General features: G+C 40.5%; 3 long non-coding RNA genes across 5 annotated transcripts; 1 reads left to right on the forward strand and 2 right to left on the reverse strand.

The window, feature by feature from the left end:
• Nucleotides 1-11,468: 11,468 nt before the first annotated feature.
• Nucleotides 11,469-61,626, reverse strand: LOC140687285 (uncharacterized). 2 transcript variants are annotated; one of them, XR_012061478.1, is made up of 4 exons: nt 61,467-61,626; nt 41,513-41,614; nt 21,503-21,683; nt 11,469-11,807 (listed from the first exon to the last, which is right to left on the reverse strand). It is a non-coding gene; the product is annotated as an uncharacterized lncRNA (long non-coding RNA). The 2 variants fall into 2 exon arrangements; XR_012061477.1 differs by lacking the exon at nt 41,513-41,614.
• Nucleotides 61,627-79,032: 17,406 nt separating this feature from the next.
• LOC140687286 (uncharacterized) lies at nt 79,033-85,559 on the reverse strand. Of its 2 annotated transcripts, none has more exons than XR_012061480.1 (3): nt 85,477-85,559; nt 82,350-82,492; nt 79,033-79,143 (listed from the first exon to the last, which is right to left on the reverse strand). It is a non-coding gene; the product is annotated as an uncharacterized lncRNA (long non-coding RNA). The 2 variants fall into 2 exon arrangements; XR_012061479.1 differs by having other exon boundaries at nt 85,122-85,553.
• A 7,325-nt stretch (nt 85,560-92,884) lies between these two features.
• On the forward strand, nt 92,885-115,873 carry LOC140687287 (uncharacterized). Its single transcript, XR_012061481.1, has 3 exons — nt 92,885-93,010; nt 94,274-94,323; nt 114,655-115,873. It is a non-coding gene; the product is annotated as an uncharacterized lncRNA (long non-coding RNA).
• The last annotated feature ends 28,306 nt before the right edge of the window (nt 115,874-144,179 follow it).

Raw genomic sequence — 144,179 nt, forward strand, 5'->3', positions numbered from 1 at the left:
GCAGAGAGGAGTCCAAAGGACAGGTGGTTATTTGTGGGTGTTGCTGATTTAGATCTCGGCTTGCAGATCTGAGTCATCTGTTTGTCCTCCGATGTTCTGTGCTCAAAAGCAATCGAGGTGCTGGCCCCGGGTCAGCTTCCCTGATTCTGAGCTTGCTCCCTGTAATCACTGGCCTATTTTCCTGCACAACAATCCTGGTTATGAATCCACTGGTCTTTGTTTTATTAGGGTCCCAGGGAAGCTGCTAGAAACACATCTCACACCAGTTTGGGGGCTTGGGTCCCTCATGCTGAGAGTCAACAGATCGGGCCAGAGCTAAGTTCAGAGATTCCTTGGAATCAGAAGTTTGGAACCCGTCAAGTTGCTCAGTTAATTATCTGTGGTTCCTCCCTTGTCCTCACCTTTTTCACCTTCACACCTGAGTAATGACCAATGAGGAAAGGGCCCTTTCTGCAGACCTTCACCCTTAGCCCAAGAAGTCAGTAGTGCCTATTCATCATTGCAGGCACCCAAGAAAGCATAAATACACAATCCCAGTGCCCTGCAGATGGTGCTTCAGAGATGAGAGGGCGTATGGCAGAATCTCAATTCCTCCCATAGTCTAGAGGATTCCGCGTGGTGGCAGAAAGCTGGAGATGGTGTCTGGAGGCAGAAAAATCAATGCTTCACTCCTAGGGTGGCTACAAGCAAAGGCTGGACAAGCAGACCGACTGGGGTTTTCTTCCTGGCTCCGCACTCACCAGCTGTGTGCCCTGGAGAAAGTTTCCTCTCTTCTCTGGCCTCATATGCCTGACTTGCAAACGTGAATGATGCGCAGACTTCATGGTCGTTGTGAAAAATCAAATGAAATTTTGCATCTAAGGCAAAACTTAGCACACATCTTGGAGATACAGCGATTACTGAGTCACGCGGCAAGCTCCTTGGGGATGCTTTGCTGTTGACAATGCAGGGTTCTCCCACTCCCTTCTCCTTGCTCCTCTCTGCTGTGACAGACAGTGGCTCCGTGTCCTGACTGACCCTGTGTGTGTTAATGGCCCCAACTCCTAAGACAGCTTCCCAGATGCTGTCAGGTCTCAGCGCAAAGTGTTGGCTTGGACTCTACTCTTTACAGAAAGACAGGTCCCGAGTGAGACAGCTTGCAGCTTCCAGAATTCACAGTGGGGCCCCTTCCTGCTCATTTACTAGGTGGGCTCCCATTGGCCTGAGGGAGCTAATATGTTTCACAGCACGTTTTGTAGGTTGCATCTGGCCAGATGTTCCCTGTGTGGGTTCCCTAAGCAATGCGGGAGGGAAGGAACACTCTCATGTGCATGGAATTTCAGCCAAGAGGTGCTGCACTGCCTCACTCTAAACCAATCGCCTCCTTTGTTGATCTCAGGGAGCAAGACTACTTCAGACAGAAGGCTCAGAGGCAATGGTCCTGAGATCACTTTTGATATTTCCTCCTTTTCCATTAGGTACCTGCCAATGACTGCTTCTTTTAATGACACAGGCATCAGTCCCTAAGTCATCTTTAAAGAAAGGAGCCCAGTTAGAGATCTACTATAAAACACTGTAATAGGTATTCCCCAAAGTGACCACGGAAGGGGCAATGTATAATGGCTGGGGGGACTATAAGTCTCTATTTGCTAGAGATAGTTCCAGGCCTGTCCAGTGTCCTACCCAGCATTCCTTCTCTCTACCCAGTTTGAATCTGGAAGTATATGAACATTCTAGTTATGGCTCAGGGCCAGGGCATCTTTCCCAGAGGTCCAGTGTAGACACGTGGTCTTCGTGGGGAGCCTGTGTGAGGCACCCCCATCCCCAAATCAGAGGGTGAATGGCAGTGGTAGAAAGTTATCATCAAGATGTCAGCTGCTTAACCAAAAAGGGCTGACAGGTGACCAGAAGACAGAGAGAGAGGGACTTGAGACAGGCTTAGAAAAGGAAATACTGGAGTGACTGTGCCCTCTCCCTGGATTAAAAAATTTGGATTCTAAAATCCAATTCACCCTGAGGGTGCTGACCAGGTGCCAGGTATGGTGGGAGATGACAATGAGGTCCCCTGCCCCGCTGGCCTTGCCTTGCAGGGAACAGGCTTCATCAAAGACAGGAGGTTTGGGTTTCATGGTTTGCCAGACCACACTAGCCTAGAGAGGACGATCTTCAGATGGAAGTTAGGAGTAAAGGGACAAGGGACAGCAGCACTGGAGTAACGCAACAATAACAAGAAACACAGAAAGAATGGGACTCTAGACTAGCTCTTCTAAATGGGACGCTTAGCACAGGCAAGCTGTGCTCAGTTGTTCACAGGCATTGTCATATTTCATGACCACACGACAGCTGAACTGGGGCCTATGATTACAGATGAGAAGATGGATCTGAGAGGAAAGGGAATTACTTGCTCAAGGTCACATGGTCAGGAAGTGGCAAAGCCAATTCTTGAACCCAAGCGTGTCAAAGCCTGAGCACTTCACCACCATGTCGCCTGCCCTTTGGGAGTTCTTAGTCTCCCAATCTCCTCCCTTTCCAGGAAGCAGCGTGCCTGAAGTTGGCGGGGCTCGGTCTCTGTTCCATGTTGCTGCTGCTGAATTAGACTCTCCCCAGGTGTGCTGCAGCCGTGCTTTCCTCTCTAAAGCGACATCAGTCTCAGGCTATGAGTGTGCCTGCTATTTTGTTCAAAAAGTGTGAAGCATGAGAAAGACCTTCCCTGCAAAAAAGTTAAAATAATTTTAATATAAGGTCAAGTGAGCATCAACATATTACCAACACTGGTGGTAGTAGTAGAAATAACAATAATGACAGTTGTCATAGTGGTAAAATTATTTTAACTGTTTTGCAAGGAAGGAGCTACATTATCCCTGTCTATGCAGTAGGCACTTTTTTTTTGTTGTTCACACGACAGAAACCCAGTCCACACTAGTCAGGCGAAAGGTGGAATGCAGTTTTTAAATGTAGGATTGTAGCATGCAATAAAAGAAAAACTAAAGAACCAACCACGGGTAAGGCACCGATACAGCTGGCAACACGATTAATTGAAAATAAAGAACTGAATTCTGTCTATCCTCAGCAGCGGCGGTGGCTGCGTGCGTAACGACATCGCCCTCTTTTCCACAGGCTCGTGGGGCTTCTGCGCGAACGGAGACTCAGACAACCTCAGCTGAGCGCTCACCCTGCCGTTCTCACGGTGGGTATGCAGATGGGGCCTCATTACCCGTGAAGTGACAATCACATTACCAGACAGAACGTGGTAAGGGCACGCATCTGTGGGCTATCGTGTTTCTAGGAATGGAGAATTAAGACCTGGTGATCAATCAGACAGAAAGAACATGAACATATGACATGACAGGATGGGTGGGATTCTGACAAGCAAAAGTGTAAAACCAGGACTTTGAGAGGAAGGAAATGGTACTGACAAATGACATGACCAGCCATGGTGTTTGGCTCGATTGTAGATTATAAATCGTGGTATCACGGGGGCTAGGCAGAAAAAGGAAGCGAAAATATTGTGGTGGAGCACTTAGATTGTACAGGTGAGGAACTGTATGCATCTAATGATATTCACTTGTTTACTCATATATTCACTTGCTTATTCATTAACAAATATTTATAGGACACTTGTTGGACACCGACTAAGTCTCCAGGTGCAAAGATAATCACGAAACATAGTCTCCAGTTTAGAGACATTGCTTATGTGAATGGGAGGGGTGAGTACCTGAGGACATCTCTGATGGTTCAGATGGTGTTAAACAGTCTCTCTCATTTGGGGGCTTTATAGAATACTGTCAGAGTGACAAGGTGGAGGCCTCTAACTTGCCTCTGGCTTTTAATGAAAAGACTGTTGTGTGAAGGAATCAAGGAAGTTTTTAAACAGGGAAATGATATGATTAGGGTTTCCCTTTATTAAGTTGGTACTGGTGATTTTAACAAGGGGAGGTTGGAATTTGGAGATTCTGGAACAGAAAGAACTGTGTTGGGGGGGGTTGCTAGGAGAAAATAACAATTTAATAGATACCAAGCATGGATTTCAAAGCAGAAGAGGAAATGGAAGGACATTTTAGAGGACTTCATTATCCCCTGGGCATGCTGGTCATTAAAGGGATATTAAGGATTCTGGTGGATGGGTGGATGGTGGTGCCATTGGACCAAAGAGAAAGATCAAAATTAGGAGTGAGTGTGAGCAGGGAAAGAAAGGGGAAAGTTTAGGACACGTGGACTCTCTGGTACCATAGATCTACTATGGGAAGCTGGGAACTGGATCAACAGCATTGAAGTTCAGTAAGGAGGCTGAGGATGCTGATGCCAACTTCGGATCTTCCGTCTGGAGGAGCCCTTCTAAACCAGGCTTCCAAAAGAATTAAGCCCTAACGTCTGAAGGCATCCACTGTACATAATGGATTTACTTTCTTCCTGTGCGTGGAGAATGATATTAGCTATGTACCATCCCTCAGAGAATTGAGAAGAGTCATTCATAGATATATATGTATACTGCCTTGACTCCATGTAGAGGCTGAGGGGTGATGTCCTGGAGAACCAGCTGAGAAAGCACATGGGAGAGTGGATGATCATTAAAACAAGTTCCCTGCAGTACAACAGAAGCGACCCAGGTCAGGACCCTCTGTTCTCCTGTGTTTGGTTGTTGAGAATGAGGAGAATATTGGTCATTTTTGTTTTAGTGGTTTTACTACTAGTTATTGACTGGAGAGAAATTACGAGGAAGGAACAAGGATAACAAACATATGGAAGTAGCAAAGGTTCAAGCTTCTTTTCATGTTGCTACACACGCGTTACAGGAGAAAAAAAATCACAGTAAGGCAGACACAACCCTAAATCTTGGGTGTGCTATATCCTAGCAGTAAAATATACAAACAATTTATTCTGAAATTATTTATTTGGCTCAGCGGTAGCGCAGGTAAACTGGTGAACACCTCCCATGGATTATTAGTATTTTTCAGTGCATGAAGGCATAATGAAACGTCATGTAAATGGCACAGGAAAATGTTTGGAATATTCTGAAAATCGTAATCATGGCTACTCTTTATGGAACGTTTGCTCTGTGTCAGGCACTGTTCTAAGCAAAATGTAAGCCTAGATCACTTATTTCGCATAATAAGTCAAGGAGGTATGTTCTTTTATTATTCCCAGCTTTACAGATAAAAAGTCCATTCCAAAAGCATTAGCCACTAATACTTATCCTTGGGTAGAGAGATCATGGGTATATAGTTCTTGCCATTTTCACAAATTTTCATATTTTATAAGATGTGCATTTTTTACTTTTATAAAAAGAAAATAAAATATGTGATTTTTAAAACAATGAAAATATTGCTTTATTTCTTTTGGGAAAACCAGAAGTATGGTTCTTGACTGTGACGGGTACTAAACCCCTACCGAGCGTTTTGCTGGGTCCTAAGGCTGTTCTCCCAGGTACTCATGTGGCACCTAGACCTATATGAAGAATCAACAAAACCACGGCACTGGCTGCTCTGAGCTCTTTGACCCTCCAGTTTGGGTGGTACCCACGGAAGTACGCCTCAAACCCTCTGGGCTTCTCGCCACAGGATGTCTCATGGGTGGTTCTTCCCACTGGCCAGCTGAGTGGAAGATGCCATTTAACCTCCCCCAGCGATCACACGGGGGACTCTCTGAGAACCTGTGTGGAACACATCTCAGAACTGTCCTGTTGGTGGGCAAGGAGGTTGGGATATTTATTCATCCAATTCTATCCCTGATTACGCTTGGTGATGTCAACACCTTGGCTTTCGTGGCTGTCCACTGCAGTGGGACAAAGTTCTCCGGTGGCCAGAGGACACTGAATGGCAGAGAAACAGTACTCCCTTTGGCATTATTGTAGGTTGTTGGCTGGTGACCTCTGAGGTCAGCTGAAGTGTCAGCACCGGGCACCAACAGAATCTGCTACACATGTTAACAACATAAATGAAATTCCATGGTAAATGCTCAGTAAATGCTAACTGCCATAATTAAAATAATAACATTAGCATTATCATCAATAGTGCAGGACTCACATTAAAATTCAAGTCTCCTGGGAGTCCAAGTCTCAGAGTATTTTAAGTAACAATTGGATCTTCAGGTTTCTTTTTGGTTGTTCTCCTTGTCCCTTCCAACCCTTAAGGCTACTTGGACTGATCCTTAATTCCTTATTCTCAAGGCAGGAATAATTAAGTGGGAACCACTTATATAGGCCACATTCTCCATCTCTTAAAGTCTGTGCTTTGTTTCACAAGCACCCCCAAACTAACATCAGCCTCTATTGTCATTATTATTTCTTTAAGCTCTGCCACTTCTGGCTCTGGGGTCAGGAGATAGACATCTTGTGTGTATGAAGGTTCCCCAAGGGGTGAGCTACAGTCAAACCATGTTACCCTGGAAGAGTTTAAGCCATTGTAGCTGCTCAATGGAGATCATATCCCAGGATGCAGGCGGGTTTCCAGAACAACGGGGGTTTGATGGTTCATTGAAGGATGGCCAAAGCAGCTACATGCTGGTGCTTTGGAAGTCTCCAACTTTCTGCAAGTGCTTTTGGTTCAGGAAATCCAAAACATATTTGCTACAAACATTTTTCTCCTCAATTTTTAATCACATATATATTGCAAGGGAAATGCATCCCATCTGGCTTATTTTTTTCCTTACTCATTATACTTATATCATCCAAATAAAATTTTCAAATTCATTTGATGTTCCACATTTAAAAAAAACTATAAAGGAAGAACCTTCTTGGTAAAAGGCAGTGTTTCTGCCCCTCATGCTGCCAGTGACTGTGGGTCACTGAAATGGCCCCAGAGTCAACACAGTGAATTGGCCATGTCCTGGATTCCTCTGAGGGATGATTCCAGCTCCCTCAGTGGCAAATACAACAGGCAACAAAGGGCTCATCTAATTCTATTAATCACAGAAACTTGGCAAAGACAAGAGCATGGTCAAAAGAGGTTAAAGGACCTCAGATATCAACGAGTCCAACCTCACTGTTATTTTACAGCTGAGGAAACTGAGCCCCAGAGGGAAGAAATTCTTTGCCTAATGACACATGGCTAATTAAAGGCAGATTTGGGGTCATAAACGCAAGGTCTCCTGAGCCTAGAAGCCGTGTTCTTTCTACTCTCTCTGTTGTGAAGCATCAAAGCACAAATGCAAAAATCAGGCTGTAAAACCCAAATCATGAGTGTGTTCAAGAGTCATGGACCGTTATGAATTTGGGGGGGAAAAGGATCACAAAGATTTCAAAAACAGGCTCCCTCCCTCACAGAGCACAGGCCCCAGGGTTAGCTGCTTTCCTGTTGCAGTTTAACTACTTCCTTGATGATAATGACCCTGGGAATGTAACTTAAGGACTCTGAGCCTCTATTTCCTAATCTGCAAAACAGGTTAAAATTTGCACCCAATACATTGGATGTCTGTGAAAACAGGATAAAGGATTGGATGTACAAGCACTTGGTGTGGTGGCTACCACAGAGCAGATGCTCTAAAAACAGTAGTTTTTTCTCAGTATTACTATCATTATTATTCGACGGTCTTCATTTCTAGGGCAGTGCTTCTCTCATCTCTGTTTGGTGGAACACTGTTTCCAGGCGATGTGAACTGCCTTGTGAAAAATAAATAAATGTGAGGAAAAGAGCCCACGTTTTCAGATCTGAAAGTGCTATACATGCCACCTCGTTCTTGGAGATCCTCAGTGTGTAATACGCGCTTGGTAAAGTCTCTGAGAAGGCACGCAGGAGGCAAAACTGTCAGATTTTGTTGAATGCCAACAGTACCAAAGATTGCTGAATTTTCTTCAGAGAACACACATTAATCAGCACTCTGTGGAACAGCTCAGCCGCAGTTTGGGGGACGGAGGTATGGGAGAGAGAACAGGTAGGTGCAAAGCTGTGATGTCCGACAGGGCGTGGTGCGTCACGGCACGAGGTGGGGAAGTGCGATCCGCAGACCACCTTCCAAAAAGACACGAGGGTGGCTTCAGGGAGGAAGGGAGAGGAAAGCCGCGGAGGGCTGGCTGGAGATTAAAGTGAGGGCGGTCCTGAACGCAGAGTCAAGAAAGTGCCAAGGAAGTTCTGGAGAGCAGCAAAAAATCCCATTTTACACCTGCAGCAGCAGGCTGGAGCGGGAAGAAGCACTGGCCCGAGAGATTTTTGGGACCAGCTTATCTTCTTTCTTTTTTCCCCCAAGGGCAGGAAACATCCTGGGTTCATTTTTACATTGACAATGCCTAGCGCAGGGCCTGGGACGAAGTAGGACTCAATAAATGTGCACTGGGTTGAGACCAGATCTAAGTGGATGTGAAAAGCCATGAGAAGGAATCTGGACGTTATTTGGCAGACAATGGGGAGCCGTCGAAGCTGGTTGCTCAGAGGAGTGACATGTTCAGAAGTGCACTTCAGAGAGATTGGCTTGGCAGAGAGTGGGGGATGGAACCAAGGAGAGAGAAACTGGAGGCAAGAATCACCCAAGAATTCATGCAGCTATTTCAAACAGGAAACAACTGAACCCAGGGATGGGCAGGAGGAATGGCAGTGTGGATGAAAAAATGACTGCAGATGGAGAAAATTCGTGAAACTTTCTATCATGATAATTTCTTTCTTAAACGTTAAAAGAGGAAAAGTCATAAGGATTTGCAAGTGATTTCATGCGGTGCAAAAGGAAAGAAATAGATCTGGAGGTTCTGGCTGGCCCCCTGGGAAACAAAGAATGACGGTGTCATGGGCAGATGAGAGGAAATGGAGGAGATGGACCAGATTGGGTTAGGGAGAAAGCTCGTGTTGGCCTTGAGGCAAGTTTGAGCTGCTGGCAGGGCATCTGAGGGCGCACAACCAAAAAAGCATTTGGGAATGTGCACTGGAGACCCGGAAGATAAATTAGAAGAGGAGGTAGAGACTTGGGATCCACATGCACGGAGCTGAGATCTGAAGCCCTGTGAGTGCCCAGCAGTGTGGATTTAGAGACTAGACAGAAAGGAAAGAGAAGGTCTGAGATGTCTATGCCAGGAGCATCCCTATCCACCACTGTCCAAGGCTGCAGCCTGACCCAGTTTGTTCCCTGCCCGCTCACAAAGGAAGATGCTACCAGCAGTCACAGCTCCTCAGTCAACCCTGTAGGACTGACTTAGCTCCCCCAACAGGGGGAGTCTGGACATGACCTTGGTCTTTGTAGGAGGAGCCCCAGTCCCTTAGCTGAGTTTGTTTCCTCCCTCAGTGGCTGTCTTAAGGATTCAGCCACTGGAATCAGACTGCTTGGATTTGAACCTCAGCACTAAAAGAGAAAAAAAAATTTTATCCTCTGTCTTCTTTTCCATTTTTCTGCAAATTTGGAATAAACATAGCACCTATGTGATAGTGTTTGTTAAGAAGAGTAAATGGAAAGCATTTAAAGAGTCCTTGACATCTGGTAAGAGCACAACATACTTTGGCCATTTATTATTCCTTCTTTTATCAAGCCAGACATTTGTACCCAGTGCCAATGACTGGGCCTGTGCCTCTGTTTCCCAACAATGATTAAAAACCTGCCCTGAAGCAGAATCTAAAGTAAAAAAAAATAAAAAATTTTTAAAAAAGTACTTTTGGGATTAGCAGATACAAACTGCTATAGATAAAATAGATAAACAACAAGGCTGTACTGTGCAGCACAGGGAACTATATTCAATACCTTGTGATAACCTATGATGAAAAAGAATAGGAAAAAGAATATATATATATATATATATATATATATATATACACACATGTATAATTGACTCACTGTGCTGTACACCAGAAATTAATACAACATTGTAAATTGACTATACTTCAACTTAAATAAATAAACAGCTAAAAATTTTTAAAATAAATAAATAAAAAGAAGAAAAAGTGATTTTAAAAAAGTACATTGTCGAACTCCTGAATCTAGCCCTTCTTCCCCCTTCTCTCCAGACAGCACTACTCACATCATCACTTTCTGGGGTCACAGGCTGCCACATCCTTCCCATCGCTCACTCCTGCATTTATTTACTGAATCATCTATTCAGTTAATATTCATCAAGCATCCACTTTGTGCTAGATGCTCTCTCCACAGCCACCAGATCACATACCTGGAAACTGAGGTATCTGTCTGTTTGTCTTTCCCGGTACTGTGATGCTGTGACATCCCACTGCGGCCACTGAGACAGCAGGAAGGCTCAGGAACCTGCCCTCATGTGAATTCCTAGTGTGCTTTGAGGTTAAGCCATCCAACTCCTCCAGCAAAGTAACCATGCTTTCTTGTGTCCTCCCAGACTCCCAGAGCAAATGGTGGACACAGGTGAAAAAGCCAGTACATTCATGCTGATGACTTGGGAAGATACACAAAGAGGTCAGCGTGGCTTTTACTGCGTGATGACTCAGGCCAGAAGACATCTGTCCTCCCATGTCTGTTCACATCTGCCCTGATACCTCATAAAACCTTCCCCCAGCTAGTCATTAACGAGGTGGCAACATGTATATCAGGGGCCCAGGGGGAGACAATTTGTTTGATGTTCTGGATGAAGGAAACATAGAACTGCTCTTTATGAAGGCTTGGAGGCTCCCTGTGAACCCCTGCCTGACAGTCACTCTCTGTCTGCTCAGACGTGAAGTCAGGGAAATGCAATTACACGGGGGAAGCGGGGCAGTGGAGTGTTGAGGTAGAGGGATTTGGGGGCTCAAGGGTGAGAGTGAAAGACTAAAACAGGTACAAGAGCTCTGTGTGTGGCTAACGTGAAGTGGCTGCTCAGATCCACGTCAACAGGATGCTCCCTGCTCTGTGCTTTGGTGTGTTGTGGTTTGTGCATGCATTCCTGCTTCTGCGTGTATATCCAAACTTCTGACCCACGGTGAAGAGTGGGAAGGGGCTGGGCACTTCTCCTGCAGTCAATTTATAGCCACGTGTAATTGTACTTGTCTTTTTTCTTTTTGGTTCTTGTGCAGCACTTAGCGCCGTGCCAGGTATGTGGTACCTGGTGAGAGAATTATTGAATGAATGAATGAATGAATGATCAAAGAGTGGGGTCCCTTAGCAAGGAGAAGGGAAGTACCAACTCTCATCTTCTCTTTTCTGTCCATGACCTCAGACTGAGGCCAAGGATGGGGAAGATGCACCAGGGGACTCCATTCTAGGATGACCTGGAGACTTCCAGTTGTTGATTGACTCTCACCAATCCTGGGAAGGTGTCCTTCTGTGGACACAGACAGATAAGCCCCCCGCACAGGGCGGAGGAGGGAAGCCAGACCTCACTCCTCAGCCCAGGTGTGGCAAGTCCTTCTGGGACCCCCTCCCAACTTACACACACACAGACACACACACACACACACACACACACACACTGGTGGAAAGCAGACCCTGCTTTGGAACGGGAAAGGCCACTTCCTCCTACCCACTGGGGACCATCTAAATCAGATCAAGCACAACCCAGCTGCCATATCCACATCTACTCTCTAGAGACCACTGGCAGTCCAGTGGAAAGATCACTGATGTCATAAGATCACATAAAAAAATCACTTTGGAGCATTTATTTGCCTGGGGCCCTTTGAAAAAAGTAATCCTTTACATTCATAATCTCATTTGGTCATTGCAACAATCCAAGAGGCAGAGGCCACCATCTTTCTCATCTAACACATAGGGTGAGGAGAGAGGGGTAAGTTAACTTGCCTGAGGTCCCAGGCGAGCCAGTGGAAGAGCTGGGACAGCCTCCGAGCAGGCAGCTCTCTGAACACGCTTGTAAGCCTTGCGTTAAATAACTGGACCTGTGTTTACGTTTAACTTCGGCACTAGGTACTCTGTGGTTTTAGGTCTGTTTCATGCCTTAGAATATGCATTCGTCTTCTCATCTATAAAATCAGAGGAAAAAAGTCTTGAGTCTCACAGTTGTAAGGATGAGAGACTCTGAGCACCTGGCCACCAGCAGTCTCTGCTTCTCTCTCCACCATCCTGAGGGATGCTTCTGTCACAAGTTCTGCCAAATCTACCTCTCCCTGGATCTGAGACTCTTTCCCTCTGGCAAGGAAGGGGCTGCTGGGAAGCTGGTGCCTCTCAGGATAAGGGAGAAAGCGTCTTCAAGTGTGCCCAGGGCGAGCTCATTCATAAAACAAACATTTGTGGAGCTTTGCTGAGAAGCCAGGGAGGCAGCGGCAGCAACCCAGCATCAGGGGCCCGCAGTTGGTTCATTAGAAGCTGAAGCCCCCCTGGAGGCCAGCGGGGAGTGGGGCTGGAGGCGGGAGCCGGGCAAAGCCCAGCTGGCTCTCCAGCAACAAAGTCAACATCGCCCCAGATGTCTGCCCCAGGCTTGAGGCCATTAGCTCCAGTTTACCTGCTCACGTCATTTTTCAAAATTAGCCGCAAAAGCTGCCCATGGAAACACAATGGGCAGCATTTCTCAGCAGGCGTAGAAGGAAAACAAACTCTATCTTTTCCGTGCACTTGTTTGGAGTTTCTGAATGTCCCCCAGAGCCCTGCAGCCTGGCAGGCGCGTTCCTGATGCTTCCCACATGGATGCGTGCACGAGCCCCACTTATCCTTCTGCTCCCAGGTGCACCTCTGCTGAGACCGAGCTGCTGTCCCTTCCCTGTCGCCGGCCTCTCCTGGGCACCCCCACCCCAAACCCAGCAAGGCCCTGACTTTCTCACTTGCTTGCTTCTGTTCCTGGGGGATGATATTACAGTTTAAATTCCTGGACTCACTTGGAGGGTTGCTTAGAGACAGTATGAGCTTTCAACCACCTGATTTAATCTCTTCTCTCACTCCCCCATGCCTCCACTGCTGTCCTGACAAGGCAGAGGGCAAAGGGGAGAGGTGAGGAGGTTAACCTCTTGTCTGCAGTGACATCTTTTCATTGGGTTGTGCTGAGAGCGGGGCCAGACAGGAGTGGCTGGGATGTAGGTGGGTCTGGGGTAGCTTGTCTGTCTCTTGGCCGCCTGTAGAGCCCAGTGTGAGCTTGACTGGGAGAAATGGGGTGGCAGAGGGCAGAATGAAGGTACTGATGAAAGGGAAGATGAACAAAAATGTAAACACTAAAAGCCAAAGCTGAGCAGTGAGAGCTGTCTGGCGCAAAGGGCTAAGAAAAGGATTTCGAACCTACAAATCAATAGCAAGTTATGCAACAACGTACTAGGTGCTAAAATAAAAAAGAGAAGAAGAAAAGAAAAAGAAAGAAAAAAAACTACCTCAAAGGAAAAGGAGTTGGAAATACTTGCAAGAGAAAAGCCAAATGCAACCCAGGTGATGAGAGGGCTCCCAGCAGTGATTTAATGGTTTCTAGTTTTAATCTCTGGGGAGTCAGGGAACCAGGAGTGAAGCCAGAAGACTAGAAAGTGGCTTGGTGGACTGTTTTTATTTACACATAATTTCATTATTCATCAAGTGTATGGTTAACTGTCTCCCGGCTGGAATGAAAGCCCCACCAGGACAAGAACTTTTCTTTCATCTTCGCTATTAATGCATCCCAGCATATAGATCCATGTCTGATTCCTAGTAGGTTCTCAGTCAAATTTGTCGACTGAGTGAAAAAAGGGAGAAGAGAGATGCGGCCACAGCTGGCCCCATGGCAGTGCCCTGCAGGATCGCCATTTGCGGGCCAGGTGATTGTGAGGGTCCCTGTGCGACTCGAGCCTCCACTCAGGGTTTCTGAGCCTCTCTCCTCACTGTGCGTGTGTGAAACATATTTTCATATCCTCCTAAAGAAGTGAATGAAAGACCTTACTATTTCCCCTAAATCCCCATTCTTCCAATTTCAAGACCTTTTTCCTTACACGTAGCCTGTGGCTCTGGGGCTTCACTCAACCTATTTTTTTTATAGTATTTGAATGATTGATCTCCTTTATTTTTGTTTTATTTTATTATTGAGTTATAGTCAGTTTACAATGTCGTGTCAGTTTCTGGTGTACAGCACAATTTTTCAGTCATACATGAATATACATATATTCATTTTCATATTCTTTTTCATCGTGAGCTACCACAAGATCTTGAATATATTTCAACGTATTTTTTTAATTGAAGTACAGTTGGTTTACAATATTGTGTTAATTTCCAGTGTATAGTGTAGTGATTCAGTTATACATATATATATATACCTTTTCATATTCTTTTTCATTACAGGCTATTACAAGATACTGACTACAGTTCCCTGTGCTACACATTAGGACATTGCTGTTTATCTATTTTGTATATAGTAGTCAGTATTTTCAAATCCCAACCTCCTAATGTATCCCTCCACCCCCCCTGCCCTTTCCCATCCTCATTGAAGCTATTTCCAATGGTGTAGTAGGTTGAATAACAGCTTTCAAAGATATTGGGTCCTAAGCCTTTCCTTAAAGGTTACCTGATAAGGAAAAAGTTCTTTGCAGGTGTAATTAAGTTATAGATCTTGACTTGGAGGGAATATCTTGTGTTACCCAGGTGGGTCCTCAATTTACCAGGTGTCTTTATAAAAGGGACGTAGAGGAGGTTTGATAAACACAGAGGAGAAGGAAATGTGAAGATGTAGGCAGACATGTGAGTGATGCAGGATAAGCCAAGGAAGCCTAGAAACCACTGAAAGCCAGAAGAGCAAGGACCTGGGTCTCCCCTAGAGCCTGCAGGATGGCATCCACTGTAGGGGATGGCTCACATGGCCCTGTTAACACCTGGATTTGGGCCCAATGAAACTGATGTTGAACTTCTGACCTCCAGAACTATAAGGGAATATATTTCTGCTGTTTTAAGCCACCCAGTTTGTGGTCATTTGTTATGGCGGCCCTAGGGAATGAAAACAGGGAGCAATGCTGACAGGAACTAATGTCTGGGAGCAGAAGTTAGGGCTTAGTCTGGGTAAGGCTCACAAGACCACGAGAGAGGCTAGGACAGGGAACAAGGTGTAGTCAAGTCAGCTATAAGTAAGTGATAAACTGTGAAATCTTAATGTCATAGTCCAGCAGACATTTATATCTTGCTCTTATAAAATCCTATTGGCAGTAATGGCAAGGGTGGGGCCTCTGTCCCATGGGGAGGACTCAACTGATGGAGACTGAGCCATTTTTAATGCATCATTTCTGAGGTATCCACATCCAGGTGTCAGATGGACGGAGAGGAAGACAGCAGATGGGCAATTTTACATGACAATATTGTAAATGAGCTGTATCACATCCGCCCCTATCCCAGAGGGTGTAACACAGTCATATTACCCAATGGAGGCCAGGAAATCCAGCTCTTGAATGGGGCAGCCACATTTCAATAGCAACTCCATTACAGAGAGAGGGCATGAATTCTTAGTGGATGGCTAGCTAAGGTCTCCACTAAAGGAGAAACATAACAGCAAAGGCAAAGGGAATAAAATAAAAATTAGGGAATAAAATAAAAATTAGGTAATATAACTCAAAATATGAAACCATCTCATTTCATTTTAAGACCAACAAAAAATATTATGAAATAAGATACAACATTTATATCAATTTTTAAGATCGGATAAAAGGCTTGCCTTTAGTATGCATTTTGGGGAAGACCTCTGATCTGGCTTATGCATCCACTCCCCTCTGACATGCACTATTGGGAAAATAAACACAAATTCTGGAATCAGAAAGAACAAGACTCAAACTCTAGCTCCTCTCTCCTTGCCTATGTGACCTGGAAAAATTATTTTATTCTTTTGAGCCTAGTTTCCTTAGATTTTGAAATGGGCTAGTTTCTGTAGGTTACCCAATCTTAGGATACAAAATGAAAAGCAGAAAACTGCCTAGTGTGTTTTATTTCTGCACCTACAAGAGTGGGATGAGCCATGGTCACACTTGAAGTCTAATCAAATACAGCAGAGTGACCAGTGGAAACTGCAATATACACGCCTCACCTCCTGATGAATGGGCCTCCCTGCCCCAGGAGAAAGAAACACTTGAAGTCTGATGGACGCCACCTAAGGGATGCACTAGGGAAGAGTCTGTGGTCCAGACAAAGAGATGAGACCATAACTTCTGTTTGTAAGAATTGACGTGAGGTTATTATATGTGCAAAAGAGCTTCTAGATACTGTTTATTTGTTGTTGCTTCGACTATCTCAAGAGGATGTAAGCAATTTATCATAAAATTGCACATTCACATTCTATCCCTGTTTTTTTCTCATGCATGTAATTGACCAGAAAGAATCGTGGTGTAATAAAATGAAAAAAAAAAAAAAAAGTCCTTGCTCTCCAGGAGTAGATAAGCCTGGAACTGGAAGTATCTAGGTGGTCTGCTGCCTGGATATATATTGCTCTCCCTCTCATTACTGCCCAGAAGAGGTGTGTTATTCCTACATGGCTGCCTGAGTCAATAAGGCAATACACACACACACGCACACACAAATAACTTAAAGAATTAAAGATATTATGACAATCAGAATATGCCTGTAAACTAAAATTTTGTGAAATGAGATTAAAGATTAAGTGACATCATAGAAAATAATGAAAATATGGTATAGAAAATGACATACTTGTAAAAGGACTAAATAATACTTCTAGAAAAGAATATAGAAAATATATAGAAACAACAAAAGTGCCTTGACAAACAAACAAAATTCCACTACAGATGGAGCTGAAGAGAGAATCCATGAAGTGGAAAACAGATCTGAAAGCAGCAGTGAAAGATGCAAAGATGACTGGCACCTAATGTCAAGTCCACGTTGCCAAAAGTGACCAATGCTGCTGAAACAGCAATCTGCTAAGAAGCCTGAAAGATGCACTGAGTAGGATATGAGGTGTGGTTTGGGACTAGAAATTCAGCACTAGGACTGTGACTGTGAGAGCTGGAGCTTTGTTTACGCACTGTTGCAAAGGATGGCATTCCCTGTCCCCAATTCCAGGTGACTCATGTTCTTTTTTCTTTATTACATGGTCTGTCACAGAATTACTCTGACTGGTGGTGGTGTTGAGAGAGATGGAAATTGGAATTGTTTGTATTCACTTATTTTTCCTGGAAACATAGATCTGTAAATTGATTTAAAACAAAACTATATTGATCGTAAAATTATATTTTACATGCTTTCCTAACAGGAGCAATGTCAGGGTTAGGATAAAATATTTCAGATTGAATAGCAACCCAGGAAAAACTGTCATCTATTTACGGCTATAATTACAACGGAAACCTCATAAATCCCTCTGTCTCTCACTCCTATGGCTGGCAAGCCCTCTCAAGGGGCCCCAGGTGGGCGGAGAAAGGGGACCAAACAAATTTATCCCCAGGAGCAGGTCCCAGAAAAGAAGGCACGATACAATCCTACTCACCTCCTGATGGGTGTTGCCTTGCGTAGAGAAAGACTCGTAAGTGAGAGGGAAGTTCTTGGTTACCAGTACTTCGACCAAGACACTTCCTGCTGAAAAATCTCAGAAGCCCCTCATTCCTACCTCACACTTTCAGGGCTAATATTTCCAGCCCTCATGCTGCACTATTTGCCTTCACGCCTCAGAAGGCAGAGAAATCATAGCCAAAGCTTGAGCTGACAAGTGGTAATAAAACTGAAGAACTCCCAAGCAGGATTTGGAGCTTGACCTCAGAGCCAGTGGTCAAGTTGGAGATGATATATTTTTAATGTAAATATTCCTGGTAACATGAGCTTGGGACTCATGCCAGCAAAGCTTCTGAGGGGGCCTTTTCTCACCCTGTGTTCTGTGCATACGTTTCTCCTTCTTAAGAGCGTTTGCTCTGTTTAGGAGCAAACTTTGTTTTATGACCCCCTAAAGCAGTTACCAACCTGATGACTTTTCCAAAGCCAAGACTGAAAGATCGTAAAATAGGTTTCAGAGATTGAATCAAGGACCTTAGGAAACAGTTTCTGGTCTAGATTTGACAAATGTTTGTGAAAATTTGGTTCTAGACTGTGGCTGAGCATTAGAAAAGGCCTAATTGCTTATGCACAATGTATTTGAAAATGAACTTCAGGTGGCTAAAACATATGGCATATAAGAAAGAGTATTAGAGATACCTGCATAAGGATTCAGAACCTTTGGAGAATTGAATAAATATGCTAAACTTAAGAGTAATGTGGTTGTTATGACTGAAAAATATATTTGTTTCCTGATGGCCAGGGTTAAAAGAAAAAGCCTGCCAAACAGGAGGAAATAGATTGATTCCTAGGGAGAAATAAGAGGTTCCACTTCATACTATGCATTTTTACACAGTTTAAAAGAAGTATGTTACATGAAAAATTCTAATGGAGGCACTGATGGATACAGTAGAAAGTGCCCTTACAGCAACCTTAAAGCCAAGGAAGATGTGCTTTTTAAATGGTCATTTGGTAAAAACAGCTTTGATAAATACCAAGAGTAAAATCTAGAAGCAAGATTTGGGTAAAGAATGTCTTCTAAGGGACTGAGCTCACATGGACTAAGTGTACCATTTCCCAGTGACAGCATCTTATAAAATAAAGAGTAGAGTTTAGATTATTCAGAGTGACGGATGAACAGGCTGCCTATCGGTTTATATGTCTTTAACGTTTTTTTTTTCTCTCTCTCTTAGATGCCTTTTCAAAAGAAATGCTGAGCATGCAATATGAACCCAAACTCTTGGTTTACAAAAAGATCTCATTTTCCTTCCATTTTTCTTTCTCCTCTTTCTTCACCCTTCCTCTTCATCGTATCTAGGATTTGTTGATTTACTACTCTATACCTCCATCACTTTGCTTTGTTGTTTTCATGTATTACCTTGATCACTCTTCACAACAAATCTTGTGAAAGGAGCAATGTTAAGTCTCATTTATTGGATGTAAATACTGAGGCAGAGAGAGATTAAGTAACTTGTCAAAGGTCACAGAGCTAATGAATGTCAGCACTGAGATTTTCACAATGATCGGTTACCTACCACCTTTATAATGTTCTGCAACAAGTCACCTCCAAACTCAATGGGTCAAAATAATAACCATTTACTGTTAATGAGTTTCAAGGAAGACTGTGCTCTTCTTATCTTGCTGGCTCACTGATGTTACTGCTGCCAACTGAGCAGCAAAGGTGGCTCTGCTCACCTTGGCTGATCTCTCCCGCATTTACAGGCAGGGGAGGTCAGCTAGCTGCCCGTTAAGTATTCTAGGACAACCCTGACTTTCATCCGTGTGTCTCTCACATCTTTCCAGGGGTTTAGAACAGCACATTCTCATGGCAAAGAAGAGATGTGAGAATGAACAAGCCCAGGATGCAAGAGGCCCAGGAGAAACATGCATGTGCTTTTCAAGACACTGCCTGCATCATGTTTGCAAACAACTCAGTGGCCAAGGAAGTCACATGGTTGAAACCAGAGTTGGTATGGGAAGGGATTATCAAGTGAAAAACAAAGAATGTGGATACAATTAGGCCATAATGCAATCAATGCACTTTAGAAAGATTCCAAAGTTCCAGCTTTTATCAACTATGCCTATTGTCCATCAAAATTAACAATTCTCTGAATCTTGAGTTTGCTGCAAGAACCACAGTCCAGTGGCCTTCCAACTGGGCCATGTTGTCAATCCATATTTAGGTAGGAACATGGGAAATCTAAAAACAAAGTTTCCCAAATAGGAAGCGAAATGACTTGGGGATGGGGACATATGGTGGGTGCTTATTTCTAAACTCATTGTTTGAGGTATTAGAGTTAGTAACAGCATCTGTAATGCAAACACCCTCTACATCTTGGAGGCTTAAACTAATGGAGTTAATTTCTTGCTCACCCAAAAGCCAAGTGGATATTTAGAAGGTGGTCTTCCATCCAGTTCTAGGGCCTCAGACTCCTACACTAGATCCTCCGTATCATGTCAGAAGCCAAGAGAAGAGGGAATAAGCTTGAAAGATTGCATGGGACCAGACCTAAATGACCTGCATTTCACTGGCGAGAACTCAGTCAAAGAGGGCACACAACAAAAGGGTTAAACGGGGAGTAAAATCAAAGATTTTTTTTTTTCTTAAGAATGGAGAGAGTTGAGCAAATGATATTCTGGAAGGGTCTATAGCCCAAAGAGCGCAAAGTTATTAAAAAGCAGAAATAAATGATATCCAGGGCACAGGTGAAGGAACTGCCTCAGGTAGAAATATAGAACCTCTTAGAACTGCTTTCAATCTGGGTTTGATAGAATTACCAACATCATATGCACACCAACGTGTGGACAATTATATGATTTTTTTCTTGCATGAGTGATACTGAACTCTGCTTTGAGGAACCATAGGGGCAAAAGCAGGGAAGAATACTTCATAATTTCCTCCCCTCCTGCCTTCTAGTAAGAGCATTTTCTACTACCCACTAAGAGTCCAATGGTTTTTAATGAATGCATTTCACTCTTTAAGTAAAAGTAAATTATACTAATACTTCTGGGAAAAAAAATACGTTCAAAACGAGGCGCCCTCCTCGACTTGGGCTTCTGAATTCTTGGTCGTTTGCTTAAAGTCAGTAATCTCAGAGAGTCCTTGAGAATAGCATTGATTATCTGCTCAAAGATGTCATTGTTCTGAATTCTCTAAAAGATATTCCAAATATTTATTTTATGTTTTGGGATATAAGTTTAAGACTACAACATATAAAAAGCGTGACTGAGAATAAAGAAGAGAACTTTTATAGTATTTATAGGAATAACGCATAGCAACAGGCTCATTGCTTAAGACCTCTGGCCTCATGATAAAATTGGCTGTCATCACCCCTTATGCTGATCCTAAACAGGTTTTTAATTATGAAATTGATATTATTATTGATATTATTATAAGCAGCAAAAACACACTTGATCATGGACAAAATTGAATTGTAGTCCCATCCAAAGTGGATCATTGCAAATGTATTTATTTTTTTCTGTACGTACACAAATGTGTACACACACAGAGACACGGTTGGTTAAGCTTCACTAACATTATTGATGCCAAAAGCATAAGAAACAAATTTAAGGGTGATTTATGGTTTCAGTACTGATCTGTATCTTCCATTCCATGTAAACCATGGAAAAGTTCCCAATTTCAAATCACAAACTCCTCTGGGTAATGGGAGCGGTGAAAGTCTCCCATGTTTATGTTCGGTGTCTGGGTTAAAAAAGAACACACTCAGAGGAATCATTTTGTATAAATGTACCTTTTTCTTGAGCTGCTATTGTCCATCTATTTCCACTTCTTATAGCTCGTTTGGGGAGAGTCATTCTTGTAGTCAGAACAATGCACAGACAGGTGAGCAGGAGAAGCTGATTACAGCAAAGAGGAGCCTTAGTCTGTCTTACAAAAGGACAGCTGTGTCGGGTTCCCCTCCCGTTCTGTGCATCTGAGACCCTGAAATTGAAGGCTGATGGAGCGTGCTGCTCAGTGGAAGCCTGGTGAAACCCTTCTTATTTAACCTACCTGCCCCTGAGCCACCTAAAGTCAGGGATCAAAAGGAAAGATAGTTCTGGTTGAAAAGTTAAGAAAGAAGAGACAAAGCTGTGCATCGGTGGGTACACAGGTGTGCTGGGTCCTCGCGTGTATGAACACAAGAGGGATGTGTCTTAGAGACGGGGATGGGGGTGGTGTACAGTTGGCAAATGGCAGAAACTGCTACCTAGGGCTTCTCCTCCTTCGGCTTGCTCTGGGAGACACACAAAGTCATGAACTTACCTTACCGGAACACAGGCTCCTTGCAGTGTCTTCAACACCAGTGTTCTCAAAGAGTCTGGCACTTAGTAGGTGCTCAGCAGGGGGCAGTGTGACACAGTGGTTCAGAGCCTGGACAGTCAGCTCTCCCTGGGCCTCCTCTTCCTCATCTGTCACATGAGCCCAACAGTCTTTTCATGGAGTCCTGCAAAATTAAATTAGAGAAGAGATGGTTAGCCTTGGCACAGAGTAAACAGTCCATGAATGGTAGTTGGCTATTGATCCATTTTTTAATTATTATTATAAAATTCCCCCCAACCCCGTCCAGCCTAGAACTTTCCTCCAAACTCCAGACCTGCGGATCTTTGTCTGGGAGGTCAGGGAAGGCTTCCAACTCAAAATGTACAAAATGTAACTCATCACCACCCCACCCTCCCAGTCTGGTATTTATCCCGCCCTCTCGCATCAGTCAAGGGAGCAGCATCCAAGAAGTTTTGCAAGCTGTTTATTACCCTTAACGCCTCCCTGTCTGCTGCTCCGGCCCACCAAGCTAATCTGAGTTCTTTCAGTTTTCCTACCAACCCATCTCTTGGAAGATCCCATGGCTAGTCCTTGCCCCCACCACCCTCACAGTGCACCTTCCAGAGCTGCAGTGCAGCCCTAACTGGTCTTCTTCTCACACCATCCCTGGCTTCCCTCCAGTCTGTTCTCTCCAATGGGTGGAAAGACCATTCTTTTAGGAACATGCCTACAGCCTTGTTGTCCCCTGCTTGAGACCCTCCATCGCTTCCCAGGGCTCTTAGGATGAAGACCAGACACTGCCACACCACTCCAGACTCAGTTTCTCCGTCCTCCTGCCCCCTCCTCCCTTCTCTGGGCTCCACTCACTCTAGCATGTTTCAGTTCCTCAAAGGACGTTGATACCCCGAGCCCGAATCACAGGACTTCACACCAGCTGGGCCTCCCCTCCCCTTCCGTCCCCCTCCGCCTTGGCCTGGTTAACACTACCCACACCTCGGTTTTGTTGCTACTTCAGTGAAAACTTCCTGAACAGATCTAGCTCCTTTTTCAAGTTCTCAGAGCCCTTGCCCCTCCCCTTTATGAGCGTTTACTTGATATATTATGTGGTTATTCAATTAATACTTGTTTCCCTTCAAGGAGTAAGCCCCACAAGGCCCAAGGATGAAAGGTGGTGCCTGGACTCAGTTTTTGGGTCTATATTCTCCAGTATAATGATAGATGATGCTCGATGTATGTGTGTGTGTGTGTGTGCACGTTTATGTGTGCGCACAAGTATAACGGCTGCCTATTATACCCCAGGACTCACCAACCCCAGGCCTTTATTCACTGACTTCCCTGTCTTGTCTTCAGCTCTTGGAAACCCAGTGGTGAAATCAGGGATTTCATGATGTTTTGATGACACTGGAAAGCCCAATGATTATTGGGGTAAACTATTCTCTGACTCTGCTTTGGAGATTTTGCTGTTGTTCAGTGAAAGTCTTTAGCACACACAACCTGAGGCCAGACTTCTTTTTGTTTCTATCTGAATTCAGGCTCCAGCAATCACTGGTGCCCATATTAGAGAACAGGGATCAATTCATGAAAGTTTGGGGAAGAGATTTTCCCTTAAAACCAGGGAGGAGAGTTTTTATCTGGCAAAGACATTCAGGTAAGGAAAGGGCTACTTTGGGCAGAAATGAATCTCTCCATCACCAATACATCAAATATTTCCTGGGTACCCACACGGTGGTGATGTTGCTGAAAGGGCTCAGGGATCAAATGGAGAGCTGGCATGGGTGCCAACTGAGGTCCCCTTTAGGCATGAGTCGCTGTGATCCTGTGGTCTGACTTTAGTCCTCAGATACTCAATCAGCAAGCGAGGGCTTGATCATTTACAGTTACACAGTGAGATGTTTCCAGGAACGATTTCCCTGTAGCATTTTAATAAGGACTCTATAAATAATAATTTATCGAAGTTGCCTACTATGTTAGAAAAAGAGTATATTAAAGAAGCCTGGCTAATTGAAGCTGGCAGTTAAGTTCCTTGAATCGAAACCAATCGGTTTATCTTCATGACTCTAAAGATTTGGGATGAAAAAGGCTCATTATATTCCAACATTCTAATACCCAAAGATCCAGATAGTTCACAGTGTATTGACATGGCCTTCCAGGAAAACCATGTGCAACACTGAGTTGAAAATATTCTGATACAATTAAAAATAAATTGGATCAGGAGGAGCCGGTACTCTGCTTTGGCTGGGAGCTGAAGGAACTCGAAAGCTATTGAAACCTGTGAGACTCAAGTCAGCAAGATTGCTGGTTCTGACTTGCATGACCACACAGCTTGAGTTACCAGAGACTGTCCAATTATATCTGCGGTCCCAGTGTAATGTTTAATGGAGCACCCTTTCCCTTCCAAAAGTGTCTGGGTTTGGACAATAAATTACGTAGTCAGTAGGATCATCCAAGTTATTCCTCTAGGACAGAGACTCGATGGGACACAATTTAATGGGGGCAAAACAGGCACTGAGGAAGACTTAGTTTCAGGAGGCAAAAATGGAGACTCAAGAAAGAGTAATTTCTCACCATTCCTCCAGTATTCTTTACCCTGGTGTGACTCAGTAATTTCACACAACATGTTCCTTCAGCTCACCTTTTGCATGTGTGTATGGGCATATGAAGAAGCAAAAATCTATGGCCATCTTTTTCCCTTTATTGCTTTTTTTTGTTCCAAGGTGCATTACTGTAGGGTGGTTAAGGACAAAGACACTAGGATGAGACCTAAGGTATACAAAATCCTCTGAAGATTTTGCCTAAGCTGGGAGTAAATGAGTGTGAATCAGGCTTGACAATTCAGTCTCTCTAATCCACAGCAACTAAATAGTAGTTGTTATCTCATAATAATAAACATTTCGGAGCACTGGGCTAATTTAACCACAAGTGTTATTTTTAAGGCTCATGCAAGTCCTATAGGATAGGTGTTATCACAATTGCCATTTTATGGCTGAAGAAAATGACACTGGAAGTGATGAAGCAACTTGCCCAAGATTCCACATCAAGCAGGTGACAGTGTCAAGATTTTAACCCAGAAAGTCTGAGCCATGCTCCTCCTGATTTATCTATTTGGAGAAGATCGTTGTGCACAGTTCGTTAACAAACATTTACTGAGTTGGGTGGGGCAGGGAAAAGGGTAGGAGACAGCCCCTGATGTCCTGAAGCTCACAGCGTCTGAGGTGGAATGTCACAAGTCCAACCAGCACAAGTGTAAGGGAGAATACGGAAGTGGTCTGAGAGATACACACACCTGTAGAGAGGTGTGTGCCCACGCTAGGAAATCATCAAAGGCTTCTGGAGAAGGGAAACTGGGGTTGGTTTTGAGGGGTGAGAAGATGTTAAGGAGAGAGAAATGAGAAGAGGATTATGCCTGGCGGAGGGAACAGCCTGGCAAATGGCGTTGGTAAGGAATAAACGGTGAGTCTGGGGCCTCAGTTAATCCATTTGGGCTGGATTGTTGAAAAGTTCAAAGGCCTTGTTATGAATGACATATATTCCCCACTATGGCCTCTGCTCCCTACATTCTATCCTATAATTCTTTCCCTGTGTCCCACCCTCTGGCTACAGCTTTTTATACATTGTAGCTCTCCTTTCTCCGATGCTGTTTCAACTCAATGATACCACTCATGATTTTCCTTCACACTAGAATATCCTTTTCATGGATGTTTTCTTCATCTAGCTCACTGCCGTTAACCTCAAACTTAGCTTCTTCAAGAAACCCTTCCCTAATATCCTGGGTTGGGTAATTTCTGTCTGTCGTGCACTTCAGCAGTTTCCTAGTATGTAGTCACTGTTGTGCACAGTGCATGGTACAGAGTAGAAGCTCAAAAATAGAAATAAACAAAACTGACACTGGCTGGAAAGAGATGCGTAGATTAGAGACATGCAACTTTGAGGCAGGGATCAAGTTCAAAAACTGTTTCTACAGTACTTCTAAACAACCAGGGAAGTGTCTGGGAGGACAGCAAGGGGAGTATGAGGAAGAAGAACTGCTGAGACAGCATCCTGGCACATGGACAGGAATCCTCCAAACAATTTAGAAAGAAAACAGAATTTCAGACTCCAAAAGATGGGAGAAACCTGGGGTCTATCTAATCCAATACATCTCTTCCCTGTGCTTCTCAAATTTTCCTTGCAAATGTTTAGCTGTTTCTTCAGAAGTAATGGCTCCTGTTATAATTGCAATCGGTCATTCAGTCAGTCATCCATCAAATTAGCATGTGTAACATACAGAGTACACTTGTTGGCACAGCACCAAGAGCCAGGAATAAGCAAGACTCCTTTCCTCTTCCTAGAAAAGATGAGACATTAGTAGAGGAGACAGATGCTTGAAATAAAGGATAAAACCTACTTAAGTACTGAGTCTCCTCTTTGCATTGGCTTCTGACAGTAGGGTTGAAGAGTCAGCCTTCTTACACGAAAACATTTATTATGTCTCCCCGAAGATTTGCCTACACATCCTTCTGATATGAGGCAGTTGTATAATGTTGACTTTTTCCTTCCAGTGTATTTAGCTGGTAGATGCCTTCTTCAGCTGTATGCTCTTTTTGGTGTTCTTGGACCCAACTTCCACACAAGTGGGGGTTCCTCCACTCCTCCAGCCAGCAATTCTCCAGACACCATGTGGGTGCCCTACAACTCAGTTCTGACACAATCTGGCCAGAAATGACATTGAATCCCACACGCTAAGGGCTCAGCCTGTGAGACTTCATCCCACCTCCATCACCACCATTCAGATGCCAGTCCCAAGTCCAGGCTGTTATTAGTGTGCTTCTGACCAACTGGCTATTAATCAGAGGTTCCCACCACCTCCTCCTTCCTTGGGTTTATTTGCTAGAGTGGATCACAGGACTCAGGCAACATTTTACTAACTATATCACTGATTTATCACTAAAGGGCATAACTCAGGAACAGCCAGATGGAAGAGATGCACAGGGCAAGGGGCGGGGAAGGGGCGAGGAGCCTCCCTGCCCTCTCCAGGTGCAGCACTCTCCCAGTACCTCCGCGAGTCCACCAATCCAGAAGCTCTCTGAACCTCCTCCTTTTGAGTTTTTAATGGAGACTTCATTACATAGGCCTGACTGGTTAAGTCATTGGCCATTTGTGGCTGATTCGATCACCAAGCCCCTCTTTTCTCCCCAAGGTTAGTGGGGTAGGACTTAAAGTTCCAACCCTCTAATTACGTGGTTGGTTCCTCTGGCAACCAGTCCCCATCCTTGGGTGGGGCCCAAAAGTCACTTCACAGAACAAGAGGCATCTTGGTTGCTCTCATCATTTAGGAAATTGCAAGGGTTTTGGGAGCTCTGTGCCAGCAACTGGGTTGAAGACTGTATGTATAATTCTTATTATAAATCACAGTATCATATATGTGTTGACATGGTGGTGGTCATGGAGTTGGGTGTGAAGTAAACAGACACAATGGGAGATTCAGTAAGAACATACAGAATCATTCACATTTCTCAATTATAAGTTAAAAGTCAGAACCGTGGGAACTGGATTTTCTTAACTTCGGGACAAGTGTGATGTAATAATCCTTCATTCCTTCTTCCTTGAGAAGTGAAGAGAAATGAGTGTTTTGTTCAGTCCTTGATATAAAAAACGTCAAGTTTAAAGCAATATTTTATTAGAACCATAAGTTTTGTTTGAGAAATTTTAAAATCCAGAGTTTATTTTCCTTGGTGTTGCTGCAGAGAGTCAACAGGAATTGAGATAATTTTTTCTTATATTTGCACCGACTTATTAAACACACATGTGAGCTAGATTCCTTGCATAGGTGCAAAAGGGATTAGAAAGAAGTGGGGGAAAGGTGCAGTTTGGTCCACTGACCTGTTTCCCTGCCCTCAGGACTCTTTCAAACAGCTGTGAGAAAAAGGGGGAGGAGGAAGGAGCTAATTTAGCAGTTCATATCCAGATGTTCATTTCAAACACACCCTCAACAACTTTTGCATGGTTTATTTCATTTTCTGAGACCATTTTCCACCAGCCTGTTTTCTCAGCTGGGAAACTTCTGGTGTAGTCTTTTCAAACAAATATTGCATTTGGCATTACAAAAAAAAAGAGCTTTTGAGACATTCAAAGGGCAGTATGTTTGCCTCGGTCTGCAGAAGCAGAGCGCCAGGAATGTAGGCATTCTGCGCCACCCAAGGCACAGGTAAAGGAATGCTCCACTCTCACATTCCACTTCCATGGAGACTTAAGAGCTCCTTCAGCTCGGTGACTGTAAGGCTCTGCCATCTTTTAGGTTGGCCTGAAGTGTCAGAGACAAGAAACCAGGCTGGAGAAAAGCAGGATCAATGGAAGAATCCACCAGGATTACCACTAACCCGGGAACTTTCACACGACACTTCAGACAAAGCAGTCCGTTTTCATATAACTCTGTACCATTCTAGTTCTACTCATTTTCTTAAGTAAATAGGAAGAACTAGAGGAAAAACAGTTCTGAATGCCAAGCAGTCTCTCAGACAGACTCTCCTGGGACAACATCCCCAAGGCTGGTCCCACTCATCTCAGGGCCTGGTTCCTGGCAACAGACTGTTCCACCAGTCACAGGAGCTGGCGTCTAGAACAGCCCCTTCCCCCACTACCTAGTGGGGTTGTCCTCCCGGCCCAGCTGAAGGACATAAATCAGTCTTCCTTCCTAGTTTTTTTAGGCTGAATAAAACCTGCAGATAGACTCAGGAAAGAACGGACAACCCAAAGTAAATCCAAAGGGAAGACTAAGACCCACCTCTTTAAAGAAAGGATACAAATCCACAAAGGTAAAGGGAAAAAACAAGAAAGCAAAGTGTTGATGTGGGTGACATTGAAAACTGAAGGGTTGGAAACCTAAACTGCGTCTTGGGTACGTTTCTGAACCTTCCTGAGCCTCAGTTTTCCCACTTCTAGACTTGGGCACCTAAGTCCTTAGAGCGTCACATGAAGGTCGGGTATGAAAGCACCTCAGGGAGCATCCTCATTATTGATTAGCTCTTGGTGCTGCATCCCCTTGACTTGGAGAACAGTAAAAGAATGTTATAAGTCTTTATATCTGTAATTGTTCCTGTTGAGCATCTGTGTGTGCCTCTAAGACATTAAAGAAGATATCCAGGAGATGAGGTCCAAGAGAGAGACACAGGGACCCTCCCACGGGCACACTGAATCTACAGCTACATACGGGACAGTTTCCTCTGAAAATGACCAGAAAACTAGCTGAGCTGCTCCATCAAATCAGGAAAAATGGAAAGGGCCACATGCAGGCAGGCAGTAGAGGCTGAAACAGATCTTGCCATAAGTCCCACCTCTGGCTGGGCAACCCACAACCGGAAAGGAATCTGCAAACCTGGAGCTTCTCCCTGAGAGAACCCCACATCAGGTACCCCAACTTTTAAGACTTGCACCCAAGAGATGACCCCCCACCCCCAAATACATGGCTTTGAAAACCAGTGGGGCTCCCAAGAGAAGTGACAAAGTGAGAAATGTCTCTTAAAGTGTTTGAATGTGGACTCAACTCAACCCAGGGTCTGACACAGAAACAGCCATTTGAAAAGCACAAGACTTTAAGTGAAAGTGATGCATTTGCTAATTGTAGGCCACTGGCCCAAGGGGATAACCTCCAGGGACAGAGGCACTGGTGGGCGCCATTTTCACGTTCTCCCTCTACATTGCTAAAGCTGACGGTGAAAATTGCCCCCCCCCTTTTTTTGCCTTCTCTCTTTTTTTTTTTTTTCCATTTTTCTCTTTTTTTCTCCATAGGTGTCATCTTTGTGGTCTCCTGCCTCCTACAGCTGAAGCCCTGATTTTTGCTACTGTCCCCCCAGGGGACACCTCCAGAGCAAGCCCCTGTTCTAGTGGCCAGCATGGTGCATGCATGGAGTCCCACAGGACGGCGTATATTTGAAAAACATACTTTTCAAGACGCTGCCTAAGGGTTTGGCTTCCAATCAGCCTGAATCTGGGTACTGACTGAGATCTTCCCCTTTGGGACACTGACAGGTCTTGGCACACCTTCAACAACTGGGAGCTATTAAAAATGAAATAGGCTACCTGGACAATCCCAAAGGTTCAAGAGACACCAAGAGTTAGGGCAAGATTGAGCGGTAAGTTTCATCTCCTATATAAGGCCACTCCTTTGAGACTGGGAAAAGATATCCAGTAAGCAGCTGGTTATATAAATCTCCATGTCAGGAGAGAAATTTATTCTGATGGAGTCATAAGCACAAAAGGCATGACCAGATGCCTAAGTGCATGTGAGGACACCTGTACGACTATAGAGATTGAAAGGGATAAAGGGCATAGATCAGAAATGGAGACGTCAGCGTTTGAGGAACTGCCACGTAAGAGGACCCTGCAAAGACAGTGAAAGCAAAAACTGAACAATGACACGTAAAGTGGAAATTAATGAGCACAAGGCCAAGACTATTTTCAAAAGAAACAAGAGGGGGGGATTTTCTATATTTTAAAAATATATAAAATACATTAGAAATAATAACAGTTGTCTAAAACCACAAATTATACTAGGAGATACTGGGAAGTGGGCAAAGGAATGAAAAAAATAAAACGTGCTAAATTTCTCAACTGAAGTAAGATAAAGTCAAAACCTATTGTTTCTTCTTGACCTTGATAATTAGAGAAAAATCAGATCAAGTATGTTATTTCATGAAATTTAGCAGAAACAAAAACAGGATGATTCCTCCCAAATTACTGGAGGAGATTAAAGAAATCAAAGCAGAGTTCAACTAGCAAAAGGCAGGAAATAGGGGAAATGATAGGAAAGCATGAAATACAGAGAACATAAAATAAGATCAGAGAGGAAAGTGCAAATTTATCTCTTATGACAATAAATGTAAATGACTGCAATACCAAAATATTTAGGAGCCATCAGTTCAAGTGAGAAACAAAAGATACACCTCTTGCAAGACACAATTTCAAAAAGTCTCTCAGAAAGTTCAACCATAAAGTATCTGGAAAATGTGTATTGGGAAAATGCAAATAAGAACAACATAGGTATGTCAACATTAAAATCAGAGAGAGGAGAATCTTGGGTTGAAAAAAATATACAAACAAGACAAGTGTTGGTTTACTTGGAGTTATATTCCATTATGAATAAATGACTGTTATATGCTTTACTATTCTAAATAAAAAGAGTATTAAATAAACACATAAATTAATCTTTTAGAAAGTCAAAGGAACATTCTTGTTTGGAATATACAGCTGTCCCTCAGTATCCATGGGGGACTGGTTCCAGGACCCCCTGTGGATAAAAACTCCCTTATATAAATGGCATAGTATTTGCATAGAACCTAGATGCATCCTCCTAGATACTTTAAATCATCTCTAAATTACTTATAATACCTAACATAGTATAAATGCTACATAAATAGCTGTAAATACAATGTACATGCTGTACAAATAGTTGCCAGTGTGGGGGAAATTCAAGTTTTGCTTTTTGGAATTTTCTGGAAATTTTTTTTCGTCAAAATATTTTTGATACAAGGTTGAATAAATCTGTGGATGAAAAACACATCGCTAGGGAGGGCCAACTGTGTGTGTGTGTGTGTATGTGTGTGTAAAACTCTCAACTAGACACACCAAATAGGCAAAAATAACTGAAGATAGACAAGGCTTTACTGATACGACCTTTTCTTAGACTAAAATCCCCTCATATTTTTATCCTAACAAGGTTGCTGATATTCAGGATGGAGCTTCATTCTAGTGAAAGAATTTATGCCTTAGTGGCACTCACCATTCCATAAACAAATAAAGGTTCACAATGTGCCTTGCGAGGCAGCACATTCATAGTAGTTAAGAGCCTAGAATCCAGAGCTGGATTGGCTGGATCTGAATTCGGAACTATCACTGACTGCGAAATTGGGAAACTCACCTAAACGTTCGGTGCTGTCAAACGGAGGTAATGACAGTATTTGCATGGTTGTGGTGAAGAATTCAGAACAAGAATGTTCTGCACAATTAGGCATGTTTTAATGATCAGGACATAGTGCCAGCCATTGGACAGGACATGCACGTGAACAGGGAGATACTCAGATTTGGTGGAAGAGAGAAGTAGGGTGCCGACACAGCCACTGGCGAGGTTTAAAGAGAGGTCTCAGACGAGGAGTCTGAAGTGAATCCTCAAAGATGCACAGGTGTGCTTCTGACAGGCAGGGTGGAGAGAGTATTGTTGGCAAAGGGAACTGCCCTGAAACTGTTCAGGGTGTGGCCAAGCACAGCGGTCTTGGGAAACTGCAAAAGAAAGGGTATGTCTGGATTTAGAATTCTAACAGGGGCTTGTTGGAGGGCAATACTGGAGTAAAAGATGGTGTCGTGGAGGAGGGCCTTTAAGAATTCAGACCGCATTCTGTGCGCAACCAGGATCCACGAAAAGGTTTCAAGCACAGTGAATCATGTCATTATCTCTATTTTGTTGTTGTTCATTTGTTTTTGTTTTTTTTACTTTACTTTTTTAATGGAAGAAACATTTCAAAATGTCCTTCTAGGAAGTGAAATATTGTAAAGATATTACTCTATAGAAAATTTATAAATAATATCTTTAAATTACCTAAAATCCCACAACCTTGCGGAAACCATCACTAACATTTCACTGAACATCTCTCAGAATGCACACATACAATTTCAGTGAACTGATTAATAATATTTCATAAATGTTTTAATCAATAATACGTTATGACAGTCTTTCCATATCAATAAATAAAGGCATACATTAGCATTTTAACGATGGCAGAGTGCTCCGTTTTGTGGAGGTAATGCAGTTTATTTACCCAGTCTTTATTGATAAAAGTTTCTCTAATTTCTGATGCTTCACCAAACAGCTAGAACACAATGCAACAAAACTCCAAAGTCATCGCTAGATGAGAAAACGTAAGAAATAGACTCTTGAAAATTAAAGCAAACAAAACTCACTCCTTAAACCTGCTGTAGAACAAGGAGAGAAGGGAAGGCCATGTCTAGTACCTTGGATGGAGGTTTATCTATTCAGTAATTCAGTTTTTCATCTCTTATTTATTGAGCATCAACAACGTGTCTGGTCCTGTTCGACTAATGAGATAAAATGATAGAGAAGTCATTGAATGTCACCTTTATTACAACTTACATTATAGTAGGGGAGACAGATAATAAACTAATAAACCGACAAAAACATACTAGGTAGCCAGCAGCACTATACAAGGAAGTAAGAGAGGGTGGTGTGACAGAGTAGGAGACCACTTCAGTTGGATCACCTAGGACATCTTCTCCAAGGAGTGGTCATTAAGGCTGAGAGATGAATGACCAAAGGACACAGGCAAGTGCAACCAGGAAATGGGAATTCAGGGAAGAAATAGCTAGCACAAAGCCACAAAGTGGGAAATGAGCTTAGCAGGTTCAAAACAGGGGGAGATCAAGAGGCCAATGTAGCTTGCAGATGTTCAACAAGAAGGAAGGTGGCATGAGGTGGGAAGCACAGACCAGCTCAGGGAGCCCTTGCAGGCCATGGAGGAGCTCAGATGTTACTCTTACTTATAATGGGAGGCCACTGGAGAGTTTCAACCAAAGCAGAAACTTGATCTGAGTTTGAAAAGACTGCTTTGGCTTTCCTAAACTATTATCTTCTTAAGGATAAGTTGTTGTCTTGTCTGGCCCTACATTCACGGGACCTGGAAGATACCTGGCACACAGTAGGTATTACATCAACATTATGAAGAACCAATAAATGTGATGTATGGAATTCAACACAGGAAGAATGCGAGTGGAAGCAGGAATTCTTTTATTAATATTTATTAAGTATTAAAGGTACTATACCAGGTGCTGTGGTTATAGTGATAAATAATGTGTGGCTATTTTATTTCAATTGATAAATTTGAATTTATCTTTTTTGGAAGAGGGACATGTCTTTTCTTGATGTTTCAGCCCAAGATCTATTCATTTTTCAGTTGGAGACAGACCATAGATGGGAGCCTCTTTCCCCTCACCCAACCCCACCAAGGAGAAATCTAAGTCTTCTACTTGACTAGAAAGTCTAAGAAGAGAGATTTAAGGTAAAAATCAGTCTATATTGGAATATGTTGACTTCTTGGTGCCTTTGACCTTGTGGGTGCAGATGAGCGGTGGACATTAGATGTGGTAATGTGGCAAGAGATTTGGAGATGGGGTCATGGCTGTGTAGAGACCGAATTATGCAGAGAGAAAAATGCAGTGTGTGAGATAATCTTATTTACCCTTTGTCTCAGTCAGATTTATTGTTTCTTCACCAGTTCCCCCAGAGAATTATAACAGCATTTAAAGAACATGCACTCTGGAGTTGGACTGCCTGGTTGAGCATCAAAGCAGCATCACCAGTAGGTCACTTGTGAGCCAATTTTTCCAACTTTCGAAGCTCCAGTTTCCTCATCAGTCAAATATGGCTAAACAGTAGCACCTACTTCGTACAGTTGACTAAATGCTTTAATATATTTACAGCTCCTGAGCCATATTAAGGGCATAATAGATACTGTCTAATATCTTTATAATATTAAGTTGAAAATATTTGTTTATTACAAGGCTGTACCTCCTCTAGACCATCATTCATTGTGATCATCTGTATATTACCAATGACAAATGCAGTATTTTGTAAAATGCGTGCTTGATAAAATGTTCTTTGAATTCATCTTCCTGGGGTCCCTGTGTATCTAAGTCTAGGAAAGCTCTTCATTGTTGAGGACGTTACACACAAAAAGGACAAAGAAGTGTAGACAGAATGCTCTTCTGTCTTATTTCGTATCATCGATAATGTTGGCATCTAATACATACATCCCTTCAACAGAAGGATTCCAGTTGAGGTTTAGAGGATTTAGCTGAATCGTGTGTTATCTGCGAATTCCGGGCTAGATGGATTCCCCAAATGCAAACTGTTTTACAGCAGGGCCCGTGTACCATCTGTATCCTCGTCCTGTGGGTCAGATGCTTGTTGGAAATGAGACTGCAACCTCAACCGATTGACAACGTATTGGTGAAGGGGGGCGCAGTCTGCTTGGAACCACCTCAACTGTGGCTCCCTGTAGGTGTCATAAATTTTGAGAAGCAGAGGAAATCAAGGAGGAAAAAAAAGCATATTTATATTTTTGCTGATGGAGAAATTATTTCTAGAGGTCATGACATCAGCTGGGTCTGCGAGATCCTGGAATCAACGTTTGTCTTCGTGTAGCAGAGGGTTTCTTTTTTGAGAGGACGTGGGAAGTAGGAAGCCGACATGCCTCCCGGTGACAGTCCAAGTTGGCAGGGAGCCCCTTCTTACGGGCAAAACCTCTTTGGGGAACACAGAACCCTCTCTCAGCCTTGGCCAACTCACCCATGAGACGGGTTCTGTCTCCCATTCTCCCTGGAGAAGGATCCGATGATTGTTCTGACCCTGGGTCTCTGCCAGCTACAGGGTGTGGGGGGCATAATTAAGTTGGATTCAAAAGGAAAATTTTTCTTTTTTCTTTTCTATTTTTTTCTCTTGCTCTCATTTTTCTAACTGAGTTTTTGCCAAGGCAAACGGGTGCAAAGCAGCGCCATCGGAAAGCTCGAGATGGAGCCCAGTTCTCTCGAACACTTCATACCCAAGGGTATTCTTGCTCCAAATCCATATCCAACACTTAGTCAAGTGTGGATTCCTGTAAAAGCCTTGGAAAATGGAAACACAGATCAAACGCACCTTCAGTGTGTTGTGGTGCTGCACTGAAAATCTATGTGCAAGAAGCCAGTCACAGCCACCAGCTCATGATCAGAACCTCCCTGAGACTCTTCATAAGGGACCTCCCATTGGGCCCTCCCATCAAGACCTAGCCTTTGAGGGCCCTTTCCACCTTCTCCCGTGAGAAAGGGCAGGAATGGCCCCACCAGAGGCCCTTTTCTCTGGCAGCACTCTGTGTCAGCCCAGCGTCTCCAGCAAAGCATTTCTGTGGGAAGGTCTTCCATCTGGGGCTTGGCAGAGAGGGGAAATTTCCTTTGAGGTTCTGCCACCCTTTCCCCTCAGCACTCCATAAGGTGCAGCTTGGAGAGGCCCCGTCAGATTTTAGGGAGGGGGCTGGTGTGTTTCATGTAGTCAGAGCTGCTCTTCCTCTTTGCCTCGGGAAGTCTGAAGGGCGCAAAGAGAAAGAATGTTGTTTGTTCTGCCACCACCTCCCATCTCAGTGTGCAACAGGTCACAAGATGTGACAAGTTCATGCGCTAATTCCTTCCTTTTCAGTGACTAGAATAACACAGATGGGAACACTTATCCTGGGATTGGACATAAATGGGAGCAGCAGTTGAAGGAAGATAGACGCAGCCTGGCCCATTCTCAGGACTTCACTGAACCAAAATCCTTTTCAACAGCATCATTACCCTCCACTGGCTCACCCTGAGAAGACACTCTCTGACAAGAAGGCACATGTCCCTGGCATGGACCCTCATCTCCATCCATGCATCCTGCAAAAAGCTCTCAGCATGTTGAAGAAATAGTAACACCAGACAGATTTGTGATTTCATTGCTTCCCAGGAGTCTTTGAGCAGCAACGCCCTGGCAGCAGCTGTAAAATTACCCTGGAGATTGTGAGATGATAAAGGGAACATTGGGGAAAGAGGACTGTTGAGGCAGACGCAGTAGATCCATGAACAGCATCTCAGGGACCCCAGGGCCCATTTTGGCCACTGCGCACCTTGAATATTCAGGTGTAGAACTGGTTTCAAATGTTACCAGATTATGACCTAAATGCTGGTTCAAGAGTGGCAGAGAACCTTTGGGGATCAAATGGTTGGAGCTTTGAAGTCTAAGGGATTTCATCCCATCCCACGCTGCCACTGGTGAGCTAGGAGTGTTCGAGCCAATTATCCAACTCTTTCTAAGCCTCTGTTTCCTCACCTGTGAAAGAAATTGGGGCAATACTTTCCACTTTACTCAATTGTGGAGGATCAAATAAAATGTCTAGAGCTGTGACTGGGACATATAAATAGTAGCTATATTTTATTGATGTATTTCACAGGTGTCAAGCTGTATGCCCAGCACTTTACGGGCATATTTCTAATTAAAATTCCCTGAAGTGCTCTGAGGCAATTGCTATTATTACCCCTTCCACCCTATTGCAAATGTGGAAAGTGAAGTTCAGTGACAAGATCCCACAACTTGCAAGTGGTTGAGTCTTGGTATGAAATCAGCCTTACCTACCCATGACTTCAGAATCCAAATTCATTACCACATCGTAGGTACTCAGTAAAGGGTATCTGTTGTTATTACCACCACCACTACTGTCACTATGTCATCACTACCACTAACCAAACCATAAGGGGCCTCCATGCCCTGCTAGACAGTTTGCACCAGTGTATGATACTGAAATAGATTATAGGGAGAAATCCCAAACTTGGAAGAGAACTAAATTTTTTAGAAATCCAAGGAGAGAAGGACACATGCTTCTGGGAATTGAAGTGAGGTTGAGTCCAAAATGTATCATCATGGGCATATGTAAATTACTTTCTGCTTAGAACCCTTCCCTCCCTTTCTGTGGGAATAGACCATACCCCTCCCTTAGAAACAGTCCTTCCCCTATTCCATACATCTGATGGGGATGACAAGTCATATTGCCCCGTTGCCCTAGACCACAAGAGTGGGCTGCCAGGTATGGGCCTTGTCCATACAGATAAATGTACGGGGCAATCGAAAGGGTCAATCAAGATCACTCCAGGGAGACAAGGCTTAAAGACTTAAATATAAGACAAGGCATTACAAATCTCCTACAAGAAAGCATAGGTAAAACATTCTCTGACATAAATCTTAGCAACGTTCTCCTAGGGCAGTATACCCAGGCAATAGAAATAAGAACAAAAATAAACAAATGGGACCTAATTAAACTTATAAGCTTTTACACAGCAAAAGAAACCATAAACAAAACAAAATGACAACCTACAGAATGGGAGAAAATATTTGCAAATGATGCAATTGACAAAGGCTTAATTTCCATAATATATAAACAGCTCATACAACTTAACAACAAAAAAATGAACAACCCAATCCAAAAATGGGCAGAGGACCTAAACAGGCAATTCTCCAAGGAAGACATACAAATAGCCAATAAGCACATGAAAAAATGCTCAATATCACTATAAGATAAATGCAAATCAAAACTACAGTGAGGTACCACTTCACACCAGTCAGAATGGCCATCATTCAGAAGTCCATGAACAATAAATGCTGTAGAGGGTATGGAGAAAAAGGAATCTTTCTGGTGGGAATGTAGTTTGGTGCAGCCATTATGGAAAACAGAATGAAGATTCCTCAAAAAACTAAAACTAGGCCTACCATATGATCCAGCAATCCCACTTCTGGGTATATATCCAATGGGAACTCTAATTCAAAAAGATAACATGCACTCCAGTGTTCATAGTAGCACTATATACAATAGCCAAGATATAGAAACAACCTAAATGTCCAGCAAAACATGACTGGGTAAAGAAGTTGTGGAATATTTATATAGTGGAATACTACTCAGCCATTAAAAAAGAATAAAATAATTCCATTTGCAGCAACATGGATGGACCTGGAGATCATCATTCTAAGTGAAGTAAGCCAGAAAAAGAAAGAAAAATACCATACAATATCACATATGTGGAATCTTGAAAAAAAAAAACTGAATTCATCTACAAAACAGAAATAGACTTGCAGACATAGTAAACAATCTTATGGTTATTACCAGGGAAAGGGGGTGAGAAGGGATAAATTTGGGAGTTTTACAAATGTTAGCCACTATATATAAAAATAGCTTTTTAAAAAGTTTCTTCCGTATAGCATGGGGAACTATGTTCAGTTTCTTACAGTACACTTTAATGAGAAAAATATGAAAATGAATATACATATGTATATGCATGACTGGGACATTGTGCTGTACACCAGAAACTAACACATTGTAATTTACTGTACTTCAATTAAAAAAGAAGTTATACCATTAACTACATTCCAATGTACAGAGGCTTGCTCATAATAAAAATGACTTTGTAAATGACAAATTAAAAAAAAGATCATTCCAGGGGAGAGGATATAGCTCAATGGTAGGGTGTGTACCTCGCATGCATGAGGGCCTGGGTTCAATCCCCAGGGCCTCCATTAAATAAACAAGCAAACAAATAAATAAACAAACAAACCTATTTACTCCCCCCAAAAAAGATCATTCCAGAAGATTTCATGTATTGATACTAGAAGAATGAAAGCATCTCTGTCCTCTGCCACTGCAAGGCTGGTATGACATGAGTCTGGAATATTCGATAGCATTTTTGCTTCTCTCTTCTCTAAATAAATGGAGGAAGTTAGCAGTAAGAGGAAATGTAATATTAATACTGGAAGAAGCAAGGGATGTACAGATAGGAAGGAGAAGGAGGAAGAAGAGAAAGGGGAGGAGGACAGGGAAGAAAAAGGGAGAAGGAAGGAAAAGAAAAAAAGGGTGATTCAGATGAGACTGTCATCTTTACTTCAGGATCCACTTAGAACCGTGTGTAAGATCAGTCCTACCCCTAGGTTTCCATGTTGAGGTTCCATCATTTGCACGTGAGAATACCGGTTTCCCGAGTATACACTGGATTTGTCAACATCGAAGTCAAAACAAGCTTGGTAGCAGCAGTTTCAGTAGTCTGGAAGTGATCACCATCTGGGGGCCTCTCAGGCTTTCTTAGTCCCTGTCTCCAGAACATTTATCTTTGTCTCTACTGGGATGTGTAGAAGCAAATCCCAATTAAGTTCTGATGGGTTTTTTATTTTAGCTGCGTGGTGTGATGGAAAGAGACAGAGCTTTGAAAGCAGATAGACCTAATTTCCAGTATCAGCTTTGTCAGACATAACTCTATGATCTTGGACAAATTATTTAAGTTCTCTAAGACTCCATTTTTCTCATCTCTAAATTGAATGTGGGTACTTGGGTAGGAGAATAGGGTTCCTGAGCAAGTCAAATGATTTAGGGGAAAAAGTAAAAAGAATAGAAAAGAAAAGAGAAAAGGAAAGAAAAGTCCCTAGCCCAGAGCTCAGTCCATAAAATTCACTTTGAAAATTCCATTTAGTTCAAATAACTCAAATTCACTCACTCTCCTTGTGAAGACAGTAGTTGAGCGTAGGTCCCTGAAGTCTTCTCAGAAATCTGAGGACCTTTAGCAACTCAGAATAACGTTTCTCTGTACGATGGACATTGTATATGATTGTGATATGTAAAATGTCAACAAAATCTCTCAGTCTCAACTCTCAGAATAAGTTACAAAAATTAGCAACATACGTGAAGTGTCTAATTTGCCCACTAAATGAACAACTGTACACCATACATTATTATCACTTCTCCCTCCTGCTTCCCGCCTTGTTAGTAGCAGGTTCACAGCTCTCAGAGCCCCTACTCCTGGCGTGGAGGAGGTAATGATGACCCGGTGGGTCTTCTCTGACCTCGGGATGTGTCTAGCCACAAGGACAGCCGGGCAGGTCTCATGGCTTTAATTGTGACAGTCCCTCTTCAGTGGATTTGTTTAAAGAAGGGAAACAGCACACTGCTGGAGGTTTAGGGAATTTTACAGCTCAGTTGTTTGTGTGCCTTTCTTACTTTCATATCCTCTATAGCAGCCTGTTTCGTAGTGTTTCTCTCTCCATCCCTCCCTCTCTCTTCCTCCTCTTCCTCCTCCTCCTCCTCTTTCTTCTCTCTCCTGTCACACACACACACATACACCTTTTTGCCCCTTGTTCCAGACAATGGGGACAAGACCAGTGAAAAAGATCAAATGAGATAAAACCTTCTGCCTCAAAGAGATCACAGACTGAGAGCAGTTTGTGATCACTAATTCTTTAGCTTGCAGCAAAGGAGGTGGAGTTGAGACCCATGCCAGAATGCAGAGCTGGCTTCTCAGCCTGAGAGAGGTGACATTAAAGGGTATCTGTGCCTCACATGGTGCCCAGATGCCTCCCTTTGTACCCTGTGAGCCAGTGAAGAGGGAAGTATCTTCCTATAAAAGTAGAGAGCTTTAATGCCTGGCAGACCCTGGATGTAAATTTCAAACAATGTGATTTAAGTAAAACTTATTTAAAGTGAAAGTTGTGGTCACACTGAAGATACAACCCATCTTTGTTTTTTGCCTTACAAAGGTTTATATGGAATTCTTTTCTTTCCCATTCTTGATGCCCATTGGGTATAGGTATCCTTTTCATGGGGAAAATCAGAACCAGGACTCTTCTCTTCTCCTGAAAATGGTTTCTCCTTTGCAAATAAACCTCCTGGTAAAATGTTTACAAGTGTGACATTTCACAAGTGACGGAAAGGATCATATTAACTGCAAGAAGATGAGGGTCTGCCACCTCATTCAAGAAACATCCCTCGTACTCCTGGGATCAGAAGGATAAATTCATGGGTCCAGAGAACAGGGGACTGAGTGCAATGAGGGGTTCCAAGAAAAATTACAGCAAGGAAGAGCTGGGACCAGCTCTCCATCCAAGTCTTAGTCTTTTGTGGAAGATGTTTATTCACAAATTGCCATTTTGAATCCAAAGGTAATTTTTCCCTTCTGACCATCTAGGGAAAATAAATTAATCTTCACTTAGCATCTACTGGGTTTTACAGGAAAGAGAGAGAGAATTCATTATATACAGCACCCTGTCTGCGAGTCTACAGGTCAAATTCCCTTGGCAAATGTGTTGTTGAGGTTTTGTCTCTATGAAGGGATTTTCCTTACTAAGCATTTCCCAAGTCTTTTTCAGTCTCTGTTTTCTTAATTTCCTAATTTTACAAATTGTCCACAAGGGACTAGGACTGAGAGGACAAAACCAACAGAGTGAGGCCGTGTGGGATTCGGTTGCCAAGACTCAAGAGGGTCTTGCTCTTACTGGAGCCTTAAGTTCAACTATAGCCTTAGTAACAAAACACAAACAGTTCCCTTGATGCTCATTCAAAGGGGGAGTGTGGGGTGTGGAGCAAATGGCTCATTTTCTAGAAGGACTGAAAGCAAAATTCAAGTGAAGTCAATTAAATCTATGAGTAAAGTGATTTTCACAGGACTTACCCAGCAGAGAGGAGCAGTCACATTAAAGAGTCATCACAAGAAAGCGGAAGCATTTCTGGCTGGACTCATCAGGCTTCTCAAGGGTGTTCTGGCATCCTAAGACTGGAGACAACAGCAAAAGGCTCTCAAATAGAAATGCTCTGTCCTAGAGTGTCTGGGGGTATGGAAATTCCTGTCTGTATTCATTGGTGAACTGGTGCAGACGCTAAGAGAGGCAGAGTGGCAAGGGCTGCACGGCAGAATGGAGAGAAATAGAGATGGAGTATTAGGACTGTGGAGCAAAAGTGGTCTCTGTCATAGCCTTTGGGGCAGAGGGAGACAATAAAACACTTAATTGAACCAGGGACATGAAGAAGTTTGTCCAATCCTGGCCATTAACCAAGAGCCAAGATGAGATGGGACGAGGGGACTTCAGTTTGGGCGAAATGGGCTAGTCGTCTGACCTTGGGATACAGAGGGGAGACAACGCAGCTGCTACTGGGTCATGAATGGAGACTTATGAATGAGGCTGGGAAAGCAGGAACAATCCAGCAGAGGTTTCCAAAAAGGAGACGCTGAGTCTGGTGCTGTGACCCGCTATGGCATAGAGAACACAACAGACCCGGCATGAGCATTTACTAATGGCCTACTGTGTGCCAGCACTGTGCCAGGGAGACAGTGCTGTAAGATAGTCAAGAGGGGGAGAGAGACAAGCCAAGCAATAGTTCCAAAATAAGGCAACGAGTGACTAGAAGAGAAGTGTAGAGAATGCCGAGTGCAGATCTAGTTAGGCTGTGTTAGCCGGAAAGGAGTCCTTTCTTCCCAGCCTCCACCCCCCACTCTAGTTCCAGCCACCATTACTTCTTACCTGAGCACGGCAACTATTCTGCACCTGTCTCTTCACATGTGCTCATTCACTTTTCCAACAAACCTGGTCATACTGCACACCCACCTACATCTCTTTAACAGCATCTCACTACGATATAAGTACAGCCAACATTCTTTGATATGACCAGCATGCCTCTGCTACAACTGACTGTCTCTCCAAATTTATCCCTTTCTGTTCCGCCATGCCATCTGAAACGAGGATATGCTGAGGTCAAGATCCTGCAGGACACTAAGGAAAATACATGCAGTAAAAACAAAAGCTGTATACAAGAGAAAATTTCGGGTGAACATAGGAGTTCCATGTTCTCTCTGAAATCCATGTTCTTGAGGACTCTGAGGAGGTAGGGTTGGCAGGATTCTATGATGGCCCCCCCAAGATCTCAGGCCCCTAGTTTACACACACCTATTTTAAGTTATTAAATCAAGCACTTATTTAGGTACTGCTGTGAGGGGATTTTGTAGATGTAATCAGGGTCCCGAATCAACCCATCAGGAAGTTATCCAGTGAGCCTGACCTAGTCACATGAGCCTTTTAAAAGCAATGTTTCCTCCAGCCTCACAGAAGAGGAAGTCCGAGATCTGAGCTACAAGAAGGATTCAATGTATCACTGCCGGCTTAAAGATGGAGGAAGACGTGGGTAGCCTCTAGGAGCTGAGGCTGGCCTCTGGCTGACAGCCAGCAAGGAAGTGGGGATTTCAGTCCAACAACCACAAGGAAATGAATTCTACCAGCAACTGGTGAGCCTGGAAGAGGACCCTGAACATCAGATGAGAACAGCAGCCCTGCTGTCCCCTTGACTTCAGTTTCATGAGATCCCTAGCAGAGAATCCAGTCATGTACACCCAGACTTCTGACTTATATAAAGTGTACACTCATAAATTTGTGTCAATTTCAGCTGCCACACAGACGTAGAAAAAGGCAAGAAGAAAATTCAGCTTTCAAAAGGCCTCAGTATATAGGACTTAAGGAAGCATCTTCATCATTTACCATGACCCCCCTGTGAAGTTTTTAGTCCAAACCACTGCCTAAAGCATTAAGGGGATGCATACATCTATGTAGAAACAGGGTCGTGATTGTTTCTATCCTCAATGGCAACTTGCAGTTAAATGTCTGATTTCTTATAGTAGTGATACCTGAGTTCTTCCTGCCTTTAGAATAGAAATAGAAGGGATGACAAGATTATCTTTCTGAACAGCTAGGATCGGGTAAAACGTGAGAACAGGCTGAAAGCTAATGCTAGAGGCATGGGTATGTCTCACCCACAGAATTAACTTAGATTAACTTAATCATTTCTAAGATCACCTCAGATCATGAATTCTATGTTTGTGATTTGAATTTGAAAATATTGGCCCAAAGTGCTCTTAGAGAATGGAATTAGAGCCAGAGGAACATCCACGGTTATCTCTTGGTACTTGGCACACATGGGACACCTACGTTCTCTGTTAGAAGGGAACTGGGCTAACGTTGACATTTGACCTGTGGCATTGTTCTCCAAATATACACAGCCTGAGTCAAGGGAACTCCTTGCCAAAAGAGAATTGCTGGCCCCTTGCCCAATCACCAGGCCCTGCTTGTTTTAGAGAAATGTATTACCATAAAAAAGAGACAAATTGTAAAACTCAGACTTCAGTGTTGAAGAATTAATTAGGCCTTTGGCCCTCTCCTCTCAACGTTTGTAAAGAATTTCCTTGTATACTTAGCCGGTTCAGTGACGGGGTTAAATACGTGTACCCCAGAGATTAGCACTCTTGTTGGAGCTTTTTCAAGAGGGAAACTGTTAGAACCAGGAGCCCACTTAGCATTTCCAAAGAACGTACCAGAAGGAGGCAACTAAATCAGCTCGGTGGTTGTCAGGAAAGGCTTCCTGTCGGAACTTTGGGGCTGAGGAAAGAATGATTCATATGCAAGGCTGGGAGAGGTAGGATAATCTAGTCAGAGGGTTGCAGAAGGTACAAAGATGACAGCGTGAATGAGCGTGGTGGATTCAAGCTCAGCATGTGTGTAGCAAAAAATCTAGCCAGGGGCTGGAAGGAAGGATATGACTCCAGAGTTGAAAATGGCAAAGTAGGTCTGAGTCAGAGGAGCAGCAGACTTGATGCCTTCTGAAGGGGCCTCGGCTCTAACCCGTTGAGTACTGAAGAGCTTTTACCAAAGACATGGTGTGATCACTCTCATTTTAGAGCGATATATCTGAGGGTGGCAGTGTGGAGAACAAATCAGAAAAACTAGGATGATACCCCAATTTTTGGCTTTGCCAATGTCATGAACTGAGATAAGGAATGAAGTTGGGCGTGGGAGATAGATTTAGCTAGCTTTTGGACATGTTGAATTGTAATTGCCTGCATTATGCATGTGACTGTGTTCTGTTTCTGTTACTCAGAACCTGGTCTAGAATTAGAGGTTCAGACTGGAGAGCTGCCATGCTTAGCTCTGTGGGATAATGAGCTTGCCTAGGGGAGCAACTGGCAGGCTCAGCACCTATGTAAAACAGGACACCCCTTTAGTTCATAGTACATTGGTCAGTCACTCTTGAATTTTTGTTAATAAAGTCATTCACTCATTTATTCATCAATCATTAAGAGTTTAATGAGCTCCTATTGCGATGGGCACTGTTCCAGGAATCAAGGGTACTGGACAAGACAAGATGGACAAAGTCCCTAGCCTCATAGAGAGTGCATCTTCAAAGAGATGAAGACAATGAACAAATCATCGAATAAACAAATGTCAGAAAGTGTAAGTGCTACCCAGAAAAATAAAACATATTAAGGAGATCAAACATTGTCAAGGTGATGGCGGTTCTATTTCAGGCAGATTGCCCAGGGAAACTTTCCATAAGGAGATGACATTTGGGAAAAGACCTTCATGAGCCAAGTTGTGAGCCAAGTCAAAGTCTAAAGGAAAAGGGAGCAAAGTCTAAAGAGCCAGGAATAAAATATTCAAGAAGAGGAGAGGTTTAGTGCAGGCAGAGCCAAGTGAATGAGAGGCAGAGCAGTACAAGACGAGAATTAGGCAGCCAGCTGATCATAAAGGGCTTGGGGCCAGGGTTAGTGAGTTCAGGTGAGATGGGAAATCATACAAGTCAGCGATAGCACCTAATGTGTCATGGAAACAATTCTACTGGTATCCATGGTGAATGGTAATTGTGCTGAAAGACTGAGGTTTTATTGTTGTTGTTGTTATCATCATCCACTTATTCCATCACTGAGATATTTTAAAAACATGTTCTGAATGCTTTCTCTATGCCAAATACATATCAAGGGTACAGAAACTAGTGAGACATGATTCCTCCCTTCAGAAGTTTGCAGTATTACAAAAATGGCGGTGGGGGGGGAGTGTATAGCTCAGTGGTAGTGTATGCTTAGTATGCAAGAGGTCCTGGGTTTAATCCCCGGTACTGCCATTCAAAATAGCTAAATGAATAAGCCTAATTACCTCCCCACCACCACCACCACCACCAAAAAAACCCTCAAAATTTTTAAAAAGGATATATGTACATATTACACATAGGTCTGAAGTTTCTGCAATGTACTTCCCCCCCACCCCTTATAGCTCAGGTACAGGAGGCAGAATTATTTAAATGTCATAGATCTTGACATAGATCTTGTGCAAGACCCCTCACTTGATTTATTTATTTTTTATTTGGTTTTATTCCTACTCCTCACTCTCATTCCCCTCCCCACAATGCCCTTCATGTATATGTTTATTTTTATAAATTCTTTCAAAATGCGTGTTCCAGTTTCATGGTAACTTTTTTCTTCTAAAACTTTTTTTCAGGTCAGCAGTAGAGAGTATAACGCATTAGATTTTGCATGTGAGACCAATAATCAGTATTCTAGAGCGCAAATAAAATATCCCCAGATATTGCTAAGGCCTATCTCGGTTCAGAACTTTTTGAAATGGGAGAAACTTAAGTCCACTGGTATAATGATAAACTGACTCTGCTAGAGGGGAAAAAGCCCTGGCTTGAAGTATTTGCTGATTTTCATGGTGTAAATATCCCCACCTTGACCAGTTTCTAGCTAAGATTCAACAACCAGGTTGCAAAAGTCCAGGGTATTTAACAATTGGCCAGAGCCAGTTTCAGCATACTGTGTTCATATCCTCAGCACCACAAAGATGTGTACGATCAGGACATTGCTCTGCTGATGAAAATGCACCATTTGAGTTCAAGGTGTCCTTCCAACCTAACAGGATCCTTCAGTGTCCTTACATAGAGAGCAAGTTAGATGATCATTGCAAAAACCCTGAGGAGCCCATCTGAAGAGAAATGAGATAACTGTTTTTGTTTTCAAGGCTAAGTTAAGAAAGTTCATTACTGGGTCAGCTGTGAACCCTACTGGTGGAGTCTTGTGCGCACGTGGTATAAGCCAACGGTTTAATCCTGACGTGGTGAAACAGTGTCTTATCCAAATTAGAGGGATGGCTTGTAACCATACTAAATATTGCCTTAGAAATGTTTACAATCCTTGGGTTACAGTGTTTACTGGAGCTGACATCTGCTATTGGAGACTGGAGAGTGTGGTTGGGCAGAAAATGGATCTTGAGAATATAGAGGATGTTTGGATTTACAGAGTCCATAAAGGGAGAAACCGAGTCATTTCTAGAAGGTTCAAAGGTGGCTTTTTTGAATTATGCAATTTCCATATGGGTACTGGCATTTAAAAAAAAAGGTATTCTCACTCGAGTCTTTTAATATAAAGGATAAAATGTAGCCGCTGAAAAAGAGAAATAACAGTAACAGTAACGCTAAGGACTGAATTTGTCTCTGCAAACTTATCTTTTGAGGTCCTAACCCCCAGTGGTATTCGGAAGTTAAGGCCTTTGGGAGACAGTAAGAGTTAGATCAGGTCATGAGGCTGGAGTCCTGATCCAATGGGATCAGACACCAGAGAGTTTGCTCACTCTCTCTGCCATGTGAGGACTTAGCAGAAGGCAGCTGTCATCTATAAGCCAGGAAGAGAACTGTCACCAGAAAACTTAACCTGTTGGACTTTGGTCTTGCACTTTCCAGCCTCCAGGATTGGGAGAAAATAAATTTGTTGTTTCAACAATCCGGTCTACAGTATTCTGTTATGACAGCCTGAGCAGACTAGAACAAATCATCATCATCATCACCCTCCTATAATCCTCACAATAACCTGATAAATTGGCTTAAGTATTTTCCTCTTCTCCTAAATGTGAAAATAAGAGTCAGAAGTTCCTTAACACATGCATGGCCATACAAGATGACAAAGGCAGCTGGGGTTCAAACCCTGACCCATGGTCACCACGGTGCCTGGCATGTAGTAGGTGCTGAAAATACATCTGGGGAATGACTGAAAATAAATTAATTACGGTTAGATCACCAAGACAAGAAAATGAGTTTGAAACATAAGAGCTTTTAGGAGATTTTAAATGTAGTGAGAGACCATGCATAGGAAGTCACAGCAAAATTTTCTACTATGGACCTTGAAAATGAAGTTCTTTCTTGGAAATCTGAAAAAAATAAAATAAAATGGAGTGTAAGCCGAAGGTAATTGTCCTTTTATACTGTTACACTTGTCATGGTGCCAGTATCCACATATTTCCCCGAGGGATGAAATTAAAATGCCAAACTTTCATGATTATGAGATGATTACAGATAAGTGCGCAGGGAAGAATCATAAAGTAGAAAGACGTCTGTACGGATGCCTTCTCAACTGGTTAAAGGCAAGCTTGATGCTGTGTGTTCTTTACAGGGGCCTGACTACATATGGGTTTTTTCATATTCTGGCAGTATGGCCCATTTATCTCCTGATGATCATACAGCCCGACTGTGACATGTGTCTTTAGGAAGGGATGCTTGCACATGCATTAGTAGCGTTCCTAACACAGTTTATCACCGTCACACTGAAAATTCTAGGGAAGTTTCACACTGAAGATAACTTTGGTATAATATACAAGGGTTCTGGATAAAAAAATTAACATTTTCCTACCACCAAGAACGCTTCCTAGTTAGTAAAAAAAGGTTTTGCACAAGAAAATTTGAGGCAGAGCATGAAGAACGAGGCTTACATGATACAAATGAACACAATTCTTATATGAAATTTAACCGTCCAGCTTATTCAGTTATTCATGACATGTGAAAGAAAAGACAATGATGGAGGAGAAAATCAGGTTCTGATTGCACTAGTTTAACCCAGAGAATTTATTTTCTCTTAATTAAAAAAACAAAAGCTACAGAAAGAGAACTACAGCCATAGAATCGATCCCTTGCTCTTTCGTTTCTCATTTTCGTGGGATGCAGCCTGATCCAAGAGGAGTGTTGCAAAAAGCCAGCAGGAGGTACCCAGGGCTTACATCCGGGGCCGACTTTGATTTCACCCTTGCTGACTGCAGATGAAAAGGATGAGCGTATTCTGATGGAGTTCTGTGTTGGCTCTCCCTCTGGGGCTGGTGGGAGGGGACACGTCCATTTGTCCTGTTTTACAAGTGCAGTGCCTTTCCCTCTTAAAAGGAAGAGCTTGCCACATGCCATATACCCCACCATTAGTCAGGCAGTGGGAAGAACTCAATACAGGCTAAGAAGTACAATGCCCAGAGGGACACCATCAATCGCTTATTACCACAACTTCCTCATTCTTGAGTTGTTTATATTGATTTATCTTTTGCTCAGGTACAGTGACTGAGAGTAATTTTCTCGGCCAGACAACACGGATTGCCTCAGTTCTGAGTCTGTGCCTGCCTGAGAATGGTTTTCGTCTGCCCCCGCACAGTAACTGGCTAGGGGCTATCAGGGCCATCATATTTCCCCCCAGAACTCAGTAGTCTGTTTATTCAGACACTCATGTGGCAGGTATCAAAATATGAAGCTACCATGATTTGGAATCTATTTAAAAATCAACCTACCTTTTGTTCACACTTCCTTTTAGGATGTGTGCTTTATATGTAACTTGTATGTTACCTGGATAAATCTTGGGTTTTGTTCTGTTTTTTTATTAATTTTGCTGGGGAACTGATGCATTATTTTATCTTTTGAGGATGAATTATTTCAGTCAGTGGAGATTCTTTCCTTTTATTCAAAGTTTTCTTCTTTATTCCTTTAATTATAATTTCTGATCTCTTTTCTTTCTTTATCTCTCTTATATGTGTGTGTGTGTGTGTGTGTGTGTGTGTATTCACATATATTCTCTTATGTGCATACACCCTATATTCCTTTAGGCTTCTTATTTTTTTGCTTCTAAGTTTCATAGGTCTTTTCTCCTTTTCTCTCTTGTGATATACATTATCTTTAGCATAAAGTCTGTTACTTACCACTTTTACCGCGAGTCCTTAATGCAAAATGTAAGGAAATAATGCATCTTTTAATCCCCCTCCCCACTTTTCTCTTTCCTGTCTGTCTTTGTTTCACTTAATGTGTGTTCACTTTGATTTCATAGATTCATGTGTCTTGTAGAACAGCAACCAGAAATGTTCTAAAATTTTTATTCTGTAGAGTTTTCTCTAATTTCCAGGGAGAGCAGAATGTGTCTGCTTGAGAGCGCAACTGAATAGCCTTTTTTCAAGCCTGGATTTGCTCTCACAAAAGACTGGAAAAGCAACTTTACTTCTTTCCCGTATCCTTATCTCTGGTATATTTTCCCCCCAGGCTCTTTCTTAATACTTGTACAATTTCTGAGTTTTTATATAACCAATAAAATGTTGTTAGCATAACGAAGGCAAGACCCAAATCATTCCTCTGAAGGTTTTTTTCTGTTTGTTTGTTTGTTTATTGTCTAGTCAGAAATATAATCTTGGACTCACTTCAAAGGAATTTACTAACTAGAAAAAGCCCGGTGTTCCAGGGTATGAACCCCAGAAATAATCTTCCAGGGAAGAAAGGTTTTCTATAATAAAATACTTAAATAGCAAGGCATTCAAGCTGCTGAGTTTGCCTACCTGACACTATGGGCAAAAACTCTTGCCTCATTAAAAAATAAAGGTCACTTCTCTTGAGGTGCACCTCTTAGTCTAGGACATTGCGTCCGCTGGTGCACGAGGCAAGACTGAGATGATGAAGCACCTGTCCATGCGTCTAAGTCTTGTCCAGTGATGATCATCTGCATGTCGTATAAATGTATGTGTACTAGATAGAAACAGCAAGTCAGAACACAGTTTTAACAACTGTATGACGTACAGTTTATTTGCCTTCTGCTCTTTATGCAGGTAATGACTCCAAGATGCTCTTCGTCCTTTTGTTTGAATATTTGAAAATTTATCCACATGATCCTTCCCCTCTAAGTTTAACCACCCACCTGTGTCATGCCTCTTCTCATGGTCCACCAAATATATGGTAAACATTAATCTCACAATAAAAAACGTGTATTACATTTTCAAATGCGTTTTTACAGGCATCGGCACCTTTCCCCCACCCACCCCCGAGGATCTACTTTGAGCAAAGCTTAGGAATTTCAGTCTCTGACATCCAACCAAAAAAGTTTTCAGTAAAGAGTGTTTAGGGAGAAGTTAGGCATCACCATGGTTCCTCTTTTCTGGAAAACAAGGTGTTATTTGGCAAGAGATTTTTTAATTGACTTAAACTTTATATAACTTTTAAAGATCCAATTGCAAAGAGAATGTATGAATGCCTACCTAGCTCTGGGAAGCTGGGTGACCTTGAGAAACCCTGCTTTCTCTGTGCTGCAATCCAAGGTGGGATACACTGATGGCAAGAGGGGATCTGGCTGCAGCCCAAACCCACTCCTCTGACTCTGAAAGCAGAGAGTACAAGCTCCCCTCCTTCCAATGGCCCATCCAACAATGATGAGACCACGGCTGACGGGAATTATCTCAAATTTGTCAGGAATGAACACACACTTGCTAATGGCCTATTTCCTTCCCCACACGCATCTCTGCAGAGGAAGGTGAGAGAGAGCAAGACTCTTGGCTCAGCCTACGCCTTTTCTCCTCTTTCCTTTCCCAAACACCCTCTCCTCTCACCCCAGGATCATTCCTGACTCTTGAATTCCCAGCAGGTTTCAGGGGAAGGGGAAATACTATTTCTTGCACTTTTTGTTGGCGAAGAGATTGATGCTATCTGTCTCCCATTGTTCTGTCCACCATCCGGTTTGGACCTGACAGAAGGCAGGGATGAAGGTGTGCGTCCAGTTGTGTCCCATGTCCTTTGAACAACTCAGTCTTCGCACAGAGACACCAGTACAGACTGTTCCCATTTACTCGCAATATCGGTAGCAAACTCAGCACATTACCTAAATGAGCACCACTTTATGTATTCAAAAGGCCACTAAAAATAAGATGTAAGGAAACAAAGATCTTAATATCTTAATTAAACTTTAAGATGGCTATAGGCATAGAGGACAGGAAATGAGCAGAAAGATAAACAATCTCCAAGAAACTGTTCCTCCAGTGACAATGGCTTTGCCACTTCCTATGGGTAATATCTATACACCACAGTTGAACCATCATACCACTGGCACACAGTAGGTGCTCAATAAATATTTGTGAGTGTCAGAACCATATTCCTGGTATACCTGCCTTTCTAAGAAACTAGATCTAAAAGAGAAGCAATTAAAGTACATCTAGCCTAGAGCTAATGAGGTAAAGTGTAGTTTTTAGATTACAGGATTTTTAAAAATACTTAATGCTCTTGGATTGGAAGAATCAATATTGTTAAAATGGTCACACTGCCCAAGGCAATCTACAGATTTAATGCAATCCCTATCCAATTACCCAGGACATATTTCACAGAACTAGAACAAATCATAATAAAATGTATATGGAACCATCAAAGACCTAGAATTGTCAAAGAATTACTGAAGAGAAAGAAAGAGGCTGGAGGAATAACTCTCCCAGACTTCAGACAATACTATAGAGCTACAGTCATCAAGACAGCATGGTATTGGTACAAAAACAGACATATAGACCAATAGAACAGAACAGAGAGTCCAGAAATGAACCCACAAACTTTTGGTCAACTAATCTTTGACAAAGGAGGCAAGAATGTACAGTGGAATAAAGACAGTCTCTTCAGCAAATGGTGTTGGGAAAACTGGACAGCAGCATGTAAAACAATGAAGCTAGAACACTCCCTTACAGCATACACAAAAATCAACTCAAAATGGATCAAAGACTTAAACATAAGACAAGATACAATAAACCTCCTAGAGGAAAATATAGCAAAATATTATCTGACATACATCTCAAAAATTTTCTCCTAGAAGAAATAAAAGCAAGAATAAACAAATGGGACCTAATGAAACTTACAAACTTCTGCACAGCAAAGGAAACCATAAGTAAAACAAAAAGACAACCTACGGAATGGGAAAAAATTTTTGCAAATGAAACCAACAAAGGCTTGATCTCCAGAGTATATAAGCAGCTCATACGACTCAATAAGAAGAAAATAAACAACCCAATCCAAAAATGGGCAGAAGACCTAAACAAGCAATTCTCTAACGAAGACATACAAGTGATCAATAGACACATGAAAAAATGCTCAATATCACTAATTATCAGAGAAATGCAAATCAAAACTACAATGAGGTATCACCTCACACCAGTCAGAATGGCCATCATTCAAAAATCCACAAATGACAAAAGCTGGAGAGGCTGTGGAGAAAAGGGAACCCTCCTACACTGCTGGTGGGAATGTAGTTTGGTGCAGCCACTGTGGAAAACAGTATGGAGATTCCTCAAAAGACTAGGAATAGACTTACCGTATGACCCAGGAATTCCGCTCCTAGGCATATATCCAGAAGGAACCCTACTTCAGGATGACACTTGCACCCCAGTGTTCATAGAAGCATTATTTACAATAGCCAAGACATGGAAACAGCCTCTATGTCCATCAACAGATGACTGAATAAAGAAGAGGTGGTATATTTATACAATGGAATACTACTCAGCCATAAAAACCGACAACATAACACCATTTGCAGCAACATGGATGCTCCTGGAGAATGTCATTCTAAGTGAAGTAAGCCAGATAAAGAAAAATACCATATGAGATCGCTCATATGTGGAATCTAAAAACAAACAAACAAACAAAGCATAAATACAAAACAGAAATAGACTCACAGACATAGAATATAAACCTGTGGTTGCCAAGGGGGCGGAGGGTGGGAAGAGATAGACTGGGATTTCAAAATTGTAGAATAGATAAACAAGAGTATACTGTATAGCACAGGGAAATATATACAAAATCTTATGGTAGCTCACAGAGAAAAAAATGTGACAATGAATATATATATATGACAATGAAAAATTGTGCTCTACACTGGAATTTGACACAACATTGTAAAATGATTATAAATCAATAAAAAAAGTTAAACAAAGAAAATGCTTATTAAGTGTCTAGTGTCTACCATTAGTAACTCCTCTATAAGTGGCTATTTTATGTATCATTATTTCATTTCATAAAAAAATAATTAATTTAAAAACACTTAATAATCAATGATTTGAAAGATGAAGCTGATTTCACAAAACTGTAATAAAATAAAGCAGAAACACACAGCCATAGATTCAAGAGGGAAAAGAGGGAGTTTTGAGGACAGAGCCAGGAAATCTAGTTGGATTAACAGGAGAAGGAAAGGAAATATAGAAGGAAAGTAATAATTTTGAAAGCGATATAAGACAGTTTATTGGAGGTAAAGGAAGACAAATTTGCAGTTTTAAATTTCTCACTGGGTCTCAAGAAAAACTACTAAAAAAAACCCCACTAAATCTTTGGAATTTCTAAATTCTAAGCCACATGCAAATCCTTAAAGTTTCCATTTATAAGTAGCTATTAAGGAAGGAGGATACAGCTCAGTGGTCGAGTGTGTATTTAGCATGCACAAGGTCCTGGGTTCCATCCCCAGTACCTCCATTAATAAACAAACAAACAAACGAAAATGCCTCCCCCACCAAAAATAAGTAAATATTAAAAAAATAAATAGCTTATTATTTTTATATAACTGAGTAAACATGGCAGGTTGCTCTCAATATGGGAAACTACTCTGCAACACCCACAGACTCTTAAGGAGACTGATGCAATGTTAATATCCTACACATAGGAAAATATATCTACTGGCTGAAAAAAAATAAAAATCATGAAAGGTCTCAGAGAGTATAATCCAAGTCCACTGTCTGAGGAAGCACCTGTATAGTTTAAATTTCAATACAGTAAGAACAAAAATTTCAACATATTATCAGATACATAAGGGAAAGAAATAGTAATAGGTTATACATACAGTGGGTAGAGACAGATGAGAAGATAAGAGACGAACACAATATATGTTTATATAAATATATGCCATATATGTAGTTACATATAATTGGATAATGGTAATGCTACTGTGAATTTGTAGCATGGATACTAAGCAAGTAGTCTTGGGAAACTCGAAACATGCAGCAAAAGAAGACCTTTTAACAGACTGCCTCCAGGAAAAAAAAAAAAAAAAAAACCAACTCCCTCAGCAAAATTCAGGAGTGGGAGGAGGGAGGGAGGAAGGAAGGAGGGAATAGCAAAGAGCAGAAAATTAAAATATGATAAAATTTCACCATGATGGGTTACGTGGGGTCTAAATAATTCAACTGTTACAAAAATGTAGGCCGATGATGTTATTAATGAAACACACATGCAATGTTCTTTGTAGATCTGTATCCTCAAAACTCACAAAGTAAAGATGGTGAAAAGTACACTGTATCCAACGGAAAGTTGCCTGCATTGAGAATGTCCCAAATGGTCACAGATAGTTACTTTCCAACCACAACACACCCTTAGAAAAGATAAGAATTTTAACCAACCCCTGTTTGAGAACTGGAGCTGGACAAGGTTAGGAACCACTCACTAATTTCATGATCTTCAAATTCATGTTTGGCAGGGTTTCCTGCAATTCTGGAGGTCACATATTGAGGTAAAAATTGATCCGGTGCTAAAGCATTCATCCCAATGGAAGTGAGGGAGTGGATACATGAAGTGTCAGTGGGAGAAAGACAGGTTTAATTGTGACAATTAGAAGTGGGAATCACTATCAGACTTTAACATATAATAGAGCTTCTAAATTACCAGGAGAGAAGAGAATGAAGACAAAAATCATTATTGTGTATTATGTAACAAATACAAATATAATGAAGTGTTAGAGAAAATACTGATATCAAGACTAAGAAAAGTCAAGGCCATATGCACTAAACAGGATAAAGAACAATATCATAATAAAATGCAACAGTCCAAAAAAGAGACTTACAAAGGATGTACATTCTTATACAGCAAAGAACATTGCAGCAAAATGTAAACATTGGGTTAGCATTCTCAAAATGTGGTAATTTTTTTAACATTTTTTATTGACTTATAATAATTTTACAACGTTGTGTCAAATTCCAGAGTAGAACACAATTTTTCAATTAATTTGTTAAAATAAATTATTTGAAAAATTTCAGGGCAACTATTTTAGAATGCAAAAACCCATGTGGGTAACAGAACATCTGAAGAATATAATCAGTAAGCATAATTTAATAATTTACATAGAATATCTTCTCTTAATAAAATAGAAATATATGTTCTATTTATGTCCTTGGAAGATGGCAAGAAAAATAACTATATACATAGCCACAAAACTGCTCAGTATATTTCCAAAGGACACATTTTATAGGCTCTATTTTGGGATTATATCCTCCTCCCCTTCAAAACAAAAAAAAAATTATAAAGGAAACCAATAACAAATGCTATCTGTCCCTGAAAAACATAATTAGCACATTTCTATTTAAACATTTTGAAACAACATCTGATAAAGAGGAAAAAATGTAAATTATAGATTATTTTTAAAAGAATGAATGGGGGGAAAAAAACAAACCTCATAATAAAAATTGTGGGTTACAGCTAAAGCTGTATTTTTTCCAGAGGAAAAGAGCCGGAATTGCATTTTTTAAAATTATTACTAAAAGAGGAAGACTGAAAATAAACAATCTTTGATTTCAACTGTGTGCAATAAATTTTACATCAAGTCAACATAAAGGGGTAAGGTGATGATCTGTGATGGATAAAAGTCACAAAGTGGACAGGAAAACCCTCTCTGAAGAGCTAACATTTAGCAGAGAATTAAGGCATGTAGAAAGTGAATCATGTACAGATCTGTTATGATCCACTGACATGGATGACTAGGTACTTACAAATAATTATTTTACGGGTACCTGTGATTCCTTATTTTGGGTTCATATGGAGTTGGCCAAGAAGACTTATGTATTGGTAACATAACACTCTTTACTGTGGATGTACTATAAGCTACTCAACCTGTACATCTCAGAATAGTATTCACTTTCTCACCCCAGTTTTTCTTACTGTTAAAAGTTCTGCAATAAATATTTATTTCCATGTATGGATCCTTACATACTAGTATCTTTATTTTCATAAATCAGATTCCCAGCAGTGGGAGATTACTGGGTCAACAAATATGTATATTTTTAATTTGTAAAGATTCTTTGAAATTGCTGTTCAAAAAAAGCGATTCTACTGACTCAAATGGACATCAACAACTTATGAGCTCCATGCTGTCCAAGAATTTTTTCCTCATTGTTGGAAAATAAAAGAACACTTTGTTAATTTTAAAAAAGTTTTCTTACTAGTAAAGAGATTGAGTACTCATTCTTTTGTTTCCATTGGCCTGTTATGCTTGCAACTGCCTGTCCATATATTTTGTCCATTTTTCCCTGCTGTCTGTATGCATTTTTGTTGTCAATTTGTTAATCAATTTATTTTTAACACATTCTAACCTTTAATCTAGCACATGTGTAGAATTTATTTTCTTTGTTTTGCTTTTAGTCTTGATTATAAAGAATATTTAAACACAGGTTTAAATTTTACACAGTCAAATGTCTGCCTTTCCCTTAATGCTTTTGAGGGTTATTGTTTTAGTTATAAAGGTTTCCCAAACCCTTAGGTTTTAACATGTTGTCTCCTAACTTTTCATTTATTATTTTAGAAAATATTTATGTTTTCATACCAGATAGAATTTTTTTTTAATATAGCATGAAGTTAATGTTTAACTTTTTTTTCTTTTCAATGGAAAACCACTTGTGCTGGCATCACTTATTAAATTTCCACTGAACTGAAATATCATTTCTTTCACTTATTAAATGGTCCTATATACTGGAATCTGTTTCTGGGCTCTCTATTCTGTTTTCTCTGATCTCTTTGGGAATTTTTTTATGCCAATAACAAACTTTTTATTACAGGGGCATTATTATGTATTTCAGTATCTGGAAAGGGAAGTCCTTCTTCAATATTATTCTGAACCTGAAACTGAAAGTTGCCCCTCCATCCTAATTTTACCTCACTCAGCTTTTCAGCTTCACTGATTTTGTAAGCCATCTGATCCCTTCTATAAAATCACTTTTGCTTGAAAATCTGGAGTAGTTTATGTATTTTTCGCTGAGCCAAAGGATGCAATAAGAGTATAGCAAGATAGCTGAATAGTCAGTTAATATATTAAAAAGTTGGTATCCATATAGCCAGCAAAGGATAGTTACAATAACTAATTTTCAAAGTTATCATTTTCAATGGCAATAAAGAACATAAGGTGTCTCAGAATATATTTTAAAAAACATGCGAGCAACATTTATGGCAGATTTTTTTTGATAACAATGAAAAACAGTTGATATATTAAAACATATTAAAATGGAAGTACACTGTATATGATGCAAAGGATAAAAACAAAGAAATGAGAAGCCACTGGTTGGACACTGAGCTTGGCCAATCAAATAACCTACAAAGATTTAATATCTAGTCTCTAGTTTACTGGCTATAAAGGATTGGTCAAAATAAAGGATTTTGTTATAAAGGATTTTGCAAAAGATGTAGATGAAGAGGTATATGGGTGAAGTCCAGAGGAGTCCTGAACACAAGAGCTTCTGTCCCTGTGGAACTGGGTTGAGCCACCTTCCTGGCACATGGATGTGTTCACCTGGAAGTTCTCCAAATCCCCTACTTTAGAGATTTTTATGGAGGCATATCACATAGGCATTATTGATTATTAAATCAATTTCCCCTCTCCTCTCCCTTCCCCTGAAGGATGGAGGGCAGGGTTGAAAGTTTCAAACTTTGAATCACAGCTTGGTGTTTCAGGTAAACAGCCTGTCCCCATCCAGGAGCTACCCAGGAACCAAGAGTTGCCTCGTTAGAGTCAAAGATATTCTTATCAACCAGGCAGTTCTAAAGGATTTTAGAAGCTCTGTCAGGAACTAGGGTCAAAGATCAAATATTAAAACAAAAGGTGCTCCTAGCACCCCTATTATTACAGAAATTAACAAGGGGTTTAAGAGCTCTGCGTTAGGACCAGGGACAGAGACCAAATACATACTTCTTACTATGTCACAGTTACCCAGGTCATAATGAAAGTAGCAACCACTACTCAAAACACCCTCAACCCTGACATGATGGGCTATTTAATTTTTAAATTTCACTGTAATTTTCTCTCAAATTGAGAAAACAGCCTGTATAGTTCCTTAGAGGTGACTGTTTTCCTACATTACAAGGAAGTGACTTCACGTAGGTCAGGGATGCAGTTTCTTTAATCTGATCTTCTGGATTTACATTCCAATTGTATCACTTTCTAGAGATAACCATTAACAAGTTATTTGACCTCTTTAAAGCTCAGTTTTTACATCTTTAAAATGGAGAAATAGGGGGAGGGTATAAGTCAGTGTTAGAGTGCATGCTTAGCATGCACAAGATCCTGGGTTCAATCTTCAGTACCTCCATTAAAAAAAAAAATAGGTGTAGGACCACGAGATCTCCTCCCCTCACAACTACAACAAAATCACAACTGAACAACCATCTGCTAAACAACCATCGGAAAAAAAAGCCTGGAACCTAGTAAAAATGATTTTCTTCACTGGAAACATAAGAAGGGAACCACAGTGGGACAGTAGGAGGTGTGTGCTCGTGATATACTTGGGCCCCATTCCCCCCCAGGGTGGGCAACTCACAAGCTGAATAAGTAAGTCACAGAAACCCTCCCATATCCCATAGGAGTGAAAGTCCTGAGCCCCACGTCAGGTTCTCCAGCCTGAGGTTCCAGTGTTGGGAGAAGCAGCCCCTACAACACCTAGTTTTGAAGACTTAACTCCAGGAGCCCCACAGGACTTGGGGAAACAGAGCCTTCACTTCCTTGGGAAGTGTACACAGACTCTCTCACATGCCGGGTGCAAGGGACAGTGATATCATAGGAACCTGGGCCAGACTTGCCTGCTGGTTTAGGAAGGTCTCCTGAGGAGGCAGGGGATGGCTGTGGCTCACCCTGGGGACAAAAAAGCTGGTGCAGACATCTGGGGAGTGCTCATCTACATGAGCTTTCCTGGAGGCTGACATCTTGCTTGGGTCTTTAGCACCAAGGCCTAGCCCCATCCAACAGCCTGTAGGCTTAAGTGCTGGGAAGCCTTGGGCCAAACAACATACTGAGTGGGAACACAGCGCAACCGATTAGCAGACTTCCTGAGTGCAGGGCCACCTCTAGACATGCCCCAAGTCACGGCCCTATCCACCAGAGAACCAAGCTCCACTCCATGGTGGGCAGGCACCCACTCCTGCCAAGAAACCTGCACAAGCCTCTAGTCCAGCATCACCCACCAGGGGACAGATACCAGAAGTAAGAAAATAATAATAATCCCAAAGCCTGTGGAAGGAATCTGCAAATGCAGGCCAGACTCGACCCTGGGACCAGCTGGATCCTGGTCCCTGGGTGTTAATTAAGAGAGGAGTGTACTGCTAGGATGCATAGGACATCTCCCACAGAGGGCCACTTCTCCAAGGTCAAGAAATACACCTAACCTCCCTAAAAATACAAATAGAAATTTAGACAACAAGAGGCGGCAGACGAATATACTCCAGGCAAAGGAACAAGATAAAACCCCAGAAGAAATAAATGAGAAGACAGGCAATCTATCCAAGAAAGTGTTTAGAGTTATGATTGTGAAGATGTTCAGAGAGAGGAGAATAGATGCACAGAGCAAAGTTTTTAGTAGACTTAGATATTACAGAGAGAATACCCAAACAGTTGAAGAATACAATTACTGAAATGAATAACACACTGGAAGGAACCCAGAATAGACTAAATGGGGCAGAAAAGACTAAATGGGGCAGAAGAACGGATCAGTGAGCTTGAAGACCAATTAGTGGAAAACACTACTGCAGAACAGAAAAAAGGAAAAAGAAAGAAAAGAAATGAGAACAGTTTAAGAGACCTCTTGGACAACATGAAGCACACTAATATTTGCAATACAGGGGTCCCAGAAAGAGAAGAGAGAGAGAAAGGACCTGGGAAAATATCTGAAGAGATAATAGCTGCAAAACATCCCTAAATTGGGAAAGGAAAACAGCCCAAGTCCAGGAAGCACAGAGAGTCCCACACAAGACTATTCCAAGGAGAGACACACCGAAGCACATAGTCATCAAATTGCCAAAAATTAAATAAGAAAATATTAAAATCAGCACGAGAAACCCCACAAATTACATACAAGGAACTCCCATAAGGTTACCAACAGATTTTTCAGCAGAAACTCTACAGGCCAGAATGGAGTGGCATGACATATTTAAACTGATAAAAGAGAAAAAACTTAGAACCAAGAATACTCTATCCAGCGAGGCTCTCCTTCAGATTTGAGGGAGAAATCAAAAGCTTCACAGATAAACAAAAGCTGAAAGAATTCAGCACCACCAAACCAGCTTTACAACAAATGTCAAAGGACTACTCTAGTTGATTGACCCGGTCACACTTGGTATGGAATCCACACTAGTCATTCCAAAACCACCTGAGCAAGACACACTTCCCACGTTGAGCACCTGGAGCCTGCCGCCGTTACAGAACGGCAGAACTGGATCTAGAACCCAGCGGTCCAACTCCCCACGGCCGAACCCTCTCTATCTGTCCTCTCTGACGCTCTCACTTCCTTCCACAGCCCAGGCCTCCAGCCCTCTGTCAGCTCACGCCCTCCGCCGGCTTCTCCCTCAGAGACTGCCGAGCGCAGAGCTGGCGTCCAGAACACTGCTAAAACGCCGGGAACTGCGCGTCAGGCCCGGACGCCCAACAGCCGGATTCCCAATTCCACGCACTCGCGTCCTCGGCGCCCGCGGGCCCGGACCCGCGTGATACCTACCAGCACGGCTCCCCGCCAGGCGTCCTTTCAGTCACGCCCAGGAGCCAGTTCAGAGGAGCCACGAAGCCGCCCACCCGGCAGAGGAGGGGAGCTTGCGCCGGGAATCACACCAGAACCGAAAAGCCAGGGCCACACTCCGCGTTTACACGCCTGGACCAGCCTCCAGTCTCTTAAATGCCAAGACGCACGCCGACGCAAGCTGACGCACTCCCCGCGCAGGCGCACCAGTCGTGGAAGGAGCTCCCAGAAGCCCCCGCGGTCTAAGTCTGTAAAGTAGACCTAGGGGCCTCTCCCAGTCCCGCCCCTTTCCCAGGCCACGCCCACCCTATAGACTTGAGTCTCACTCTAGTGCCCTGAAGGGCTGGCCATGCTTAGGGTAGGTGGGAGGACATACCAAGTTTCTGTCGCTTCCTCCACCTCACCTAGGAAAACTGGCCAAAATCTTTTTTACCTTCTCCCCGCCACCCACTCCCCACCATTTTCCTGGCATCAAAAAACAGTGAAATAAATGTGACAATGAATATATATATGTTCATGTATAACTGAAAAATTGTGCTCTACACTAGAATTTGACACACTGTAAAATAACTATCACTCAATAAAAAAATTTTAAAAATAAAATAAAATAAAAACAGTAAAATAATTTCAAAAGGATATTGTCTTATATAGAACATAGTTTAACTTGGTGTTCTCTGGGGGAAAAAAGTATCCTTACAGTTTTAAAAACATTATGCCAAAGCCTCAAAAACAAACAAATAAATAAATAAACAAACGAACAAACTTAATTTAAAAAATAAAAAAGGAAAAATCTTGTCTCAATACTGCTTTTATGACGGTCAAATAATTTAATGAAAATAAAATGCTTAATGGAGTGATTGATGCATAGCAAAGGCATGATAAACATAGTGTAGAAATACCAGTATCTCTTACAGGGTATCCGTATGTAAGAAAATGCAAAAGCTCCACATTTCTGAAATTGGCAGCCAAATCCAATCACACCTGTTTGACAAGTCTGTACGTTCCTGTCTCGTTTCCCACTGCCGTCATGGAACCTGGTTCTGTAAACAACTGTGAAGCTTCTACAATGATTGGGACAGACGTGTGGTTGTGTTGACACAGGCGAACACACAGCTTAGGCCTTTTACGGCTGCACTATTTTTATTCCTCACGTTTCTGCTTGAGTCTTCTTTCTGGGTGAAAGAAGTTCGCCTACTGCAGGCATCATGTCACCACTCCCTGGACTTCCTCCTGCTGCATTGCCCTTTCATCCTTGCAAAACGGCAACTGAGATCCTGTGAACTGCAGGGCCACTTTGTAACAACAGACTGCATTCTTGGACAGATTTCCACCCTGGTCCTGCCCTGGCCCTGATATAATGCTGATTGCTCCAACGGAGAATGTGTTGGGAGGTGCCTCATTAATTTTCCATATTTAGGGGGCCTCTGAGCTAGCAGCCAGATGAAGACAAATATGAGGACGACTACAGTGTGTGGAGGAGGATGCAAATATCCCAACTGGCGCCCACCCAGACTGGAGGCTGGGGATGGGAGCAGAGGCAGAGGAGGAAAGAAGGTCCTTAACTGTAGATGAAACTGTTCCAACCCTCCCTAAGGGGAGTGGCCCATCAGGGTGTCCTGGGCTGTGAGGCCAGGGCAGGAGAAATAGTCTGAGAGGGGAAATGTAGCCAGAACAGGCTCTGAGCCTCCACATAGTTGTCTTTTCCTTCCTGCAAGTCCGAAGCCTGGCTCATCCCTTTTCACAGTCGACACGTAATGTTGTGTAACTGCTTATGAAATGAAGTCCTCTCAACATTCCTCCTTTTGACCTCTGAAACCATCTATATATCCATCATCCTCTCTTTTCTACCTTACATCTGGGAGGAAGTCATTCTGATCAACTCAGACTTCGGTGCCTATGCATTGCACAATTTTCAGTTCTTCATCTTTGTCCTTCACAAAGCCCTTTTCTCCCCGTATGGTCAGTTTTTTCATGATCCCATCATTTAAGTCAAATTCCTCTCTCTCTCTGAGGACCCCACTCTCTTATGGCCCCTGTCCCAGACTGTCTTTCAAAATTAAATTCTGAAGCCCACTCAAAGCCTGTGTGCTTCTGAGGACTTTCCCAATTGTTCTAAAAGGTTATAATCTTAATTTACTCAGCACTCCCATAGAACCATTTATATTATGTTTGCAGGTATGATATATTTTTCTGCATTGCATGGCAGGAAACTCCTGAGGGCAGGCACTGAGATTTATTTTTGCACCTCTAGCAGTGAAAAAACAAGACCAAACACATATAGGTTTACTGGAATAACAAGGCATATATGTATACAATGCATCATATATGGGAATAGCACATAAAGAAATGCTCAGTATTATTAGTTTATTAGGAAAATGCAAATTAAAACCAAAATGAGATACTCACCAGGATAGCTTAAATGGAAAAAATACTGACGCTATCCAGTGCTGGTAACTTTACAGAGCAACTGGAACTCTTGTGAATTGCTAATAGAGATGCAAAATAATACAGCTATTTTGGAAAACAACGTGACAGTTTTTTATGAAGTTAAACATATACTTATCATGTGACCCAGCAATTTCTCTCCTAGGTATTTACCCAAGAGAGATAAAAAAGTATTCTTATATATATTTAAAAACAACTGCAAATATTACAATGGTTTCATGCAGAGTCATCAAAAAACTGAAAACAACACACAAGTCTTTCAACTGCAAAATTGATAAACTGTGGTATATCCATACAATGACATTCTATTCAGTAATTTAAAAAGCTAACAGCTCATACATGCAACAGCTGATCTTAATGCATGATGCTCTGTGAAAGAAGTCACAAACAGCTTCATACTATATGATTTTGTTAGGTGGTGCTATGCGCTGAATGTATTCCTTCAAATGAATATCCTGAAGCTTAATCCCCCTGTATAATAAAAAAGTGATTTTTATTCTATGTAACATTATACCTTTATTTTAAAAATAATGCAAAGAAAGAGGACATTTTAGAAATAGTACAATCTCAATCTCATCATCAGTGGTAAATAGGGAATACACCCAACTGATAAGCACAGTTGTCCAGAAATATCAGACAAGTTTACATCCAGAACACAAACCTAACATCAACAATGTGACGGTACTTGGGGGTGGGTCCTTTGGGAAGAGATTAGGTAAAGATGGAGCCTTCATGAAGGAGATTAGTACCTTTAAAAAGAGACCTCAGAGAGTTCTCTCACCCTTTCCACTATGTGAGGGCACAGCAAGAAGATGTTTGCCTGTAAACCAGGAAGATGTCCGTCTACGAACCTCATCAAACACTGAATCTGCCAGCACCTTCATCTTGGATCCCCCAGCTTCCAGAACTGGGAGAAATAAATTTGTTTCAAATAAGCCCCCCAATCTATGGTGTTTTTGTTATAATAGCCTAATGGACTAAGACAAGTGATATATGCTGGAAAAGGCAAAAACTAGAGAAACAAAAAACAGATCAGAGACTGTGGAGTTGAAGATGGGTGGAGGGTTTCGAGGGTTGCTGTCAATAGTCTCTATCTTGATTTTGGTGGTCATTAAATGTTAACTTATTTTCCAAAACTTGTAGAACTGTGTAACAAATAGTGATTTTTACTGTATGTAATATTATAATATAATTACAAAATAATTGAAAGAAAGAGGACATTGTAGAACTCATCAGTGGTTCAAAGGGAGGCAAGGGGTGCCCCCTGAACCCAGCTGACTTCCACAGCTCCCTACCTTTACGTGGAGGTCACTGAGCAGGTGAAACCAGGGTGTGACTATCACAATCTGTCCCCAGGTCCCCAGTTGGAAGTGGCAATGACTTACACTGCTTTTCAGATGTGAAGGAGGTAGAAGTGAGTTGTCCAGAGTCATCAACTGAGTTTATGTCTAGAACTCAAGGACCCAGATATTTGACTGACAGAAATTATGTTGGGCTTTTTTGCTTAACTCCATGGACCACTGGACAGAATTCAATAAAAGTAACATCTTTCAAAAGACTGACACATTTAATTTTAAAACAGTTAATCAGTTTCCTTTACTCTCATAGCTCCCATGTATGCCCCTTGATTACAGGATTTATTAAAGTGTGTTTTAATTATTTGTTTTTATCTCAGTCTTCTCCACTAGGACTTTGGGTTCCCTGGGGTCAGGAATTTTGACATACTGAATTTTGCGTACCAGATACACAGCAAAGCAAATTCTCAATACATTTCTGTTGACAGAATAAAAGGATGAAAGAGAACTCATGCTTTCTACCAGCATCCTCTTTCTTCTATCTTCCACTTTTCCATAATTCATCCACTTCCACACATCTCAAAATTCTACATACCTGCCCCAGGCTGTCTTGCCTCTCTCGTGACTGCAGAAATAGCCCTCCTACTGCCTGTCTGAATTCCTGTCCCTCCTACAATCCTACATCTGTAAACTAGAGTGATCTTTCTGAAACATTAATCAGATCAGGCTAAAATCCACTATTAGTTTCCAATCAGGCTTAGAACCAAAGCCAGATTCCTTAGTTGGACTTTTAACACCCACCAATTTCTGGTCCTTTCTATCTGCCTGAACTTGTACCTAACCACTCTGCTTTTGCTCTGTGGGCTGCAGACCCCTGGTTTTCTTTCAATGTCTCCAACATGATTGGGCGGGTCTGCCTGAGAGCCTTTGTGAAAACAGCTCTCTGACCTAGGATGCTCTTTACTCTGCCCTTCACATCATCGGGTCCTTCTCATCGCGCAGATTTTTTGCTTCAACATCTTCTCCACGGAGAAGCCCTTTTTGCCCATGCAAGGTAGTTGCATTCTCTAGCGCATCCCCTAGTTTAACTTATTGGTATAGTACTCATCCCAATAGAATGTCTGTGTTGTCCGTTACATATTTGATAATAATAATTCTGACTCCCCTTCAGGAATGTTTGCTCTGAAAGAGTGAGGGCTATCCTTTAACCCTGGTCTCTCTCCATCATCAGCACATAGTAAATGTTTCATGAACACTTGTTGGGGGATGGATGAATGGATGGACAGGTGGATTCATGAATGAATGGTGCCTTTCACCAAAGCATAGTAGCCTCCATTATGTTCTAATAGACAGAAAATCTCATCCATAGTTTTCCCTATCCTGTATTACATTAAAATGACTCCCTGACAGCCCGACTGATGCCTGTCTTTACCTGATGTGTGTTATTTGATAAAGTTAATGGGACGGAGGAGCAGGATATCAGACACAGTTTATCAGAAGGTGGAGAGGAAAATTTTTTTAAATAGTAGGAACAGGTATGAGATGTTACATTTTTTATAAATCATACAGCCATCCCTGACCATACAGATCCTAGTTCCCTCTTAGATAGTAGCTGGAAGTGTCTGTTTCTCTCTTATTCTTGTTGGGCTAATTCTCATTCTTTCTCCCTGCTGGTCCAAGCACAATATTTTCATCACCTTAGTGAAGGCCATGTAGGCTTCCACCTCATCACCCCTGCTCAGCCAGCCCAAAGCTGTGGTTAGGCTTGGCCTAGAGCAATAGACAAATCAGTGCCATCTTATCTCCAAACTGTGATTAGCCTTTCTGAGGCCTCCAGAATTTAATATGGTCTCTTTGACTCTTTGCCCCTGCCCTGCCCAAAGGTAATCAGTTTCGATGTTTCACTGCAATGTAAAAATCAAAGTTAAAAACCAATATTTTTAATTCTGCTCTCTTAACAACTCAGCTAAAATAAAATGAAATAAAATAAAATAAACAAAAAAATTCCCCCAAACCAGAAATCCTCTGCATCCCACATGAACTACATGAGCTACAAATATGCCTGGCAACTTTAAAATCAGAATTTCTCCAAAGCCAAAATCAGACAGAGCAGGTAACCAGATGCCAGACTTGTTCAGCATGCAGTTTCTATAGTTCAGATTGTCTGAGTTCAAACCTTATCAGTTAAGAAAGAAAGAAAAAGACAAATGAACATAAATACGAAACAGAAACAGACTCATAGACATAGAATACAAACCTGTGGTTGCCAGGGGGGAAGGGGGTGGGGAGGGACAGACTAGGAGTTCAAAATTTGTAGATACTGACATGCATATGTAGAATAGATAAACAAGATTATACTGTATAGCACAGGGAAATAATATACAAGATCTTGCGGTAGCTCACAGCGAAAAAGAATGCAACAATGAATATATCTATGTTCATGTATAACTGAAAAATTGTGCTCTACACTGTAAATTGACACAACATTGTAAACTGACTATAACTCAATAAAAAATATATATATAAAACAAACAAACAAAAAACCCCAAAAAGTCCTTACCAGCTAAACTTGGGCAAGCCACCTAGTACCTCTGTGTCTGTTTCCATATATATACAGTGTCACAGCCCCTATCTCAAGCTGGTTTGGTGAGGATTCTAGGAGCAAATGCACACAAAGCGCTTCGCACATGTAGTGACTGGCACGTATGGTGTGCTTAGTACCTGGTATATCTACTAAAAGTAGTTATTATTCATTGAGTCCATTAGTTCAGGAATCTTTTACTGTTTCTTCCCTGAAATGACCCCAACCCTGCTGCTTGCTTTGAAGAATCCATTATTAAAAATTATAATAAGCAATTTCCTCCATGAATGGCACCACGTCATTCCTGGTGTTTTTTGTTTGTTTGGTTGGTTGGTTTCGTTTGTTTATTTCACAGAGCCTGGAGGTGGCAGGGTGCAGGTGGGATGGAACACTCTTTGCCTTGTCCACTGGCAGCTGGAGTGAAATTCTAGCAGTCACTCCAAATCCGTAGCTGGTGAGCAGCCAGCAGCAGAGCCCTGCAGGAAGTAAACAGATTCCACCCACTCTTAACTTCCCTCCGTTCTGCATCTGGGGGCCACCCCCATTCTCCAGAACACCCTCATCCTACACAGCGGGTCAACTGACAGAGAAAACCACTGCTATGAGGGAAGATGTATTTGCTGCAAACAAAAAATGATTGAGTCCAAAGAAGCAACTTTTCATGGTGCTTTAAGAAATCTAATTCCAAAGAGTCCTCGGGACAACCAATGTCTCCCTCAAGGAAAAGGATGGCAAATTATATCATTTCGATTCACACCCATAAATGATGTCTCTGCAGCTGTTTGAATTAATTTTGAACTACAAGCAACCTCAGTAGGAGTCTGAATTTTCATAAAACAATTCCCTTCAGAGTTGGTTCAGCTAGCTCCACCCGAGCCCTTCCACACACCTTGGCAAGGAGGACACTGACAGGAGAGAGTCAGTTTTGCTTATTTAAAACACTCACAGAGTCTTGGAATATCCAGCTCCCTCAAGGCTAACGCATCTCTGGATTTTTCCTTCCTGCCTGAAACAAAACAGAGCTCTGTCACAGCACTGGAAAACATGAGTAGGCACTGCACATTGAGGGTCACAGGTCTGGCCCCAACTGGATGAGTTTTCTGCTAACTACTGCTTCCCAGACCTCTTTACTGAAGCTCCTCAGCTCAAAGTCTGGCTGCCTCTGACCCCAAAGTCAGTCCAAGGTGAGTCATTGGTCCACATGTACCCACCGACCTTCCATCTTGCCCAATGTTTTCAGTGAATGTAGAGCAAATGCATCAGGCTTTTCCCTAAGTCAGGTGCTATGCCTTCAAGGGTCCTCAACTTCAGACCCCTTAGCTCAGTCCTTGACTCCTTCACACACTCTTTCCTTTTTTTCTGGACCAGGATTCTGTGTTCTGACTTTGTTGTCATTTATTAAAATTGGGGTAAAATACACATCACATATTTACTGTCTTAATCACATTTAAGTGTACAGTTCCTTGGCATTAAGTACTTTCATATTGTGCAACCATCACCATCATCCACCTCCAGAACTCTTCTCATCTGGCAGAATGGAAACTCTGTACCCATTAAAAAGTTACTTCCCATTCTCTCTTCCCCTCTGTTCCTGGTAACCACCATTTTACCTTCTGTGTCTATGAATTTGACTATTTGTGTTACAGTATTTGTCTTTTTGTGACTGGTTTATTTCACTTAGCATAATGAACTCAAGAGTTCATCGATGTTGTAGCATATGTCAAAATGTTCTTCCTTTTTTAGGCTAATATTCTACTTTTTGTATGCACCATATTTTGTTTATCCATTCATCCTTTCATATTTTCACTTCAAAATAGCAGTGGTATGGGCAGCCAACCTATTTGTATCTTGGGATCGAAGTGAGTCTCTTGTAGACAGCAATAGTTGGGTCATGTTTGGGTTATTTTAGTTTGTCTTTTTTTAAATTCCATTAATCTTTGTCTTTTGATTGGAGAGTTTAATCCATTTACACTTTAATTACTAGTAAGGAGAAATTTGTTTCTCTAATTTTGCTATTTGTTTCCAGTGTGCCCTATAGCATTCTGTCCCTCATTTCCTGCATTACTGTCTTCTTTTGTGTTTAGCTGATTTTTCAGTAGTGAAATGTTTTAATTCATTCTCATTTTTTAGTGTGTGTATTTATAATGATTTTCTTTGTGGTTACTATGAGGATTGTATTTAACATCCTAAATCATAATACCCTAATTTGAATTTATACCAACCTAATTTCAATAACATACAAACTCTGTTCCTTGGCCACTGTCCCCTCCCATTTCAGTTACTGATATCACATAATTGCATCTAAAGCAAAAACTAAAGCAAGAAAAATGCTAAGAGTTTCCTCCTTAAAAGACAGCAATGTTGACTCCCAGCCCTGACCCCAGCAACTTCATCACTTAAAGCTGTCCTCTTTTCAGGACTCGAGCTATAATAGGCTTTTGGGAAATACTCTAGTCAAAGACTTAAGAGAACTATGGAAGAAATGGGTGCTCCGAAATTGGTCATATAGAAGCTACTGTCTTAGATGTTGCCTGGGGTCAGACACAAAATGCCTTTTCTCCAGGCATCTTCGAAATGGCAGCGATATGGACAGCCAACAACATGATGTCATTGCCATAACGAAACTGGAATTCTTGGGACACATAGCTGGGGTTTTTACTTTATGCCCTAGAAGTGAAGACTTGAGGTCTTTGATGCCTCTAGAACACCATTATTTTTCCTCTCTGTTAGACTAATAAGAAGGTACCAATCATTCTGTTGTAATTCTTGTGTCCTTCCCATGTTGTTACTGGCACACTCTGTGCTTTACAACAACAAGAACATGAAACATCCCCTGAGTCACCCCAGGTTAAGTTTATTTGACTTTCTTTAAAAAAAAAAAGTGAAAAAAGCCAGAAATGAAGCAAGGTTGTGAGCAGGCGTGTTTTCCTGGCTGAGTTCAGGGAGGCAGTTTGTGGTGAGGCCAGAGATGGGCAGGGCTGGCTGCCAGCAGGAAAACGCAAGTGACGGCTTCTCTCCCAGAATCTATATGAAAATGGGCTGAGTATGAAAATGGTCAGGCATGGGCGCTTGGAGCCTCTCCTCCTCATTTTGCAGAAAATGCAGGAGGTTTCTGGTACACAGCAAACTCACAAAGCTGTTTGGGGCTGACGATTTTCCTAACCTGCTTGAGTTCACAATCTCTGGGGGTTTTCCAAGGCCATGGAATGGCTCTGAAATGAAAGTTGATTTAAGCTCAAGAGAAGATGTTTGATTATGAAGACTGTGAGGCCTCATGAAATGAAGACAGAATGGGGAGATTTCCCAGATTTGACTGGTTATAAATGCAAGTCTGTACCAGGAAAAGTTAGCTCATCAAAACAAGACAGAACTCAGCTTCCCTGGGGACCAGACAAGGGACTACTGTATCCACGAAGTTTGTCTAAATTACTCACAAAAAGAAGTTCAAAAAGTTTGGGAGTCTTTCAGTACCTGAATCTTTCTCCCCTTCAATACAGTTTGCTATGATATAAGGAAGTTTCTCCTGAAGGTGAGGAAAAGAAAATAATTGGGAAGGGGCGGGGGTGGTAGTGATGAGGACAAGGATTATGAGAAAATTCAGGACAGAAGCAATTTGGGTACCCTGATGTTCCACCAGTCTTCTCCACTTAGCAGTCAGAATCTCTTCTATCTGACAGGGCCAAGACTGGACTATGTAAATGGAAAACTGGATGGGTTATAGTCAAACAAGAGGACAAAAACAAAATGCTTCCAGATCTGAAAAGGGAAGACTTCAGTAGCTAGCGAACAAGAATTTAAACCTTAGGTCAAAGCCATGTGTGGGTTGCAGGAAGACAAGCCACGTAAACAAGGGGGCCAACTTTCTGAATTTGTTAAATACAGGCTGTACACTGGAAAGTCTCTGATGGTAGATCTCAAAAACAGGGCATTCTGAATTATGACTAGAACCTTGCCCTGTCATAGTCAACAGCCTGAGACTGGAATCTGGAAAGAGAAGATCATTGGATTGCTTAGCTTGTGCTGCATTACAGACCACCTGTAAAATCTCTGTCACTTTATTATTTCTCATGCTTCACTGTGATTCAGGAGAATGATGACTCTCTGGCTGGGGGGTTCTTCTGGTTGGGGTTGGATTGGCTGAGCTGGGTGGTCCCTGTTGGTCTCACTCACACATCTAGTGGTTGGCACACAGTCAGCAGGGGCCACAGGGATGACTGGATCACATGTCTCTCAGAACCCAATCTCTAGCTCAGGTGCATTCCCCTGTCCTTGGTCATGTGATTCTCAAGGGTGATCAGAGAGGGCCCAATGTTCATTCTCTGTCCAAGTATCAGCTTGGGTCACACTGGCCAGAGCAAGTCATGGTGGAGCCCAGAGACAGTGTAGGAAGGCACTACCAAAGGCAGTGGAGAGAGAGTCATGTGTAGCCATTTTTACAGTCAGCCACACGTGTTTTCTGCCATCTATCCATCCTGTTTGCTCCTGACAGATTCACCTCCTTTTTCCATTTACAATGACTGACCTGAAATACATTCACTGGAAAAAAAATTTCCCCAACAAGTATGATGAAAATTCAGAGATTTTGATGTCAGTGATTAAAAAGGTTCTCTTACGGGTCAGAGGGTGAATTCAATGGGATTGGTGAGCATGTTCCTAACACCATTTAAGTAGGAAGGGTACACCAGCTTTTGAGTTAAGTCACAAACTCAACACTAAATGTATTTCCCACGGAGTAACTGCTGAAGCCACTGCTTTTCCAGGAAGAATCTTTCTGGAGCCTTTTGTTCTTTTGATTGAAACTTAATCAGCTTCTTGTTTGACAAAAATGACAGGCTGTGTAAAAGGGGAAACAGAGTTTAGGTTTTACCAATCCTAATTCCTATCAAACATCGGAAGAAAATAAGCACTTTCTACAAAATGAGTTCTACTTTGTGTTTTAGACTCAAATTTATCACTTAAAGAGGGGGGAAAACTGTTTATACTTTAAGAAAAAAATAAATAAAAGAAAAAAGACAGTTAACTCCTTGTCTCCAGGGTTTTTCATAGCTAGTATTTTTTAAAGAGAAAGACTATCTTGACTTTACCATTCAGTTTGGTGAGATCAAGATACAGGGAAGTGAAAGTTCAACAGATCACTTCCGGATGGTGTGTCCAGAAGTTTGTTTGCCTTCTGACAAAGAGAGTCTACTGAAGTCAAAGTTCATCGTCCCCAAGTCTCACTCAGACCTCGAATTCTGAACCCAAGCCCTGGCACTGAGTTGTTTAAGGGAGCAAAAGTTTTTAATTCTATTACTAGGAAAGCACTGAATTTAGAATTAAAAGACATGTTCATCTTGGCCAGATCCTCAATAGCTGTGTGACCTTGGACAGATAAGGTGCATTCTCTATGATTCTGTTTATATTACTTCACGTGAAATGTGGTTGGGAGGTCTAAATTAGAAGACCAGCCTCAGTGTGCAAAGAGGGGTCCAAATCTTAGAAAGTGCTTAGCAAATGTTAATTTTACACTATCTTTTTTAGTCCTTTTCTTCCACCTCCATACCTTTCCCATTTTTTCCATTCTGGGAAAAATATAGGCCAGCATATTCCTTTTGAATGTAAGTAAATAAATAAATACATAGCCATGCTGTGTGTCTTTGTGATAGAAAATATGGTAGGTATACAAAACAGAGGGGCAGTTTGGGACCAGTTTCATAAACCTGCTAGTGGTTGGTCATAAGTAGGCTTGAGGCTCCATCCCATCTAATGAGACAGAAGGGGAAGCCCACGTACCAACGATTTTATGACTAATAGGTGGCAGAATCTATGTTTATTCCCCAGCAGTCCAGTCTCAGAATCCATGTGCTTGTCTACTGACCTATAACTCCTCCCTAATATAAACTAATCGGTTCATTTATTTATTCATTGTTAAAAGTATTTTTTGATTATCTATGAAAATGCCAAGCGCCACAGTGATTGTTAAAGCGAAGCTGTTAGAGGATCACTGAGGAGAAGGCTGTGAATTTGCCTCAGGGAAGCAGACTCAAGTCTTGGTCATTGACACGGATGTGATGTTTTGCACGTTGGTTGACTTCTGCGTGTGAGTTGAACTCTATGAATTGCAGTTTCCATTTTCATTTGATGGGTGGTGGAAGCATGCTTTCTGATTTACCTCTCAAGTTCAGTATGAAGCTGAAAGCCAAAGCCCTTGTGAAAACACCTAAACCAGAGACCCCCATGTGGTAATTACTCAGTAAATATCCCTGAAGGGACTTCATAAGGGGAAGGTCACTGCACACAAGGACAATTTCAGAGATCTGGGAGGAGACAGAACCCAGACTGAGGACAGAAGGAAGGGAGAAGACATGGATAGTCGAATGATGGGGCTAGAATTAAACAGCTTGGATGCAGAAGCCAGTGGCAGGCAGCCCTGAGCAGTACTGCCTGCCTCTTAGGAGCACTGGAGCTGAGTCCTCACCCCAACATTTATGGTTATGGGCCATGGCCAAGTTGTTGAACATCTGTGAACCTCAATGTCTTCATCAGTATCACATAGATGAGAATGTCTCCTTCCAAAGAGCTAAGGAGGTTAAATGAGGTCATGCACACAATTACCATCTTAATGATACTGCTCACGTGACATATGCTCAATAAAGCGTGGCCAGTATGTTTACTGACAACAAGGAGCATAAAGAATGGGTTGGGGGTGGGAAGATGGACCGTATTTTGTAGGACTCTCCGGTATCCATCAAAGGCCCAGGCTACCAGCCATTGTCCAGCTCACCATGGTAATTCTGATTTCTCTGGTGACCTCAACAAAATCCTTTGGATTCCAAGTCAAGGATCACACCACCAGGCTCTCTGCCTCAGTGTCTGCCTCAACCTTGTCTCTGATTTGACTGGATCTGTCTGATGCTTGAGGTGCCATGAAAATGGCCCTTTTCTTCTCAGACACACAGGAAACCACACTGCCACCTTGACATAGAATGCCATCTCACGGAAGTCCAGCTCAGATTGAGAATAAGGAGGCAAGATGCTTAGAAAACTTCCACTGGCATGTCTTTCTTCAGTGCCCCTTAGAAAGTCCTCTCCCCTGATTTGAACTCAAAGCACATCGTTTCTGAGTCAAGGCTGGCCTGACACTCCCAAGCATAGCCAGTCACACCTGCCTCCACAGTCCACCCTCCATCCTGACGCTCTCATGATGGAATGGCTTTGATTGTTTATGGGCATGTGCCCAGCTAGACTGAGTTCTTCAAGGACAGCTATACTGTTTAGTTCACCTGTGAATTCCAAGTCTGGGTAGGGTCAATTCTTCATAGATAATGCCTGAACAAGTAAATTAAAGCATATAAACAACCAGCCCCAGAGCTTTAATTTTGGAAGATACCCCCAGGGGCAGCTGTGTTCCTGGACTCAGGCCCTAGGAGATGAGTTCTCTGGCAGGAGAGAAAAAATACATATGCAAGGAGATGAGAGCCCAGAGCTGGATGTCTCCACCAAATAAAAAATGGACAAAGTCATAAAGCTTCAAGCCAACACTAGGGGAAGAAATGTGGGGTCTCTCTGAAGAGCTGGGCCCCCCCGTCCACAGTTGGTGGACAGTGACACCATCCATTGTCTCCTGCTTTACTGGCTGCCCCACCAAGCATGGGAGTGCCTGAGTCCAGCATGAACAGAGCAGGCAACATGGGGATATGTGACTTGAGGAGGCCCAAGGGATCCCTTCCTGTGTCTGTGGTTGTGTCTCTGTCAGCAATTGTGTTGCATTACACAAGAGTGGAAAAGAGGAGGAAGATGAGACAGGAGGGTTATGGTATGAATTGACACCAGACTCTTGGGCAAATGACACTCAGTCTTAAGTGGAAACTTGTGTCATGTACCAAAGAGTCAAAGTCATTTTTGTTTTTAACAGAAATCTATTTCCCTTAGATAAAATGTCAGATCCTGACACTTCTTCTTTTTCTTTTCTGTTTTTCTATTGAAGTATAGTCAGTTACAATGTGTCCATTTCTGGTGGTGCACAGCATAATGTTTCATTCATATATATACATACATATATTTGTTTTCATATTCTTTTTCATTATAGGTTATTACAAGATATTGAATATAGTTCCCTGTGCTAGACAGAAGGAAATTGGTTTTCATCTGTTTTATATATGGTTGTTAGTATTTGCACATCTCAAACTCCCAATTTATCCTATCCCACCCCCTGTCCCCCTGGTAACCATAAGTTTGTTTGCTATGTCTGGGAATCTACTTCTTAAATGCGGGGAAGGAAAGTGAGAAAGAGGAAGGAGGGAAAGAAGGAAGGAAGGGAGGAAGGAAGGGAAGGAGAGAAGAAAGGAAAGTGAATTTCCTTCAAGTCAGACCAGGAGTAAAGAAAGAAACCAGAGCCGTTGAAACCAACTACTTTTCTCTTTTCTTTTTAATCTTAGTTTAGATGTTCTCCTGGTAAAATCATTACAAAGGCCGTTTATTTTTAAAATTGAAAGATTGGGAAGGGTCATAATGAGATATTATGTGTAAAAGTTGCACATAAATTTCCTCTTGTCATATTTTGGGCTCCGCTAACGCATCCCCTTGGCAGGACGGAGGCAAGCTGATCGCTTTAGTATAGATTGTGTGCGTCTCAGAAATATTGCCCTAGGAGAGAGCTCCTGGGTGGCTGACTTGGCTCCATGCTGATTTAGAAATTAGCTGGGCTTTTATTGGCCACACTAAATTGTTCTCAGGGAAAAAAAATACATTTTTATTACAGAACAAGGGGCAGATGATTGAAACAAGCCTGCCTTCTCCTGTGTTTTGTGCTGTGTTTTAGGCTGTTAAGTATGCTTCCTTCTCTGGGGTTTTGGCTGCTGTTTAATGGGAGCAGGCAATATCCACGGTAAAGAAATTACCTCGTTTCCCTTGGGTCCCCAGGGAATTCCTTATCCCTTAATAATGTTCTGTTTGAGTTTTCCTGAGTGCATGAGTGGACAGTGCGAGGAGAATGCAGGGCCTGGATAAGATTCTTATAGAAAGTTTCTGGAATAAGAGGGGAATGGGAGTCATCCTTCCCGAAGGGGTTAGAGAGACTGTGAAGCTGGCCACTGGCCACTGACTCCAGATCTGGAGCTAGAGCGATATCACAAAGGCACAGAGCTGCAATGTTCCACTCAAAGAAGCTCCTGCAGGGGCCTGGGATGGACTTGCATGTGAAACCAAGTCAATCTGAAGTGATCCTGGAAGCAAAGGGATTAATCATATGTAGAAAACACCGAAACCAGCCCTTGTATGGTTTCCTTCTCTTGATGACCAACCCAACCCCTTTCTCCGGCTCCCACCTCTGATTTGCCAGGGGACAACAGGTCCTTCCTCAGTTGAGAAAGGCCCTTGAAACACTGTGGTGCCCACAAAGGCCCTCCCACACCACCGCCTTCCTGATTTCAGGCAGAACATCTTGCTTGGATCCGCTCCAGCCTTGGGACCCACAGCCCTCCAGGAGAAATAGTCTGTTCGCACAGAGGGGCACCGCTAGCTGACTTCTGGAGGCTTTCTCACGATGAGTTTTATTTATTAAAAGTTCAAAGCCAAAAATGCAACCGTATCCAAAGTAAATTAGTAGAGAAACAACAGAGTAATCAGGGTCTTTGAGGAATGGATTTCTCAGCCAACTGAACGATCTTATCAACCCTTCAAAAGTGATCCTCGTTTTTATATTTAAAGTAATTCCAAAATGCATAATTGTACCTCCTTGCAGTAATACACAATAAGATGGAGCAGCTAAGATTTTGGACACTAGGTTAACTCAGGACTGAGTGTATATGCTGTGACATTCCAGCTTTGGGTCCTTGGGAAAATCACATACATCATCTACTGATTCTGTCTCCTCATTTGTATGATGGGGATAACCACGGCTTTACCAGTGAGGATTAAATATATACATTTAAAACATATTCAGCATGTGTACATATATAAAATATATATGTATATATGTGTATATATGTACATATAATGTATATACATGCATATGTGTATATGTATATATATATTTACGACAACAGCTATTGCTTAATGAATTCTTACTGGTAAGTACCAGGGGTGGTACTGTTTCTTGTATATAAAATAAATATGTGTGTGCAAATGTATACATTACATATATAATTTTATATATAATACATATAACATTTGTAAATAATACAAACATTACATATAACACATATATTACAAGCATATACCTAGATAGATAATGTATACATAATATATACAATATATACATGCATTATATACATATATTATATGTATAATATATGTGCACATACATATAATATATATAAAACGGTAAGTACCATGCCTGGTTTTTACCAGTAAGTACTCATTAAATGATAGCTGGTATCACTGTTGCCCATCTCCCCAGCTGAAAGGTAGATTTATTTCCCCTACAAGCTAAATTCTACAACAGAGCCAAGTCTCACAAGAAGTTAGTGGTTGAGCTAAGACAGAAAACATAATTTTGATTGCTTATCCTCCTCCACTAAACTTCAGACCACATTGCCTCCTATTTAAATTAATTTCTGTTCCCTTCTGGTGGAGATTTAAGTTTGTCATGCCTCCCTAAGCCACTGGACCCCAAGACCCATCACTGATTGTTCCTCGGGGAAGCCAGAATGGCTTGAGGTAATTAATCCATTACAGGCTCCCCTACCAGGGCTGGGAAGGAAACACCAAATTCTACTTGGGTTCTTTCTAATTAGGAACAGAGAGCAGGAGCAAGGGAGAGAGGGACAGACGAAGGACGCAAAGGGGCAGAGCTAAGTCGGGTGTGGTTCACATGTGTTCCCAATCACGACCACACAATGAAAATGTTTTCTTTCTAGGGCAATCAGGCAAAATCTCGGAAAAAGGAACTTTTCCCCCCCTGTATGTACAATAACAATCTCCTAAATTTGAAACTTTTTTCCCCAGTCTTGGCACAGTTTGGCTTCCAAAAGATTTGGAAAACTTCCAAGCTCTGATGGCCTGTGCATGACCCTTTCTCCAGGGACCAAGGTATTCATTTCACGATAATAATAAGCAAACATGTATATGATGCATATTATGTGCTCTGTTCTAAATGCTTTCCATATAGTGACTAAAATCCAACTCCCCTTAACAGCCCTGCAATTCAGCACTATTATTATCTCCATTCAATGGATGAAGAAACTGAGACACGAAAAGGTTTAGTGACTTGCCCAGAATTAATCGGCTAGTACCAGGCAGAGGCAGGATTCACACTCAGGTTGTCTAGATTTCAAGTCTGTGTTCATCACCACTGCCCAACCTTCCACCATGCAGTCCCCATGGTGGAGGGGTTAAGACAGAGCCAAAGGGGCAGGACCTGATGGAGGAGATAAAGAAGAGAAACACAAACTAAGACAAGAACTCTCAGGAAAGGAGGCCACGCCGCCAGGGCATCAGACCCTCTTTGCACTGGGCTCTGCCTTTCTGATTCTGCTCTTTTCCAGCTCATGAACCAGACAACTGTCACCGTCACCCTTGTTCATTCTGCTTCCCTCTGCTTTTCACTTTGACTGACATCCAGATTCCATTCTCTTATACTCTTGACCTTGAATTCCATTTCTAGCCTGTGCTTCCCCCAGGTCCTGACCTCCATATCTCCAGCCCTGGCCAAGGACCCTGATCCTGGTTCCTAATTGCTCCCTTTGCTTAACTGCCTAGTTTAACGTTCAGACCTGGAGTTGGCCCTGGGCCCTGATTAATTGCAGCCTTGGGCTCAGCAGCAGGGGTCTAAATCCCTTCCTAGCCACTAGAGTAGCCAGGCTTGACCTCTGTCAGCTAAGCAATGGAGGATGCCACACCCACCTGTTGAATACAGAGGCTGCCGTGAAACTTATCTCAAGAGTTGGTGGCTATGTCACAGACATGACTCTGCCAGCAGGAAGACCCTAGGGGCTGACTGCCATCTGCTAAAAGGTAAGATGGATGGATGGATAGAGGGACCCATGGTCTCTGACCTGCCCTGATTCCTTCCAGGGTTAGAACTCTTGGACAGTGAAGTTCAGGGGCCTGGGGAAACCACCATTCCAGGAACAGCTGGCAGAGCTGGCATTGTTGGAGCAATTGATGGTTTTCAGGGGCAGAGATTACATTTAGGCCAGGAAAAGAGGCACAGGTCTAGGATATAGAGCAGTGATTCAAAGATAACGGGTCTGAGCTGACTGAGGAGAAGGAAAAAACTGACTTAATCTGTGAGGGATATTGACAGCAGAGGTATTCCGGCAGGCAGTTCCCAAGAAACGCACACAGTTCAACTCAGAAGCCTGATTTTTCCCATAAAAGTGGAGGGTATTGGGGGACATACTAATCGCTCAGAGCAGTAGGGAGAAGGCAACTTACTCCCTGGATTCTCCAGATACAAACTAGGGTGTAAACTCTTTAGAGGTGACAATGAAGAGAGCGCAGAGGGACAGAAGGTATATGTCGAATATATGCTTATATCTGCTAACTGCCTGCTCTCTGTGCCTGGCTGCTTTGGGTATATTCATTTGCTTCCTAGATGGAGCTTCTGGAGATCACATCCATCCATCTGTCTATATTCTAAGTCACTCAATGAAACATCAGCTCATTTAATTTCACTACTACCCTGTGAGGTTCTGGTTTCTACAATGATCATTACCCAGTTTTACAAATGAGGGAATCAAAGCACCAATAGATAAGTGTCCTGTCTGAGGTCTGTGGCAGAGCCCAAATGGGACCCTCATCTGGCTTTTGAGGGCTGTGCTATACTGCCATCGTGGTAGCCGGGACAGTCACTGCCTTCCACACTTCCAGATTCAGTGACTTATTCTCCAACAGCCCAATGGAAACCTATATAAGAATGGCCCTACCCAATGAGACAGTGATAAACAACTGGTCCACCAAAATCAGCCACGTGCTCTCTCCTGGAATTCAGAATTGACCCATGGAGTGAACAAATGATGAGGGATGTGCTGTAGAGTTGGCATAAAAGTTGACAACCAGGCAGAGGGAACAGCGAGTGTGAAGGCTTTGGGGAAGGATAACAGCACACAGGCCCTGGTGGATGGAACAGAAAGGCTGATGGAAAGACCGGGAAGGAGGCCAGTGGAGCAGCAGGGCCAGATCTCAGGGCCTTGAAGGCTGTCATAAGGACTTACTTATTCTGAGTGAAATGTTGACCTATCAGAGAGTTCTGACGACACACGCGATTTCTAAACTACTTGAAAAAACTACTCTGGCTGCTGTTATGAGAAGAGTCAAGATCCCCGTCTGTAAGGGCACACAGGTAAGCAGCAGAGCCAGAATTTAAGCTTATTTTACTCTGAAGCATTATGCTCTTTTTCCTCCTTGGTTACAAAGGTTCCAAAGATGTGAAGGGCTGATACAAATTATTTCCCCCTCGCTGTGGTCTAGTGTCTTTCTGTCTTTGCTCTGATACAGGAAGCCTCTGTAGACTTCTTATCCTATTGAACCTTCATTAGAATATCAGTCAATATTGATGATGTATGAGGTTCTTACTATTTGCCTGGAACTGAACAAAGTTCATAAATATACCGTCTCATTTGATCCTCACAACAAAGCTGGGAGGCAATGGTACAATGGTGTTACTGCCATGGAGCTGAGGGTCTGAATCTTGGAGAGTTTCTTTACTCACCCTGGCTCCCAGGGAACTCCCCCACTAAAAGATTTCCCAGAGATCTGCCTTGGGATAGGAATGGTCTTTAAAGCAGCTTCACACTGAGAAGTCTTCCAGTTCCTTAAGCTTCCTTAAGACCAGGAATCAGGTCATATGCTTCACTTTATTAATCTTTTCCCAAGAGAGTTTCCTTTGCATGGAAGGCGTCTAATATATTTATTTTGGATGAATAACTTACATTAACAACAACTCTTCACTGAGTTAAAATAGACCTTAGAAACACCAAGTATTTCCTTAGAAGTTAATTTTAATTCCATTATAAGCCACAAAGGAATGTGTTCAATATGGAGTCCTTGGATGCCGTAGGATAATGAAATTTTGAGTGGGTAATGAATTTACATTTGCTGACCCATTTATTCATATAAAGGGGCCACTCTTCCATGTAGCACATGCTGCCACTCCCTTCAGTTATGTCCCCAGTTGGGCTCTAATTCTCTTCACTTATAAAATGGCACTGCTACTAAGGTCGTCATCATCATTAAATGATCTAATGCATACAAAGTGTTTGCACACTGCCTGCTCTATGATAGGTACTCAAGAACTATTACCTTTCATTCCAGTATGTGCTTAGAGTTCTTTTTCTCATCCTTGGGATGCTTGAGTGGACCTGAGCCAAACAGAACTAAAATCCACTGGGAGACAGATAATCCACAACTGCCTAGGTCTTTAGAAGTATGTGCTACAAAGACAATGGTGTGTTGGTAAATGCTTAGCAACTAATCTTTTAAAACAAAACAAAAACAAACCCATAAGTATAGCATTTGTCAATTTCTGTGGCATAAGTACTCCCACCATGACTGATTTCAAGTCACCAAGGTGATGTCACTCAACATGGAATTAGGAAGGTAGGGTGTGCAACTGGCTCTTACCAATGGGCTCCAGCTGTGCACCGCTGTGGCTGTCTTCTCACCATGCCAAGCCTTCTTCTGGTCTGTTCGGAAAGTTCCATCAGCCCCAGAGGTGCAGACTCCGTCTCTTCTGTTCTCCACAGAGGGACTGATCTTTACTGCCCCTGCAAACAAGACGATTTTTACTTTATTTTAATAAGCACTTATAGACTGCCCCAGTCTACGCCTGTTACAGACCTTAATTCATCCAACCAATAAACCTCCTTTGAGATAGATGTGATTTTTACCCCCACGTCGTGTGTAGAGAAGCAGATCTGGTGTGCAATTTCTTGACTAACTTTCCAAGGGTCGCACAGTTGGAAATGGCAGAGCCAACGTTCAGATTAAGTGGCCTGGCTTGGAGTTCATCCTCATACCTACTCTGTTGGCTCAGGCACAAAACGGTGGTGGATCCGACCTAAATCACTGCCTGGAAGGGAAGTCCAGAGAGTCCTATCGGTCACTCTCAAACCACCCCTCTGGGTCAGGACCTGCCTAGGAGCTTTCTTGCTGAATGTTTCCTGCTTCTGCAAACCCATTCTATTCTGAGTTGACCGTAAGACAGGCAATATGAATAGGAGCCTGGAAAGCATCCCCAACCCCCTCACTTTTCCTTTTGGCATCAGCAGCCCCAGCGCTGCACCATCACAAAGGAGTCTGGGGGCCCGGGACTGAGGCTCTTTGAGAACTACGGCTTTCGCATCTCTCTGGAAGGTGCAATGGCAAAGTCCTCTTTAGCTCACTTTTCATAGGACTGAACAGAAGCCCCTGCTAGTTCTGGGACTGGGTTTCCAAAGGTTGTTCTGGCAGCCGGAGCACAACAGCTGCTCAGCAACGCGAGGATCCAGCAGCCCCAGAGGAGGAGGGCGCAGTCAGGCCTGATGCCCTGTGCCAAGCCCAGCACCCACCAGCTGCCTCCCTCCCCTCCCATCAGAGCAGAACAGCATTAACCCTATCAGCACCAGGGGCCCAGGCTCTGAGCAGGAGCTGGGTTTCCCCAAGGCTACGTTGCCCAGGAACACACGGTGAGTGACTCCAACCCACTTGCACCCTTTTCACTCCATGATATATATATTTTTTATTGTTCTGTCTTCCCCTGTCATGAAGCCACTGTGTTGAGTATTCTTTTTTCATCTTTCTCTACCAGTCCTGCAAGTTTCTATACCTTTTAACCAGCCAGCCTTAGCCACTTCATTGCAGTCTAACCAGTGAGTTACAATAGAGAGAAAACCTACCTGATAGCAAATTAAGTGGATTCTAACATTTAGAGGAACCTGTAAGGACTAGAAAGCCCTTTGTGATGGCTCTCCTCTGACTTTGCACAGAGGCATTAGCAGTCTTGGATACCACAAAGTGTGAGCAAAAACATAGTGAGATTTCCGCTAGGCAGAGAAGGGAATGCCTCTTTCCAGAATTGATCTTATTCCAAAAAGACAGGATGGAGACTTCTGGATTCCTACCCGCTAGGACCTAATGTAGCAGAATCCACTTGGGGTGAAGCCTGGACCGTCAAGGATCCACACAAGAAGCTCTTAAACCAAACAGAAAAACAACATAGACACAGACGTGAATAAATAAAGCAGACAGATCTACGTATGGGAAGGCTCCCCTTCCTGTTCCCAGCAGGCAGGCTCCTTCCTTGAGGCCTTACAGATGTCAGAGCAGAATCCACTCCACCTTCCGAGTTGCGTAAACTGAGTGTCCAGCGTTACTCTAGGAAAAACGGAGTGGAGAGATGGGAAGACTTTTGACTTGAAAGAGAGAAGACCCCTACCCGCCCCCTCATCCCATCCTGATCCACACAATTGTATTCAGTTGTGGTTCCCACATCATTTCACTGAGATTTGCCACCAGTGGGGCTTGGCTGAGTTGACGATTTGCACAGCCCCCGTGGAGCTGCCCGAGGCCTGGCCTGGAGCTGGCCTATAAAGGGAGTGGGGGGATGGGGGAGGGAAGAAAGATAGAAAATCAGGAGCAGATAGAGCCATCTTTGCAGAATTGCATTTCTGCTGTTGTGAAAGCCATGTTAACATAGTCTTGTTCTTGAATGAATGTGTGTTCATGAATTCTTGTTCATGAATGTGTCTCACTTGTTCATGAACGTAGCCCACGGGTCCAGCCCAGACTCCACACTTCTACTAATGCAGCCCACACAAGCACAGTTGTAGCATTACAGCAAACACTTATACAACTCTTCTTTGATTCTCTGGCCATAAGCATATGAGAAATTATGCTGTATTTTCAGGAAATGTTAAATATATTTATCACAGACTTAGAAAGTTCTTGAATAAAGCCATCACATCTTATTTTGAATAAAAAGATAAGGAAAACGTATCAAGGATGTCAAATGTCCCACATTTTTTAGGTTGTCCATTTTCTAAATGAATGAAAATTTAGAGATGGACAACATCAGGGCTAAAATACAAAGCCTGTGGAAGATACCTTTTCCCCCTGATTGTTTATTTCCATCAAATTTACATGGAGATAACATTGTGCATTAAAAGATTTTTTTAAAAAACAACTGATTAGGTAATCCGCTGGTTAATTAAGTGTTTATTAATTAATCAAGTATTTTTCAACATAGGGTCAGAGCATCAGAAATGCCTGGGTAGCTGGTTAAGTGCTAATTATTGGCTTGGTTCTAGGCCTACCCCACAGATTTCTGGAATCAGGGCTCAGGAATTGCAGATTTAAAATTTCCCTTGATTTATTGTGGTTGAGCATGGCTGCTCTTGCACCTCTGCCCCACATCACCTGGCTCAGATAAACCGGCTGCAGACTGCAGTGCTGACAACAGTGGGAGCTGACCTGGCATTGGTTCTCCTCCTAAACTCTAGACAGATTTCTTCCTAGCTTCCACACTGTCTATAGAATTCACTTAAGCCAGGAAAGCAATGAGGTAAATTCACTATAACAAAAGACTTCACGTGTCTGAACCCATTGCTGCATACAGACTTCTGTGAAAGATCTAGAAAGACCCATGATGGTCTTCTTCTTTCAGGATGAAATGAAGGGATGCTGAAAATTTAGGCACTGAAGTCCTGGGAGGCACCCTGCTGGGAGAAGGCCACAGAAGGGCAGAGGAGAGGTTAGATGGAATTTTGAAAACCTGGCTGACTCTGGTAGGAGTGGCAACTCTCTTCTAATCTCTGGAGTTATGTTTCCCCATAGGGAAGTAGCATTTGATGTTAAATAAAATGTTTATGAGCCATCCTTGATCTCAAATATTCTAGAATATGGCCCTTTTTATAGTATTCAGGCCTATGAAGTCATAGGCGCGGATTGTTTATTGAGAAAACATCACCTCAGTAACCATACAGGATCTCTAAGCACCTTGATTTGTTTGGTTTTTGATTTAGAGGCATGCTAGGGAGGACGGTTCCTGTAATCTTGATTCCTTAACATCGGAAATCCTGCCTACCTTGCATGTATCTGGTTTCCAATCCCACTGGAGGGAGGTTAAATGAGCAAACTCAACAGCATCTGTAATTAATCACTCATTCATCCTTGTGTTCATTCACTTGAGATTTGCCCAATTTTTATTGAGTATGTATTATAAGGAGCAGAAGTATTCTAGTTGGTAAACTAAAGGATTTAGTCTCTGCTTACATAGAAGTGTGGTCTCATAGGGGAGTTTTATAAGTAAACAGATCATGTTGATAGGGAATGAGGATTATAATAGGATAATAAAATCCCAGGGGGCCGGGGGTGGCAATCATGAGAACAAAGAAGACAAGAACTGGAGGCAGGGGGCTGGCCGGGGGTCTCTGGCAACCATCCAGGGGAAAGAGTGGTACCAGTGAGCATGGAGAACACATTGATCCCCTTGGAGGATTTTTGCTCATTTTTCTTTCTAAGTTTTGGAGGTTAGGGAGTGCCTAATCACTCACTTCTGTTAATGGATTCCAATCAATTAATCAATGGACAAAAGGCCAAATGTGGACCCAAACGTATTATGGGCTAGGAAAGCAGGGCTTCCTCTCTCTCTCTCTCCAGTTCGCACTTATCTCCTCAGTCCTAGGATAGTGTCTTAGCCCGTTTGGGCTGCGGTCACAAAACACCTCAGACTGAGTGTTTCCTTAACAACAGACATTTACTTCTCACAGTTCTGGACATTGGAAATCTGAGATCAGGATGTCAGTGTGGTTGAGTTCTGGTGAGGCTCTTTTTCTGGGTTGTACGCTGCCAACATCTCGTATTCTCACATGGTGGAGAGCAGAGAGGGAAAGCATCTCATGATCCCAATAAGGACATTAATCCCATTCATGAGGGCTCTGCCTTCGTGATCCCAGCAAATTCTAACTACCTCTAAAAGGCCCCACCTCTTAATCCATCATGCTGAGGGGTAGGGTTTCTATAGATGGATATGGGGGAGATGGAAACATCAGTCTATGACAGGTGGAAAGTAGGAAACAGGATTCTTCTAAAGTAGAGTCACATTCAACTTCCCCAGGTCAGGCAGAATTGTGGTCACGGTTGTTCACGCCCCCTGTATCCATGCTCTTAAGATGTGTTCTCCCACAAGACTCTGGGCTTGGTCATTTGTTCATCTTTGACCTGCAGAATGCAGTTGGAAGTGACAGCATGCCAGCTCTGAGCCTCAGCCTCAAGAAGCCTTACACTCTTCTTTCATGTTCTCTCAAAAATGCTACTGCTTTATGAAGAAATCTGAACTGTGTGGCTGGAGGATGATAAAGCTTAAGGAGAAGAGCCCAGTTGTCCCATCCAAAGTCCTTCTAGATCGACTTCAGCCAGTCGAACTCCCAAACATGGATAATGGTCCAGCCAAGATAAGCAGAGGTTTGCCTACTTAACCTGCAACTGATCACTGATGTATCAGTGAGCTGAGATGAAATAAAAAGGGCCACCTTGTTGACCCATAGACTGGTGAATGATCTTAAATGCTGTTGTTCTAAGCCACTGAGTTTCTGAGCGTTCTACTGCAATATCTAACTGATACACTACAGAGGTCTGAGAGACCCAAGGATTAGAAACCAAAGAGGGAAGGACAGATATCGCCACCTTTATTACTCTGACTTTGTAGCTTATTACTATGGCCCAGTTCCTGTTAGTTTCTCTCTAGTTTAATCAACGATCAGAAAAAGGTGAAAACACTGGAGATAGGGGTCAAATATTCCTTCTGACACTTGAGTCAGGGTCTAAGGAAAAGCCCTACTTGGAGGAAGAACTTCCTTCTTCTGGGCACGAAACTCACTCACCACACCTGTATTCTAAACTCTTCTTTGGACAACTCCTCAAATAAGCCATTCTTCGGAATAAGGTGACCTGATGGTTGTGCCTTGGCTATGACTGAAAAAAAAATTGCAGAAAGAAATACACAGTAAGGCCAAAGAACAGACTTTTCATCTTATTTCTTTATTTCTCCCCTAAAACAGTACCCGTACTTAAATGTAACAAAATATATGTATAAAAACAAGCTGTCAGGCTTCGGACGCAGTCAATGCCTGGAGGCAAATGTTTCTGCTAAACTTTTGATGGAGCCCTGGGGAGAGTAGGAAAGGGTCCCAAACTGGGAGGGATTGGCAGCTGGGCTGGGAGCGCAACTTGACTCTCCCTTCCCATTTCACAAAGAAGGTTTTGTTTGGATTGTGCAGCAGAGAGAGTGACTCCTCTAGAGCCAGGGGGACATACCGTGTTCTGAGGGAACATCTGGACTGCCAACTTGAGCCAAGCTGAAACCCTATCCTGGCCAGAGCTCCTCCGATGAATCAGGTGTAGGTGTATTTTCCCAGGATGTTCAAAACCACATCTTACCCTGAGAAACTAGACTTTGTCCATCAAAGCTTCATTCCAAAGGGCAAATGATCCTCCTAGGTTCCCATGAAGTGTATGTTTATCGAGGCTTCGTGCCCAAAGAATCAGATCCAAAGACTGAAAGCATGGCCCCCACACATCCTTCTTCAAAGTGCATTAGGAGTCCTCACTGACAAAATCTCTAGTCTCACCACCATCACCACCTTGTGTTTATAATACAGCCTCAAAAGATTCATCCATCACCTTGAGCTGAAAGATTGCATTTTAAACCTCCCCTAATTTTTCTCCTTCCGAGGAAATTTCCCATCACACTGTCAGGTTGTTCACTTCTTAGACCACTTTTTTATTGTGCTATTGCTAATAGTAACACTGCTATTTTCAATGCTCTTTTATTTTAATACCTACCTCAGACTCCAGGGATATAGTATGTTATTATATAAATATGGATATTTGCATTTAAAGAATCCTTAATATTTAAATTTCACACGGATCGGTTTAACTTGGTACTATTGACAAATCTCAAATACTATTTCTGTACCTGATGATATTCTAATGAGGTTGGTGGAGAATACATTATTATTTCACACTATGAATGAAGGAACTGAGTCACAGGCGGTTAGAGATGGATTTGGGACAGCACTCCAGAGTCTTGATGAATCCTTAACAGTAGGTTATTGGTGCTTGGGGGATGGCCAGGCAAGAGGACAAAGGGCCAGAACCGGTCCAGTAGAGCAAAGCAACAACTAGCCTGACTATCATGCAGAACGGGGACGCACACTCACCAGCAAAGAGCTGCAGTCAGATGTTGGAGCACCAGGCTAAGTGCAGACCAGAGACAAGGTAGGTAATCATGATTTTTTGCAAATTATAATAACTGATGTAAAACTTGTGTAGGAACTGTAATTTGTGGGGAATACCTACCGACATAAAACTAAGTTTTACAAAACATGACAGAATTTCAGATTATAGCAGTTTGGGGCATGCTGATTTCAAATGGTAACAAACTCAGATACCCTTAGGTGTATGCCTATCTGAGTAGGTCCATTAACGTCATGCTTCCCTTGTAACCTATTCTAGTAAATATCTGCTATTTGCCTCTACAGCATTTCTTTCTCTCCAACTACCTGTAGCATCTTGATTTTACTTTGGGAAATTAACCTCTTTTCCATTCTCACTTTTGTAATTAGGTAGGGATGGACCCCATCCTCAACTGTAGATATGGATCTAGACTGGCTTAAATCAATTGCATCACTTTTTGGTGTTGCTGTTATCACTGTAATTGGTTCAGAGACGAACGTAAAATCAAATCATGGCCAGTGGAATCAAACGGGATATTTTGTGTGACTTCCATTTTTGTTTCTTTTTTAATTAAATTTTTTTTCTTATAAACTGAGTGCCTGGTCATGTGCTAGGATTAAGAGATATTGATGGAGGGAAAACATGCTCTCTACCCTCAACATGCAAATAAATAATCAGAATAATTAGCACTGCATCAGAGATATTGATGAATTGCACCGAAAGCAGACAGGGGAGAACTATCCTTAGTGTCTATGTTTGAAGAAAAAAATAAGAGAAGAGAGATGGGAATTCACTTCAGTTATAGACATCAAAACCATCTCTAAAAGGATGGCATGAGCCTCAGGGTTGTCTGGCTCCCCATGGGCTCCAGCCACTTCATTTCCTGAAGTATCAAGGAGTTTGGGTCTCTTCTTGAGAAATATACATTTTTGATTAGGCCATATAATTTATGCCCCAGAACTTGATCTGCTAATGTGCAGATGTTTGGGAGCCTAAATGCAAAATTTCCTCATTACCTGACCAAATAATATCTGTCCAAGGGATGAATACCAGGGAGATTATTTTAACATCAAATGCAGGATTACTAAACAGAACTAAAAGGAATAACAATGAAAACTGAGTTAGAAAGAATAATCAAATGATAAATTAATATGGAAATATGTGAAGTCTTCTGGGAAATTTACTGAACTGAATTTAAACTTCAAGGTATGCTACTATAATAGCAATAAAATGCAAGTCAGAAGTGATAATACTAATGGTTTTGAATGGGTAGATATTAGGTATGGGAACCCGAATCACACAAAAATTAGGTAAATATTGGTACCTAACAAAATGTAAGTGAATGAAACCTTTCATTGATTTTCTTGTATTGAGCAAGTATGTATTGAGTATCTACTAAGAGTCATGAACCGGTTAGTGATTCTTAAACTGGCACATAAACTTAGTTGGAAAATAGATCACTGAAGGTTATTTTTTAATGGACAATGAAACTCAGGCCAAGATATTCACACTGAACCATACATTTACAAAGAACCTTTGCTACACACTTGACTCAGGCACCAATTTTACTTTTTCATCTATACTATATGATCACACCCGAATACTAGAAAAAGTTCATGGTTATTGAGGCATTCTCTTGATTCTACATATAATGCATTTCATGTGACACAGTACATAGGTACATAATGTAAACCTGAGCTCATTTTCCATGAACTTATGGTTAAAACTCAGGTTGTGAAGTCAGCAATAATCTAAATTAGCATCCTGGTTAGGTTAGTTACTAGGTAAGGAAAGTTATTTAAACTTTCTAAGCCTTTGTTTTTTTTAATCTCTAAAATGGAGAAATAATACCTAAATTTCAGTTATTTAAATAATTAAGGCATTTTCATATAAATATGTATGCATATACATGTATGTGTGTGTGTATAAAATACAATGCTCAGCACATAGGAAGGGCTCAATGAGAATTCAATGAGTGAGTGAACAGATGAATTAATGAATGATAGAAAGAAATAAGACAGACAAATGATGTATGACTAGATTTATTTCTTTATTTATTTGGGGAAACCATTTTTTACCATGGAAAAATGTTAGGTAGGTTGCAGGCATGAATAGATGTCTCGAAATTCATGGTACATTCTTAATTCTGGGTAATTTATTCTAATAAAAGTTATACATTAAAATGATCACAAAGTGTAATTTAGGTTGTATGTCATGATATACTTTTTCATACTAATGAATTTATTTCTCAGGGTATAGTATCTGCGTGCATATAGCTTATTTACATATTTAGATATACTTCCTATATATAATCAGAACTTGAATTACTGCGCCAGTTTTTAGCTGAATAGTTTATAGCCAAATTATTTCTCCATAAGTTTGCTATTTTTTATCTAACGTGAGGGCCAATTTGCTTACATCCACTTTAAATTATTTCTTAGGCTAAAGGGTGTGTATTTTTATCTTAGCAAAAGTTTTTCAATACTTTTCATAAAATTCATTAAGACTGTTTATTATGGCTTATGAAACTGGTGTTACTAATTTATAACCATACATCAAATAACTTTCCCTTATAGAATACTTGAATTCAATTATTAAACAGATCATATGTAATATTAGCAGCAAAAATGTAAAGCAATAGACCCTGATGTCCCAACTGGAAACTTATTGGCTGTGAGTGTCTACACCTACTTTCATGTTAAGCTTCAAGCAAGGAGGCAAAGAAGAGGAAGAATACAGTATTTCAGTGGTTCTTCACAATTTTACAAGTATTGTTAAGTTATCCATCAAATCCATAAACAATTGTTTTGTGCCTCATGGGTCATCCTTAGGGGCATCCTATAGTGTTCCTTGTTCCACAGAATCATTATTCTTAAAGTCTTGATGTACTTTTCTCAGTTCTGCCCTACTTCAGGGTCAAACTTCTCAAGGTCTGGGAAGAAGGAGGTCTTAAGTCTCAACTTTCCTTTGTCTGGAAACAGGACCCAAGATAACAAGCAAAGTGATGTGAACAATTGCTTTCTCAACAGAAGCTGAGTCATTTTACTCTCATGTGGTGAAAACAATATATATTATATTAACAGGTAGCACCATAGCTTCTCCCAGGAGAGTAATTGTCCTTGTGAAACTATCTTCAAGAGCCAGCTTGGATTGGATGAGACAAAGTATGGTAGATAGACTTCAAATATAGTGCAAATGTTTCCCCTCCCTGTATCCACTTCCCTTGTAAAGGGGCCTTGCATCTTCTCCCATTAAGGGGCGGTGTCTATTTGTCCACTATTAAATCTGGACTGATCATGTGATTTGATTTGGCCAATAGGATGTGGTGGAAGTGACATTCTACCAGTCCTGAGGTTAGGCCTCAAGAAGCTTTGTTCATTTGCTCTCACTCTCTAGAAATCCTGTTCTACCACGCGAATCAACTCAGGCTAGCATTCCAGGTGATGTCAGATCCATGGCTCAAGCAATTTCATTTCCATAGTTGCTAGTCATCCATGCAATTGAGACCATTCTAGATCAAGCAACCCCTAGTTAACCAACCAGCTGACTGCAAATGCACTAGCAAAGCCAGACAAGATCAGCAGAGAGTAGCTTAGATCAATAAAACCACCTAGCTGATAAATAGACTAGTGAGTAACAGTGTTTATTTCTAAGTCACTGAATTTTGGAGTGGTTTATTACTTGCCCATAGCTAATCATACATCCACAAGCAAGATATCAGCCAGGTCATCAGGACATAAAAGACTGTGGGAAGCTGCTCTGCAAGAGCAAGGGGAAAACACAGTTGGCTCTTCATACCCCAGGTTCCCTATGGGCCGATTCAACCAACCACTGACTGCGTACTGCTTGGCAGAACCCGCGGGAGGCAGAATCCGCGGGAGGCGGAAGGACGCCCGAGAAGAGCGTAGTCTTGAGTTTGTTATCGGCCGGGCTTCTGACACCAGTCTCGGTGGGGTGATGTGATGTTATTTCTACTACTGAGAGTGAGTTTCAAGAACAAATGGAGCAAAGAAAACGGAGAAGGGATGAGAAGAGGAAGAAGTGCAGCGAAATGGAGAGCATATGTGATTGTAAGTGGGAGGGCCCGGACATTCCGTGGTGACTGGGTGGCTAAACGATAATTAAGAAACGTGAATTTGCAGGAGGGTATCGCTCAGTGGTAGAGTGCTTTACTTAACATGCAAGAGTTCCTGGGTTCAATCCCTGGTACCTTTGTTAAAAATAAATAGATAAATAAACCTAATCCCCCCCCCCCCCCGAAAAAATAAGTAAAAGAATGGTGAGCTAGTTTGCTGCCAGGAAGTGAGCTTTGTCTATCTTAATTCAGACATTTTTAATGTGATTTCATGTAACACAACGCAACACATGGGTAGGTTGAGGTTCTTTTGTGGTTGTGAAAAGTAGCGCGCGGTTGAGCATTCCTGTTGGGTAAAGTGATGTGATATAAAGATAGCATGCTTGGAGGTCAGAGGCTAGGATGCTGAGTCAGCCGTGGGAATGAAACGCTCCATTTCTGTCCCCTCAGGTGGAATTCACACACGCACACAAATGCTAACGAGTGTTAGGACTTACAGGGTCTAGTGAATTCGTAAGGTCGGAAGGAAATAGAGCCATGTTTAACTTCATCTTCTGTGGAACCGAGATCTGCAGCTGACGTCTGAATAGCATTCCTCTCCTGTGAAGAGAATGTATCAACACGAATTGAACACCTAAGCCTTATCTCATGTGATTGTCAGAACAACCAGACCCAGACGATATCGGTTATCCTAGCTATATTTAAAAAGAAACTGACTTTCAGAGACCTTAAGAAATGGATTGAATCTCAGGCAGCTGCTGAGTGATAAGTAGTATTTTAAGTTCAGGATGGCTTGACCTCAGCCCAATAATCTTTCAGTTCCACCACAACTGCCAGAAACATTTACACACATCAGGTGTGGTGTATTCACCAGCTGTTTTGTTTGTTATTACTAAAATTTAAATATAACACCTCCCTTAGCAACTGGAAAGGCCCTTAGCTACCTGTGGTGTTTAACGACTACTTTCCAAAGAAACAGCTTTCAGAGGTTTCATCTTACACCACAGAGGGTTCATGAAAATTTTTATCTGAGATGAGGCAACCAGAGGATTGCCCAGGCTGTGATCTGATCCGGGGTGGCTGCCTGGGAGAGGCTGGGCATGTACTGACCCTTGGGAAGTCCCGAGGACACTAATTACCCAGATGGTTTGAGCCATTTCTTTCCCTGGAGCATGAAGTGTAGAATTAGCCCAAATACCCAACCTAGGAGGCAGATACAAATATTCTGAACCTATGGTTTCCAACTTTTATTTTTTAGGGTTCAATGGATGTTCCTTAGAGGCAGCTGAGAGTGGCGCGAGGGGATGAGTAAGTCGCTTAATAATAACAACATCAAAAGCTACTATTTGTGTAGTGCCACGCTATTCTAAACATTTTGTGTGTGTCCTTTTTTCATCCTTACATGCTGTGTATGCCAGACGCATATAACATTAGCCCCGTTCTAAAGATGAGGAAACTGGGGCACAAATTGGTTAAGGAACTCACTCAAGGTGATACAGTAAGTGGTGTGCTGGAGTTGTTACACAGGCAATTTAGTTCCATCGACCATAGCATACTATTTTTCAGGCAGAGAAACTTTAAAAACACCATCTAAGGTGCATATGTGTGGGTGTGTATTGAACTATCCAGACTCAAAGGGTGTCATCACAAAGCAGCTTCATTTTCCCCCACAATTGCCCTTTCAAACCTGCCCTGTGGGGCCAGAACTTCCCCCAAGACTGTATGAACTCCAGACACACCACACAGCTTCCCCGTTCCCTCTGAGAAAAGAAACGGAACCCCAGACACTTGAGCCGCATAACACAGCCTCTGTTCAGAAATGAATAAGCCCAGCTCAGTGTTTTCATCGAATCTCTGAACTGCACTCAGAGTTAAGCCTCTCACTTTGATCCTGAAGCAGTTTTGGAAATCCACTGCAGGGGAAGAGGGACTTCTTGTTTCTTTGCTCTGGGCTCCCTCAGCTTGGATGGAATAAAAAGTATTTCTCTGTGTAAATACATATGTACACATTTTCACTAATCTCTAACCGAAATTTGTCATGTCTATCAATTATAAGTGTGCAAATTCTAATGGAAATTTAGCATTTCCATCTATTTCAAGCATGGTTTTATTAGCAGCATGTGTGACTTTGTCGCCAATGAAATCATAGAGCACTTCATGTCACATTGCAATTGTGAAGATATTTCAAAATGTTGTTTATGCTTATCACTTTCAAAATTACTAAAAACAATCATGGTAGTTGTTACAACTGAATCTAGATCTGGTTATTTACTGTGTTAAGGATTTTTAAATATTTTGATGATGTTGCTTAGATATAATTGGTTTTCTTCACAATCCTGTGAATTTAATTTATGCACTTTAATACAGTAATCTAAGAAGGGGTCATCCCCCATAGACACAGACTGCCAAAAGCATTGATAGCACAAAAATATCATTGTTTCTTTGAGTTCCCCCTCCATAATATATTCTCTTTGCTGTTGTCCTGCCTCGCTTGGGCAAAGTCCCTTTATGGTGATAAAGGCCAGTCCTCTTTCTCCTGCACACACAGCGGCATCTCCTCCTTGGGAGCCGTGCGCTTTTTCCAGTGCCCACAGCACTGCACCTGCTGCCTCACCACAGCCCCTCCTCATCTGCGGGTCGGGTCTGCTAGTCAGCGGGTGCGCACTAGTTGGGCGTACTGGCTGGGCATGTTCTGAAGCACTCCCGTAACAACTGGTAAACAGCTTTTGCTCTGAGCACCCCCAACACCCTCTTGCCAATGCCCTGGCCTTCCCAGCCCCCATTCAGGAACCTAAGGGTCAGTGCTTGGTAAAACAGAACCCTGTAGGAGCGGACCCCAATTGCATGGCTGATATCAGTTCTCATTTGTCAGTGTGCATGCCTCATTGGTTGTTGAAACCCTTTGGAATATCAACCCTGTTCACTGTATCCAAGGAAAACAATCTAGTTCCCTAATTGGGTCTTTTCAACCTCTCACTAGACTTGAGGCAAGAGGGCCACATCCCCTCCCCCTTCTTGGAATGCAGGAGGGAAAACACTCCCCTACATTTTCCCAAAGAAATTCTTTCTTTAATCTACCACCTCAACCTTCTTTTACCTTTCAGTTGGCTTTTGAACCATATATATTGAGGGTCCATATTAAATTTTCATTCATTGAAATTACTGCTGACAACCGATCTCCCTCTGCCTCCCCCTTCCACACACATACCTCTACCTCTGCTTACTTAGGACTTTCCATAGGATTAGACTCTTGAACTACACATTTTTCAACGCTGACATTTGGAAAAGCCTCAGACCTGAAGGCAGAGAAAACTAATTGCCCAAGGCCTCCAATCTATAAATAGAGTCTCCTAATCCTGGACTGGCCCACTTGTGTAGCCTGCAGTACCTCCTCCATATGTGAGGCTACCCTCCTGCCTCTCCTGTTTCCACTTTCCCTGTGGCATGGCTGGCTCCCCACTGGCATGACTCTCAGTCACTGCCTGATCCCTGGGACAAACTCGACACGAATAACAAGGCCAGAGCACCCTGTGCTAATCTCCTGGGTGACCAGTCTCTCTCTCTCCTGTACAAGTGCCCTTTTAAGGAAAAGAAGTCTCCCACCAGGAGTAAAGAGAGGGAAGGCCCCTGCTTTGTTTGTTTTTAACGAGTCCACGTTTTGTTTTGTGGGTTTGACTCTGAGGCCATTGTCTCCTCACCGTGATCCTCATAACTCCATGGCATTTAACAGGATCTGCTTTCAATGACTCAGCCAGGGTTTCCTTAGACAGTAAACAGCCACTTACTGCCTTTCACATCACCACGAAAATGAGATTCCTCCTTGAGGAGCCCAGCAGCTCTCGGCTGTCAGAAGGGCGCTTTGACTGTTTGTTTGGCTTCAAGGCATTGCGGCAGGCAGCCTGAGCTTGTTTAAAATTAGCTTCCCCTGTAAATCACTTGCACAATGAAATGCCTGCCTCTGCCCTCTGACATATTTGTGTCTCTGTTTATTTTTAATGATGACATGGCTTTTTCTGTCTCCATTTGGCTCTTTTTCCTCCACGCTCCCAAACACTAAATTCTATGCCAAAAGTGCAAAATCTAAGAAACTCCAGGGAAGAAAGATTCCCTTTCCTACCATCACAGGAAGGTCAAAGGTAGTGGGGAAACTGAGTTAGCCCTGGGGTCATTCTGTGGAAATCGCCCCTGCTCCACTTTAGTCTGAATAGTATATCTTCAAAATGTTCCTTTGTAAAGGGGCAAGAGGGTACTTCTTGTATGCATTTGGAAAACTTAGCAAATGTGCATTTAATTGAAATTTCTGTGTTCCATTACATGTAAATTTTACATAAAGAATTGTAAACAAATAACAAACTCTGCCCAATAGTATTCATGCAGAAGTATTTAGGAGGAAGTGTGCTAGTGTCCAAAAAAGCATTTGACTTTGAAATGCTTCTTAAACTGCGATGAATGAATCGATGGATGGAGGGATAGATAAGGAAATACAGTAGTCCTCTCTTCTCCGTGGTCTCAGTTATCTGTGGGCAACCGCAGTCTGGAAACAGTAAATCGAAAATTCCAGAAATAAACAATTCATAAGTTTTTATTTGCACACCTTTCTGAGTAAGGTGCTAAAATCTCATGCCATCCCGCTAATCCTACCCAGGACAGGAATCCTCCCTTTATCCAGGGTATTCTCCCACTAGTCCCTTAGTAGCAAGTCACCCTTATTTTACTTAATAGTGGTTTCAGAGTGCATGCTTGCAGTTCGAATGTGCCAAAGAGAAGCCAGCCATAAAGTGCTTTCTTTTATGTGAAAAGGTGAAAGTTCTCAATTTAATAAGGAAAGGAAAAAAATAGAATACTGAGGTTGCTAAGATCTGTGGTAAGAATGAATTCTCCATCTGTGAAATTGTGAAGAAGGAAAAAGAAATTTGTGCTAGTTTTGCTGTTGCACCTTAAACTGTAAAAGTTACAGCGAACATGCGTTGTAAGTGCTTAGTTAAGACGGAAAAGGCATTAAATTTGTGCAGTTAGATATTTTGAGAGAGAGTAGCCATATTCACATTGATTTTATTACAGTATATTGTTAAATTTGTTCTATTTTATTGGTAGTTGTTAATCTCTTACTGTGTCTAAATTATAAATAAAAACTTACCATAGGTACGTCTGTATAGGGAAAACATGGTATATACTGCGTCCAGTACTAGCCACAGGTTTAGGCATCCACTGGGAGTCTTGGACCTTGGAACATATCCTCCGAGGATAAGGGGGGGCTACTGTATAACAAAATGTTGGTGGTAAAATATAGGTGGTAGGCATAAGGCTGTTCACTGTGAAATTCTTTCAACTTTGCTGCATGTTTGAAATTTTTTAATACAATGCTTAAAAAAAAAAAAGCTTCCTTGGGAACCTGGACTGAAGCCTTGGGGGCACAAGAGAGCTGCAACTTCCAAAATGCACTCTTTAATTGAAATTTTTTTTAAATCCATACTTTTTTAATAGAATTAGCCTTCAATAGTTTACAATAACAGGAGAAAAAGGATCACTGACCCAGTGAACAGTCTAAAATACATAATCTAAGAGGCATATTTTATTATTTAGACATCCAGACACCTTCAATTTAAAATGACATCTGAGTGCAAGTTCTTAACTCTCCAGTCCATCACATAAAACACAAGTGAAGAACAGCAAATGTCACACCACAACCAAAATTCAAGAGCAATTCAAAGACCTATAATTCAAAAGGGCATGGGGTGAGAAACTCCAAAAGTGGTAGATCGTGAGTTTCCTATTGGAAACAGAGAAAATTACTCAGAAAAAACTGAATCAAGGAGAAAATTTGGGGATTGCTCTCTATGAATGCTACCTTTTCGAGGACAACAGAGTGTTTTTATTTTCATATCACAACTTTTGGAGATGTCAACTTCCAGAAAACAACTGAAGAATTCAGAAAGGAGAGCTTATTTTGTGGCACACTGCACAGGTGCACTGCTTTGGCAGGAAAGTGGATAAGAAAACTCATGATGGCAGTACATAGTAGGAATGATAATTTATCATGTATTTATCTGTGGAGTATCAGTTGGAGTTGAAGAAGCTCAGTGCAGCAGTGCTCAATTATATGAATGCTGGTTAGATATTGGAAATTGGTCTAGACATTGTGCAGTAAACTTGCCCTCTGAGGCAGGGAGGTATACTCCTCCCATGGAAGACGGTAGGGATACGAACAATAAATTGATCTGCCACAGTAGCCAAAAGAGTTTTCCTGCAAATGGGGATTAGGTACCTCATTTGTTGACAATCACCAAATCTTGATCAAAGTCCTCTCATTCAGGGATGAGTAAACTAAGATACATGTGTTAAGTATTTAATTGGGTATAAGAATGTGCGTACAAAATAATCCATAAAGAAAGGAATAACAAAAATGAGACGAGGAAAAGTAGAAGGAAGAGATAAAGGAAGATTTCAAAGAATATGATGGCAAAGCCTACATCTGAGTCAGCGAAGAGCAGAATCAACATGGTTTGAACTTAAGATGTGGACGTGAAGTCCTCTAAGAATGCAGATGGAAAGGACAAAAGGAGAGAGAGATAAACAGGATACAAACTGGAGACTGAAATGTATTCCTGAGGAAATACCCAAACAGTTGGAAAGGAAACAACAATAAAAATAAATAAAATCTGAGAAAATATCTTAGAGTATGTCACCAAGGGGTTGATAACATTTCAGGGAAACAGTGAAAAGGAGCCAAATGTAATTTAATGCACGCTAACCATGATGCAAAATGGGTCAAAGATAAAGAAAATGAAGATTAGAGAGTTAGGTAACTTGAATTTAAGTCAAAAGCTAGAATGGGCTCTCAGGAACTTACTCTAGAAAACTTTACTGTAAGAATCATAAATCAAGAATATTAAGTCTGTGTCATTGATCAGAAAGGTTAAAGTGACAATTCTGAGACTCAACTGCTCAGAGTTGTCATCTCTCTCTGACGCTCATTGCTTTTTAATGTGCTTGCCGCATTACCAGGGAACAACAGAATAACTTCCTTTGCTCTATTCATTCATCCATTTGTCTTTACAACAAATATTAATGTTGTACAGCCTTACTGGACACTCTATAAAGTCCTCTGATAAACAAAGTACAAAGTCTGGTGGTAACAGTAAACAGTTTCAACATAAAATGTGAAGTACAGTGTTTAATTGTTGAGAGAACCATGTAGAAAGAGAGAGAAAGATGGACGGAAAGAATCCACAATAAATTATTGTCTGTGTTTTATATAGTATTTTTCCTTAAAACTTACACACGTATTTGCTTCTTTGTTGTATTTCTTCTTCTGTCTCTTACCTTCTATTTGGGATAATTTTACAATTCCTGTTGGCTGCGTCTGCTAGTGCTAAATTATGTCTGTTTTTCTAAGTTTTAAAATACCTTTGTTTTACCTTCATTCTTGAGAGATATTTTTTCTGGGTATGGAGTTCTAGGATGGGAGTTTTTTTCTTTCAACACGTTGTATATATCACTTCACTCTTTTCGGCTTCCACCGTAGCTGTTGAGAGGTCAACTCTCAGTCAAAGTGCTATTTATTTGAAGGTAATCGCTCCTTTTTTTCTCTGCCTCCTCTTAAAAATGTTTCTCTTTGTATTTGGTTTTCTTCAGAATCACTATGACATACCTAGAAGAAGAATTTTTAAATTCCTGCTTGAGATTTTTATGGATTTCTTGAATTTTTGCATTAGTGTTCTTCCTCAGTTCTGAAAACTTGAACCATCATCTCCTCAGACATTACCTCAGCTTCCTTTTCTCTCGCGTTGGCTGCTGGCGCTCCTATTACATATATGCTACGCTTTCCATGTGCGCACTGTGTATCAGCACTGTTCCATACATTAGCCTCTGGCACAAGTGGCTATATAAATTTAAATTTAACTAAAATTAGCTATAAGTAAGGTATCAGTTCTTTAGTCTCAACAGACATGTTTCAAGTACTGAGGAGCCGTATGTGTCTAGTGATTACTGTATTGGACATCCCAGACACAGGCAGTTGTTTCTGTTGGACATCACTGCTGTATTATCTGTTCTTCTATATTTTCTACCTTTTCTTTTCTCTTCGTGTCTCATTTTGCAAAGACTTCTGACCTGTCTTCTTGTTTAATGATTTTTTTAATCCGACTCTGCCTAACATGCTGTTAAACTTATTTATTCAGTCATTTTCTTTTTCAGTTTTAGAATGCATAGTTGGTTCTGTTTTGAATTTATGGTGTCACTTTTATAGTTTCTAGTTCTCTGCTAAAATTTTAAAACTTGACTTTTTACCTCATTGAACATAGTGAGCAGAGTTGTTGTATAATGTCTGGTAATTCTATTATTTGGACTCTACTGAGTCTCTTCCTGTAACGCCTTGTTTTTGCTATTTTTCTTTCTCTTGTGGTATTTCATCTCTTCACGTGTCTGGTTATCTCTGATTGTTTGCTGGGCAGTGTTTTTGAAAACTGACTTTTAGTAATAATGTGAGACTTGATTAATGTTGTCTTCCTTCACCAAAGATTTTGATTTTCGTTTGCCAGAATCCAGGGCATACTATTTTTGGCCAATTAATCCAGTTGATTGCTTGAGGTTTCCTGGAGAGTAAAATAATGCAAAGCAGTCACCTCTACAACCAGGCCACAGCCCTTAGGTTTTCAGCCCAAAGTGGTAGTTTTACCAAATCTGGACTCTTGATAGAATCTGCATTTGGACTTTTTATCTCTTCAACAGCCCAAAATGTCAGTTGACGCTCTGGATCTGCATATAATGAGGGAAAACGCAGCCTCTACTGCTAGACTCCATCTCTGGATTTTCCAGCTGTAGCAGATCTCTTCCAGATAACTCACTATCTTGTTAGCTCTTGATGCTTTTAAAACATGATATTTAGGATTCACTCAGCTATTTTACTTTTCCTCAGGGGGGAAAAAAATGTCCAAATGAATTAGTCCATCGTTGCTGGAAATTAAATTACACATCATTATTTTAAAAGTTTTTATCTCTGGGGCATAGTGATAAATGCCAGAACTCTCACCTGTGTGTCCCCAGTTTAGTTTAGGGATGTTATATAAATACAACATTGTGTGTTTTGCCAGATATTCCATTGAGATTATGTCTACTCATTAAAGGTCTATTGGACATTTTTACATTTTCTTATTTATGCTTTCTTTCAAGCCTCTAGCATTCACTGAGTACCTCCTAGGACCAGAACTGTGACGTATACTGGAAGTATAGTGATGAACTAGACATGAAATTTATATTCTAGTTGGAAAGTCAGACAAAAGTGAAAGTGGGTTAATAAATAAAATTATACAACATGATGGTGTTGTGAGGAAGAAGTGAAAAGTTTGTAAGATTGAGAGAGGATAGCGGAGAGTGGATGTGGGACCCACCTTAGATAATACTGTCAGAAAATTCCTCCCTGAGGTGATGTTTAAGGTCAAACCTGATGAACGAGAAAGAACAGCAATGAGGAGAATGGATGAGAATCATGTAAAAGGAACTCAAGTTCTGGAAATGGTAAACGAGGCCATTGTAGGGTTCAGCGCGAGCTGTCTCAGTAAGACTGCTGTATGTTATGTTTCTGCAGCAAGTGGATTACACGACCATGGCTGCTTTCTGTAGCTCTATAAATGGGCTTTGTGGCTCGCTATCCCTGTCCATAGAGGAGCCATGTAGTAATTTTAAAGAATTTTCTGTCAATGCACAAACCTGTTGGTCCTCATTTCTTAGGAAAGGAAGCAGGAGGAAATGTGGTAAAAACATTAATTATCATAACAAAGCAATGACTGCACAGGGGGTGTTTAGTCCTGAGTCTCCAACGAATTATTTTTTGAAATTGAGAAAGTCCTTCACCTCTCTAAGACTATATCTGCCTGTATGTAATGAAGTCTAGTTCTATGTGACCTGTAAGATCCTTTCCACTTTTAAACATCACAGAAGCATTTCACTTCTATTTTCTTAGGAGGCATGTCCTATCGGCTAACATATTTTAGTGCACTTTCTCTATTTTGTTATAGTCTACTGGTTGCCTAGGAAGGTTTTGTAATTAGACAAGGTGCCCTTCTTTATTGCAGGGCATTTGGTTTCTTAGGGATTTTTATTTTATTCAGTAACATGGGAAATGTCCCCAGATTCCAAAAGTTATATACCCAGTACAGTTTGGAAATGCTGTCATGTATCTATGGAATGAAAATGGGGTAGGGCACTGTGCAAAGATTTTAATAAATACCCAGGGAAAAGGTCTTGTCAGATATGATTTGGGAGTCTTCCTCTTACTAGTAAAAAAATAAAAGAATGGCACATCAAAATATGTGTGAGGAAGGTAACTTGGTACTCAGAGGGAAATTCATAACCTAATGCATATTTTTGAATATAAGAAATATGACCAATTAATGATCTGAGCATTGAACTCAAAGAGCTGAAAAGAAAAGCAAACTTAATTCTCCCCCAAGCTACCGATAACAAAACATCAGAAAATAAGGAAATGGGAAATAACAAAAACAATGAAGGAAAGTACCAAAAAGAAAAGCTCATTGTCTGGCATGACTAATCAGACAGACAACTGCCTGGAAGATTGTTCAAGCAAAAGGAGAAAAGACACAAGAAAGAAACATAAGGAATTTGCACAAATAAGAGATACTAGAAATTAATTTGAAACATGACATAACCACAGGCATGCAATAAATTGATATTGTATAAGAAAATTATATAATACTTAAACACTAACATTTACTTAAGAAAAAATATGAACTATGAAGTATTAATAATTAATGAATTATTTCACCCTACCCAAATTGTTTTGTAAGTGGCAACTGAACTTCCAAGGAACAAAAATCCTTGTTCTCTAAAAGTATTCCAAAGAATTAAAAAGTAATGTTGTCTAACAAACTTTATATATATATATATATTTTTCATCAGTCAACATCTTGTATAATTGGAAATACCCTAAATTAATAACAAGATATTTTTCATATTCATCAAACTCACATAAATTAGATTTCTGACACCACGAAGTGCCACTGAAGTTGTAGGGGACCTATGCGTACATACATTCTTATAGTGGCAGCAGGAGTATAATTGGTTCAGCCACTTTGGGGAGCTGTTTGGCAGTATCTAGTAAAACTGAAGATGCACCTGTCCTATGAGTCAGCAGATTTACTTGTACGTACGTGTCATGGAAAATCCACATAAGGATGTGTTCACTGAAACATTAATGTAATAGAGAATAATTGAAAACAGTGTAAATGCCCAATAATAGTAGAATGGATTGATAAGTTGTGTGTATTCATACAACAAAATACTTCATAACTGTCATAATTAATATGCAACTTCTGTGTGACTCAACATTCATAAGTTTAAAAAATGCAACATCTAATGGATAAACCAAGGTGCAAGAGAATTGTGCCATTGGCACACATTTTTTTAAAACACACAAAAAAGTACAGTATACTATTGATATGTATCTAGATATACACAGCATATTTATTTTAAAAAGTAGGAAAAATATACATCAACTGTAGAAGAGCAGTTGCCTTCTGGGAGGGAGAGTCAGAAACAAGATCAAGAAAGGGTGCAATGGGACTTGGAGTCTGTCTGAAGAATATTTATATTTTTAAAATTTATTTGAAGCAACTAAGGCTCAGTATAAGCATTTTTATATCTGGGTGGAAGGTGTCTATGAAATGTTTCATAGTCTATTTCGTAGAGTAACTGTGAAGACTGCAGGAGTTAATGCATATAAAGGGCTTAGAGAACAGGGTGTGTTCTCTACATAATCACCATGTGTCTGTTGTTATATTTATTCACTAGAGTCTGTGAGTTTGTAGACAGCAAAGCCCACTTATTTTTTGTCACCATGCTTTTATGCACACCACAGAATCTAGCACAGAGGAGATGTTCAATAATTTGGTTGAATACACACATCTTAGATTCCTTTCTTCTTCCCAGTTTGCTAATGGTCCTCACCTCCATGCATGGGTGTAGGTGAATGGGAGGGGATGATGGATTGGCACAAACCACTGGCAGAAACTTTAAGTCTTAGTATTTGGCTCTTACAACCAGTTCCATATGTGACCTGATTAATGATTTTAGGGCAAGTGATTACTTTTAAGTAACCAACCAGCAGAGTTTATATATGTTTTGAGATTCTTGGAAGAAGGTTGATTACATAAATGCCAACTACATTAGTATTGATTTCTCAAAGAATAAAAAAAAAATCAGCTGAATTGACTATTTATTATTCCTTCTAGTCCTTACCATTGCAAGAACTTTGTAGGGATCAGGATTTCAAAGCCATTTCAAAAAATCATCATATATATAAAGCATTCCTTAGTATATAAGACCTTAAGGAGGAGAAATGGGCCTTGGCTGACTTCACCCACATGCTGAACTCCATAAATATTATATAGTTAACACACGATCCAGATACTTTAACTTCACAGAGTTCAGGAAAGAACAGCTTTTGTTTATGGTGAGTTTTCTTATGTGTTGAATATAAAGTACCAATTAAAGTGTAATTGGAATAGCTGTTTGAGTTTTTGGCAGCATATCAGAAAGATTTACGGAAAGCATGGCCTTTTCGATGATAGATATGAATTTGCAGAGGTCATGCTATGGTCTGGACAGGGTACACCTGGCACGATTTCAAACCATAAATGCACGCAAATCTGGTGTCATGAATTATATCCCAGGACCCAACTCTCCATTGCCTTAGGAATGGTTTCTTCATTTGCAAGGCAGTTCTGGTTTTCGGAATATGTTGCCTGGAACCCAGTCTCTACATGCTAAGGAGATTCTAGAATGGCTAAGGTGTTGGGGCGTTTTTTTTTACCATTGCCATTGTCCACTTCTTTGTAGATTTTGAGTTGGAGAAGAGCTCAATCCATTGGAACCTAACCTCACTCCCTCCAGCTCTAGATTAACCTCTGTTGTCATAAGTTTCCATAGAACTGGGTTCCTCATCTTCTGAGCTTTTATCAATTTGTGATTATGCACCAAGGGAATGCCTGAAAAGTTAGGAAATGATAGCAGGGAGGAACTGAAGGTCAGTATGCAAATGTAAAGACAAGAAATGGTAAATAAGTAGAAAAAGAAAAAGCAACGAGGCAAGTGAGCACTGATGACATAATCATGGGGTAGAAACTGCATCAGTAGGCTCCTGGATAGCACAGCTGAATGGGACTAATAGTTACTTTAGAGTCTCGGTTAAAATCTAAAGAGAGAAACCTGACCCAGGCTGAGTCTAGTCAGTGACTAGCTCAAGTTGTAACAGCTTCCAAAAACCAAAAACATGCAATTGACCTTGTAACTAGGGTTGCATATGGCACCCAGCCAAAACCCACCAGCCTCTCCGGGGCAAAGAGTGACAGCTTTGCTGCCCTGCAGCTGAAACAGGTTGGAGCCCATATTAAACTGTGCCAAGTAGGGTCTGCCACTAAGCTGAACACCTGTAATTCACCCATCTGTGTCCCTCAAGTCCTCACCCCAAAGTAAATTGATTCTGAGCTCTAACAGCTGTCTGGGGGACTCTGATGGGCTGTTCACAGCAGGAAAGGCTTTGGGAGATGTCAAAAACTGTGGGTTGTGTTTTCAAGGTCAGAACCTAAAGAGAGAAATTTCTTTGATTCTTTCATGTGTGGAGATGACAAAAGTGGCAGTGGGTGGGATCCATAATTTTCAGATCATTTGAGTAACTACTAAACATTTTTCATCCCGTAATCTGATTTGAAAATAAACATGGTTGATGAAAAACGAGAAAGTCTGGGCAATGATAGTCCCTTTCATCTAAGAGTGTAAATGAAAGAGCAGGGAGATATAGGGTACAAACTTGGGAGATGAAAGTCATATGCAGTGTCTCTGTGAAGGTAAGGGAGTGTTAGGAATGTTGTAAATGTATATTCACTAAAGCCTACCATGTTCATAGCAATGGTAGAAAATAGGTGTGTACCACCAGGTAGCAATAAGTTCAAGATTATTTGGAAGAGAAGAAAGGACATGTACTTATCACCTACTATAATCTTGGATGCGAAGTATTTGTAACAGGAGACTCTTGCCAACATCGGCAGCCACTGATATTTTCACTTACAAATAAGTGAAAATTGTTTTCTCTTTGGGTTATATTTTAGAGTAAATAGAATCTCAAAGGCTGAATAGCTTAGTCTCCTTGTGATCTGAACCATAATCACTTTTTTTTCACTTCAAATATATATATTTTCATTTCTTAATTTTTTAAGTACTTTGAGTATAGATCCTTATTTATTGATTTATTAACTTATTGATTCTTATTTTTGGATAATATTTTATTTGCTGTTACTAAAGAAATCTTCACTCATTTTTTCATTGACCAGTAATACAGTCACTAATTTAGTTAACACAGGTTTATTGTCCAAGTACTGAGACAAGAGTGGTAAGACAGTCTCAGCTTGTAGGCTGGTTTTTAACAAGTGGAGACTCTCCAGGTACCATCTATGTTTTGTGTAAATGAGAAACTAGAAGCAACAGACATGCCTTTATAAATAAAAATTTACAAGTTTATTTTGAAATGTATGTAGACATTCAAAGACTAGCCAAAAAATTTTGTAAAAGAACAAAAAAGAAGGCTATTTCATATACTGCTCGATTTCAATATTTACTATGAGGTAAAAATATTTACTAGGAAGTTAGTGTAGTTATTGTTTAAGTGTAGATACATGGATCAATAGAACAATAGGGAGCCCAGAAATAGACCTGATTATATGTGATCAATTGAATTTTGGCACAGATACCAAAGTGATTCAATGGGAAAATGACAGTTATTCAAGAAAGCACTGAAGTAAAATCCATGTGGAAAAAAATTCAGATCTTACCTGACTGTCTACCTACACGTTTATTCAAAATGGATTGTTGATATGTATAATCCTAAAACAACAAAAGTTCTAGAAGAAAACATAAAGAAAATCTTCAAGCACTTAAATTTGGCAAAGATTTCTTAGACAGGAAATGATATACACTAAGCATGAGAGAAAATAAAATGAGAAATTGGACTTCATCCAAATGAAAGACTTCTTTTCAAAAAAGGGCTGTTAAATGACAGTGAAAAGATAAAGCTACAGACTGAAAGGAAATGTCTGATACATATATCTGACAAAGGCAGAGTTAGAAGTGCAAACGATGTCCGCATTTCTATTTTAAGTCTGAGATGTGACTTCATAATAGTGAGATTCCAGTCTTGTCCTTATGCTTGCTACTCAGAGTGTGATCCATCAGCTGGTAGCTGTGAAAAATGAGGACTCTCTGGACCCACTCTGGATCTGCTGCATCAGAATCTTCATTTTATTTGGGTCTCAGGTTATTCACATGAATATTAAAATTTGGGAAACCTGCTGCTTTTGACAACGTAGGAAACCAGCTTCCTGCTTCTGGTCCCCACGAAGGTGTGAAAGTGTGTCCTGGGATGTCTGGACTGTGCGGGGGAGCCAGGTAGTGTCACCAGGAGAGCACAGGATCCAGCATAGGCTATACCTGGATTTGAATCTGGGTTCCACCACTTGCTAACCATGTGGAAAGTGATAGGCAGGTCATTTAGCATCTCCTAGCCTCAGTTTCCTATCTTATAAACAGAGGATGACCACATCCTTTTCCTAGGATTGTCACGAGATTGAATGAGATGACATTCATAAAATACCCAGGACAGTACCTAACATGGTGTTGGTTCTCAATATATCCAGTTCATTCAAGTGATCAATAAAGAATGACTTTATTTTGCATTGAATAAATCACAAAAGTCAGTGCCTCAAAGCCAATCCAAACCTCTGACATTTCCCCACATCAAGGAGCAGAATCATTTGCATCTCTTTCTACACGTGCTTTTTCTCCGTGTCCCTGCGGTCGCAGTGAGTGAGGGAGGGCCGGCAGCATTAGGCAGGACCCTTGCGTTTGGATGGTGGCCTCCCCTGCCATCCGTCCACATCCCCAACAGCCTACTTAATAGCAAGAGCAATAACGGGGTTCATTATGCATGCAGCTCTGCAATCATTGCCCAGGAGAAAATTAGTTTGATGCCCTGAGCGACAGTTGAACTCTAGAAAGTGCCTAAATAAAATAAAAGACAAGGAAAATATGTACATATACATAAACGTATAATGAAGGGTGCAATGAGAAAAGTTATAAAGAACAGGTCACAGAACGTACTCTTTTCCCAGTCCTTCTTGACTCTGGGAAGTGTGCTTTGGTCTGTTTATTCAAGGGTGGTCTTCTCCTTGGCTCTGTGTGAGATGTTTGGAGAAGATCTGGGAGGCTCAAGCATGTGTGAGTACACACACACACACACACACACCACATTTCAAACGTTTTTTTTGGCTGTAATACTAGATTTACAAGAGTTATAAAGATAATTACAGTGTTCCCTTATAACTGTCACCTAGCTCGTTCTAATATTAATATCTTATGTGACCGAGGTACATTTACCCATGCTAAGAAATTAATATTCATACATATTGTTAACTAAACGACAGATTTTCTTTGGATTTTCCCTCCTTTCCTTTTTCTTTCCTGAAGCCAGTCTGGGGCGCCTGTCGCCTGTTGTCCTCTTGTCTGCTCAGGCAAGTCATTAAGTCCAGCCACACTTGAGGGAAGAGGAATTAGCTCCACTTCTTAGAAGGAAGGAGATCAAAGAATTTGTGATGGTATCTTAAAACCACCACAGTAATTAGCATATTGGAGGAACGATGACTATATCCTGTTCTTCCTTAGAGTTACACACGCTGCTGATTTAGCATTTGTCAGCGGATCGTTTCCGCGGCAGTTATTCCATGCTGTCCCGATGGTGATTTTTATTTCCCTCCTACACTTATTAATTACAGTTCTTCAGTAAGGAAGATTTGTTCCCTGTCCTCCATTTTATTCTTTATTCAATCATTTATTTATATCAGTATGAATTCATTGTTTTAGACTTCATTTGGGGGTTATAATCCAGTACTCTCATTATTTTTGTTTTTGTTGCTGGAATTGTTCCGGCATGGCTATCAGGAGCTCTTCCAGGTTGGCCGTGCATGTCTTTGATCTAATTCCACCCTTTTGTTCTTTGAGCGCTTTCTTACTTTCTGACACTGCAAGATGCCCCAGGCTCATGTTGTAGTTCCCTTCCCCACCTGTAGAATCAGTCATTTCTCCAAGGAACTCTGGTTCCTTTTGTTGGAGAACTGTATTTAGGAACCAAGATTCGGGTGATTTTGCAGTTCTTGAGTACATACATACGTAGGGCCGAATATTCTGCTACCTGCTTATATATCCGGGGCCTCGTTAAATTCTCACTCCAATCTTCAGAGGGGGTGATTGAGGGCACTTATTTGTCCCATGGAACCTTTTACTTACGATAGGACCCTAGTCTTTTTACAAGCTGAGGGCTGGTGCTCTCTGCATAGCATCTTTTATGTACATACTTGAGCTTCTCTGTCTCCCCAGATTTGCAAATGCCCTCCCTTCTGCCTGTAATGTCCTTTGTGCCTCTACCTCTCCTTTCTGCCGTCTCCCTCCAAAAGAAACAGAGCTTGCTGTGCATGCACACTCATTCAGACAACACACATGCACACATGGGAACATACTTTTATCCTTCTGCCTCCACCCTTGCCACCAAAAAAACTTTCCGAGGATTCAAAGCATGTATCTGATATTCTTGATGACTTTGACAGGGCCATTTCAGTGGGTAGGAAAAACACCAAATTATTAAAAGAATGTTAAGAGTTTGGAACAGGGGCTTACTCTGCGTGGAGTGTGTGCTTAAGGAATTTGCCCAGTTAAAATTTCATGCTGATTAGGAGCCTGATGGGTATCAGAAACACTAGAGTCATTCATGAATTCATTCATTTACTCATTTATTCTCCCTCAGATTACAAAAGACTTAAAAGGCAGCAGGTATCACCCAGGGGCTGAGATTACAAAGATGTATAGAGTAACTTCTGTCCTTCAAGGAGTTTGTAGTTCAAGGAAAGCAGGCATGAACGTCTCTGAGTGACACAAGTGGTCCTCCAGCAGCTTGCAAAGACCTCCAGAAGGAGGGTGTGTACTTGGAGGGGGGCATAATGAAACAGAGCTTTTTAAGGCAAGACGCATGTTTAGAAGACCATTGGTTCACTAGGGATGAGCTTTTGCATCAGAAAGAGTAAAAGAAGTGAAGACACAAGGGCGACAAACATCACAGTGTGGTGGGGCCTTCCATGTAGGCAGTGCTGTTGATCTCAGATGTTCTCCTCTTTTTCTAACCTATGATTGTTGTTATTTTAATATTCTGGTAAATTATTATAGTGATAGTGGTATGTTTTGCCTGAGTTTTGCTTTGTTGAATGCTTTAATTGTTATAACACATACAGACCCTCATACACATATTCCCCCCTTGCTTATTTTTTCTGCTTTTTTCTTTAAAAACTATATACTTTTCTAGCACATGTCCTGCTTTTTTTTTAAACGTGTGTCCTGCTTTTACTACTACTTTAAAAGCATCTTAGATATTTCAGTATAACTACTTAACCCCTCTCACCTTGTCATTTTAGAAGAAATGGTATCCATTGGCGCACTGCTGAGATAAGATATGAAGCTCAGTTTTATTTTTCCTTCTACACACACTCACACACACTTCTAGGTTTTGAAAAGGTTTAGAACCAGACTTGTGTTACGACAAAATTAATTTTACATTATATATCTTCTTTCCAAAAGATTGAAATTTATATTTGTTACTCGAACCATATAGAAAAAGCAGGTAGGTCTGGATTTTTTAAAAAACTGTTTTTGGTTCTTTATTAGTTTTTTTTTTTTTTTGATTCACCCTTTTTCATTCACCTGATGTGAAATTTTGTCTCATGTCAACAGACAGAAGCACATTTTCAAAATGTATTTTCCCCTAATCCTGTACTTCTGCTTCCTGCCTAAGGGGCAACCATAAGTAACAGAAGTTTCTAGATTTTTGTATTTTGCAAAAGTATATGTTTTTCCTTGAGTGTAACAACTTGGCTGCTTACTTATAAAACAAAACACACACACACACACACACACATACACACATATATGTATATACAGAGCCTATTCCATCGAAACTGTAGACATGGTTACTTTTTCTTCTAGGATTTCGTGTATTAGATGGAAAGTCTCAGATTTGGTACATTTTTGTTCCTGCCTAGGTATTAATGTATTTATATTTATATTGTTCAAAATTTGCTTCTAAGTTTTAATTATTTTTGCCCAAATGATTTTAGCATTTAAAAACCGTTATGGTTAAAAAAGGCGGGGGTGGGGGGCAGCTGGAAATGCACCTGTGCTTTTCATTCTAGTTTTTCACCTGGTTCTCAGTAAACCTCTTCAGTTTTCAAATGCAATTTCTCACCAATGCTACAGAATTTTCTTTTATTACAGATATGATTATGGTCTCTTTTTTCATTTTCCTGATCTTTTCTTTACATTTTCCTAAAGAGGACCTATTATTTATATTTTGGTCCTCCACTTTTTTGTTTGTTCTGTAATTTTCTCTGTTGCCATTTTTAGCCCACTGTTCCTTTATTTTTTTCATTTTCAGATATTTTTTCAAAATACCCTTCACACTACTGGTTCAACATTCCTACAGCATCAATTACACTCTTTTCTGGGCCCAATGTAGATTTTACTAAGATTTAATTTTTTTCTTTAATCATTGCTTAATTTATTAGTTTAACTTTAAAAATGTCCTCATATTTCAATTTCTGTAAGCCTGATCTCTCCTTAATTACTTCTTTTCCCAACATTTAAGAGTCATAACCTTCTGCATATTTGAGAATGATAGTTGAAATTTTTTTCTATATATTGCAATGGATCATTTTTCATCATTCACTTTTATTGAAGATTTCTGAAACTTTTCCTTCCTGCCTATAGAACCCTCTTTGTGTCTAATTTTATAACTATATTATCTGTCTATTTGTGTATTTGCTTATCTTTCTAGAGGGAGGAAACTTATTTAAGTTACTTGTAAAATTTTTCCAGAATTTTATGTTTTTTCATCTTTGAAAATGTTATGGGTGAAAACTGATAATGTTATTTAAATATAAACTGATTTTAATTATTGGTGTATTGAAATTCTTTCCATTTATTAGTTATTAGAATTTCTTCTTTAATCAATTGCCTGTTGGTGTATTTTTCTTTTTTCTACTGAAGCATTCATAATTTTCTAATTAACTGGCAAAATTCTTTGTTACCAAGAATGTTAATAATTTATCTGAAAAATACCCAGCAAATACTCTTGCCCATTTAAAAAGGTTTCCATTTCTTTTTGTTATTTATAATTTAATGACACTTTAGTGCTTTCATGCACTCAAATGTATTCATCTCTCCCTTTTTCCTTAGAAAACCTTTCCACAACCCAAGACAAGTTCCGTTTGTGGGAACGATAGTAAAGGCCGGGACTAGGTAGCAATGGGGAAAGACAGAAGTCTAGCATGGTGGTGAATGTTGTTAAGGGAGCAGACTCAACAGCACATGGTGCCTCATTAGAAATACAGAGTTAATCACAGTCAGAAGTGAGCTGATGTCCAAGTTTCACCTTGAATAATATAGGTAGATAGTGGTGACATTCACCAAACAAGAAAAAAGGCCGAACAATTTTGGAAACTAAAAATGTATTGCCAGCTGGAAATATTGAATTTGAGTTAGGAATCAATATTCCAAGGTGCAGGAGGCACAGGTATATTTACAGGCAGAAAAGGAAAGGAAAAAAAAAAACTGGAAGAGAGGGTAAGAGGAGGAGCTTAAGAATAAGAATGTGCAAATGTGAGTTGAGGTTTGAGTGGGGAGATGTCATAATGCGATTCAGAGCCTGGGGGAATCAGGTCAAGGATGTGGTTCAGAGATCAAGTGGAGGGAGAAGAAAATAAATGAACGTTTTTAAAGTGCCAGGCTCTATGTTGAGAAATAGAATGTTCATGCCAATTTTTTTCCCCCAAAAAAGCTGTGGTTTTTTTTTTTTTTCCAAAAAAGCTGTTATCATCCTCAGTTTTTCAGCTTAATTTCAGAGAAACCAAATCAGCTTTCCAAAGCCACACAGACTCTGGTGTGGCATCCATTTAAACTTACATCTCTTTGTCTCTGACACTATTGTTCCCGTCTTTTCGCTACCTCTCAGTAGGATTTCTGCTTCCTAGAAGATCACCATTATATGCCATGTAGATTTGAACCCGTCTGGCATCAGTATCTGTTGCCCATTCTCTCTTGAGGGAAAGTTGGGTCAGAACATTGACAAGAGGCCTGTTATCTTTAGGTTAAAGTGGATATGTTATCATTACCACGTGCAGAGGAATCTGATCATTGCCCTGAAGTTAGTTTTGTTATCTCTCATTGCATATGTGATCATTACCCTGAGGGCAGAGATGCAATCACTGCCCTACAGGAGGAATACCTATCTTTACAGCGGCAAGTGGAAAAGCCATAATTAATCTGCACAAATAGATGGGATCATTGCACTACAGATAGAACTGTTACTGCATTTCTCTGAGAAATGCAACCTTTAGTGTGCAAAAGACAATGTGTTAATTACATTTATAGTAGAGATATGCTGCTTATATTGCCCATAATGATGATATCAGTTGCATTTCAGGTGGAAATTGGTATCATTGCATTGCTGATAAACCTGCTATAATTACATTGCAGGAAGAGATGCAATCATTCCCTTGCATATGCTGCGTATGGAGATGGGATCGCTACAGGACAGGTGGAGATGCAGTCACTACACTCTATATAAATCCATTGTCATGGCATGACACAGCATATGAAGATAGGATCTGCTCTTTGCTGAAAGACCTATTACCTCTTAGGTTGCAAATGATGTGCTTATTGCCCTCTGCCCTAAACGAGTATTTGGGGTCCCACAGCTATTTTAAGTGTGTTGTACATGAAAATGTGAACATTACATTGAGGATGTATGGAAGTGATGCTGGCAGTTTCCAGGCATATGCCTTAGTTGGTCCTGTAGTTTCCACTTTTATGCTCTTTTTGTCTTGAGATGCCTCATGAGGGAATCTGGGATAGACACCTTAAGCATAGTAGGCCACATGAATAGGGAGGCCCTGAAGAATAAAAGGCCAATAGGGAAGAAAGTAACCCAGGCAGGGCCCAGTCATTCCAGCCACTCTAGCTGAGGTGCCAGGCCTGTGCGTGAGGCCCTCTTAGATCATCCAGGTCTACTGGGAGCCTCCAGCTGACTGCAAACACGTGAATGAGTCCCGCCAACAGACTCATAGAGCAGAGACAAGATGCCCAGCTGAGCCCAGTCCAAATTATAGAATCATGGGCAAATAATTGGTTGTTGTTATTTTAAGCCACAAGGTTTTTGGGTGATTTTGTTACACTGAATAAATAACTGAAATAACTCTGTACACTTTAATGATATATAATCAATCCACAATGTTATGATAGCCTTTTTAACAGAAGTGCAGCGATAAATTTCCTATGTACAATGGGGAGCAATTTAATGGTAATAGCTACAACTGCCCTAAAATGATCTAAAGCCTCGTGAAGTTGGTTTAATATATAGCTATCGAAAGTGTCCGATCCCACGTCTGCTTGATGCGCAATGATTGCATCTCCATGACCCCAGCATGATAGTAAAGGTTCTTTTTCTTTTCCTCGTTCTCCTTTTTTTTTCTTTTCATTTGAATGATCACATTTACACTGTGAAAAAATTGAAGTTGCTTGTCCTGCAGTTAGTGAAACCTAGGTTGAAATTTCAGCTCTGTTTCATGATGCCTGAGTGACTTTAGGTAGTTCCTTTATACTCTTTAAACCTCCTGTATAAATTGAGGGAAATAATTCCAAACTCACAATGTTACTGAGAGAATTAAATATGATAACTCATGCAAAGCATTTACCATAGTTGATGAAACATGTAGTGGTATTTGAACTGTAACTCGTATCCATGTTTCTGATGTAATGGACAATAATATTACTCCTCAGGGATTGCTCTGATAGAATTTTTGTCACACAAAAAAACAAGGCCTTGTTCTGGGAGAAAATTCTGGTGCTCCTTTGCTGTAATTCAATAGCATATTGGCAGGCAATCTTTTGCTTTGTTTTATTTTGTTTTCTGTTACGTCAAGGTCCATTCAATTTGTGATTCATTTCTTTATCACACATTGCATTAGCAAAATAATAACCTTTTCTATTTTATGTTATACTGTGGTTACAAAAATGAATAAATTACACCAGGATGAAAATATTCAATTGCCACCCAGAATAAGAAAAGAAAACCACAGGTAAATAAAAGATATTTGTCAAGAAGGAAGGAAGAGGGCAGTAGCTTGGAATCTCCTCTGGCTTTGAAGAATGTCTTGTAGAATATCTAAAATATTTTTAAAAATGCATTTCAGATGTTGGTGAGGATGTGAGGCAATTCTAACTCTTATACTTTGCTAGTGGAGTATACATTGGTAATGTCAATTACAGTTTAATCTGCTTCTACTTTATGCCCCAGAAATTTCAGACCTTGATATATAGCCAAGAGAAATGAGAGCACATGTCTTTGGAAAGATATATACAAAAATGTTCATAGCAGTCATCGTCATGATAGCTAAAAACTGGAAATGACCCAAATGTCCATCAAAAGGAGAATGAATAAATAAATTACGATATACCTGTACAATGGACTGGTATTTAATAATAAGAATGAACAAACTACTTATATAAATCATAATATAGATATTATACTAAGTGAAATAAGCCAAATTTTAAAAAATGCATAACATTATTGTTATGAAGTTTAAGAACAAACAAAAGTTATTTATGATGGTAGAAACAGCAGTCTCCTGTGGTTAGGGGGAGGGTATTGACTAGGAAGGTATGTGAGGAATCCCTGTAGGCTGATGAGAATATTCTATGTCTTGATCTGGGTTACTAGGTTATATGCACACACACAAAAATGTATCGGTCTGCACACTTAAGATTTGTGCCCTCTGCTATATGTGTGTTATGCATCCATTAAAAATAAATTGATTAAAAAGTAGTGCCTTTGGGGTTCGGTCTGGGGAGGACTGGGGAAGCCTGTGTTAGGGATACTGGGGAGGTGGGTGCACGAACTGTCCACTGAGGCACAGATGCCCCAGCATTAGGAGATTAGAGGCACTTCTGTTCGGTCCTTCGGTCCAGCTTAGTGGACAGAGCTCTTTCCGTCCTTTGCTGCCACAGAACTATCACCAAGCAGGGGAACACAACAGGCTTTCCACTGAAAGCTACATTTCCTAGTGTTCTCACAAAGAGGCTACCTCACTCTGAACTCCCAGTTCTGGCCTGTCTGCTTTGCTTCTTTTTGAGGCCTGGAGGGCTTTCAGGACTGAACATCCACTCAAGCCAAATGACAAGAAGCACAACCTGCTATTAGACCCTTGTCAGTCCCTGGGCAAGGGCTGCGCTGCTGCTGCTGCTGTGTTTCCCGACTTGGGTCCTGTGACATTCCCTGGGGCCAGGCCAATCTCTGCTGGTTAGCTCCTCTGGGCTGGCCTTAAAGAGAACTCGGGGATGTCTGGATGGAACCCTGGAGACAGTGTCCTGGGCCAGAGACCTCTGATCTCCAGGCCAGCAGAGTCACCACACAGACAGATTTATGAGCCTTTGGCAAAAGAGCTGGCATTCTTGTGGCCATCTCTCTACCCCTTCCTTTCCACATGACCATATCCTCGGCCATATCCTCATGTCCTTAGATGGCTGTTGCCTTTTGGTAAATTGGTAATTAAAAAAAAAATCACATTTATCATGGCCTTGTGGTTGTCCATCCTGAACCCCTCCGGGCGGCAAGCTGCCTGAAGCCTCCTACTCTGACCTTGGTAACACTGATGCAGAGAGAGCATCGTCCCCTAACCCCATGCAGTTTCCTCCCAGGGGACTTACTTCTAGGATTAATAGAAGGCCACAATTTTGTTTTCTGTGAAGCTGGTGTATTTTGAAGGAGGAATGTACCTCCTTAAAGTCAAATTAACCTATTTTAAGTCTTTTACCTTCCCTTTATTGGTTTTCTAAATTTAGGCAAGTAACTCCACCTCTCTGAGTCTCATTCTCCTCATTTTTGAGATTCAGTGAGACAATAAATGTACAGTTCTTTTCAGGCAACTATATGGTTCTGATATAAGAAGAAATTGTAATTATTATCCATGTTTACAATGGGGCCATTTTTCTTTTTTGGAATTTTCACACATTTAAAAGACAGGTCATTTACAATGACTTTTATATTCTAAATTGATTAATTATCTACTTCTTTTATCTGCTCATTAAATACAAATAGCATCTTCCTCCACGTCACTCAGTTTAGACTCTCACTCTTACTCACATCCTAAGTCAGTCACCAAGGCCCATTAGACTTCCTGGTTAGTTTCTCTTCCTCTCCATTCCCACTGTCATTAACCATACCTGAGCCCTTATCATTTCATATTGGGATTACTTGTCAGTCCCTGGGCAAGGGCTGCACTGCTGCTGCCTCCTTCTCCTCTGTTGGTACTGCACAGAACTTCTAGTCTCATATTCCCTAATATCAGCTTTCAGGATATCACACTCTTACTCTATTGATCTAACTTTTCAATGGATTTCTCCTTCATTCCACATCTGTCTACGAACTCTGAGAACTGTTCCAGTCCTTTTTGAAATCGCCTTGTATTTCTTCTCCTGTCTATGCCCATCAGCAACCTCCCATTGACAGAATTACCACGAGAATTTTCTTGTGAATGTATGACCACAGTGTATTGGTCCATGGAAAGACACCTGACCCAAGGTGCGTCAATGAGATTCTTTCTCCAAGAATCTGTAATCATCATTAATAAGATATCAAAAGGAAAATATTTTGTTCCTCAAAAGACACCATTAAGAAAATGAAAATACAAGTCAAAGACTGGAACAAAATATTATATACCTGCTAAAGGACTGGTATCTAGAATATATAAAGAATTTTATAACTTAGTAAGAAGACAGAAAAACTAAATTTTAAAATGAGGAAAACATTTGAATAGAAATTTCACCAGAGAAGACACATATGGTTAATAAGTGCATGAAAAAGTCTGAACATTATTAGGCTTTAAGGAAATACCACTTCACACCCATTAAAATGACTGTAATCCCAAAGACTGACAGTAACACATGGTAAAGGTATGGAGAAAATGGCTCTCTCATGTATTTCTGGTGAAAATGTAAAGTAATAAAGCCATTTTGGGATAACAGTTTGGAAGTTTCTTAAAAAACTAGAATCATACTTCCCTTATAATCCAATCATTCTGCTTCTAGGTATATAGCTGAGAAAATTAAAAACATGCTCACACAAGGACTTGTAAGTGAATATTTGTGACAAAGTTATTCATAATAGCCAAAAAGTGAAAGCAATCCCAGTGTTTGGTGAACGGGTAACAAAATGTGATATACTCAACGATAAAGAAAAAGAGCAAACTAACCATTAATACTTACTACAACATGGATGATTATGCTAAGTGAAAGAAGGCAGACGTAAAAACTGCATATTTTATGATTTCAGTTAAAAGAAATTTCTAGAAAACACAAATCTATAAGAAAGGGAATGGATCAGCGATTGCCTGGGGCTGAGGTTTGGAGTGAGGATTGATAGCAATTGGACACACACAAAAGGAGTTTTCTTGGATGATAGAAATGTTCTGAAAATTGGATTGGTTGATTTTTGTGCAACTGTATACATTTATTAAAAATCATGGAACTATGTATGTAAAATGGGTGATTTTATGGTATGTAAATTATACCTCAATAAAGTTTTCATTTTTGTTTTTTAAAGCAGTGACTGACTGGGATCTAGAACCCCTGTTGAGATCTGGTTAAAGCAGCTAGAGATGGAGTTGTTTACCTCCAGTAACAGTTCAGAATAATGCTGTCCATTGCCATTAAGCAATATGTATCTGACTTCTGGTTAACATGTGGTCAGCTGATCATCTTGGTACTTTCTCTCCTGCAGACTCTAGTTGTACTTTTGAGTTAGTATCTTTGTTGTACCCCTTTAATTATGTGCTCACTATTTTCTTGAGACCATGTGTTCAATTGGCCGTGCTCAGTTTATTCTTACCTCTTAGATTTTATTAAGACCACCACATTTTAAATGTCTTACAGTTTATGTCTGTGAGCATAAGAAGTACATTCTTGGCTCCCTTTTATGAATTCATGACTACAGAGATAGACTAGAAGAGGCCGATGACAGATTCTAAGAGACACCAATTGCTCTATTCCCCTACCTGATAATGAGCACCTACCCAGAGGGTACCAGCCAGTGTTAAATCTCATAATGGCAAACAGAAATGTGCAGTATTGTTATCACTAAGCCAACACCATTAAAGGCCAGTGTTTACTGACACTTCAGGTGGCTGGATGATGCCTCTCCAGGACGAGCTAATGAGGAGAACCCCTCCATTACCTCTTATCGAGATTTAGCAGCATCCACGGCTTCCCAGTGAAGGTGGAAATTACTGGGCGAGCATTGACATTAGCCAGATGCTGGCCTTCAGTCATAATGCATGCACTCAGAACAGATTTGTAGACTCAGATATTCAGCTGATTGAGGTTTTTGTTTTCGCCTGTTACTTGCAAAAAGCCTGTGCCCTCAAACATTTTGTTGTTCCCCACAGTCTAGTGCAGAAGTGGTTATTTTCATGGCTGTCTCTCCTGCTGCTTGTCTCAGGCACAAACAAGACCAGGGCACGTGTGTGAAGGTCTTTTTGGTTCTATTTCTTAGAATCCCACAGCAGTTGTTATTTACTGAGGGGATCTGTTTACTCAACTCCAGCCATCCACAGACCATCTCCATAAATGGAACATTTTTACATTCTATCCGCACCTTTAATTAATTACTTTTTTTCTCGAAACCAACTCAAATTTAAATTTCTTTATTTGTTCATGAAGGAAATGTAATCTTAACTACCGTTAATGAAAAAAGGTAAGATTAAAAAAAGTTAAACATACAACTATTAATTGCTGTTTGCCAACCCAATATACCTTTTGGCCTTCTGAATTCTGTATTGAGTGCTTCTATATTAACAAAGCTTTTTTTTCAGACTAGCAATGTACCTAGACAGAAAACTACATTTCCCAAGCTTTTCTGCAACTAAGTTGGTTATAAATTTGGTTCTAGCTTACAAGATTAAGGATTCTGGGAAAAGTTTTTAAAGTGGGTGAGATAGCTAGTATATGTCTTTGTTTTTCCTTTTTCCTTTTTCCCTGAACATGGGCACAATGTTAGAGGTGAAGTGGCCATCTTGGGTTGATGAGGTACCAACCGTGAGGTTGAAAGCTACATTTAAATGATGGAGAAGTAGAAATCTAGACAGTGTAGGGTCTCTGGTTATTGTGCAAGAAAGGGTGAACTCCCAACTTATTTAAGCAACTTTTAAATTGGGTTTGCTCTTACTAGAATCCAGTGCAGTCCTAACTGAGATATTTATCACTGTTCTACTTAAAATTACTTCATATGCCACCAGTGGCATGACTATCATACTTTGATAAACACTTTGCAAATTGAATGTAGTGTGTATAAAATATCTTTCCTGGGGACAAAGGTCTTTTTTTTTAACATTTCTTATTAATTTATAATCATTTTACAATATTGTGTCAAATTCCAGTGTTCAGCACAATTTTTCAGTCATTCATGGACACTCATTGTCACATTTTTTTCTCTGTGAGTTATCATAACATTTTGTGTATATTTTCCTGTGCTATACAGTATAGTCTTGTTTATCTATTCTACAATTTTGAAATCCCAGTCTATCCCTTAGCACCCTCCACCCACCCTGGCAACCACAAGTCTGTATTTTTCACTCTCTCCCAACAGCCAGAGCTAAGTTTATGAGGGCCCAGAGTGGTATCTCTCTCATCTGCATATGTATTACATGTGGGCAGCCCTTGCATTCTCTCTGTCATTGAAGCAGATTTAAATGGTTATAGGATGAACTCAAATTTGTTCAACTATAATACTTACAACATTAAAGGGCCAGCCCAGGGAGAGGGTATAGCTCAAGTGGTAGAGCACATGCTTAACATGCATGAGGTCCTGGGTTCAATTCCCAGCTTCCCCTCTAGAAATAAAGAAATAAATAAACCTAATTACCCCCCCCCTTAAAAAAAACCCAACTAAATAAATTGCTCTTAAAGGGCCAGCCCACAGCCAACCTAGTATCCTAACATTGCTTTTCCAAATAGGAACGCATACAAGTGTCTTTCTCTTTTGTTCTAGGTTAGAGCTATAGCTATTGCCTGTCTCTGAACTTTAAGGAAAATGATGTCTTTGGTTACTAAACCCCTTGCTTACAATTTGAAATGGAAGTTCAGAACCAATAAGCTAAAAGAGCGGTGGTTTATATAGTCAAAGGTTCTGAGCACAGTGTCTTTATCTTATTTTACTATCCCAAACAATGAACATCTAAGAATGTAAAATTCTTCTTGCTCAGTGATAGGTAATGAAACAATTCTTTGAAAGATACTATAAATAGCGCCACTTCCATTTATTGAACTTGTTCTGTATACTAAGTGGATACTCGTAGTTAATTCTCAAGCAACCCTATGAGGTAGCTGTTACTGTTACTGCTGCTGCTGCTGTTGTTGTTGTCTGTATTTTACACTTGAGGAAATTGAGTCTCAGAGAAATCAAACCCCTTGTCAAAGATCGCCCAGTGAGTAGCAGGAATGAGAAATAAAAATCCTTTTTTGTGGGAACCTAAGTCAGAGCTTTTAACTATTGCTATCCTTGATGGATCTGGTTGTAAAAAGATCCTGACATCTTTATATGTTGGCTAATTTCTATTAATTATTTATACTTAAATTATTATAAAATATTGATGTTTATTCATATTTTATATTAATTCAATAAAACCTTTAATAAACCCTTAATAACGTGAACCAATTAACTTACTGACCCTTGGCAAGTTATTTATTTGTATTTATTTATATTTAATTAACACATATGGCCTTAACTATGTGCCAGGCTCTGTCCTTAGGACTCTACAAATATTACCCATTTAATTCAGATTTCAATTCAGTGAATTAAGTACTCCATTTAGACAAGAGGAAATCGAGGCGTAGACAGTTAAGTAACTTACAAAAAGCCATATAGCTAGTAACAGACTCAGTGCCAGTGCCCTCAGCTACAAAACGAGATCACAGTGGATAATCTCCTTTCTGTTACCTCTGGCATTCTGTGAGCTGTGAATTTTGCATTTCTGGTTTTGTTAAGGAATGATTGGTCTGTGATACGCTGCTACGGAGTATAACTGGCTTAAATAGCCCTTCATACCATGAATGTCTTTCTTAGTTTAGAAAAGGCAGCCCTTTTCCTCTGTGTGTTTCTAAAAGTTCAGCTTGTAATTCATGTGGGTATAGCTGGCAAGTAAGTTAGAATCACTTCCCAAAGCCAGACCTGTGACAAAATGGCGTCTTTCCAGGTTCTAGAGAGTACTCTCCTTGATGAAGTTTGGGGTGTCTTTGTGACAGGCTGGCAAACATCTCCAGGATCAGTCACAACTTGCAGCTCTCACAGGAGACAAGGAGCAATAACAGAAGTCAGATGGCCTGACACTGTGTTGACCATGACCTGAGCTAGAACCTGGCCCTTGATCAGCTTTGGGAATTCAAGTGTCAGTGGTTCAAGCACACATTCTTAGGGAGACTGACAGCTTCTGGTGTACATGGGAAGTGACACATCATTGCTGGCAGAGCAGTGGTATAAATCACTTCCCTCGGATCCTCCCGGTGTGTACAGAGATGTCCCCCATGTGAACTCCCTGGCTGATAGGTTGCTGTCTTGCTGGGCAGACAATTTTGCTAGTTATTATTCATGTCTGCTTAGGTCCGTGTAGCTCTAGCTACCCGTGAGCTTCACTAACAGGCCCAGTGTGTTCCACTGCATGAGCTCACTCTACCCAGGCTATTTCAGCGGTCCATTATTGTGACAGGTGGTGTTAGTTCTCTGCCTAACTCCCTCTTATCAAAAGGATGTCCTTATCTGTTACCTACTGGGATGTTGGTGGCTAATGACTCTCACATTTATATCTTCTTCTGGAGAATCTTCCTCTGCTGAAGGGGGCTGCCTTGTCCAGATGCCTGAGCAGTCATACTCCTTTCCTGGAGGTACCCCATTGCCAATAACTGTTGCTGTTGTACAGCGTCCAGCCTCCTTTGCCTGCGGTGGGTTGGGAAGAGGGCGGAGCAGTGAGTGCCATTTGTCTTTAGAGCTCTCTGTGGGATCAGAGTAAGGTGAGATGTCTCCTAAACGCTCTCCTCTGTCCCGTTCCCTCACTGCCTTAAAGGTTTCCCTTGAAAGCAGTCCCTCAATAAATCACTTACACAAAGTTCCGAATCTATCAAGGCAAAAGCTCTACACCAATGTTTGCAGAATTCCTATCTTAAACTGCTGAGCCCAACCCCAGCTTCTGGCTTACATGTGTCCCTCTGAAGTGGCAGAGATCTTTGGCCGTCTCCTGTCCGAACACCTTAACTTTTTTCTATTCCCTCATAGTCCTTTCAGACATGGTGTGGGTTCAACCAAAGCCAAACAATAGAAGCTTCCTTGCTTTCACATAACTAGCTGGCACTGCTACTCCTGCACAAGAAGGAGGGACAGAAGTACAGTGCCAGGAGAGAAAGCACTCTGCATTCTCTGGAGAACCAATGGCCAGTGGAGATGGTATTTTATTTAACCAGGACCATGCGTCAGAAAATAATCCAGAATATTTCACAGTGAAGACTCAACCCCAGAACAAGGAAATTAAATAGATTTTACTTGCTACATTTGAGAAGGAAGGTCAGATTAAAAGAAAATTGATTTCTATGATAGACCATACATTTTCCCAGACCCTGACATGATGCTCAAAATTCTTAAAGCACCCAAAAATGCAAGATACAAAGGGAAGTGACAAAAGTGCAGTCATTTAACAACTGACCAAGAGGCTTTCTGCCTCTAACCATCCTGGGTATCCAAAGATATGGAACATTTAACTAAACTTTTTTTAACTCAAATGTTTTGCTGATGTTTGGACATGAAATTTGTTTCCTATCGTCTGTCAGCTTCACTCTGCATTTTATTTTATGAAAGAAGCAGAGTGATCATTAGCAGTTAGTACGTTGTAAGTGGAAACAAAAGAAAAAATAAAAAGAGGCGCATGGAAGGTATTTGCCGTGGACATCTAAATGAAAGTTTCTTCCTCAGAAAAGAAAGAAAAGGGTTTAATGTGCTGATGTTTCAAAACTACTTCTTAATATAATGAAATATGATTTCCCAGATGTGATGTTTGAAATTCAGATAATACAAACTCTGAGGGCAAGGCTGCCTCCTCTAGAAACTGGTGAAATAAAAAGCTAATCATATTACAAATAAATATAAGTCTAATCATTTTTAATAAATATTTATCAAGAGCTCATTCAGAGCCAAAAGTATATTTTTTAAACATTTTTAAAAAGGATGAACAGATACAAAGAGCACAAGCATGATGCCAAGGAGCACGTATCACTTCCTGATGGAGGATATGAAAGTGTCATGGAGGAAGCAATAGATGAAGCAGACCATTCAAAATAGGTAGGATTTAGATAGGTATAAATAGATGTTAAAGGGAAGATGTCAGTGACAAGAAATAGCAGGACCATATGTTCATAGGAAGGAAAGACTAGGTTATGCTCAAGGAAGAGAAAAAAATTTCTCTGGCACTTAGGATACTGTAGAGGAGTATGGAGAGATGAGAGGTACTGGAGCTGGGGAAAGAGAAGTAAGGGATTCAGTGGTTCAGGGAGTGTCAGAATTTGTGAGTGTGTGCATGTTGCATTAGAATGAAGAAACCTTAAAAGTGGACCACCAGGCAGAGTGACATGGCAGTGTCACTCTAAATTGAACGGAGAAGGTGTTAACACACGGAGGATGGTGGAAGTCCAGGGAAACTACAATTTGAACAGAGAAGAAAAGATCATTGCTGCCGCTACTAAAAGAAGACTGAGGATGGTGAAGTTCAAAGCAACATAATTGGATTTGACAAATAGGAAGTCATTTGGTCAACTAAAAGCCAGCTCTTACTCTATATTGTCATACTTTGGGTTCCTCCAAAAGCCAACCTCAACAGCAGGGTGTGAGTAGTCATGGTTGATTTGGGAGGTGATCCCAGGAAGTGCAGGGAGGAAGTGGGGACAGTGAAGCAGGGATGGGAGAAGCGTCAGGGAAAGGTATGCCAGTGAGCAGGTGGTCCCTCTGAAGGGATCTGTAGAATGGGTCTAGAATTACCCCCAAGGAGGGAGGAGCAAGGCTGAGGTATTTGTCAAGTGCTGTCAGCCCCTAGTTGGTTGGGCATTGTCTCTAAGGGCCTTAAATTCTCTCTATTGCCGACTGCCCTGCCTGGGTAGAGCACACTCCACTGGCCTTTCTCAGGTAGAGAAGCAGAGAAATGTAAGCACTTGAATTATGAAGGAAACACCCACTAAAGCCTCAGACAAACTTAGAAGTAGACAAAGGGACTTGTAGTAAGAGTACAAACAGCAACTACTCCGAGTACCTACAAGGGCTGGGTACTTGTAAGTGACTTCCAATGTTAAGGTCACCTCTTAGTCTAAGATGGCTGCTGGAATTCAGCTGTCACATCTATTGTGTGGGGGAATAAAGGACTCAAAAAGGAGCCCATTTAAAAGGGCTCATTGCATTTAATCAGCCTTCCTGTAAGTATCATGTAACCTTGCAATCGCCAGAACTTAGTCATATGGCCAAATCTTGGTACAAGGAAGGCTGGGAAATGTAATATTTTAGCTGGGAACATTATACTCCAGATAAAAATATGATTTTGTTACTAAGGTAGGAAGGGTAAGTAGATGTTGGGTGGCGGCCAGCAGTCGCTACCATGCCATGTAAGAGTCTATTTAAGTTAGGCTTTAATTTCCCTTTTATTTATCGGTCCCGTGTCCCACCCACTAGATTTCTAGCTCCTTAAAGATGGGAACTGGGTTAGGTTTACTGTGTGGTTACTCACTATGACTCACACATTGAGGTTTATTTTTCCCCCAGCACAATCTAGCCTACTTGGTTCCTTTTGGCTTTTCAAGTAAGGAAGCCAGTATCATTACTCCAATTAAAGAGAAGGGTGAGGATGCCCAATAGCCAGTCATAATGAAAAATCAGGAGTTCCCAAACCTCAATTTTGGGCTCCATCGAAAATGCAGGTGGGCTACAGAGATGGAAATTATGGGTTATTTGAAATATTTAATTCTTCAAAATAGTAGGCAAATATACTGCACTTTTAGAATAGAATTTTGTTCATTTTCCACCACATACTCTTCTACACACAAATTTACACCACAAGCAAGCATCGACAAGCCATTTACCATCCTGAGCTTCAGTGCCCCATCGTACTGCAGAGGTTATCTGAAGGAAAGGAATATTTGAAAAGCTGCTGCACAAGTCTTAGTATAAGAGATGATCAGAATATGAGCTTTCGTCTGAATCTCTTGTGTCCAAGACTACAGAGAATTCTGACTTGACCTTTGGTTCTTTGACAGAGGGGGAAATCACTGCTGCCACTAACCATACTGTGAGGAACCCCCTGAGACTCCTGCAGCTCTGTCTCCCAAACTCTTGGATATCTGGCCTTGACTTTCCCCAGAATGCAAAAGAGGCCTCCAAATAACAGATCCCAGAGGGAGCATTACTGAATGGTTCTTCCAAGCACAATGAATCAATTCCTTCTCCTTGCATATTCTGAGAATTAGCAGAGAGCACATACATATTTCAGAGTTACTTCTTAATACAATTATAGTTCATTTAGCCAGCAATTACAGTAATAGAAAGATTGGCAACCACCGTAAATCAGGTTTAAAGGAATTGATGGCCTGAACTGCTAAAAATTCATTTCACCCAGCTTTAGTAGTGGACGTGATGGACTTGAGACCCCATGGAGGGAGTGGGGCTTGGGGAGACCAAACAGCACAGTTGGGTAGGTTAACTAGCCATGGTGGCCATTTTAGGCACTGACAAGTAAGTACTTCTGAAAGCTTTCACCTCCTTAGCTGTCATCTGGACCAGCTGTTATCTGGACAGTTTGTTTTTAAGAAACTGCTGTGAAAAAACAAATGTGTACAGAGTACTAAGTAAAAAGTGATCGTATTGGGGGGTGCTCTAGTGTATAGGTAAGCCCCATATCATTTTCAATCCCAGGTAAATTTTCACTAAACTTCATGTATGCCTTTGAAGCCAGTTACTCCCAACTGTGTCTCATCCTCTTAAGTTAAAATTCATGCCTGATTCATCCTCTCTGAAATACTTAGGCCCAGATATCTAACTTCAAATATTATCTGACTAGAAGACTTCAATACGTGTTTGTTTCTTCCTAATATATTCACACAGAAAATTATTTTAAAAAGCAACAAAGACTAAAAAACTAAAGACAAAAAAAAATCTAAAAAATAAAAAGGCAAAATAGTGTCAGAAAAATGGAAGATTGAGCAGCGTTTATATGGTAGATATGTCAAGGAATGAGAAAAATGGAAGGAAAGAAGGAAGAGAAGGAATAAAGGAAGGAAGCAAATCTTCCCCTGCATTGAAGAAAAACCAGTGCTTCCAGGTGAAAATAGTCATAGCTGACAGATTGTTGACATATTCGAGGAAGGAAGAATAATTTTTCCAGTCATTGAGGCAGAAAAATATATTCATTCTTTCCTGAATACTTCACTGTTCATCATACCTCACTGTTGCAACATTGGTCTTTCTGTCACCCCGTTAAATAGTTCTTCCATAATATGATCAAAGTGAGCTTTCTACATGTGAATTTGATCATGCAGCTCACTTGCGTAGAAGTCTTCGCTGGTTCTCTCTGTCCATCCTGTGAGTCCCAATTCCCTTAGTAAGACGTGGCATCTACCTTTCTCTGTTGTCTTATCTCCTGTGACTCCTAACCTCTCACTCTCTCAAGCACCCTGCAAGAATTGTTCTGTTTCACTGCCATAGTTGTCCTTCCTACCTTTCTATACCCACTTCTTACTTTTCATTCCTAACTTCTTTTATTTTTCATCTCCCTCCAGACAGGCTTACCTGCTTTCCCTTCTCAAATAATGATAAATACCTGTAGGTTGTGCCTCGTTATAAGCAGAACGTACTTCTATTGTGGTACTTGTTGTATTATGTTGAATTTTTCCATGTTTGTTCCACACAGTTTCTCCCACCAGATTATGGCTGCCCTCAGAGTTGAGTATGTGTTCTAGCATTTACCATGGCATCTAGTCGAGATACCATGCCCTCTAGGTGTGGGATGTGCTTGTTGACCTGAATCATGGAAAATATCTGGGCCATACTTGAAGCTCAGAAAGAGAACTCAGGGATATATGCAGGTAAGTTGAGGGCTTTAATGTTATACCCGGTGTTGTGACAGCCGCATCTTTCCTGGGTCCCCAGCAGTTCAGGAACTTCTTGGTTAGTAGTTTCAACTTAGTCCCTTAATCTCTAGTTTTGGAGACCATTTAGAAAGAAAGAAATCAGAAACAAGGTCTTTTGTTTTCATCTTGATTGCATTATTTTATTACCATCATAGAGCAGAGAGATCCATAGTGGACTACAGTGAGTAGAAAGACCCCTGGTGTGTGCCTGGAGAATTTCTAAGAAAACTAGTGTGTGTGGAGCAGAGAAAGCTCTGTGGAAGAAAAGTAGAAGGTACAATAAGAAAGATAATGGCAGGGGAGCAAATTATGGGGCCTGTAGGCCATTAAGGGCTTTGACATTTACTTTGGATGAGATACAAAGCCATTGAAAACGTTTTGAGCAATGGAGTGATATTTTGTCAGAATCACTCTGGCCTTCTTGGGTGAGTAGGAACAAGGTTTGAGATAGATCAGTTAGAAAGCTTCTACAGTTAACCAGGTGAGAGAGGATGGTGGAACAAGATGGTGGCCATGGGGAGAAGGGAAGTGGTTGTAGTATAGATATATTTTAAATGTAGAGCTAATAGGATTTCCTGATAAATTGCCTGGGAGTTGATACTTAAGGGAAGATCAGCTGTAGAAGACAAGGAAGATGCAGAGGAAGGAAGAGCAGAGATGATGAAAGTGACTGCAGTTCTGTGTCATTCTAAGACTTCTGCTACAAATAAAAAGGACAGAGGCCGATGTCATTTCACAGGCCATGGAACCGGCAAAATCAAAGACCCAGTGAGATTGCTGAAACCAGGCAGACCATCTTCTTATATATCAAAGTTTCCAGTCCTTGATGCTACTCCAGAGAACCTGCCCTGATGGCGCAGCCTGCGGCATCCAGTGGATCAGGAGGTGAGGGAGCACCCTGCAGAGACATGTGGGAAGCAGTGTGGCTGGCACGCTGAGTGTCTTGAGAATGTCTAGTACCTTTATCCTTAAACACTAAAAAACAAAATGACTATTTCTAAGACTCAGAATATACTAGTAAAGTGATCCTGATAAACTGGTCCAGGCTCACCATTGATACAGGAAGGTGAACCTGGCACCTGCAGCTAATCAGAGCTTAGAGAAGGGTAAGTCAGTCATGGTCAGAACCTCTCTTTCAGCTCTGGCTTTCTGTGCCTGCTCCCCTTGCTTACTCCTGATACCACGTACCAACATGGTGTTCAAGTAGCTGAATTCAAACTCCAGGTCATCTTGGTCTCCGCTATCCCAAGGGAGTGCAATCTACCTTCATCTCAATCCTCCACCAGCTCAGATCCGCAGCTTCAAGACAACTGCATGGAGAGTTACTTCCCAGTTTCCTCTCCTTCAGGCACAGCCTCAATGAGGTGAATCCAGAGAACTAAATCCACGCTTTATATCACTTTCCATTTTGACCCCTGCATCTTATTGTCTCAAGTGGGAACCCCCTGCTCTGATTCTTAGCTCACTGGGTCTTCACTCCCTGGGAACTCCTGGCCAGGCCAGCTCAAAGATGAGGGAGAAATTTAGATCAGTTTGAACTTAGCCATTGTTTTGGGGGTAAATTTAATATCTCATTTATCTGATTTGGTGTGGTACAAACCTTATGATGACAGAGCTCCTTCAGATCTCTTGGCCAGGAAACTCAGAAAAAAATATAATATAATATAATATAATATAATATAATATAATATAATATACAGTTTAATATAATAGTGATGTTACATGTATTATATATATTAATACATATCATATACGTGTATATATGTGACTATATATAGTTTATCTAATTGTATGATTACTCTGCCCTAATTGAATCACGTTTGAAATCATGAAACATCAGACATGAAATCAGGTTTGTTATAGCAGAATATGACTAAAAGACAATGAGTTTTTAGATATTTTTACTATTTTTTATAATAGTGCTATTTTACTGCTTATGTTTTTTTACATTTACTTTATGAAAGCCCTGTAGTAACTATATCATCTCTAGAAAAATTTATTTTATTCTCCCCACAACCCCATGGGCTTGGTGATAATATGATGTACATTTTACAGATGAGAGGACTGAAGATTAGTCAAAATTCTGAGTGTTGTGGTTGGAATCAAACCTAGATCAGTTTAAGGCTAGATCCTGAACTCTTAAAGAGTTCACTATATATTCTTATAGTAAATATATTAAAACATTCTCTTGGTCCTGGGCATAAATACAGCCCAATTATGTTTATGTTTATTTCCAAGCTGAATATATTTAAATTTGAAACTCTTCACAAGGAACAGTTCAGAGTTTGCCTAAATCTTTGATAAACTGTCTCTGTATTCCGAAAGACAAAGAATCTGAAAATCCCCTTTTTTCCAAAGACAGGAAGTGGTTCTTCTTTTACAGAAGTATTTATCTCAGCAACCAGAACTCTTGATTGCAACATGCAATGGACCGAATACCATTGGTCTTTCTACGGAGAAAATGAGGAATAGGTTACTCATTTTACTGAAGAAGAAAACATTTCTGAATAATGTTGCCTCAGTCAGAAAGCTACTTTGACAAAGAGATAAATGACATATTGGTAAGAAGCCAGATTTCTGTCTAAAAGATTGGCTTTGTATTGATGTGTTGGTCCAGATAATTTTAGTGAACTTTCTCATTGACCCTTTTATCCAAAGCTATTGCTATTTTGGGATTGTGTCCTGGTGGAGAAACTTGTCTTGAAGATGGATCACATGCTTCGAGGCTCCGTCCTCCCTGCCGCTAACACACAGCAGCCACTGCCATGCACCAGCAGGGAAAGGACTTCTTAAATCCTTCCCGCGAGACCTTGCTGAGTGAAATGCTTGTTATCGAAATCCCTGGTAAGGGAACTCGATAGCCAAGCACCAAACCACAGACCACTGTACCCCACTTTTGAACGTGTTGAAAAGAGAATGCTCTTTGAAATACGTTGAAAAGAGAAAGAAAACTGGTATTTGGCACGACTCTCATCACAGAGCTTACACATAGGAGCTATGCCAACATTCATTCATTCACTTAGCAAACGTTTTGAAGGCAGTTTTACTAACTGTTAATTCCTCGTATATCCTGGGTTTACTGGAGCTCTTTCTGGGCAAATTTCTTCACTGATATATCTATAAACATCATTCTGTGACCTCTAGTCCACTCCTCAAGCTCCACTGATCTGGTGCTTGTCATCGCAATGAAAAATAAGCGTTGTGATTTGTAGTCACTTACCCTGACATCTCATTGCTCTTCAAAAACCATCACCCTTGATTTTGAGATGGAAAGATAAGCACCTTGATGAAAAGGACTACATTTCCCATCCTTCCTTGCATTGTGACTACTTTCTGGCCAACAAGAAATAAGCAGTAGTTTTTTTTGTGGAATGTCTGAGAAGACTGTATGAAGTCCGCTGATACCACTGGGAGTGTTTCATTGTGCCCTTCTCTGCCATTTGGTGGTCTTTAGCAAATGCAATTGCCGGAGATCTAGCCATCTTCTTGGACAACAAGGTAACAGGAGGCTCAACTATGATAACAACCCAGAAAGATAGGATGCTGTGTCCTTGGTGTGTAAGTCTAGAATAGGCAAAACCATTTTAAAGTGAAGAAAGGAACATTAATTTTTACCTGGATCTGGGGTAGGGTAAGGAGTTAGAGTAGAAAAGAATATGAGGAAAATTTGGGGGTTTATAGAAAACATTCTATGTATTAATTGTGGTTGTAGTTATTGAGGTGTGTATATTTGACAAAATTCATTTCACTATGTACTTAAGATGGGTGTATTTTATTTTATGTAAATTATACCCCAATATAGCTTGTTAATGAGAAACCTCACAGGAAGTATTATACTTAGTTTTGCAATATTGGAACTTTTTCCTTAATTTGAATCAAGAAAAGGATGGCCACCGCCATCACTATTTACTGTAATACTAGAAATCCTTTCAGGGGTGGATAAGAAAAAGTAAATGAGATTTGGGGCTCTAAAGGAGGAAACAGTATAATATTACTCACAGATAATTTATTTGTTATATTCAAGTTTTATTGTTAGGTACATTGTGTTTATTGTTTTCTGTAATTTTCAATATGTTTATGATACTAATTTAAAGAAGAATGGTATACATAATTACAAGTATTCAGTATCAGGGTATAGATTGTTACTTAGTGCATTAAGAGATGATAGGAAGCCATATGGACATTTGGACATCTGGTAAAAAGTCACTTATAACTTCTGAAAAAATAAAAACCAAAAAATAATCAAGCAACATGTATTTTAATAATATAGAAATATATAAAAATCCTTAACTTGATCAAAGGCATCATTTGAAAGTCAATAGCACTGATCTTGTAATTTGCAGTTTGTCACCCATTGCTATTAAAGTATATAAATTCTTATACTGTAGTTGTTTTGAGATCCTAAACAATGCAATGAAATACGAAAAAATTTAAAACTATAAATATAGTGAAGGCATGACTGTAATTCTTTTGGGAAATAAGTAAATTTTCTTAGATGAATCCAAGGAAATCAACCTCAAAGCTCTTAAAACTAAAAATTCCAGAAACCATTTGATACTACGTGATTACACAGAAGTAAGTTATTTTCTGACATCTAAGCATTAACCAATGAGAAATTTCAAATACAAAAAAAAATCCCAATTACAAGGAACCAACAACACACAGGTGTGACATGCAGAGAGAGCAAATAAACTACCAAATACTAGAAAATAATAGAAAGAAGCACAAATGCTCAAGATTAAAGAAGATGATTTACTTTAATCTCACATGATTATATTCTCAATGTTTGTATCTGATGAATGAATGAATGTAAAAGAAACACCTGAATATGTGTAAAGATTTAATTGGTCTTTCATTGGAAGGCCCAATATTAAAAGATGTATATTATCTTCAAAAGTAGGCATAAATTCTATGCAATGAGATTCCATTTGAATCTGGGAGACATGTACAACTTATTACGTGGCAAAGGGACATTTAAAGTCTGTTGACAATATATTAAGATTTTGGTTAATCACTCTAAAAAATGTCTTTTAATTAGATGTCATCAGCTGAAAATAGTATTTTTTGGATCTTTATATTTGATATTCAGTGTTTATGATCCTAATAATTTACTACTACTACTAAAATCATTAATGAAAATATATTTTTTGTTAATGAATTAAATGGTATTCTGACATAAGAAAAACAAAAATAATTAAGATGCTTGGTGTCATTTTCTTTTTTATTATTTTAATAGGAAAGCCTGTAGTATTTCAACCTTAACTATGATATTGGCCATTGGCGGATAAAAATACTTATTTTAGATTGTTAATTATCTTTCAATTCCAACTTTACTAGTAGTACTTTCTGTTATTGTTTGTTACTAAATAATATATTTTCTCTTTTCATCGTATGTCTTTTGACATCTCCTAATAGGATCTTTATTTTTCCTTTTTTAGAAACCAGTGTGTCATTGTTTTCTGTTTTCTATCAGTGTTTAAAACAGAATTTTATCTGCTTCATTAAATTGATTAAAAAGCCCATCCTGTATGGTTGAAATAATTTAGATAATTTAGAAATTATCTGTTCCGTTCAAGTTTAAAATTCTCTCTTAAAAAAAAAGCAGCAGTGATTATACTAAAATCAGGTACAATTGAATTAAGGCAATAAAAACATTAAAGAGAGAAACTGTCTATTTTATAAAAATAAAAATAATTCACAGTGGTGATATAATAGTTATGAAACTTTATGTGCCAAATAATATAATATCAAACTATATAAAGCAAAACCAATAGGCAATAAAATGAGATGATGGGAAATAAAATTACACTAAGAACCTTAAAGACAATATTCTATATATAAGAAATATCAAGTAGATGAAAATAATTTCACACATAAGAATATTTCTAACATCACTTTTTATGACAGTGATAAATTTAAAATGTACAATAGAAGAATCCTAAAATCATTATAATAATACTATAGGATATTATACAGTCTTTAAAAATTAAGTTCTAAATAACATTTAGAGGTACGAAAATATTGTAATATTGTTTTGATTACTATCTGAGAGATTTTAAAGCTACAGAAAACTATGAGTGAAATGAACAGTATAAAACCACCTAGAATGATAAATGTAACTGTTTCTCACATAGGTCTCATTTTTACATGAATGGAGTACCACAGAACACATCACACAGACACACAGACACACAGACACATACAACACATACAACACACACACTATCTCTCTACCAGCTCCATCTTCTTCTTCCTCTCCATTGTCACAAGCAATCACTTTTTAAAAGTTAGTGTATATCTTTTTAATCCATTTTATGTATTCAAACTTAAATGTAATTCTAATAATACATAGTGTTTCTTTGTGTTTTTTTTTATTACAGCAGTGGCAACGTGCTATACCATAATAGTGTCAACTATTAATGCAATTTTTTAAAATCACATTTCTAAGATCCAGTCACACTGGACTATGTTTCTAACTAAAGCTATAGATTTAAATATAGATTATATACCTTTAAATATTTTGTGCCTAAACCATGCTAAAATTATAGCATTTTACTTTTATTCTTTTTTTTTAATTCAGAGTCATCCTTGCACCATATATACTTGTGCATGTGTTCCAGGATTTTCTAAGATATATACTTAGCAACAAAACTGCTAGGATCCAAGAGATATCTATTTTCAGTATTCCACATACTGCCAAATTGTTTTTCAAAATGGTTGTACCAACTCACACAGCAGAGTATAAGTCCCTTTCCTCACAATCTGGTTAAATTTGGATATGTCACACATTCTGAATTTTTTCCATTCAGAAGGGAGTAAAATATACTTCAATGTTGCACTAATTTTCATTTTATTCATTTCAAGTAAATTTTTACATTTTCTAAAATATTTTTAGTCCTAAGGCTCCTAACTCAAACATGCCTCGCCCCCATAATTGCAGGATATTACTTCTTTCCATTTTATTATTTAAATCTGTTTTAGAAGTTCTTGTTTTAGCCTGGATAATAATTATTTTTCTTGTATGCATTAGGCAAATATTATCTGCTATGTAAGTGGGGCTTTTTTCCTTTACTTTTTTGTTTATAGTTTTATTTTTCATTTCAGAAGTTTTCCATTTTGATATCATCAAATGTCTCCATCTTTCCCTTTGCGGTTTATGCTTTCTCTGTCATGTTTAAGGTGTCCTTCCCTACCTTGATATCACAAAGTTCTTTCCATCTGAAAGATTTAATTTTTTTCTTTTTCACGTATGAGCTTTAATTGCTGTGGAATAATATATTTCTTATTAACTCTATGAATTATTTTATATAATAAATTAACAATTAACAATTAACACAATTTAACGTACTGAGTATTTCATTATTTTCCCAATTTTGTAATGTTCCCTTACTCATTTAAAAATTTGGATATGATCACTTTATTTTCTGTGATCATTTTACTATAATTTTATAATGTCTTGACAGCTGATCAAGTCAATTTCCCCTTCATTTTTTCTTCTTTTACTTTTTTTTAAATTCAAAATTGTCCTGATTTTGTAAATATTATTTCATATATATTTTAGAATTAGCCTGTTATATTTCATGAAGAAAAATCTTATTATAATTTGGATAGATGCTACACTGAGCTCAGTGATAATTTAGAGGATGTTTTATATTTGGTATGATTCCTTTTCTAAATGATTCCATGGCAGTCTTACAAAGATCATTTTCAAAGATGCATTTCTTCCTACATATGTAATTAATTTATTGTGATATTTTTGTGAGGATGAGATTTTTAAAAATTCATTTTTAATTGGTTATTGCTGATATGTAGGAATTCTATTGATTTTTGAAATATATAATTTATGTTCAGGTACCTTTCTGGACTACTTAATAGTTTTAAGAAAATATACATACTCCTAGGCTTTCTGTGTGCACAATCATGTTTTGAAAATAATGATAATTTAAAAAAATTTCCCTTTGATCCTCTTTTTTTTTTACTTGTCTTATTACATGGGCTAGGAATCACATTAACATGTTGAGCAGAACTGATGACAGTGGTCATTTATGTCTTTTTTCTGACTTAATGGAAATGCTCGAAATGTCTATACTGAAATCTGACGTGATTAGGTCAATATATTTTATCAGGCTAAGAAAATTTATATTTCTATTCTACTAAACTATAAAAAAGTATAAATAGAAGACTTTTTCTCTTGCTTTATAACATCTATTCAAATAAACACATTTCTGTTTTCTGTATTAGTCTACTAAAATACTGGGATATTCTTTAATGTTGATCTGTCAATATACCCGAGATATCTGAGATATGCAAATCTGAGATAAGTTCTACTCCTTTATGATTTGAAGCGATATTTAAAATTTTAAATAAAATTGTGAATTTTAACTTGCAAGACTTACATTGGGAGTTTTGGATAAATGTTCGTAAGTCTGATTGACCTGTAATTTTGCCTTCTTGAACTGCCTTTGCCTGGGTCTGGTTGATCCTTTACTATTTTCTCAAAAAGAGTTGAGAAGCTTTTCCTAGTTATCCATTTTCTGAAACAGTTTGTAAAAGAGAGGAACTATATTTTCCTTCAATTGTAGCAAATTCCTGGGTCTAGCAGCTTCAAATTTTTATAAGTTTTAAATTGTATTATTAATGCCTTTGATGTTAATCTTTCAGTTATGATTTTCTCTTTCTTGCTGATTCAATTTTAGAAATTTATTTTTCTGCATTTCCAACTTCATCTCAGTTTTATTATTTATTGCCATAAAGCTATTCTGTTATTTTTTTAAAACTCTTTTGACCTACTGCTATTTATTCCTCTCCATTACTTTAAGTGGTTAATTTACAATTTCCTCCAATTTTTTTCTTGATCTGTGTTATTTTTCATCTGTCTTTTCTATGAAACTGATTGTACTTTCATTGATCATATCTAATATATGTATATTTAAATTTTTTATTTCTGTGTTTCTATTTATTATTTCCTTCCTTCAGCTTTGTTTTCTATTTACTTTTAAATCTTTTTCTAGTATTTTTAGATTGTTTAATTCATCACTTTTGAAAGTTTTTGATTATAAAATAATTCCATTAAATATTTTCTTTAAATGTCAGTTGAGCTGCATCTCACAATTGTTTATATATAATAATTTCACTTTCATTAATTCTTAAGTATTTTCCTAACTATAAAATTTCCTTTATTTTCTTTTTATTTATGATGATTACCAGGCACTGCCAAGTGAATGATGTTTTAATCTTCCAATTCTTTCAAAGCTCTCCATAAATTGATTCATGTCTATTCACTTAAACTTATGAGTTCCCCAATGGCAGAAATTACATTTTTTTAATCCCCTGCCTCAGGCCCTGACGTAGTTGTGGGCATACACCATAGGGACAGATACATATGTGTCAGTTCTTCAGATCCATTCACCACTGATTCAGTCACTGATTCCCTCATTCATTTAATACATATTTCTTGAATTTCTGAGGAGATAATGAGGAATGTTTTCTGTAGTTAGGTTGGTTATACTTTAAATGTTGTTGGCACCTAGGATTCTGAGATGTGAGCTCATCTATTTAATGGGGGATTCCAGATACAGTTGTCCCTTGATATCCCACAGGGTATCATGGTGGTCCTAGGACCACCGTGGGTACCAAAATCCTCAGATGCTTAAGTCCCAATTCCTTATATAAAATAGCTTAGTATCTGTATATAACTTATGCACATCCTCCTGTTTACTTTAAGTCATCCCCAGATTACTTATAATATCTAATTCAATGTAAATGCTATATAGTTGTCAATACAATGTAAATGTTATGTAAATAGTCACCAGCACACAGCAAATTCAAGTTCTGCTTTTTGGAAATTTCTGGAACCTTTTTTTGAATATGTTTGATCTGCAGTTGTTTGAATGTGTAGTTGCAGAACCCACTGATAATGGGGGACCATCTGTATATGCCACTACACAGATGACAGTTTTTCTGTAATTAGTTTTTCTTAAACCTTCATTTTGTTATTTTGGCTACCTGTTGACAGAATTTGAGTCTATATTATAAATTAACGATGCAACACTGTGTTGAGGAGTTTAAAAGAGAGAGACAATGGATCTTTAAGCCTTTCCTTCTATTTAGATGTAGGCATAAGGCTGTTTGATTTCAGTTAGGGTCTACCTTTTGCTATGTTGTCATTAGAATGATCTAGACTGCTTTCCAAAACACGGTTATCTGGACACAAACCCAGATTAAAAGAGACAAAAAGTCAAATCGTTGTGGGGGTTTGAGCATCAGTATTTTGTCAAAGATTTCCAAATGATTCTACAGTGCACTCAGGGCTGTAACAGTTAGACCATGGTTACTGTTTAATCTATAGCTTAGTACCTCTTTCTACCATTATTGTCTGCTCTTACTGCTAGCTTTTCTTTACCATTTCTCATGTGGTTTCTGAGGAATTCAACTGCAGTGGAGTTTGCAAGTTGGGTACATGGAATATGCAGGCATTGGTAAAAAACAGTTTTCATTTTGCTTTAAAATAAGCATGCTTATTATAAAAACTGTCTTTACAGATGGTTGTGATAAAGAGCTGGCCCATCTGAGGCTCTCCTCCATATCTGCACACAAAGAAGTGGTCTATTGAAACCTAAAAGACTTTATAGCAGATAGGTAGGTAAAATCATTGTGGCGGATATCTTATGAAGGTTCTAGAGACCTCAGAAACCTAAACTGGCTCTTCAGTGCCTCCCTTGGGCACCAGGAATCCCATAACTGTGGTCAAGCAATGAGATTCAATACAAGAAAAATACTTTTTCATATTTCTGTTATTTTCAGGACTGGAGGGAACACCAAACTTTAGACCTTGAGTATGCATGGGCATGCCAGCATGGGGCCCAGGGTTGAGGCAAGAGCAAGGCTATGCTGTCTTTGCTATTTGGCCATCAAACCTTAATAAACGGGCTCCGTTCTACAGAAAATAAAATGCAGTGGGCTAATAGCTTCTTGTCATACTACTTCAGCTATAACTACTTTTATCAATTGAAACATCAGTAGCAGTGGGTTGCTGACTGTCCAAATTCTGCAAAAGAATTACTAACCAATGTAGAAGTAGCATCTGTACAGTCTGCAGGTCAGAGCCCCTGCAAGAGCCACCACATGGGTAGGTCTTCCTGCAACCATCACTAATCTGTGCTATTAAGGGTCTTCCTTCATCAGTGCAGTCACTTTTTGCTGTGTATCCTTTCCCATAAACTGCTATATCCTGAAGTAACCTTAGTTTCTCCTGACAACAGGCATTTCCATAATTCAAACTATCACAGAGAGGGTGCATTGTATTGAGACAATTAATTAATTCTTGAAGAATGAAATCAGTGTTAACAAAGTAAGAGGAGCTTCATCTGGAAGGAATTGTCTATAAGGGGTTTGATTTCTTTCAAATGGTAAATCCTGTCTCCCTTCAAATCACTTTTTGGAAAAGACATATAGTGGTATCTTTAGGGAATCAAGTAAGTTCAATTAGAGGTATTAGAATCCTATCTAAATAATTTGCTCTAGTTGTGATTAGGACTCTCATTTGAGATTTCTATTCTTTTTCTAAAAGAAAAATAGCATTTTCCTTTACAGATGTGGCAATTTGAGGAAATTCTGTCATGTACCTAATGTAAACACATTTTGTATCGTTGTTGAGTCTAGGAAGCTGGGTTCCCCAAATTATCCCTGTTGTAGAAATTTATTTGTGAAATAAACTGCAGTCCACACCACTTCCTCAGCCTTGCCCAAAGAAACACATTGCCTGAACAATCAGAGAATCATAAACTTGGAAGGAAGATTAAAGTTCATCTAACTGAAGCAGCTACCACACAGAAGCCATCCTTTCTTCTAAAAAGCAGACTTCTTTCCCAGGAATTGTTGTGCAAGTAGCATTTTATCTGAGCCATTTGAAGAAATGCATGAATTTGGCCTCATTTTAACTATGTTGGTTAGCATTATTTCTGCACCCAGAGTTTTTATTTCCTTCCTTTTTTTCCAAATTGCAGGCTGGCTTTGATCTCGTATCAGTGAGTGTATTCCCATGGGTAAGCAAGAGACGTGCCAAAAAGTATAAAAAAGAAATTACCAAAGATGCATATCATTAGTGCGCAAATGGGTGGTTTTTACATCTGTAGCTATAGTAATCCAGAGTTCTCAAACTTCATAGATTGAAATTGTTTAATTTGATCCATTGTCAGTCCAAGGCTTATTTGGCTAGAAAGATTTGAGCTTAGATTTTTAACCTTCTGCAGTGAGTAGTCACTGGGGGTGGGATGGAGGATGGAGTCTGATGAACTTAGAGACTAGTTCTGAGAATGGGAAGCTTGATTGCTATCTAGCTGGGGACTTCCAGTCCTGTTGTAGAATGTAACTTCAATTGACCATCCCTGGTTTGGTTCACCCTGCGTTAAACATCAATCAGCCCTTTCTTCTGTGAGGTAGACTTCCATAGGGAATGTCTGAGCTAGAGGGGGTCTTATCCCCAAACTAAGATAACCTATTGTATACTCAACAAAAGCTTGAAAACTTCTATTTTATTTTAAGAATGCATATCTTAAATTTTGTATTTTAATGAAAAGAGATAAACACATTAAATCTGACAAAAATATTCATTTCCATAGGAAATTGGGAAAGATTTATGATCCTTATCTTCGCAGGTTATTGAAATTCATGTTTGTTTTGTCCTTTGGGTATAGAATTATCTGAACTAAAAATAATTTACTAATTTAAAGGATGCCAATTATCAGTTTTTAGAACAGACTCACTCTATAATTTATTAATTTTGGCCATTGATACATCTCCCTAAAACCTGCCTTAATAATGACTATTTGAACCAGAAGTCTGGCATTGTTATAGGAAGGAGTAAAAAAAAAAATCAAGTAATTATGTTTCCTTTAAAAATCATAAAAGTTATTATGTATTGACTCAAATTAGTGTGTATTTATGTGTGTGTAAATGTGTGTACACTCTCCGTAACTATGGAAACAAAGTAGGACCTAAAATTGGGGAAATCTTTGTTTTCCCAGCAGGGAAGAGAGGAGGAACTCACCCTAAATAAGGAAGTCACAAATGAAACAGTGAAGATATTTTGAAGAAGATCAAAACAGAGCCAGGAAACTAAGTAACTGAAACATTATAAATCATATAGTATCAGAAATGTAAATTGTATACTTACAAAAGCATGTACAGTCATACCTTTAATTTTCTAGGCTTTTAAGAAAACCCATTTTCCTCTTTGCTTTTTTCCTCTAGAAAACTTAGAACCAAATTTACAGCCCAGCTATTGTAATCACAGATACTTTTTGATACACAGACCCAGAGGTGACCGGTACTCCCTTACACACGTCCTCCTGCATACCTGAAATCGTTCCCACTGACTGAGGGTGTTACGAGGGGTGCTGACTCCTTAACGCTTACAGCCTGCCCTGGCTCGGGGGTGAGCCCGCTTACAAGCTCTTTGTGGCCTTGCAGGCATTACCAGGAGAAAGCCTTTGGCAGAAAGAAAGAGTGCCCAGGGGATACGAATGAGATACCAAGAATGCCTGCCACAGAGGGCCAGAGAAAGAACAGGAAACGAAGGTATCTTTAAGGCAGTCCTCCTTCTCGTGTCATCCTTTGCATAATTTGGTAACTGATACTCAGTTTGCGTCGGAGAACAGGCAGGAAGTGACCAGTGGTTCAAAGTTAGGATAATGGCGTCCTGTTTTATCTCTTTTAGACGTTGGTGCAAGAACCTATTTCAAAGTCAAATGTAAACATGTATCTCAGACCTGTCGCTGTGGTATATTCCTCCTGCCTCTTTTTAATAGTGTGACTTCTGGGGAGCTGGCTACTGTCAGCAGTCTTGCCAGCTGTGGGTTCAAAGGAGAGCATCAAGAACGAGCCTTTTACTCACCCATCTGGCAGTTACCTCTTCCAGTACCTGCGCAGGACACAGCCAGCCCAGCTCCATCTGGTTTCCCTGCACTCTAACACTTTCAGTCTTTGCCCCAACCTTCTCCCGAGATAAACTTGTGGGTAACTTTTCTTAAGGCCGTCTGTCCTGATCCTTTTATATCTCCAGCAGTCAGCTTCTGTCAAACTTGTGGGAAATAAAGGATTTTACAGATACTGAGAAAAGATCAGAGGCACAAACCTAGTTAAAAATTCCAAAATCGATATTTTAAAAAAGGGATGAAAAACCCCAGGAAACCCCCAGGTTGTCTAAGAAGTGCTCAGTTCAAAGATAGTAATTCAGGGATGAATCTGAGGATCTGAGTGTCAATAGGATCTCAGTTTGATAGGAAAAGAACGATCTTTTTCAGGGTGCTAGGGGACTCTTTGACTTTATGGCCATTGTACAAGGTGAAACTAAAACTAGAGTTTTGGGGCCATTGGAAAAGTGTGCAGAGGAAAATCATTCATTCTGCTTCTCTCCAATGCCTGCTTCTTAATTTTTCAGGAGGATAAAAAACAAACTAGAGAGTAAAGATGTCAGCAGTTTATCCAAAGATTCCATTTTAATGTATAACTGAACTGGTAGGGTCTAAAATGACCAGTTGAATAAGGTAATTTTATATCTGTATATCTTGACTATATATTTTGAGGAGATTTCCATGTGGTCCTCAGAGTTCTACAGAAAAAAAGTAAGGCTAGGGTGTGGTTTTTTATTAAATCTTCTGGAAGGAACCAGGATTGCAAGTCTCACTCTTCTAAGCTAATGTACTAATATATTCACCTGTAGAGTCTGCCTGAACTTTGTCTTGGGCCAGGTGAGGTAACCAGACTGTTACAGGATACACATGTTGGATACACATCTTCTTCAA

Source organism: Vicugna pacos, chromosome 19 (assembly GCF_048564905.1).
Source record: "Vicugna pacos chromosome 19, VicPac4, whole genome shotgun sequence".
Classification (NCBI taxonomy): Eukaryota; Metazoa; Chordata; class Mammalia; order Artiodactyla; family Camelidae; genus Vicugna; species Vicugna pacos.